Here is a 116,033-nt window from a genome sequence, read left to right as displayed (position 1 = left end):
CGTTAAAACTCCACATTTTACGTTGCTAAAAAAATCCTGCCATTCTTTCAAAACTGTCAACTCCGTCAATGGGAAAACGTTTTAATCATACAGACATTCCGTGTTGATAGAAATCTCCCTCTGCCAAAGATTGTTGAAATGCAAGAATAAAACTTTTCCTGGATCTTATCCAAAAACAGAATGAAATCTGGGTTTTGCCCCATCACGGAGATCAGGCTCATTTTCTGATTTACCCCCAATAGTATTAAAATGTTTGCTCTGTTTTCCTAACTTCATCTCTACAACAGCCCCTCCCTCTGCCCTTCCTGCAGCCACAGGTAGCCGCTCAGCGCTCCTCTCCAGAGTCGGAGTCCAGAATGGCAACCTTTACTGCTCTGTGATACTGGGAACAGTATTGGACCTGCCCAAGTGCTGTCTCCTCATCTGTAAGAGGGGAATAGTAATACCCTCTCATAGTATTGTAAGAATTAAATGAGACCATGCCTGGGAAAGTCTGTCTTAGTCAAGTTTCTTTGATCAAGAGGTTGTTTACTTTTCTGCTTTTAGGATGAGTAATCAACAAAACAAAGAGGCTTACCCACATTCATTTTAAAAATGAAGGGACTGGATTTCATGGGAAGGATAGAGGGGTAACTATGTCTTTAAGCCAAGAAAATATTGACCAACAAGTCCAGAAAGGGCAGATACCAGTGCAGCTTCAGGGACCTCAACAGCTGTCCCCATCATTCAAAACTGTCCTGCCATTAACATGACTCATCTTCAAACTTCTTTAGCCTGTGCGTCTCTCAGCACAAATTTTCAAGAAAAAGAATCTGATTGCTTCCTCCTGGCTAACAGATGAGCTTTTCTCACCCAGCGTTTGATCCAGATCCAATTAGCTGTGACTAGGGAGGAAGATTTCATGTCACAGATAGGTTCTCAGGGCCTATGAGAAGGGAGGGAGGCCGATGCGCACCCCAAAAGTATGTGGTCGTCGTGTCTGGAAATGCCCGGTACATAATGCATGCTTACTGAGCCTTAGCTATTGTTATTGTTGACAGAGTACCCTGTAATTTTTCCCTTTTATGTGTTTGATTATATCTTTAAAAAAATTTTTTTTAACGTTTCTTTATTTTTGAGAGACAGAGCATGAGTGAGGGAGGGGCAAAGAGAGAAGGAGACAGAATCTGAAGCAGGCTCCAGGCTCTGAGCTGTCAGCACAGAGCCTGACGTGGGGCTTGAACCCACGAACCGTGAGATCATGTCCTGAGCCGAAGTCGGATGCTTAACCAACTGAGCCACCCAGGCACCCTAGATTACACCTTTAAACAAAACAAAACAAAACACTAAAGTATCATTCCTCTCCTTTTTGAATGAAAAAGAAATCTCTCATTTATTTGTTCATCCAAAAAACATGTCATACTTAACGAGTCAAAAATATTCTCAGCACCAAGGATATGGCAGAGAGCAAGGTCCCCACTTTCGTGGAACTTATATTCTAGTGGAAGCTGGGGACTCTGGGAATAACTATATCCATAAACCATGAATTAATATAATTTGAGGTAGTGAGAAGGTCCAAAAGAAAAATAAAACCGTTTGAGGGGATAAATAATGATAGTGGAGGAAGAATAAGATCTTAAGAGCTAAATGTCGGAGATAAAGCAAGGGCCTGTGGACTGCGGTATGGAGTTGAATTTTTATTTTTAGAGTGATTAAACCCACTGAAAGGTTTTGCATAGGGAGATGGTACATCAGATATATATTTATAAAATATCATTCTGGCTAGCATGTGGAGAATAATCGTGGAACAAGACAGAAAGCAAGGAAATGAGACGGGAGGCTACTGTGGTCATTCGGGAACAGGGAATTATTAAAGAATGATCAGATTTAGGATCTGTTTTGTTTTGGTATGAAATGTTTCAAGCACACAAAAATAGACAAAAGTAGATTGGTATATTCACCTTCCGGTCTGTCATATCTTAACACTGTGCCTTATTTGCTTCAGGTCCTTTTTTTTTTTTTTTTTAATTTTTATTTACTTATTTTTGAGTGGGTAGAGGGGCAGAGAGAAAGGGAGAGAGAGAATCCCAAGTAGGCTCTGAGCTGTTAGCACAGAGCCCAAGGTGGGGCTCGATCTCTCAAACTATGAGATCATGACCTGAACTGAAATCAGGAGTCGGACACTTAACCAACTGAGCAACCAAGCTCTCATGCCTTTTTTTTTTTTTTTAACAAAAAACTTTATAAATACAGTACAATCTCCCAGAATGCCCCCACAGGTCCTATTCCTTTCTCAGAGGCCCCAACTGTTCTGGTTTTGGTATTCATCATTCACATGTTTGTTTCTGAACTTCTATCGCATATGTGTATATCCATAAATATATACCATTGTTTCAAATTTGGGAAAACTTGTAGAAAGGATATATAACTTTTCCCACCTTGATTTTTTCATTTCATAGTTTTTGAAATTTGTCCATTTATTGTATGTAACTCTGGCTTATTCATTTTTCTTCTTATACTATACACATAGCATTCTTTTTTAGGAATATAGCACAATGTATATATCCACTCTCTTCTTGATGGAGATAAGTTGTTTTCAGGATTTCATTATTACAAACAGTGTTTATTACAACGCACTTGTACATGGGGTGCCTGGGTGGCTCAGTCAGTTAAGTGTTCGACTTTGGCTCAGGTCATGATCTTGCAGTTTATGAATTCGAGCCCCTCATCGGGCTCTGTGCTGACAGCTCAGAGCCTGAGCCTGAGCCTGAGCCTGCTTCGGATTCTGTCTCCCTCCATCTCTGCCCCTCCTCCATTCATGCTCTGTCTCTCTCTCTCAAAAATAAAAATACACATTAAGAAAAAGAAAGAAACACTCTTGTACATATCTCCTACTGTGCCTGTGCGGGTGTAAGAGATTCTCTAGGTGGGTGCTTCCTAGCCTTTTTCAGGTCACAGCACACAAAGAAAATGATAAAACTTCTGTGGCATGTTGATAAATTGGAAGGGATTTAGAACACCTATATGGGCCTTGGTAAAAAACAAACAAACAAAAAACAAGCTATTACTTTTTTCTTATAATTATGAGAAGAAATGGAATAGTAAAGTGCTATGGAAACTGTGAAATATTAAACTTATATAAAACTTAAAAAAAATTTTCAAAAGTTTTAATGAAAAGCTTGAGAGAACTTCCATAAGCAGATTTAGTGCTTGAAATGTCTATACTTCCTGATCAAGACATTTTAACAACAATGTCTTCAAATTCTTACAGATACAACTGAAAATAAATTTTACACTTTTACCATTATTTAAAGGTTGAAATTGTTAGCAAACTGGTGCAGCCACTGTAGAGCACAGAATGGAGTTAGCTTGAAAAATTAAAAATAGACCTGTGATCCAGTAATCACGTTACTGGGTATATACCTAAAGAGCACAAAAACACTAATTTGAAGGGATATGCGCAGTCCTATGTTTATTGCAGCTTTATTTACAATAGCCAAATTATGGAAGCAACCTGTGTCCATCAGTCCATGAATAACAGGTAAAGATGATGTGGTATAGGCCACCTGGGTGGCCTGGGTTGAACATCCCACTCTTGATTTTGGCTCAGGTTGTGATCTTGAGGTTCATGGGATCCAGCATGGAGCCTGTTTCGGGTTCTCTGTCTTCCTGTCTCTCTGCCCCTCCCCCACTTGTGCGCGCTCTCTCTCTCTCTCTCTCTCTGTCAAAATAAATGAATATTAAAAAAAAAAGACAATGTGATGTACACACACACACACACACACACACACAGGAATATTACTCAGCCATTAAAAAATGATATCCTGCCATTTGCAAAACAATGGACGGAGCTAGAAAGTATAATGCTAAGTGAAATAAGTCAGAGAAAGACAAATACCATCTGTGGAATTTAAGAAACAAAACAAATGAGCAAAGGGGGAAAAAAAGAGGCAAACCAAGAAACAGACTCTTAACTATAGAGAAGAAACTGATGGTTACCAGAAGAGAGGTGGCCATGAAGGGGTGAAATAGATGATGGGGATTAAAGAGTACGCTTGCTGGGCACCTGGGTGGCTCAGTCAGTTATGCATCTGACTTTGGCTCAGGTCATGCTCTCACTGTTTGTAAGTTTAAGCCCCGCGTGGGGCTCTGGGCTGACAGCTTGCTCAGAGCCTGCAGCCTACTTCAGATTTCTGTGTAAACATCTCTCTTTCTGCCCCATACCCCCCACTTGTGAGCACTTTCTCTCTCTCTCTCCATCCCTCCCTCTTTCTCTCAAAAATAAATATTTACAAAAAATAAAGAGTACACTTGTGATGAGCACTGAGTAATGTATAGAGCCCCGCTTCTCTCTCTCTCTCTCTCTCTCTCTCTTTCTGTGCCTCATGGGATTCTCTCTCTCTCTCTCTGCCCCTCGCTCACTTGTGCCCTGTCTCTCAAAAAAAAAAAAAAAAAGTCTAATACCCCCCAGGGTGCCTGGATGGCTCAGTGGGTTAAGCATCTGACTCTTGATTTCAGCTCAGGTCATGATCTCATGGATTCGTGAGTTCAAGCCCCACATCAGGCTCTGCGCTCACAGTGTGCAGCCTGCTTGGGATTCTCTCTCTCTCCCTCTCTCTCTCTGCCCTCCCTCACCTGCACACACCCACACTCTCTCTCTCACAATAAATTAATAAACATTAAAAAAATCTAATGCCCCCCAAAATAAAATAACAAAAATAAAAGTCTAATAGCCATTTTATTTTCTATCATTGGAAAATACAATTTTGAATGATAAACATTTTATCATTACAATATGATTTATCATTTTATGAACAACAAAATAGGCTTTACATTCTAGCTGTGCTTATAGTATAGAAAATTCACATATACCCAGTTCCCTTATTATTAACACCTCATATTAATGTGGTATATATGTCACAATTAATAAACAAATATTAGTACATTATTATTAACTAAAATTCATACTTTATACAGATTACCTTAGTTCTTGCCTAATGTCCTTCTATAGCAGGATCTCAGCCACATTATATTTAGTTGTTATATCACCTTAGGTTCATCTTGGCTGTGATTGTTTCTGACTTTCCTTGTTTTTTGATGACCTTGAAACTTTTAAGGAGTATTGATCAGGTACTTTGGAGAATATCTCATAAGTGAGATTTGTCTGATGTTTTTCTTTTTTTTTTTTTTTTTTTTAATTTTTAACGTTTACTCATTTTTGAGAGACAGAGAGTGACAGAGTGTGAGCAGGGGAGGGGCAGAGAGGGAGATACAGAATCCAAAGCAGGCTCCAGTCTCTGAGGTGTCAGCACAGAGCCCGAGGTGGGGCTCAAACCCATGAACCGTGAGATCATGACCTGAGCCGAAGTTGGACGCTTAACCGACTGAGCCACCCAGGAGCCCCTGATGTTTTTCTCTTAATTAAACTGGGGTTATAGGTTTTTGAGAGGAAGACCACAGAGGTAAATTGCCATTCTCATGATATCATATCAAGGGTGCATACTATGATCATAACTTACCATATCTCATCAGAACTGGGGAGATGATAAAAAACTGTCTCATGACAGTCTCTGTGATACAGAAGCAACTGAGAAACAGACTTGTAGCAGCTCCTCACAAATCTCCATGTTGGTTTTTAGTCATTTGATCCTGTTTTCTGGCATGTCTGGTAATTTCTGAGCACATGTCAAGCATTGTGTATAAATTCTATATTAGTTTTCCCCTTCATTAGTTTCTTCTTATGTTTAGTATGTCTTTCTTCTTACTTTCCTTGGATATTTTACTGTTCTCTTATTTAAAGTTGTTCAGGTCAACTGATCACCAGCTTTTTTTTCCCTAACTGTAAATTTAAGGTTAAATTTCTCTATAACTGTAGTTATAGGTACAACTCAGGGACCTTTTTTTTTTTTTTTTAATTTACATAGTGCTATAATGATTTCAGGAGTAGATTCCAGTGATTCATCCTCCATGTATAACACCCAGTGCTCATCCCACCAAGTGTCTTCCTTAATGCCCCTTACCCATTTAGCCCCTCCCCCCTCCCACGACCCAAGCAACCCTGTTTGTTCTCTGTATTTAAGAGTCTCTTATGTTTTGTCCCCCTCTCTGTTTTTATATTCTTTTTGCTTCCCTTCCCTTATGTTCATCTGTTTTGTATCTTAAATTCCACATATGAGTGAAGTCATATGATATTTGTCTTTCTCTGACTGACTTATTTCGCATAGCATAATACCATCTAGTTCCATCCATGTTGTTGCAAATGGCAAGATTTCATTCTTTTTGATTGCCGAGAATACTCCATTGTGTATATATACCACATCTTCTTTATGCATTCATCTATTGATGGACATTTGGGCTCTTTCCATACTTTGGCTGTTGTCAATAGCACTGCTATAAACATTGGGGAACATGTGCCCCTTTGAAATGGCACACCTGTATCCCTTAGATAAATACCTAGTAGTGCAGTTGCTGGGTCGTAGGGTAGTTCTATTTTTAACTTTCTAAGGAGCCTCCATACTGTTTTCCAGAGTGGCTGCACCAGTTTGCATTCCCACCAGCAGTGCGAAAGGGTTCCTCTTTCTCTGCATCCTTGCCAACATCTGTTGCCTGAGTTGTTAATTTTAGCCATTCTGACTGGTGTGAGGTGGTATCTCATTGTGGTTTTGATTTGTATTTCCCTGATGATGAGTGATGTTGAGCATTTTTTCATGTGTCTGTTTGCTATCTGGATGTCTTCTTTGGAAAGTGTCTATTCATGTCTTTTGCCCATTTCTTCAATGAATTTTTTTTGGGGGGTTGTTGAGTTTGATAAGTTCTTTATAGATTTTAGAGACTAACCCTTTATCTGATAGGTCATTTGCAAATATTCTCTCCCATTCCATTGCTTGCTTTTTAGTTTTGGTGGTCGGAGATTTTGATATGTAGTATTTTCATTACCATTCAGGTAAATAGTTTAAAATTTTTCATAGTGATATTTCCTTTGACTCATAGGCTATTTAGAAGGGTATTTCTTCATTTCCAAAAATGTGGCGATTTTCTAGTTATCTCTTACTGAGTTTTAGCTTAATTGTGCATAGATCATAATCTGTATGATTCCAATCCTTTTAAATTTAGTGAAAATCAACAACAAAAAAACCCAAACAACCTGATTTTAAAAATTGGTAAAGGTTTTGAGTAGACATTTCTTCAAAGAAGATATACATGTGGCCCATAAGCACATGAAAAAGTACTTACATTAGTAATCATTAGGGAAATGCAAATCAAAACCATAAGATATCAGTTTGCTCCTATTAAGATGGCTACATTAAAAAAAAAAAAAAACAGAAAATAACAAGTGTTGATGTCGATGTGGAACATTTGAACCCTTGTGCACTGCTGGTGAAAATGTAAAATGGTGCAGCCACTGTTGAAAACGGGATGGCAGTTCCTCAAAATGTAAAAACAGAATTACCATATGACTCAGCAATTCCACTTCTGGGTATATCCTGAAAAGAACTGAAAGCAGGGTCTCAAAGAGATATTTCTATACCCATGTTCATAGCAGCATTATTCACAATAGCCAAAAGGTGGAAGCAACTTTCTATGAACGGAATGTCTGCGTACCCCACCCCCCCCCCCCCCCCCCCCGACCCTAAACCCATCTGCGTTAAAGCCCTAATTCCCAATTTGATGGTAGTTGGAGATGGGGCCTTTAGGAGGTAACTGGGTTTAGCTGAGGTCACGAGAGTGAAAGCTCTAAGATGGGATTAATGCCCTTATGAGAAGATGAAGAGACCACAGCTCTTTCTACTGTGTAAGAATATAGCAAGAAGGCAGCTATCTGTACACTAGGAAGCAGGCCCTCATCAGACACCAAATCTGCTGGCACCTTGATCTTGAACTTCCCAGCCTCCAGAACTGTGTATGTGTGGGGGGAAGTTGTTGTTCAAGCTACCCGGTGTGTGAGATTTTGTTTCGGTAGCCCAGACTAAGACACAACCTGTGTTGACATATAAACAAAATATTGTATATCCATACAATGGAATATTATTCAGCTTTAAAAAGGAAGAGAATTCTGTCCTATGCTACAACATCGTTGAACTCTGAAGACATTATGCTGAGGAAAATAAGCCAGTCACAGACACAAAGGCCCTATAATTCCACTTACATGAGGTACCAGGAGCAGCCAAATTCATGGGGAAAGCAGTATGGTGGTGGCCAGGGGCCAGGGACAGAGGAAAATGGGGAGTTATTTTTAGATGAGTTTTGGTTTGGAAAGATAAAGAGTTCTGCAGATGGATGGTGGCGATGGTTATGCAACAGCGGCTAGTCTTTATTTTTTTATTAAAAATTTTTATTTTAATGTTTATTTTTGAGAGAGACACTGCGAGTGGGGGGGAAGGGCAGGGAGAGGGAGACACACAGATTCTGCAACAGGCTCCAGGCTCTGAGCTGTCAGCACAGAACCTGACGCGGAGATCGAACTCACAAACGGTGAGATCATGACCTAAGCTGAAATTGGATGCTTAACCAACTGAGCCACTCAGGCACCACAACAGTATGACTATTCTTAATGGCAGTAAGCCGTACACTTAAAATGGTTTAAGATGGTAAATTTTATGTGTGGTTTATTACAATTTTTTAAATTGTTGAGACTTGCTTCATGGTCAGTGTATGTTTAATTTTTGCAGATGTTCCTTAAGTGCTTGAAATAACACATTTTCTGCACATTAAAGTCACTTGGTCGAGTTTGTTAATCATGTTCTAACAAAAATCTAGATCTTTAATGATTTTTTTCTTTGCCTTTTTGTATTAATTACTAAGGTAGGTATGGTAAAATGCTTCACTATACTTGTGGATTTATTCTATTTCTCACTGTGGTTCTATATGATACATGGAAGTCATGCCATCAGTTGCACACAATTTAAAACTGCTATATTTTATTGGTGAATTAAACTCCCTTGGGAAATCCCAAGTATGGCCTCCCTATAAGGTATTCAGTTCATTTATAGTCAGTTCCTCCTGATCTAGAGGCAGTTTACTGGGCAGCAGTCGTTTTTAATTTTTTAAATGTTTATTTTGAGAGAGAGCACATGAGAGTAGGGGGCGGGGGAGGGTCAGAGAGAGAGGGAGGGAGAGAATCCCAAGCAGGCCCCTTGCTGTCAGTGCCGAGCACAATACTGCGCTCGAGCTCACAAACTGAGATCATGACCTGAGCCAAAATCAAAGTGGGACGCTTGGGGGTGCCTGGGTGGCTCAGTCGGTTAAGCCTCTGACTCTTGGTTTTGGCTCAGGTCATGATCTCAAGGTTCTGTGGGTTTGAGCTCTGAGTTGGGCTCTGCACTGGCAGCAAGGAGACTGCTTTGGCTTCTCTCTCTCCCTCTCTCTGCTGCTCCCCTGCTCACACTGCCTCTGTCTCTCAGAATAAATAAATAAACTTAAAAAAAAAAGAGTGGGACACTTAATGAATTGAGCCATCCAGGTGCCTCCAGAGGCCATTTTTTAAATCATAACACTCTATCAGTTTCCAGTGAACAAAGTTGGAAAGTTAACTGAAGGTCGAGTTCTCATGCAGCATGGGAAAGGGTTTTGTTACACTTTCACCTAGTGTTTTTCATCAGTCTGGAAAGTCTCAGGTTTTCTCTCTCCTCACATATTACTTCTGCCTCATTCTGACTTTCTTGTTCTTTGAGGACTCCAATTAAACATCTTTTGGACCTTTTCAACATCATCTCATGTCTCCATGAGATGTCAATATTTTCCTAGGCATTTTCCATTTTTTTTTCTTTTGTTTTCTCTGTACTTCCTTCTGACATATGTTCTGGTTATTTTCTCCTAAACTGTGTGTAATATACTACTAAACCTATGCATTGAGTTCTTAAACCTCTCAATTCTGGAATAGAGTTTCTGCTAGGTTATTTTTTTTAAACCTTTTATTTTTTAGTGCAAGCATGCTTTTTATTTCAGTCTTCTGACTACATGTTGGTCATGTTATTTGGAAAATTATCTGTGTCGGGTAATTTGAGGTTTGGGGTGATGATATCTTCCTCTGGAGAGAACTTCAGTTTGTTTCTGCCCAGTGCCTATAGCTTGCCACTCTAGGCCCTGTTTATTCAATATACAGAACTTGAGATTTTATTACTGTTAAACCTGATTGCAATCTGTGGAAGTGCTGATTGACTCCTGGTTCATCTTTACCCTATAGGGTCTTGTATTAAATATGTGGGGTGTTTATTAGACTTTCCATCTTCTGTGGTACTACATTTAGACTTACTTCTCTCTTGCTCAGCAATCCTGCAAAAGTCATAGTTACTTTATAGATTTTACTTTTGGATCATTAAATGCCTTCAGGACAAATGTTTGGTTTCACTGCCTGGAATACTTCCTTCTAACATTTTGGCTGGATAATTCCTTATCCAGTATTGGGCATGTGGTTCTGCTTTTCTAAACCCAGATTTTTATGTTGGTTTTCAGGTGATGAGTTGGATCAAATGACCAAGTTGTTTATTATATATGCTGTGTGAAACCATCCTTGCATTACAAAGGTAAGAGCTGTTTATAAGTTAGATGGAAAAACTAATTTTTGTCTAGTTTTGGCATCAAAATTATTATAGCACTTAAAAATAAGTAAAGAATGTTGCTTCATTTTTTAGTTCTCTCTATAGTATTAGAAATCAGATCATTGGTTGCTTCTTGTGGGAGCTTTGACTGGGAAGGGGCAAGAAGTCACTTGGAACTTTCGGGGCTGATGGAAATGTTCTGTATCTTGACAAGCATTTTTCAAAACTAATTGAAGAATTTACTTAAAATATGAGGATTTCATTATATGTAAATTATGCCTTAGTAAAAATTATTGTTCAAATATTAATAATTATTGAATCTAGTTGGGATATATACAGGTGTTCATTGTATTATGCTTTCAACTTTTCCTGGTGTTTAAAAATTTGCGGGGTGCCTGGGTGGCTCAGTTGGTGAAGTTTCCCACTTGGGCTCAGGTCATGATCTTGCAGTAAATGAGTTCGAGCCCCGCATTGGGCTCTGTGCTGACAGCTCAGAGCCTGGAGCCTGCTTCGGATTCTGTGTCTCCCTCTCTCTCTCTCTGCCCCTCCCCAGCTCACGCTCTGTCTCTCTCTCAAAAATAAAACATTAAAAAATAAAATAAAAATTTCAGAATAAAAAGTTGGGGATATGAAGTTAAAAGATAAATTCATTGTTCAGTTTCTTTCATATTAGTTTCAATAACGGTCAAGATCAAACACTATCAGAAAAGTGTTAAGGAGTGAAGAAATGTAATTAAAACAGATGTATGCTTGGCAAAGGAAGAAAGGTGGCTTGGAAATATAGGAGGCTTGAAAATCATGATTATACGGAGGAAGAAATCAGTGGAAAAGAGAGATGTTGAGATCAGGGAGGGTTGATGGGTTTAGAGATAGGAAGGAAAAGGATTAACAAGACAGGTGCTTGGAACTGAATTAAAAACTTCACTGCATGGTCCAGCCTCGTTAAGTCTTTTCTAAAGACACTGGTATATATTACATGGGTATATGAGAGTCTCTTAATAATTTTATTTTGGTATGTGTTTATCAGCTGTTTAGATATAAAAAAATTATCATCTATTGCTTCGTAAGTTCATAAAGTCATGTATCTTAACTCATTTACTCCTTCACCATCCTGAGTTCAGGAATAATCATTCCTGTTTTATAGATTAGAAAATGAGGTTGTGACTTTGCTAAAGTTACACAGCTAATAAGTGAAAAAGCCACTCCTGAGACTTTTGACTTCATGTAACCTTAGGCCACTTTAATTACAATACTGAGGTTTTAAAATTTGAGCTAGATTAAGGGGGTGGATCAGTCAGGTAATTGCCTTGAACCTCAATTCATATAAACTGTTGACACATTCTATCATTGAAAATATGAGGGGGGGGCGCCTGGCTGGCTCAGTTGGTGACGTGTGTGACTTTTGACCTCAGGGTGGCAAGTTTGAGCCCCACATTGGGTGCAGAGATTACCAAAAAATAAAATCTTGAACAAAAGGTAATAAGGAGAAAATTGCATTTAATGTAATTCCCCCCTGGGGTAATAGTTCTGTGTGTGGCCAGAAGTGGTACTTTGGTATGTGGCCTCAAGTGGTGGTAAGGTTACCACACTTTCCTCCTCCCAACTCTGCTCCAAGGACATTTCATGTCACATTATAAGGAAGTTAGATTCAAGTAAGTGCAGGGCTTTCTTTCTCATGAGTAGGATACACAAATTTAGACCAGAGCTAAACTGTTTGTGACAGTAAAGAGACAGGCGTCTTCTCTACCCTTTAGCACTCAGGCCTTCCTTAAAACAAGTATTGGAATGAGTATTCAGAGTATAGTTTAGAAAAGATGCCAAGTTAGTAATCTGGTCTAGGGAGACAAAGTAGCATCGTATTTCAGATGCTAATAGCAAACCCATCTAAAACTATCTGAAACAGTAATGGAAGGGTATTGGCTTATGCAAGTTGACAAGTACAGAGGTCAAAGTTAATTCTGGAATATTTTTAAGGTGATTCTTCTCCATGAGTTGGGCTGGCCCCTCATCGTAGCAAAATAGTTAGAGCACTCCACAAGCTAGAAAGTCTCATTTCTCATCACTGCATAAATGGGCCCACTCTTGATCTCATTGGCAAAGCCTGAAAATGCCCTGTAGTAGTGGATTTACAGGTTCAGTTCTGACGTAATCACGTGGCAAGGAAGACATTAGTTATTATTAGGCCTGTCTGGGGCAGCACTTAGAATTCTTTGCAGTCAAACCTGCCTGACCCTACAATGAATACTACAAAACAAGCCTCAGTGAGGCCGTGCTTCTCTTAATTTTGTGTGTATGTTGGTCCCTCTTATGTGTTGTAAGCTTTTTTTTTTTTTTTTTAACACTTATTTATTTTTGAGACAGAGAGAGACAGAGCATGAATGGAGGAGGGTCAGAGAGAGGGAGACACAGAATCTGAAACAGGCTCCAGGCTCCGAGCTGTCAGCACAGAGCCTGATGCGGGGCTTGAACTCACTGACTGCGAGATCATGACCTGAGCCGAAGTCGGCCGCTTAACCGACTGAGCCACCCGGGCGCCCCTGTGTTGTAAGCTTCTTGATGGAAGGATTGTATTACATTCTATTCATCTTTCTTATTCCCTCAAAGCTCCCAGTTCACAGTGGCCTTCACTTAACGCCTGTTGAACAATGTTAAACTCCACTGAGGTATAAACCAAGGCCTAAGGAGAATCAGCAAAGATCGAGGATACGCCACGCTAAGACCCTAAAGTTCATGGTGGAGAGCCAGCGTTAGAACCCACTCTAGATACTGTTCACTCTTTCTTTTATTCATTAAACATACAGGAAGGAATGGGAAGAAGCACTAGGCAGGAACCGGATTAAACAGGGCCTTGCAAATTATAATAAGCGTTTTAATATTCTGTCGTGGGTGGGTTTCATCCACTTCTTCAAAGAAATTTGAACCCTGTACTCGGTCCGGTGAGTTTTCTCAACAGCTTGACTCAGCATCTTCTCTCATCCTTTATCAGCACGTCAGGGCTGCCATCAAGCTTCCTTCCATCTATTCTGCCCTTGGCATTTCATTCTTTCCTAGCTATCTGATTTCCCTGACCCCTCGACTTTTTAACAACCAGGGTTCTTCTGAGCGCTCTTATTTCGCTCTCTTATTTCACGTCTCCCCAGTCCCACCGCCCGGCCCTCTCAACTCGGCAGTCCATGACATTCAGTCGCCCTTGAAAGTCTGAAGGAATCAGCCAGGTTAGTACTTTGAGGATATTACCAATCCAAAGAGATCTCACCCATCCTGCACCATTAGATCGGAACAATGGCTTACCCGACACCCATATTTTGATTGTTCCGCTACTACAATGGGGGATGGTTTTATCTGCGGCTGCTTCCTCCAGCTACAGCCACCGTGTGGAAGGGCACCGTTAGAATTTTCCCGAAATGTTGCCGCCAGGAGTCAGGAGTCCCGTTCACCTCTTCTTCCTCTCCGCCGCTCCCCCGGGCCAGGCGCTCCCGCGGGCCGGCCGGTAACGCTCAGTCGCCACCGCGCTTCCAGGGGAGGGAGGCGCCGTGCGGGGCCGAGGGGTGCACGGCCGCAGGCCCGGGCGATGGAAGGCGTGCGGGAGGCGGGTAGGCCGCGGGAGAGGGCGGGAGCTGACGCGCCGCGAACGCCGCGCGACGGGAGCCCGGGCGGAAGACGTGGGCGGAAGGTGGTGGGCCCGGGGGTGGGGGTGGGGGGGGCGCCGGAGGGCGGGGCCCGCGCGCCCCGGGGGCGGAGCTCCCGCGCCGGTCACGTGACAGGCCCGGCGGCGGCAGCGGCGGCGGCGGCAGCGGCCGCGGCGTCTTCAGCGGCGCCCAGTGCAGGATGGTGCTGGAGGCGGCGGCGGCGGCCGTGGTGGCGGCGGCGTCGTTGGCGGCAGCGGGAGGGGGTGCTGTGGCGGCAGCGGCGCCCGCGGGTGGTGTAAAATGGCGGATTTCGAGGAGTTGAGGGTAAGCGGGGGCGCGGGAGTGGAGAGCGGAGGCCGCGGGGGAGGGGAGGGGAGGCGGGGAAGCCGCAGCGTCGCCGGCCGCCACCTCCTTGTTTCGCGGGGACCGGTTGGCGGAGCCGCTAGCCCGGCCCGAGTCCGAGCGGGCGCGGGCGGGGGAGGGGAGGGGAGCGAGGCGGCCGAGGACGCCCGGGCCGCGCGGGGGCGGCGGACCCTGGGCCCCGGCCAGCGGTCGGTGGGTCCGGCCGGGGGTCCGCACACCTGGCGCGGGGCGGGGGCCGCCGTCGGGAGGGGCTCGTTGGGGACCCTCCTGCCTCATTTGAGGGCTGAGGTGGGAAGCGGGATTTGCTTTTCCACCTTTACGGGGTGTACGTGTGCGTGGCGATTCAGAAGTCACCACGTTACTCACTTGGTGGGAGACTGTTTTCTGAAACGTGAAGTTGCGTTTAGGAATCCTCTCTTGTGGCTGATGCTACTGTTTAGTGAGATCTGTCACGAGAAAGGCCCCTTCCACCTACCAGTGCTTCCTCTTGGAGAGAAGCGTGGTCTTTGGGGGAGCATTGCCTTTAATAATCGACCTTAAACCTTGAATATTTTCTTAGTGCGGTGGTAGAACACCCGCAAAGGCCGTGTTGTCAGGAGGTTTGTGAACTCGTTTTGCTCTTGAGGGAAAACATTTTTTCTTCGTAGCCTTAAAACAAGGTCACAACTTTATTGTTGATATCTTTGTATAGTAGAGGTTTGAAAATGGGTGTGCTGGGGATGGAACGGAAAAGATAGCTTTCTCCGGGCTGCTAACCTTCAGAGTCCTCAACTGAAACAAAACTGTGGTAAACGAACAGAATTTATGTTTTACGGATCCCTGAATTATTGGCGACGTAAATGGATTACTTAAGGACGAAAACCCTGATTTAAAAAAAAAAGTCAAAGTAGAGATGAATGTGAACTTGAAATTAACTGCAATCTTTTTGCGTCACAGAGGTAGGATATCAGGGTTACTTTTTTGGAATAGAAAGGAAGAGGAATCCGATAAAAGATTCAGTTTTGTATGTTTATTGTTTTTTCGACGAGATGGAGTCGGGGAAAGATGTTGGCTGCTTACCTGGCTGATACAGTGGACATCAGCAAAAGAACGGATTGGTGATTCCGATCTAAAGGGAGAGTGTGTTATAGTTTGCAAAATACCTGCCATTTTCCCGTCTTTTGTTTCAAAAAGAATTGCTTAATTCCTAGTGAAAAGTGCATTAATGCATTTTATGCCCCATGTTAGTTTATGCAGAGAACCTTAACAGTAGGTTAAGGAGTGTTCGTATTTGTCAGTGTAAGGGTTTTTGTGTCCAGAGCCCCAGCTGTGGAGCTTTTAACACCTGTGGAGCTTTTGAAACAGCCAGGCCTGAGCCTCAGCTATGTAAATTAATACGTTAGGTTTAGGATTGGTTGAGAAAACTGAAATTGAGGCTATTTTTTTTTTTTTTAACCTGCAGTATCCTCTTAATTTTTGCATAGTAGTATATGCATACAACTTATCCTCTTCTAAGGTTTTTGTTGATGAAAATCTTTCCAAGACTTGTGTTAGACTTTTATCAATGTTGTTGGTCAATCTTAATAAAAAGAGGAGGATTTATTTACCGGTAGAGGGCACAAAGGGCAGTCAGTGCTGAGGTTCTAAGTGGAACTGCAAAGTGGTTGGCCACCAAGCAAGCTTTTTTTCTCTTTGGGTCTACCTTTCCCTTCTTCCTTTTCTCTTCCCCTACCTCCTTTCCTTTGGCCCTCTCCTTCTTCCCCCTCCCTCATCTTCTCCTCCACAATTTGTTTTGTGGGTCAGCTGCATCATCTCTTTCTGTAAACCAGCTGTCTTTGCTTCTCCCCGCACTTGATGGAAGATGGCCCCTCTTGCACAGTTCACATCAGGTGCCCAACAGAGACTGACTGGGGAGAGTTTTCAGAGGAGGGGAAGGTGTGCAGATAGATGCTGGAAGAGTTATCAATCCCAGTCTTTGCCTTAGTTGCTCAGCAGCACCCTCTACATTTAAAGGTGCACTGTCCCTCTCTGTGCCCTGCCCCCCGCCCCCCCCCCCCCCATTTCAAACAGTGATGATGATAATGATAATGGCAGGTATCCATTGTCATATAGTGGCTATTACATGCCTGGCTGTGGTCTAAGCACTTCATATACTTGTTTAATTCTCAGGACAGTTGTAACAGAATTGTTAGAAGAAATTGTCAGAAGAACTTGAGACAGATTGAATAACCTGACACAGCTTGAGCTGGAAGACCTGAGGTTTTTAACCTCAGATGTGTGGCTTTAGAGTCTATCTTGTGTGCAGTTTCCTGCAGGTCCACCTGGTGCTGCTAGCCATCATCCTGCAATCTGTGAGCTAAACTGAATGATAAATAGCCAATGCCCTTCTTGTGTGACATATAATACTGGAGGGGAAATAGGACAGCTGACTGAAAATCTAATAGAAAGGAAAAGGGGAAGAAACATGTAGGGCATTCTAAATGGTCTCTGCTTCAGAATATATTCTGAGGATCAGAGAGATAGTCAAGTAAATTAAAGGACCAGGAAAAATAGCCAGCATTAGTTTGTTGGTTAACTTGGCAGTAGAAAAAATAGCCGACCTGGATGTCACATATTTGGCTGCTAATTCTGCTGCTGAAGGGATTTCCATTATCTTTAGCCATCATCATTCAGGGCTACTCCCTAGGGGCATGTATAACCAGAGCAGGTCACTCTGGCTCTGCTGCCCTCTCCTGTACTGGAGGTCAGGAATGCTAGGAAAGGTCATCCTCACTGTTCTTTAGTGACTCCTGTGCTTTTGCTTTGTAAGCTTAGGGTGGGATGTGGGATATTTGATGAGGCAACGTCTGTGGAACCTTAAGAGGCTGCCAGAGGATCTTAGTTTTTGAGACTGCTGTGTAAGCCAATACCAGAGTTCTTGTCCGGTCATAGCAGAATATGGCAGTCCTGTGCTTTGCTGCTTTCATTTTAATAGAATACCAGCACACCTTTCTTCTAGTTCTTCTGAGAGAGAGGGTCTGACTGGCTGAGCTTAGGTGAGCATCCACCTGTGTTCTAATCATCTATGGCCAGAAGGTTAGAGTCCTATTATGCAGACCTGACTCATGAGATTATCTTGATGGATTGGGGGAAAGGAAAGAGCAAGTTCTCAGTATGGAAATTGTGGGCTGAGTAGTCAAGGATGATTGTAATGTGTCATGTATTTGAAACTTTCAAGGTGCTAGAAAAGAAATTATTCAATCCACTGGTTGCCCGTTTATAGCATTTATGTTGGTAGAAGTTTGTGAATTTACTAGTTAGCTAGTTATGAAAAAACCTGGGACAAGCTCATAAGATCTGATGGCCTGGACCTCTCTTATTGCCACCTTCCTTTCCCTCCACAATAGTCTGTAGCAGAGCTAAGCACAGAGGCAGAAAAGTGGGGGTCCTGAAGTCCCTCATTCTTTCAACCAGAGTGGCTTTTTTTGTAATCCTTGTCTTTCTCTTCGAGTTGCGTAATTGTATACTGTGGGCTGCGGGTGCAGTCTTTTGGCAGTCTTTCTTAAAAAGGTTCCTGCTAGGGGTACCTGGGTGGCTCTCTAAGTGTGCAACTCTTGGTTTTGGCTCAGGTCATGATCTCACGGATCGTGGGTTTGAGCCCCGTATCGGGCTCATGCTGACAGCAGAGAGCCTGCTTGGGATTCTGTCTCCCTCTCTCTCTACCCCTCCCCTGCTCAAGTGCACACAGTCTCTCTCTAAATAAGTAAGTAAGCAAATACATAAACGTTAAAAAAAAAAAGGTTCCTGCTACTTTAACCTCGTTAGTCCACTCTCCTTACTTCTCACCACCCGAGTGTGGGGATGGAGGGGGGATCTATTGCAGTAATTTTTTTTTAAGTCTCTTTTTCCTGTATTCCTCATCCTCATCCTTTTTGTGCATTGAGTTTATTATCTCTGTGTGTGTTCGAACGACAGTGAGTGTGTGTGCAAAGTCTTGGTGTGTATTTGGGCAAGTGAAAGTGAGTGATCATAACTTTCTTGACAGATACTGGTAAACCAGATGCAGAAGATCGTTTATGCTGAGTCTTAAGTACTTCTAGAACAGCGATTTTTTACCTAGAAAGCTTGAGGATTTGTTTGGTTCTTTACACCTAGGAAGACTTGCCATTCTGGTAGCTTCAGATGCTTTTGGGATGTAGAGGGAGCATCAGAAGTGAATTGGGGATTTGAGGTTAGAGTTCTTCATCTTTCATAATACCCCCCAACTAATGGGCAAGAAAATAGACTAATATATATGACAGATGTAACAGAATCTACTGTATGATTCAAAGCCATCATTGGACACAACTAAAATTTCAAAGATGACTTCACTTGAGATCTTGTCTGTGAAAGCAAATTCAAACCTCAATATTTAACTTAAATAGATAATTTTTAATAGTAAGCCAAGATATTCTTAGCTATAGTAGATATTTTTGCATTGGTTTGGTCCTTAGGTCCGTCCCCTCCCTCTAGTAAACATGAATAGCTTTTCTGATAAAGCTGGCACTTTTCTAAGTATAATAGTGTCCCAATGTTTCTCTTTTCTCAGCATTTTGCCTTTGTTTTTCTGGATTGCATCTTAGCTAGTTTATTTTTAAATTTTCTTATTGAGATATAATTGACATACTATAAAATTTAGCCTTTAAAAAAATGTTTATTTTTGAGAGAAATTTGGGGCTGAGATAAATTGAGAATTATATCTCAATATACATATTGTATATGTATACAATATACATATAATGTACATGTACAATACCTATACAATATGTATATTGAGATATAATTCACATGCCGTAAAGTTCAGCCTTTAAAAAAAAAATGTTTATTTTTGAGAGAGAAAGGGGAGGGGGCCGTCAGCACAGAGCCCGGCATGGAGCTTGAACTCACAAATTGTGAGATCATGACCTGAACTGAAATCAAGAGTTGGATGCTTAACTGACTGAGCCACCCAGGCACCCCTAAAACTAAGCCTTTTAAAGTAGTTTTGGTCTATTCACAAAGTTGTGCAAGCATCACCACCGTAATTCCAGAACATTTTTATCACCCCAAAAGAAACCCCATACTCATTAGCAGTCACTTCCTGTTCCTTCTTTTGCCCAGCCCTCAGATTCCGGTAATCTTTCTGTCTCTATGGATTTGTCTGTTTTAGACATTTCATAGAAATAGATTCATACAAATGGCTTTTTGTGTCTGGCTTCTTTCATTTAACATAACCTTTCAAGATTCATGTGGTAGCATGTATCAGTGCTTCATTCCTTTTTTATGGGTGAGTAATAGTCCATTGTATGGAATATACCACATTTTGTTTATTCATTCATGAATTTATGTACATTTGGGTGATGTCCACTCTTTGGCTACTATGAACATGGCTAGTATGAACATGTATATAAGTTTTGTATGGACATACATTTTCAGTTATTTTGGGTAGTTATATAGGAGGGGCCTTATTGGGTACATGTGGTGACTCAGTTTAAGTGTTTGAGGAACTGCCAAACTTTCACTACGTCATTTTACATTCCTGCTAGTAGTTATGAGTTCTGATTTCTCCATATCCTCACCCACACGGGTGTAAAGTGGGCTCTCATTGTGATTTTGATTTGCTTTTCCCTGGTGACTAAGATGTTGGGCATCTTTTCATGTGCTTATTGGCCATTTGCATGTTTTCTTTGGAGAAATGTCTATTCAAACCTTTTGCCCATTTTTATTTTTTTATTTTATTTATTATTATTGTTTTTTAATGTTTATTTATTTTTGAGAGAGAGACAGAGCACAAGCGGAGAGGGGCAGAGAGAAAGAGAGAGGGAGACACAGAATTCGAAGCAGGCTCCAAGCTCTGAGCTGTCAGCACAGAGCCCAGCCCGATGAGGGGCTCGAACTCATGAACCATGAGATCATGACCTGAGCCGAAGTCGGACATCCAACTGACTGAGCCACCCAGGTGCCCCAAACCTTTTGCCCACTTATAAATTGGGTTTTTGTTTTTTAAGTTCAACTTCTTTTAAAAAAAAAAAAATTTTTTTTTAACGTTTATTTATTTTTGAGACAGAGAGACAGAGCATGAACAGGGGAGGGGCAGAGAGGGAGACACAGAATCTGAAACAGGCTCCAGGCTCTGAGCCGTCAGCACAGAGTCCGATGCGGGGCTCAAACTCACGGACTGTGAGATCATGACCTGAGCCGAAGTCTGCTTCGGCTGCTTAACCGACCAAGCCACCCAGGCGCCCCAAGTTCAACTTCTTTATATAGTCTAGATACATGTTTTTTTTTTTTTTTAATCAGATACATGGTTTGCAAGTATTTTAGTCCTTTTTATGGACTGTCATTTAACTTTCTGCATAATGTACTTTGAAATACAATAGTTTTTACATTTTGACAAAGTTTAATTTATCACTCTTTTCTTGCTTTTAATTTTGATAAGAAGACATTGCCTGATCCAATATCATAAAGATTTATGTTTGTTTTCATGTAAGAGTTTGTATTTATAGTTTTAGTTTTTACATTTAGGTTGTTGATCCATTTTGAGTTCATTTTTGTTTATGGGGTGAGGTAGGATTCAAACTTCTTTTGCATGTGGATATCTAATTGCCCAGCATTATTTGTTGAGTTTAAGAAATTGCACAGTGGAAATAAAAGTGATGTGTGGAATCATTTGGTATCATAGTCCAAACTATTCTTTATGAATGTTTACTTTGAATCCTCTGGTAATGTGACTTTTTTCCTAGACTTTATTGGAAGACTGGTTTGACACAAGAATTTTTGTGACTTTGCAGAGAACAGTATAAGCCTAACCTAGCCATTCAGAGTGCTCCATTTGATTATTCATGCAGGTCAATAAAAGCAGTTCTTGATAATGTTGCCAGACAGTTGTTGTTTTCTTTTCTTTCTCTTGCTCTCTTTCTCTCACCCTCCCTCCCTTCCTTTTTGGTATTAGCTTTGGGATGCATAGCTCTTGACTGTATGACCGTGGCCAAGTTATTTCACTTTTTCTTTAACCTGGAAGGTGGTTTTAATAATAATTTTTTTAAGTTTATTTATTTATTTTGAGAGAGAGTGCGAGCTTGAGCTTGGGAGAGGTAGAGAGAGGGGAAGGGAAAGAATCCCAAGCAGGCTCCATGTCGTCAGCATGGAGCCTGATGTGGGGTTTGAACTCATGAACCGTGAGATCATGACGTGAGCTGAAATCCAGAGTCAGACTCTTAACTGACTGAGCTACCCTGGTTTTAATAATAGTTTTTATTCTTTGCTCCGTTCCTCATTTCCCCCCCCCCCCAAATGAAAGCAATTGTATTGGTCTCTCTGACATATTTCACTTAGCATAATACTCTGTAGCTCCATCGGTGTCATTGCAAATGACAAGATTTCATTTTTTATGGCTAAGTAATATTCTTGTGTGTGTGTGTGTGTGTGTGTGTGTGTGTGTGTGTGGCCAGCCACATCTTTAACCATTCCTGTATTGATGGATACTTGGGCTTTTTTGTAATTTGTTATTGTAGATAATAATATTGCTGTAAACAATGGGGTGCTTATATCCCTTTGAATTGGTATTTCATATTCTTTGGGTAAAAATCTAGTGATGCGATTGCTGGATCAGGGTAGTTCTATTTTTAACTTTTTGAGGATCCTCCATACTGTTTCCCAGAGTGGTTGCACCAGTTTGCATTCCCAGCAACAGTGCAGGGAGGTCCATTCCCCTTTTGCCACATCCTTACTAACACTTGTTTCTTGTGTCATTGATTTCAGCCATTCTGGCAGGTGTGAGGTAATATCTCGTTGTAGTTTTGATTTGCATTTCTTGATGATGAGTGATGTTGAGGATCTTTTCATGTGTCTGTTGGCTATCTGTATTTTCTTCTACCAATTACATTTTTTTTTAAAGGAGATCTGTTTTATTCCTCTTTGCACACATCAGTGTATGAAGGTGGCTATCTCCTGACTCCATACATCTCTGACACAGAAATGCCCCCTCACATATGCCCAGTTATTCACCCCTCTTCAGTCTGGGAGAATTGGCAATTAATGGGTGGGACAGAAGGTTTACATCTCAGGAAGGTGTTTTTGTTTTTTGGAGACATTTTTGTGGGAAGTTTTGGGTCAGGGGGAAAGATAAGACCCAAGAATGGGTATTCCATCCTCCATGTTCTTGGGGAAATCCAAATCCCAAAGGTTTTCTGAAGAAAGGCATCTCTCAGCAACCCAGGAAGGGAAAGAGCTCAGACCTACTGCCTCCATGTAAGTCTGAGACAGAAGAGGGGGTTAAGTGGCAGAGATTACAGACCCAAGGCAGAGGAGTGAAATGCTTGTGGGGGAGCGAAGGGGACAGAGCCCGAGAGGCCCAAGTTGTAAATCCCACCCCCTCCCCAGTTTTGAGCAAAAACTCTTTTTTGTTTCTAATTCTCATGTTAATTTTACTTTTTATTTTATTTTATTTTTTTACATTTATTTATTTTTGAGAGACAGAGCACAAGTCGGGGAGGGGCAAAGAGAGGAGACACAGAATCCGAAGCAGGCTCCAGGCTCTGAGCTGTCAGCACAGAACCCGATGCGGGGCTTGAACTCACAAACTGTGAGATCATGACCTGAGCCGAAGTCAGACACTTAACCGACTGAGTCACCCAGGCGCCCCTAATTATTACTTTTCATAATAGTTAAACTTCTGTTCCTTGACTGATCAGTTTTAGACAACATCTTTTCAGTTCCCAGTTCACTTCCCTTTGTTTCTCCTACCTCCACCCTTTGTCTGCTTCTAACCTTCATTTTCTGTTGCATTGTCAAGATTTATAGCTTTTATATTATAACTTTTCTAAGCTTTTCTGTGCTTATATAGGAAGATTGTAGAAATTGAGTACTGATGACCAGCCTTTGTAATATGTATCCTGATAGAAATATTAGTCACTGTAAAACCAAGTAATGTGGAGCTATAGAAGAGCTTGTGTTACTAAACCTGTGCTCCTTTAAGGAGAAATGTAATAAAGTCCTGCTTGGGTGAGGAGAGCTTATGGAAATTATTTTTTAAATTTAATATTATAATGTGTTCTTATATGTAACCATTCAGCTTTTCTTGAAGGTAGGCTTTCTGGAGCTCTCAACCGTCCTTTTCTTATTTGGGCAGCTTGCTGTCTAGTTCTGCTGTACAGCTGTCATCCTGGGCTTACATTGTACTCCTGGATTAGGTCTGTTGCTTGAATCCTGTGTCTTTTTTAAATTCCTTTTTTAATATTACTGGAATGTAATCATGAATAGTTGTTTTAGTAAGGACACGTGATGAACAGTCTTAATTTCTTCAGTATCCGAAAAATGACTTGCCTTTGTTCCTGATTGGAAGTTTAGATGTAGAACTATAAATTGGTAGTATGGTTTTTCCTTACAGATTTTGAAAGCTTTACTCTAGGAATTTAAAACATCCAATGTTGCTAATATAGGTCCAGTTACAAATCCGATGGTTATCCTTTTGTAGTCATCTTGTTTAAAATCTTTATGGTGATATTTTTATCTTTCGTATTTTGTGAAATATGTCTGGTTGTAAGCCTTTTTTTCGTTCTTGGGGGAGTAACTTTTCAGTTCTAAGACTCACCAGGTCTGGGGACTGTCTTCTATTTCTTTGATAATTTCTTTCCCTCCTTTTCTGTTTTCTGTGAGACTCTTGATGGGTGAATGTTGGACTTCTAGATTGATGTTTGTTTATCTGAAGGTTTCCTTGGTTTTGTTTTTGAACTCTTCTATAGAATTTATTTCAGTGATCGTATTTCTAGTTTATAGAATCTTTTATTTTCTTTTTTCTTTCTTTCTTTCTTTCTTTCTTTCTTTCTTTCTTTCTTTCTTTCTTTCAGTGGCAACTTGTCTTCTTTTTATGGGGAAAAATGCCTTGAACTGAGGATGCTAGTTGCTTTAAAAAGGTCTCTTGAGACAATTCTCTTATTGTAATCGTGGTTTGTGTATTTGGGTACACCATGCTACCCTTTTTTATTTCTTAAATGTTTAAGTTATTTCATAAATACAAAAGATTATTTATAACAGGTAAAGGTACAGGTAAATAAACATGAATATAGCCATCATGTGAGTTAAGAAAATAGTTCATTAGGTCAGCAGGGTGCCCTTTCCTGGTTTAATCCATGATAACATGATATCATGTTATTTTATAGGTATATAAAATCATGTTATATCTATGTAAGTTTTTATGTGCTTAAACATTTTATACAAATGGAATAATACTGTATTTGGGGTTTTTTATTTATCATTGTTTTTAATTTTCTACTGTATGAATGCCTCTTTATCCATTCTCTTGTTGGAAGTTTGTGTAGTTTCCATTTTTTTCCTATTACAGTCTCTCACGTTCCTTATCTACACTTTGGAAATCCAAAAAGTTTTGAAAATGCAAAAAAGAAAAATTCTATAAACTTACCCTGCACTGATGTGACACTGTTTGGGAATTTAGTGATCTCATTTAGTATAAATATTTGTATATTTCACCATACAAATTCTAGGAGTCGAATTGCTGGGATTTAAGGGTGTATGTATCTTCAAATACTGGATGATGCTAGATTGTTTTCTAAAGATTGTGTCAATATTTGCTCTCTCCATCAATGCAGAAGTTTTCATTGCTTAGCTTTCTTGCTAACACTTAACTTTTATCAAATTGAAAGTTTTTGCCAATGAGTATAAAATTTCACTTGTTGGATTTTAATGTTTTCCTTTGTTAAGAAGGTGAGCATCTTTTATTATGCTTATTACCATTTTCTTAACTCTTCGGAGATTCTAATTGCCTATTCTGTGTCTTTTGCCTGTGTTTGTACTAGCATAAATTTTTTTTTTTTTTTTTTTTTTTTTTTTTTTTTTTACTAATTTGTAATAGTTCTACAATCGGGTCTGTCTGAGCTTTCTGGATTCTGATCTCTTAGTCTGTGCCAACAGAACCATCAAATTGTCTTAATTTCTCTTAACTCTGTAACAACTTCCACAAAAACTTCTGTTGCTCTAGGGCATTCATATAGAAAATACATAGATCGTGAGAGTACAGCTGAATGATTTTTTTTTTTTCAATATAACCATCTGTAGATGAAGAAATTGAACATTACCAGTACCCTAGAGACTCCTCTTGAGTTCCCTCCCAATGACTAACCTCTGCCTCCTGAAAGATACTACTAGCTTGACGTTAGTCTTAGATTAGTTTTGTCTATTTTTTGAGCCTTATATAAATGGAATTGTATGATGTATATATTGTTTGCGTCTGACTTTTTTCTCAATTTTGTTTACAAGACTCATTTGTAGGTAGTTGTAGTTTGTTCATTCCTTTCCACTAGCAAAATACAGGTTCCAGTTGTTCCATGTTCTTTCTTGTCTACTCTTTTAGTTTTAGACATTTTGGTGAATGCTTGGTGATTTTAATTTGCATTCTCCTAATGAGTAATGATTTTAAGCCCTTTTTAATATATTTATTGCCCATTTGGCAGTCTTTATTAACTTGACCTGCCAGATTTTTTGCCCATTTTTGGGCCATCTATCTTTTTCATACTGATTTGTAGGAGTTCATCATATATCCCAGATATCAGCTTTTGCAGGTTTATATTTTGTTAGTAATCTTCTCGATTCCCCAGCCCTATAAGTCTATTCAAAGATCTTGACTTCTCAACCTATCCATTGCCCTTTCCCCATTGGCAAATATTTCTAGGCGAAAAGAGGCATCAAATGTTGGACTCTATTTTCTAGACTTTCCTTCTTTCCACAGTGTTGGCCTCTCACGTCCTTGCTGACTTGATAGTGCTTCATGCCTTCAAATGGATGTTTTTCATATTATATTCCGTTTTTAAATTTTCACAGAGAGGGTTGGTCTCAAACTGTTTACCCATCATTGAGGAATAAGAAGTAGGTCAGTTCCTCCTCCCTTGTTGTTCTTGAGGGAACTTCTTGGCTGTTTGATCCTCTGTATAATTTTAAAATCATTTTTTTTAAGTTATGTAGACGCATACAAACATGCACAATCTGTTGGGATTTTGATGAGAAATGCACTGAATCTGTAAGCCAGTTTGGAGAGAATGAAATTTTCTTAACCATGAACATTGTGATGTTCATTTATTTAGGTCTTTTACAATATCTTTCATAAAGTTTTGTAATTTTCTTCCATTAAGCTATTGCAAATATTTTGTTAGATTTATTTTTAGGTGCTTTATTTTTTTGTATCAAATCATAAATTATGTCTTTTCATAATTTTCTACCTTGCTGGTGTATAGAAGCACAATTTGACTTTGTGTAACAACCTTGCTATACTCCTAAATGTGATAAATTATCTGTAGAATTCTTTTGGATTTTCTGTGTAGACAGACCTATCTGTGAATAATGACCTCTTTGTTTCCTCCTTTCCAATTCTTATGCTTTTTTTTTTTCTTTCTTTCTTTTTCTTGTCTTAATGTGCTGGCTAGGATCTCCAGTACAATGTTGAATAGAAGCGGTGATGGGGGCATCCTGATCTTGTTCCTGATTTTAAAGGGAATGCTTTCAAAGTTTCACAGTTAAGTATGATGCTTGCTGTAGGTTTATTGTAGATAATCTTTTCAGGTTAAGGATGTTCATTTCTATTACTAGCTTGCTAAAGGAAAAAAAAGTGTTGAATGGATGTTGAATTTTATCAAAAGCCTTCTCTGCATTTTTTGAGATGTTTCTCTTTTATAACCTGTTAACATGGTGAAATACATATAATTTCAAGTATAAAGTCAACCTTGATTTGTTTCCTTTTTCATTATTGGACTCAAATTGAAGATAGTGAATTTAAGTTTTTTCTGATAATTAGTAATATTGACTTATAATTAAAAAAATACATTTTTCTTCTTGTGGAAGAATTTATTTAAGATTAGAATGATCTGTTTAAGTGTTTGGTAGACTCCCTGGTAAAATTGTTACTGGTGTTTTCTTTGTGGGACACTTCTTAACCACTGATTCAGTTGCTTTGGTTATAGGATTGTTCATATTTTCAGTTTTCAAGCCAGTTTTGGTAGGTTATACTTTTATAGGAAGTTGTCCATTTTATTCACATTCTTGAATTTATGGTATTAAGTTGTTAATCTCTAATTTTGTAGAGTCTGTAGTTAATGTCCCTTTTATCTTTTTTTCTTTTAATGCCTTTAAAAAAAAAACTTCTTAAAAAAGAATCAAATTCCTATTTTTTTTGTTTTTGTTTCTGTTTTTTAATGCTCTTCATTGTATCCTTCCCCCATTCGTTAATTTCTGCTCTTTGTTTCCTTAAACTTCTTTTGGGTTTATTTCTATTCTTTTTCTAATTTCTTAAGTTGTATGCCTTTTTAATTTTCAGGCTTTTAACATAGGTCTTTATTGCTTTGCCTGCATCACACACGTTTTGATGTGCAGTAATTTCATTATTTCTCACTTGTACTTTTCAATTTTCCACTTTGAATTCTTTAGTTTATGAGTTATTTAAAGGTTTTATTTCTAAACACATGGGAGTTTCTTTAGTTGTTGATTTGTAATTGTGTTGGGTTAGGAAGCATGATCTATATGCTACTAATCCTTTGAAATCTCATAAGACCGTGGTCAGTTTTTATTTTTGTTTGTACATGGAAGAGAATTTGTATTTTGCAGTAGTAAGCACACTTTTATACATGTCTGGTAGTCAGGCTTGTTAATTCTGTTCAAATCTTCTGTATGTTTTTAGAGAGCCGAAGTATGTTAATCTTTTAGCAGAATGTTTTTTTCCCCCCAGTTTTTTTCTTGTAGTTCTACCAGTTTTTAAAATATATTTGTTACTAGTACATGGAAGTTTAAGTGTGTATTTCCTGTTGAGTTGGAATATTTATTCTATGTGGTGACTATGTCTATGAATGCTTTTTATATGACATACTACTGTTTTGTATTATACTATTTTCTTCTGGTCAGCTCACTTTTTCTGATTTTTAAAATTCTCCCTCCTATATTTTTGTTTTGTTCTTTTGTTTTAGTTTTCTCTCTTGTGAATATCATGCTATTGAATTAAAAAAATTAATCTGCTCTGGTAGTCTTGGTCTTTGTAATTTTTAATTAAACTTTTTATGAAGATAATAGTTTGCTCACAGTTAAGAAATAGTACAGAGACATTTCATGTAGTCTATACCTAGTTTCCCATAGTGGTAACATCTTGCAAAACCATATCAATATCACAAGGATATTGACATTGACACAATCAAGATATGGACCATTTCCATCACTATAAGGATTCCTCAGTATTGTCATTTTTATCACCACACCCACTTTCTTCCCATTCCCTTAATATCTCGGACCCACTCATCTGTTCTTCATATCTAATGGTTTTATCTTTTCTAAGAGTGTTATATACATGGAATCATACAGTATGTCACCTTTGGGTTTGTTTTTTGTTGCTTTGTTTTTGTTTTCATTCAGCATCATTCTCTGGAGATTCATACGTGTTGTTATATGTATTAATAGGTTTGGATTTGTTTAACCATTTACCTGTTGAAAGACATCCGTGTTTAGAGTTTTGGGCTGTTACAAATAAAAGTACCTTAAGATTTTGCAAAAGTTTTTTTGTAAACATAAGTTTTCATTTCTCTGGGATAAATATCCGGGAGTGCAGTTCCTGGGTTGTATGGTTATTGTATATATAGTTTTTTAAGAACTTGCCAAACTGTTTTCCAGAGTGGCTGTACCATTTTACATCCCTACCAGCAATGTATGGAGTGATCCAGTTTCTCAGCATCCTCGCCAGCATTTGGTGTTATCACTGTTTTTCATTTTAGTCATTCTGGTATGTATCTAGTGATCCTTCCGTGAGGTTTTAATATGCATTCCCCTGGTGGCTATAATGATACTGAACATATTTTCATGTGCTTATTTTTTATCTGTATATCCTTATTGATGAAATGTCTCTTCATGCCCTTTGCTCTTTTTTAAATTGGATTTTTTTTCTGTTGAGTTTTGACAGTTCTAGATATATTCTAGATACCAGTCCTTTGTTAGATAATGTGGTTTGCAAATACTGTTGCCAAGCCTGTTGACTGTCTTTTCATCTTTTTAACAGGGTCTTGCAGAGCACAGGTTTTTAATTTTAATGAAGTCCAATGTATCATTTTTTCTTTTGTGGATTTTGCTTTGAATGTCAAGTCTGAGAACTCTTTGCCTAGCCCTAGCTCTTGAAGATTTTCTTCTGTATAGCTTTATTCTAACATTTAAGTCCATGATTCGTTTGGAGTTAATTTTTGTATGAAATGTAAGACGTAGTGGGATGCATAATTTGCTTCAGCACCATTCGTTGAAAGGCAGTCTTTCCTCCACTGAGTTACTTTTGCATCTTTGTCAAAACCTCTTTGGGCATATTGTGTAGGTCTGTTTCTGGGTTCTCTGTTCTGTTCAATAGACCTATGTGTTACTTCTGCTAATAACACATAGTCTTGATTACAGAGCTACGTTGTGAAATGAAATAGACTGATTTCTATTTTTTTAAAATTGTTTAAGTTCTTCTAGTTTCTTTGTCTTTCCAGAAAAATTTTAGAATAATCTTATCTATATAAAGAAGTCTTGGTGGGCTTTGGGCAGAAACTGTGTTAAATCTGTGTCAGTTTAGGGAAAATTGATGTAGTTCCTTTGTTGAATCTTAAAAGCCATGGAGAATCCATTCATTTAGATTTTCTTGGACCTCTTTCATTAGCATTTTGTAGTTTTCAGTATATAATTCCTGTGTATGTTTTACTTTTAAACATGCATTTTCATTTTTTGGGGAGTGATTATGGATAGTATCATGTTTTTAACTTGTGTTTTTATCTGTTCTTTGTTAGTATATAGAGATGTGATTGGTTATTTGTGTGTTGGTCTTGTCTCCTGTGACCTTGTTGAAGTCAGTTATTGGTTTTAAGAGTTGTTTTATAGAGTCTTAAGGGATTTGCAAATACAGGCAATTAAAATTTTTTTTTTCTTTCCAAACTATATGCCATTTATTTCCTCTTCTTGTCTTTTCCCTTATCCAGAACTTACAGCACTATGTTGATTAACAGAGTGAGAATTGGTATTCTTGCTTAATTTCCAATTTTGGGGTGATGTGTTCAGTCTTTTCCCGTAAAGCGTAATGTTAGCTCTAGATATGTTGTAGGTAATTTCTATCAAGTTGAGGATGTTCTATATTCCTGTTTTTCTGAGAATTTTTGTTGTGAGTGGGTGTTGAATTTATTAAATTCATTTTCTGCATTGACTGTTTTGATCATATGGTTTTCTTCTTTTAGCTATTAATAAGGTATACTGCATTGATTTCAAACATTGAACTAGCCTTGTATCCCTGGAATAAGCTTCACTTGGTCGTGGTATATAATTTTTTTGTATATTACAAAATTCTGTTTGGTAACATTTTGTTAAATATTTTAACATCCATAGTTGTGATGGATATTGGTTTGTAGTTTTATTTTTATACTACTTTTGTCTGGTTTTGCCATCAGGGTAATACTAGATTTATAAAATGAATTTAGAAGTATTCTCTCATCTTCTATTTTCTGGAAGAAATTATATCAAATTAGTGTTAATTCTTTTTTTTTTTTTTTAAGTTTGTTATTTTGAGAGAGAAACAGAGAGAGAGAGCGCATGCATGGGCAGGGCAAGAGCAAAGGGAAAGAGACAGACAGACTCCCAAGCAGGCTCCATGCTGTCAGCACAGAGCCTGATGCAGAGCTTGAACTCACAAACCGTGAGATCAAGACCTGAGCTGAAACCAAGAGTCGGACACTTAACCTACTGAGCCACTCAGACACCCCAATATTAGTTCTCCTTTAAGTGTTGGATAGAATTCTCCAGTAAAACCATTTAGCCCTGATCATTTCTTTTTTGGAAGTTTTAAAATTATGAATTAAATTTCCTGAGTAGTTGGTGGGGTATTAAAATTATCTGTTTCATATTGGGTGAGTTGGGTAGTTTGTAGTTTTCAAGGGATTAGTCCTTTTTTTTTAAAAATATTTTTAAAAGTTTATTTATTTTTGAGAAAGAGAGTGCAAGTGAGGGAGGGGCAGAGAGAGATTGAGACGCAGAATCCGAAGCAGGCTCCAGGCTTTAGGCTCTGAGCTGTCAGCACCGAGCCTGACATGGGAGCCTGACACAGGGTGAGATCATGACCTGAGCGGAAGTTGGATGCTCAACCTACTGAGCCACCAAGGCGCCCCAAGTCCTTTTCATATAAATTGCCAAATTCCTGTGTATAGAGTTGTTCTTAGTATTCTTGTACTATCTTTTTGATGTCTGTGGTTTCTGTAGTGATATCTCCTAATCTTGCTGTTTTAATTGGAAAGTTTATTTCATTTTTATTTTTTGGGATTATTGATGTATTTATATTGTATTTGTATTTACTCCTTTATTCTGTGCTATCCATTTTTTGTGTGTTTTGTCTCCCCATCTGTTTTCTTGCCACCTTTTGGGCTGATATTTTCCTGCCCTCTTTCTCATGTTTCCTGCCATTTGCTTTCTCACGTACTCTTAGAGTTTTCTTAATTTTCTTTTGAAATTTTAATACGTATAAGTCTAAAACTATCCCATTTTAATCTACAGAATACTTCAACCTGCTCTCCACTCTACCAACCTACACACATGCCATTGTTGCCTGGCAGTTTTGTTCTGTCATTTCTTAACCTCACAAATTTGATACTGTAATTTTATATAGTAAATATATGTTTAAGCTAATCGCCTCGTTCCTGGGTTTGTCATTTTCTTTGCTTATCATTCTGCTACCTTAGATTCCTCTGGTTCAGCAGTGATGAGCTTTTTACTTTCCCTTCCCTGTGTTAGACATGCTTTCTTCCTCAAAGGCTTTTGCACCTGTTGTGTGTGGCCTATGCTTTGGAATGCTTTTCCTTATATACCCATTGGGTGCCTTGTTACTCCTTCAGTTACTTATTCAATTACCTTCTGAATGAGACCTTCCCTCTTTAAAATTGCACATCCTTTACCTTTTCATTATATTTCCTTTTTTCCATTATTTTTGTTCTTCGTATTCATCACCACCTGCCATATTATATATTTTGTTTTTTATGATAAGTTTTAATCTGTGAAACCCTTCAACTCATTATTCATTGGAATTTTATTATATTTGTAAAATAAAGTTGAGGATTATTGACATATTTTCAGTATTTACTATTTTTATTTAGTAACATGATATATTCCTTAATTTATTCAAGGGTTCATTTATGTCTTGTTGCTTTTATGCAGCTCTTGCAAAATTTTTAAATTTATTCCTTTGCATTTTATATTTTTGTTACTTAGACTTATCTTTGCATTTTATATTTTTATGTTATTTAGACTTTTTAAAATACTGGTTTTTCTTATCAGTCACTTAAAAATCTATTTGATGTAGAGAAAACTACAAATTTTCTTAACATAGTATTATTAGGTCTTATTTTTCAGTGGATTTCTTTATTTTTCCTTTTTTTAAAAAATTCTTTTAATGTTTGTTTATTTTTGAGAGAGAGAGAGAGAGAGAGAGAGAGAGACATACACACACACACATAGTATGAACAGGGGAGGGGCAGGGAGAGAGGGAGACACAGAATCTGAAGCAGGCTCCAGGCTCTGAGCTGTCAGCACAGAGCCTGATGCAGGACTCAAATCCATGAATTGCAAGATCATGACCTGAGCCAAAGTCGGATGCTTAACCGACTGAACCACTCAGGCGCCCCTTCTTTACATTTACAGTGTAGAAAGTTCTGTCATTTGCAAATGATATATGTTACTTCTTTTATTTTTTTAAATGTTTATTTAGAGAGACAGAGAGGATGAGCGAGTGAGAGACTATGTGCAGGTAGGGAAGGGGCAGAGAAGGAGAGAGAGAGCATCCCAAGCGGGTTCCATGCTTTCAGTGCAGAGCCCAGTGTGGGGCTTGATCTTACAAACCGTGAGGTTATGACCTTAGCCAAAATCAAGAATCAGACATTTAACCAACTGAGCCACCCATGCACCTCTAAATGTTACTACTTTTGTAGTAGACAATTTGTATTGTCTAGATACTTCAGAATAACTTTCGATGAGAAAACTAATCTTTTGTAGGTGTTTATGATATAGTGTTTCATCTTTAAAGGTGATATTTGCTACTGATTTCTGATAGCTAGCCTTTATCATGTTAACAGAGTTTCATTCTGTTTATTGAGAAGTTTTATCAATAATGAATAGATAGGACTTCTTCAAACGCCTTTCTGGCATTAATGCAGATTAATCATATGGCTTTTTTTTTTTTTAACTGACAAATCTTTTTGTATTGTTTTACTTCCTTTATCAATTTTCAGAATAATGAGTTTCTCAACATCCTGTAACAGAGATCAGTGAGCTGTATTTTTTGGTTTTTGGTTGTTTTGTTAAAAAAATTTTGTTTTAATATTTATTTTTTGAGAGACAGAGCATAAGTAAGTGGGGAGCAGACAAAGAGGGAGACACAGAATCTGAAGCAGGTTCCAGGCTCCGAGCTGTGAGCATGGAGCCCAGTTCAGGGCTGGAACCCAGGAACTGTGAGATCGTGACCTGAGCCGAAGTCAGACTGAGCCACCCACGTGCCCCTGGGTTGGTTGGTTTGTTTTTTTTTTAGGTAGGCTTCATGCCCAGTGTGGAGCCCAGTGTGGAGCCCAGTGTGGAGCCCAGTGTGGGGCTTGAATTCATGACTCTGAGATCAAGATCTGAGCTGAGATCAAGAATTGGACGCTGAACAGATTGAGTCCCCAGGTGCCCCAGTTGTGTATATGTGTTTTAAGTATTGTTGTGAACGAATGATTTTTAATGTATTTGATGTGTTTGAATTGATGCGGTTTTTGTTGTCTTCGGTGGTCCAGTTGTTGTCTTGGGGCTATTGGATTGTTTTCTGTGTCCTTCTGACAAGATTCCAGTAGTCTCTAATAACTTCTTTGCTTTCTGGTATGATAAAATGTTCTAGGCTCATCTTGTGCATTTTCTACCCCTGACTTGGAGTTAGCCATTTCTTTAAGGAGCCTGGTTTCCTTTTGTGGGAAATGGTATTTAGATCACAGTCTGTTTTCCGTACCTTCAAACAAACAATGTTTACTTAATTAAATTTGTAATACTTTTAGATTTATGGAAAAATTAGGAAGATTGTGCAGAGAGTTGCTATATACTAGTTTCCTCCATTCAAGCAAACTTTTTACTATAGAAAGATTCTTATATTTACAAGGTTGAGAATTCCCCCTGTACCCAGTACTCAGCTTCAGCAATTATCAACTCAGCTTTTTTCATGTATCCACTCCCCCCAGTGATTTTTTTTCAAGTTTCAGATATTTTTTATTACTTTCTTAATTGAGGTATAATTGACATATAACGTTATATTAGTTTCAGGTGTACAGCATGATTCACTATTTGTATGTATTGCAAATGATTACCACAATAAATCTAGCAAATATACATCCTCTTACAGTTACTAACATTTTTTTCTTAAGTCTTTTTTTTGTTAAGTTTTTTTCTTAAGTTTGTTTATTTTGAGAGAGTCAGAGTGTGCAAGCGGGGGAGGGGCAGAGATAGCAGGGGGCAGAGGATCTGAAGCAGGCTCCATGCTGTCAGCAGAGAGCCTGATGCAGAGCTCAAACCCACGAACCATGAGATCATGACCTGAGCCGAAGTCAGACACTTAACTGACTGAGCCACCCAGGCGCCCAACTAAAAATTTTTTTCTTAGGAGAACTTTTAAGACCTCTCTTAGCAACTTTCAGATATACAATATGTTATTACTAACTATACTCATCGTGCTGAACATTATATCCCCATAACATTTAATTTATAACTGAAAGTTTGTACCTTTTGATCCCTTTCACCCATTTCCTCCCTCCCCCCACCCCAACCAAAACCACCAAACTGTTCTATGAGCTTGGTTTTCTTGTTTTTGTTTTGTTTTTAGGTTCCACATTTGAGATCATATGTTATTTGCCTTTCTCTATATGACTTATTTCACTTGGCATAATGCCCTCAGGGTCTGTCCATGTTTTCGCAAATGGCAAGATTTCATTCTTTTATATGACTGAGTAATATTCCATTGTGTGTGCGTAAGCTGCTATATATATAAAGCTGTGAGGTGTGTGTGTATATATACAGCTTCTTTATTCATTCCGTTTTTGGACACTTAGGTTGTTTCCATATCTTGGCTATTGTAGGTAAATAATGCTGCAACAAACTTGGCAGGGGTGCATATATCTTTTCAAGTTAGTGTTTTCATTTTCTTCAGGTAAATACCTGAATGGAATTCAGTGGAATCGCTGGATCTTGTTACAGTTTTATTTTTAATTTTTTGAGGACCCTCCATGCTGTTTTCCATAGTGGCTGCACCAATTTCCACTGCGGCCAGCAGTGCGCAGCGGTTCCCTCTTCTCCACGTCGTCACCAACGTTTGTTATTTCTTGTCTTTTTTGATAGTAGCCCTTTTGACAGGTGTGGGGGATATCTCATTGCGGTTTTGATTTGCATTTCCCTGATGATGAGTGATGTTGAACGTCGTTTCATGTCCTTGTTGACCATTTTTTTAAATGTCTATTTGAAAAGTGTCTATTCAGATTTTCTGGCCAATTTTTAAAAAGTATTTAAATTCCACTTAGCATACAGTGTGATATTAATTTCAGGTGAATGTATAGGGATTCACCACTTCCATACGACTGGTGCTCATGGCAAGTGCACTCCTTAATCCCCATCACTTATTTTACCCATCCCCCCCCCCCCCCCCATTTCCTTTCTGGCGACTATCAATTCCCTGTAGTTAAGAGTCTTGGTTTGCAGCTCTATTTTTCCCTTTGCTCATGCTTTGCTTCTTAAATTCCACATGTGACTGAAATCATACGGTATTTGTCTTTCTCTGGCTGACTTCTTTCACTTAGCAGGATACTCTTTAGCTCCATCTATGTCCATGCAAATTTGCTCAATTTTTAATTGGATTTTTTGGGTTCTTTTTATGAGTTCTTTATGTATTTTGGATATTAACCCCTTATTGGATACATGATTCGCAAATATTTTCTTCCATTAACATAGGTTGCCTTTTCATTTTGTCGATGGTTTCCTTTGCTTTGTGGAAGCTTTTTAGTTTGATGTAGTTGCACTTAGTCTTTTTGTTGTTGTTGCTTTTGCTGGTGGTGTCAGATTTAAAATAACATTGCCAAGGCCTGTGTCAAGGAGCTTGCCAGCCATGTTTTCTTCTAGGATTTTTATGGATTCAGGTCTTGTGTTCAAGTCTTCAGTCCATTTTGAGTTCATTTTTGTGTATAGTGTAAGATGTTGGTCCAGTTCGTTCTTTAGCATGTGGCTGTTCAGTTTTCCCATATTGAAAAGGCTGTCCTTTCTCCATTGTATAATCTCGGCTCCTTTGTTACGAATTAATTGACTGTATACGAGTGGGTTTATTTCTGGGCTCTCTATTCTGTTCCATTGATGTATATGTTTTTTCATGCCAGAACCTTACTGTTTTGATTATTTTAGCTTTGTAGCATAGTTTGAAAACAGGGAGCCTGATGCCTTCAGCTTTATTCTATTTTCTCAAGATTGCTTTGACTATTTGCAGTCTTCCCCAAATGATTTTAAAGGAAATCTCATGTATAATCTTATCCATAAATATTTTAATATGCTACTATAAGGATAGAAATCCTCTTAACTAAATAACATACAAGGTTTATGTTAAGCCATTTTTATTTTCCTGGATTAGACTATATTTGGGTACTTTGAGGGCTTTTGTGTCTATACTCAGTGGTAATATTGATGAAAGACTTCGCTGGTCCACATGGGGAAATGAGAAGAAATAGGTGGTATTCTAGGCTCCCTTTTTCATCAGGCTTTTGCTTAAAATTTGGTTGGATGAGTCTGACTCCCTGATGTTTAGAAAACAAAAAATTGCGTATTTAAAAAATTTTGTCTTCAACGGATTTTTTTGTTTGCCTTCTAACATGTATTTAACTTAAAAAATTTTTTTTTAAATCTTTATTTATTTTTGAGAGAGAGAGAGAGAGAGAGAGAGAGAGAGAGAGAGAGAAAACACAAGCAGGGGAGGGGCAGACAGACGGAGAATCTGAAGCAGGCTCCAGGCTCTGAGCTGTCAGTACAGAGTCTGCCGTGAGGCTCGAACTCATGGACTGTGAGATCATGACCTGAGCCAAAGTTGGACTCTTAACCGACTGAGCCACCCAGGTGCCCCCCCAAAAAATTTTTAATGTTTATTTACTTTAGAGAGAGAGAGAGAGAGAAAGCGCGCTCGCGCGCGCGCACGCGTGCGCACACGCCAGTGGGGGAGGAGCGAAGAGCGAGGGAAACAGAATCCTAAGCAGGCTCCAGGCTCTAGGCTCTGAGCTGTCAGCACAGAGTCTGACGCGGGGCTCAAACCCATAAACCATGAAATCATGACCTGAGCCGAAGCCGGAGGCCCAACGATTGAGCCACCCAGGTGCCCCTGTATTTAACTTTTTGACTTATTGTTTTGAACAGCTTTTAAGAAACAGAATTCCATCTTTTCCTTGAAGGCTTGGTAGAAACTATTCATTAAGCTGTTTGGTCCAGGTAGATGCTTTTGGAAGTAGTGGGGGCAAAGATAATAGATCTCTTCTCCAAATCAGGTTGCGTGTATTTTTCTAGGAAGTAACTTTAAGTTATTAGAATATAGTTGCACGTGCTGTTCTCTTTGTTTAAAGAAATTTGCTTGGTGTTTGTGGTCTTTAATGTTCTTTTTCTCATTCTCAAGACTGTGTTTGTTTTCTTTCCCTTTTTTGGACCTGATGTTAGAGACTTTTCTGCGTTTGCTATATAATTCATGCTTTTTTAATCTTTTAATTCTCTACTCTTTTGAGGGTGTGCGTTACTGTTTCGCTTTTCAAACACTTACTAATTTTAAATTTTGTATTGTATGATAATAGAAGCATTTAGGGAGATGTTCTCCCAAGCTTTGGCTTACTTTATAAATTTTGAAGTGTAGTATTCTCTTTATTTCTTTTATTTTTAAAAAGTTTTTTGCTTTTAAAGTTTATTTTTGAGAGAGGGAAAGACAGCGGGGAGGGACAGAGAGAGAGGGAGAGTTGTATCGCAAGTAGGCTTTACATTCTTGGAGCTTGAACTCACAAACCTTTAGATCATGACCTGAGCCAAAATCAGTAATCAGATACTTCACTGACTGAGCCACCCAGACACCCCTTTATTGTTTCTTTTAATAGTTGATTTTCAGTTTTGATTCCTTCAGCCTAGGAGTTAATTTAATCAATGTGTTGTAAGGAAGAGATCCACATATGTTCTCTCAGGTAAAAGGGATTTAATTATAGGGAAAACATGAATTCACGGGAATACAGTGCTACGAACTAAAGCCTCCTGTGACCTCTGAAATGGATAGGAATTAGAGTATTTTTCTAATTTGTCACATAACTTCTTTTATGGCTTGGCCACTCCTTTGATGAATTGGTATACATCTGGTAGTTTTTCTTTATCCATTCCTACTTATAAAAAAAGATGTAAGCTGTTTTAATATTGTAGTTGGGGAGCACCTGGGTGGCTCAGTTGGTTAAGTGCCTGACTTTGGCTCAGATCATGATCTTTCAGTTTGTGAGGTCGAGGACCACATTGGACTTTCTGTGGTCAGTGCAGAGCCTGCTTTGGATACTCTGTCCTCCTCTCTCTCTGCCCCTCCTCTGCTCGTTCATGTTCTTTCTCTCTCTCAAAAATAAATAAACATTTAAAAAAATATATTGTTGGGATAGACAGTGTTAATAATGTGATTTATCAACTTCCCACTGTAGCTCCTTTCCCTACCGTATATAATACATCCTAGCAGATGGAGGATCTACAAAGTTTGTGTTGATCTTTACCATGGCTTCCAACCTATTAGAATTTCCCCAAATTCTGAACTACTTGTGCAGTTTCTGTCTTATGTTTAAGAGTTGAAAGAGCAGGGGCACCTGGGTGGCTCAGTCAGTTGAGTGTCCGACTCTTGATTTCAACTCGGGTCATGATCTCACAGTTTGTAAGTACAAGCCTCGTGTTGATCTCTGCTCTGGGAGTATGGAGCCTGCTTGGGATTCATTCATTCATTCATTCATTCATTCATTCTCTCTCTCTCTCTCTCTCTCTCTCCCCTCCCTCCCTCCCTCCCTCTCCCCCCTTTTCTCTCTGTCCCTCCCCGACCTGCTTGCTCTCTCAAAAAAAATAAACCTAAAAAAAATAAAGTTGAAGAGCAGTCTCAGAAATCTTCTTACTACTCATTGGGTATTGCATGTGAGTATCATGTTTACTTCCTTAATGAGGTGTTTTCTAAATGTAGCACTTTTCAACTTGCCTTCACTCCTATAACTAATGTTCCAATTATATGTCCCAGCTTTAATTTTTAAAATAATTTTGTTACTTTAATTTGATAAATAAGGTTGATTTAAAGTTCCAGTCTTAATTTATATTAGCTTTTCTTTAGAAATCCAGATTGTTTATGTATGTTCTTAAAAATTAGTCATGCCAACATATTTCTAGTTCATAGAATTGCCTTAAAATCAGTTAACAAGTATTTATTGAAATTCTTTTGTGTAGAGCATATAGGAATTGTCACTGAAGTTTTAGAAGACAGACTTTGGGAGGCAGCAGGGTGGACTGGATAAAGTCCACTTGAAAAAAATTACACTAAAAATTATACTAAAGATATAGACATTAGAGGTTGGTGTAGAACAACAGCTGAAATCCGTTCTTGGTAGGATTCGTAGCAGGCCCACCTTACCTGGTGACAGCTGAAATTTGGTTGAAGACTGAGTTAAAAAAAAAAAAAAAAAATCCCTTTAAGAAGAAATGGGATCCAGCAAGATTTGTCAAGAAAAATACACCCATAGAACTTGACTTAGCTCCATAGAGAAGTATCTTAATAGCAAATGCTAACTAGAGGAGAGTTTTTGCTGTTGTTTGTTTTTGAATAGAAATAGATGACCAGAGGGATGAAGTGACTTTTCCAGCATCCTGACTTTTGATGCCAGGACTTGACCTACATGCAGTTACTAATTGCTGTTGTGAGGTTTTCCACAGGACACCACTGGGTCAAAGCCGTCCTTTTTCAGCAGTACTTCACCTCTGCAGTATTTTGTGATACAGAGAATGCCCTTTCCTGGTTTCCTTTGCCCTTCCCCAAACCAAGGGATTTTTTTTTTTTTTTTTTTTTTTTTTTTTGCTTCAGAATTTCCTGATTCCACATTCATGTGCTGCGTTCTTATCTCTTCCTTTTTGTTTATATATTTACAATAGTTAATAGAGCCAATTGCATTAGCATTCTTTGCCAGATAAAGTTACCATTGGAAAATAAATGATATGAGACCTCCCAGAAATTCAGTTTTGAGATCACAGCTTAGGGTGACTTTGTGTTCTTTTTTGTCATTTCTGTAAAACAAGTCTCCTTAAAGACTATCCGAAAATAAGGAGAGAAGCAAAGTAATGAATTCGGAGTTAGCTTTCTTTGAAAGTATCACAGATATATCTGTATGACTGCCTTTGTTAGTGTTCTCATGATTTAATGTTGCTTACGCTACTGTAATAATATAAGCCAGCTTCAACGGAAGTATTAGGATTGGGGACTTTGGGAAAGGTGCACTGCATTGTTGCTTGGGAAGGCATTTGGCAAAGCTGTCTTGGTCCTTTTCATACGTGAAACCTTGAGTAAACTGTAACTTGACATAGGCCAAGAATGTTCTTGTTTTTCATCATTGTTGTCCATAGCATTGGGGTAAGATAGATAAAATCCTCATTTTAACATATGGAGGAAATGGAAGTGAGTTGAAGTGGAATGGCCATGGTATATGTTGCTGTTAAAGGATGATTTAGGCTGCGTAGTTCAGTGTGGTAACTGTGGGCTGCTGAGGCTCTGAAGCACTTGAAAGTTGTTAGTCCAAATGGAGATGTGCTCCAAGTGTAAAATATACTGGATATTGAAGACTTAGTATTAAAAAGCATCTGAGACATTTTTAAAAAAATGGATTACTTTTAAATCACAAAAATTGATTACATGGGGAAATAATATTTTTGATAAATTGGGTTAAATAAAGCATATGAAAATTTTAACTTTTACTGTAACCGCTAAATATTTAGAATTAAATATGTGGTTCCTATTTCAGTTGGACAGTGGTAGTTGAGTATAAAAAATGGTTGCTAGGATTGCAGCTTCTAAGATTACAATGTTCTCTGATTTGTACAGTATAAAATACGGAGATATATGAAGGAGAACTATGATACAGCTTGTACATGCAGAGTACTTTGACATATTTAAATTTGTTTGCATTTTAGAAAACTAACAAGTATCATTCTTGACAACTATTTAAAAGCCATCCAGAGTTTAAACAATTGCTACTGGGCTATCCATGAGACGTAAAAGTGCAGAACTGAGGACCTACATGAATCAGTACCAGCTGTAGGTATTGCCCTGCATACTTACCAGATTGAGAAGGAATCCCAGGTAGCTGTGGAGTGTGTAGCACTGAGGAGAGGTGGGCAAATAATCCTTAGGGACAATTTGTGAGGGTCAACTCAGGTCTTACTCTTCTTTCTGACTAGATGGGGCACTTGTGTACCAGTAAATCTGACCCGCGTGTGGTTTAACCTCCCAAGTTCTGAGAATCACTAAGTAGATGGATGTAAGAGGCAGCCAGTTATTAAAAGTATCTGCTAGGTTTTGTTAATAAATAGATGGCGAGATGTGAAGCAAGAACTGCTTGTAAACTTCATCTTATACCCAAGACCAAGTTAGCAGAGTGGCATGGGGAGAATCTTGCCCTTTAAGATTTATGACCAATCCTTTCCTTGCTTTTCAGAGGTCTTTTCCTCATTGGATACTCAGCTGGGGATTTCACTTGTTTTAAAGTGTGCTAAATAAGATGTATGTGAATTTTAGCTTTAATATTTAAAAATGACTTATTTTCTTACTGTTAGGGTCAGGCGTAAGGCAGGGTAAAGATAGGAGTCAGAGGCTAAAAAGTTGTAGCAGTCAAAGGCTTTATTTGGGAACTAAGGTCTAGGGCGAGGGTCTGTGACGCAGGGAGAGAGGGGGGGGAGGGGGAGGGGAAGTCGCACCCAGGTGTGGTGGGGTGGGGTTTTTAAGCCGCAGCGGTTCCGGGTTTAGGTCCGTGTGGGCCTTTTTCGCGTCAGGTCGTGCTGTCGCTCGGTGATTGGTTGACCTCCAATTCGTTCTGGCACGCTACTGGGGGCTTTTCATTGGGTTGCGCTGGCAAGATGGCCGCCCCCTCTCCTGTGGTTCCAAGGACATCCTAACACGTGGTCTGTTCCTCAATAATTTGAGTTGGGATGAAAAATTCGTTGGATTTTGAATCACAGTTTTGTCTTGATTTTGCAGATTTACTGCTTTGCCTCGGAAGTTACGCTTACAGTTTTTGCAAAAATCTAATTTTTTGTTTGGTTAATTTATGACAGTACTGTAACAAACATTACATTGTGTGTTGATAGGGCTTACTTTTGAAAAGAAAATTTTCATTGGTTATAAATTTCATAGGCGTAAAGCAAATATGCGTTTACACTTGAGCATAATCAGATAATGAGGTGGTTAGTAGAAACGATAGACCGTAGATTATCAAAATTAAGAATACAGCAAAACATGACACCATAACTTGAATATAACTTGGACAGGCAGTGGCTCTATAAATAGGATCAGTTCTAAGTGGTATGTGAAAATGCTGGTTATTGGCGTATACCAGTTGATAAAATGCTGGTAAATCAGATTTTATAGTCTGTCTTAGTTGGATGGAGTTTTTATAAGCTTGGGGATGACTCTTGGCTTATGTCCTTTTTTTTTCCTTTCCTTTTAGAATATGGTTTCTAGCTTTAGGGTTTCTGAACTACAAGTGTTACTAGGCTTTGCTGGACGGAATAAAAGTGGACGCAAGCATGACCTCCTGATGAGGGCGTTGCATTTGTTGAAGAGTGGCTGCAGCCCTGCGGTTCAGATTAAAATCCGAGAATTGTACAGACGCCGATATCCACGGACTCTTGAAGGACTTTCTGATTTATCCACAATCAAATCTTCGGTTTTCACTTTGGATGGTAGCTCATCACCTGTAGAACCTGACTTGGCCGTGGCTGGAATCCACTCGTTGCCTTCCACTTCAGTTACACCTCACTCGCCATCCTCTCCTGTTGGTTCTGTGCTGCTTCAAGATACTAAGCCCACGTTTGAGATGCAGCAGCCATCTCCCCCAATTCCTCCTGTCCATCCTGATGTGCAGTTAAAAAACTTGCCCTTTTATGATGTCCTTGATGTTCTCATCAAGCCCACGAGTTTAGGTAAGTGTTAGAGAAATCAATTCCTTATAGATGAGAGAATAAAGCAAGAGGCTTTCAACTATTGATTAATGATTTGCTGTTACTACTATAAAATTGAGACATTAATGCCAAATAAATGCCAGATAAGAAATATCGGCAACCATGACGGAAATCTAATATAAAACTGTTCATTCATCATACCAGCATTCTTATGGCTTAGAACTCAAATTGCTTCTGTCTATATAGGAACAGATACAAATATTACTTACTGTCTGTAATTGGTATTTTGATGCTTTTACAGAGATTTAGTTTCTGTTTAACATAGTGTTTAGACTACTTTCCTAAGAAATAAACCTTTCATACTTCATTTTTTTCTAAATTGGCATGCAGAGTTTAGGTTTTTATTTAATACCCATCAACTGCTCAGAAAATTTAATGGATTTTATCATTACTAAAAATTGATACATGGGACTTTAACAAATTTTTACCAACATTGATGGCTTCTTTGTTGTAATGGTATGTTTTTTTTTTTTTTTTTTTTTTTACCACCTAATGACATTGTTTATAGAGTTATTGGGATTTATTGATGAAATAAATTGTTTGGGAGATGGCGTTTCATAGTTATTTGGGAGATTTTTTTTCCCCCCATCCTGGGAAAATCCCTTTTTATTTGGGTTTTTATTTCAAGTCATCTGAAAATTCTCTTAAATATATCAATGTGCTTTTTTCCTTTTGTTTAGCATTATGCTGCTGTATATCTTGATTGAACCACAAGGAAATTTTGAGGGGTAGGGCTTGTTAATGGGGTTGGTATGGCCTGATTGATGGTAAGCCAAGGTGGCTATGCTTTTCCCAGCCCCTTTATCCTCACTTTATCTTTCTTTTTTCTTTCTTTCTTTCTTTCTTTCTTTCTTTCTTTCTTTCTTTCTTTCTTTCTCTCTCTCTTTCTTTCTTTCTTTTTTTCTTTTTCTTTCTATTTAATTTTGAGAGAGAGTGAGCAGGAGAGGTGCAGAGAGAGAGGAGGATAGAGGAACCGAAGCAGGTTCTGTGCTGACAGCAGAGAGCCTGATGTGGGGCTCAAACTCACAAACTGGGATTATGAGCTGACCTGAAGTCAGATGCTCAACTGACTGAACCACCCAGGCGCCCCTCCCTCCCTTCTCCTCGCTTTGAATGTTTTTATTTAGCAATACTTAGCCAGACAGAGTAATGCATTTTATTCCTGCATTACATTCATTATGAAGTAAGGGTTCTGTGTTCATGTTTTATTATTTGTGCAAAGTCCTCTGAGTAGAATTATTGTATCAAAGAGTAAGAACATTTTAATTTTAAACTCTTGATAACCTGTTGGTAAATTAGTTCCCAGAAAAGCTGTGCCATTAAAAAAAATTTTTTTTAATGTTTATATATTTTTGAGAGAGAGAGAGAGACACAGTATGAGCTGGGGAGGGGCAGAGAGAGAGAGAGGGAGACACAGAATCTGTAACAGGCTCCAGGCTCTGAGCTGTCAGCATAGGGCCTGATCCAGGACTCAAACTCACGAACTGCAAGATCATGACCTGAGCTGAAGTTGGCTGCTTTACCCAACTGAGCCACCCAGGTGTCCCAAAGCTGTGCCATTTTAAACTACACAAACAAAATGAGAGAATGCCTCTCATTGCCTTTCTTCCTGCCTTTATTAGGTATTATTAAAAACAGATCTTGGCAGTTTCGACAGGCAAAAGCTTGTATCTTTAGATTTTTTATTTTTAAAACATTTTAATTGTTTATTACCCATTTAACTTTCTTTTATGATTTTACGATCATCTTTAACCCTTTTTTTTAAACTGGTTCATTTAACTGGTTAAAATGTTTCCATAATTCTTTTTATTTCTCCCTCTTGTCATGGTTTTTGGTTTATACCAGTGGACAACACGGCTCATTCCCATGTTTCTTTCTCAGCAGTTGTTGCGAGTTTATTTTTTGTATGTATTTTGAGAAAGATTCAGACTGGTAATATGCCTACTAGGAGGCCCTACCTCATGGGACTCCTCAGGAGTATGGCTAAGGTGAGGGTCTTACCTTGGGAGGTAAGAGGGTCTGTGGGGTTGTAGTTAACAGTGAAAGGTACTTAAGAGACATGGTTGCATGCCTGGAAAGAAGACTGGAGAGAAGGTGAATCGTGTGTCTTCTGTGCTTATTACATCAGTGGTGCACCAAGGGGTGAACTCTGGAGGGGCTTCGTGAGATCTTTCCTCATTTCCCTGCTTTGTTCAAAAATAGAAAATAGTTTTCTTGCTTTTCTGTATTTCAAGAGTTCTGTTTATCTTTATTTTTATGAACTTTATAAACTGATACTTGCTTTATCTACTTTAAAATTTTTCTTAATGTTTATATATTTTTGAGGTAGGGGGGAGAGGGGCAGAGAGAGGGAGACACAGATCTGAAGCAGGTTCCAGGCTCTGAGCTGTCAGCACACAGCTGGACATAGAACTGGAACTCATGAACCGCGAGATCATGACCTGAGCTGAAGTCAGACTCTTAACCGACTGAGCCACCAGGGCACCCTGATACTTGTTTTAAAATGAGGCTTAAACATTTCCGTACCCTACCTTCCCTAAAGAGAAGAAGTTTTCTTACTGTATATCATCTTGTTATGTTAGATTGATAAAGCAGTGATCTGAGAAATGCTCTTAGATTTGGAGGCAGAAAGTTAGAAAATCCACATTAGTGTATAGTCTGCCAAATGAAAGTGGCAAAAATTTAATCATTTCCAGTAATGACCTTCAATTGAAAATTTTTCGTGTCATATTGTCTAAAGCAGCGTAATGACATCCAGAAGTTTTCTTAAGTTTTATTAATTTGGTTTTATAATATTGAAAATACATTCTAAAAATAGAAATTCTGGGAAAGTCCTTTTGTTTGGAATCCTGCTATGGAGAAACCTATTTACATTTGGGAATTGAGAATTTAAAATCCTTAGGAGTCAAGCGATGTCAAATCCATATTTCAAAGCACATACTCTTGACATTTGTAAGCCAGTCTGTGTATTCTTGTTTTTATATACAGTTGATTAGATGATTTTTAGGCCATCAGCATATTGTTAGGTAGGAAATTATTGACTACACGAAAGAGAATAGAAGAACCAGGTAGAAAAAAATAGACACAAGAGGTAAAAAAAAAATGTCCTTCTAAAACCTCTTGATATTGAAGCCAATAACCTTTAGTATTGAGGGAATTGCTGTTATAGCATGGCACATACATTGATGCTTAAAGAAAGAACACAGGGTCCCTTGGTGGCTCAGCTGGTTAAGTGTCCTACTCTTGATTTTAGCCCAGGTCATGATCTCACAGTTTGTGAGATTAAGCCCTGCGTTCGGCTCTGAGCTGACAGCACTGGAGCCTGCTTGGGTTTCTCTCTCCCTCTCTCTCCCTGTCTCTCTCAAAATAAATAAACGACCTTAAAAAAAAAAAAAAAAAGAACCCTTAAAACAACCATCATATGTATATTCTATTTAATAAGATACATTGTTACATAGTTTTGCAGTTTGGAATTATTTCCTTTAAGAATGGTTAAAATAAAAATATTTTAGCATTTAAAATGAAAAACTGTGGCATCTAAAAAACATGAGTGTACACAATACTAAATAACACAGACAGCTTTTCTCCTTCTTTTGTAAGACAGCTTCTTTTAAAGATGCAATCCTTTCGGATTTTTCTATTTAAGAAATTTGTGTTCAATCTGTACAAAAAGAATATATATAAAACATTAAGCTATAAAGGACATCAGTGAAATGAACACTTGTGAAACCACAATTTCGTTTTTTAAAAAAAAAAATTTTTTTTTTTAAACGTTTATTCACTCCTGAGAGACACAGAGAGACAGAGCATGAATGGGGAAGGGGCAGAGAGAGAGGGAGACACAGAATCTGAAGCAGGCTCCGGGCTCTGAGCTGTCAGCACAGAGCCTGACATGGGGCTCGAACTTGCGAACCGCGAGATCATGACCTGAGCCGAAGTTGGACAGACACTCAACTGACTGAGCCACCCAGGCGCCCCCAACTTCGTTTTTTAAAAAGGAACATTGCCAATATCTTCAAGCCATCTCCTTGCCTTTTCTGAGTTAAATCACTATTCTGAATTTATGTTCCTTTTCTTTGCTTGTTTTACCATATGTGTATGTGCATTTTTCTTAAAAGTAATGTTAATTGACTTTTGAAATTAGGTGATGGTATATATATTCTTTTGTGGCTAGCTCTTTTTGTTCACTCTGGCTGAAAGCATTATATGTTGATACATCTGGCTATTGGTATTTTGTGAAATACCTTCAATATATTTTGAGCCTTTCATTCCTTAAAATCTCCTCATTTTGCTCTTCAGATTACAGAAGTAATTTATGCTAGTAATTGAAAATTCAATAGAAATATAACGGAAAAGGAAAGCCCCTCATAATGTCATCTGTTACTCGGCTAGAGTTGTATCAATAGTTAACTGTTTTTCTGCATATGTTGTGTCATCTTCTTTTCTCCCTGTTCATTTAAAAAGCTTTTTCTAACTACAGAGCCACTGTGCCACATTTCTAGCGAGAGAGGACACGATTCTACTTGTATGCTCTGTGAATACCACCTCCTGGAGCTTTGTATCATGATAATCTTTCTTAATTAACACAGTTTCTTGGAAATATATTATAGATTTGTGGGTTACAGTAGATCTTTTATCTTGTAGATGTGCCATAACTTAACCAGTATTCTGTTGATACACATTTTCAATTTTTTATTATTTATTTGGAAATATTTTGGTATCTGGCGTGTGTCAGTCATTATTCTTGTAGTTTTTCAACATTGCACTGTTAACATTTTGCATACGTGGTTCTGAATACTTGTGTGCCTATTTATGAAGTGTAATGTGTCTGTGAAATTGTTGGGTCAAAGAGTTAGGAGTACTTAATATTTTGATATTCAACTTTTGGAGAGAATTTCAGCAGTTGCTTCAGAAGCCTTGTGCCAGTTTATAATCCAGTAGTATATGAATGTGTTGTTTTCTCTACACCCTCATCAGCATTGGTCTTTTAATTTATTATTGGTCTTTTAATCTTTAAAAGTTGAAAAATTAATGAGAATCAGCATCTTTTCATATTCTTAAATTCCCAAGTTATTAGGAAATAGTCATTAAGCTTCTGGGTACAATTAAACAGGTTTAAAGTGGTATGCACATTAATGGAAAGCCATTAAAGTAGAGTCTCACTTCTGAAGAATTTGGATACATTCAGACACTATACACATCATTTTTATTAACCCAGTTAACACATATATAATGAGGATTTCATTTGAATATTGTCATTGTAGTCTAATCGTGGAGAAGTCAGAAGTATGAGATGAGATTAGGAAGTTTGTTATGTAGTTGGGGAGGTAATGTTAACATGAGAGTCAAGTAGCAATGAGGTATGTGCCTGTATGATGAAGCACTGTAAATTGTGTATCTGGAACTCAAATGTCAGCCTAAAGAATGGGGAAGGCAGTCAAGACTTGTTGGAGTAGGAGTGAGACTTTGAAGGATGAATTTGTCTACTTTGAATTGGTGGTGTTCATAGGAGAAGAAACACCAAGAGAGGGGAGAACTGTGAGTAGTCCCAGGAGTAGAAATGAAAGTGGCACAGTTGTGAGACCTCACTGAGGAAACTGCTTTTGAGTAGAGGACGCCTTGAGGGGAGACATTGGAAAGGCAGGTTTGCTAGGGAAGAGGTGGCCATTGTTTTGGGGACCCTTCTAGATAAGGGGGTTTAGATTGGGCTCATTCGGAAGTAGGGCGCTGCTGAGCATGTCTGAGCAGAGGAGAGGTGGTGAAGGTGATGCCAAGGGTGACTGGCTCATTTCTGCTGGGAGGCAGCAGAGGGGCAGCGTTGAGACTTTGTTGGCACAAACAGGTTTTGAATAGGATGGTAGTAGTGAAAATGGAGAGGAAGCAGTCAGTGAGAACATTTTAGAAAGCAGGACTTCATGACTAATTGGATATAGAGGATGAAGAAGAATGGAAAGGGAATGAATGATTTCTAGTGACTGGAAAATTGGTGACTAGTCTCCTTTTCCAAAATTCTGAATTAGGGTTGCCTGGGTGGCTCAGTAGGTTAAGTGTCCGACTTCGGCTTGGTCATGATCTCGCAGTTCATGAGTTTGGTCTCTGTGCTGACAGCTCGGAGCCTGGAGCCTACTTTGGATTCTGTGTCTCCCTCTCTCTCTGCCCCCACCCCCCCCCCCTTTCAAAAATAAATAAACATTAAAAAAAATTTCTGAATTAAAGTCACTGTTCTTATAAGAAGCATGAAACCTCAGTACTCTAACCTCCCCTCGTGATCTTTGCAGCTGTTGTCTAGGGAAAAAAGTATTTTCATATTAAATATCACTGATGATTATTAATATAGTGATGGTTTCTGTTTAGATAAAATTCTTTTAAACGACTCAGGTTTCTGAGTAAATGTCATTAAATTAGAACAGTTTGGGTGTATATATAGGAGGATTATCACTTAAAAAGTATTCACATAAAACAATGAGGAGTGATAGCTATTTGTAAACAGTTGAATATTGGAATATAAAATCACTTAGGTGTTTATCGAAAGCATTCTATGTGCCTGTTATGTCCAGTGTGTTAAGAAATAAGTTACCAAAATGAATAATTTGTGAATATAGAACAGAACTCTTTATATTTCTTCTACTATAACTTTTTATATTGTTTGTGTGTGTGTGTGTGTGTGTGTGTGTTTATTTGTACATGTCGAAGTTGTTCCTTCTACTTTTGATGCAGAGATACAATGGGAAAAGAAGTAAAGTAAGAGTATGCTTTGATTGGCGGTGATGGTACAGTTAATTGATGGGTGACAGGGAAGCAGATAGCTCAGGATACAGATCTTAGGTGATGATGCGGTGTAATAAACTGATTTATTCGTTGTTACTTTATGAATTATTTTATTTACAAATAAGCTAGACTGAGCCATGATAATGCACAAAGCTGCCTATAAAACATCTTGGTTTCTCTCTTCTTTCCTGAGTGGGAAAGCCCCTGTTAACCTAGGCACTCACTGCTAGGAAGTGTTCTTGACCAAATATAAACCAGTTTATCAAAAGGTGTCCATGTAACTTTCTGCGCTGGGGGAACTTGGGAGGTTTCCTGTTTCACTAAGAATATTTCACATTGTTAGGCATGTTACAATATTTTCTACCTGAATATCTTACCAGGAAAAGTCATAGTTATTGAATAGTTGGCAAAATGCATCTGTTGGACTGTATTTCTTTTTTCTCTTGAAATTTTGCTATCTCTTTCAAAACAGACACTTTTGGGGCACCTAGATGGCTCAGTCGGTTGAGCCAAAGTCCAACTTTGGCTCACGTCATGATCTCGTAGTTCGTGGGTTCAAGCCCTGCATCAGGCTCTCTGCTGACAGCTCAGAGCCTGGAACCTACTTTGGATTCTGTGTCTCCCTCTCTCTTTGCCCTCCCTCACTGTCTGTCTCTGTCTCTGTCTCTCAAAAATAAAATATACATCAAAAAAATAAAAACAGGCTTTTTATTAGTAAAAAGCTTTTAATTAGTAAGATTTTAATTAGTAAGACTTCTGGAACTGAAGATATTATCACATGTTTTCAGAATGCTTTCACATACATTATTGATTTGATCCACAAAATAGCCATTAAGAGGCAGCTGAGCAAAATGTTATTCCCATTTTAATTGAGGAGTAAAGAAGGACTTGGAAGATCTTATGTGAATTTCCTATATCACTTGGATAGTAACCAGTAGGGCTGGATGAGGATACGGGAATATTCTGGTCCACTAATGCTTCAAAAGGTGGAAGGAACCAATATCCATAAAGGTAGAGTAGTCATAAGTATTATGTCATATCAGCAGGCCTCGTCAGTTAGTAATTGTAAATGAAGCTGGACACAATGATAGAACTTGGAATTTACAAGATTAATGCTAAAATTACTTTATGAAATTGTGGCATAGTTTTACTTATTGCTGTATAAAACATTGTTTCAAAGTACAGTGATGTAAAACAACCATCTTATTATGTTCATGGATTTTATGTGTTAGGAATTGGAAGGACAGTGTGTGGATAGCTTGTCTCTACCCCAAGATGTCTGGGGTCTTAACTGAGAAGACTTTAGGGCTGGGGATGACTTGATGGCTGGAAGCTGGGATTACATCTTCACTCATGTGTGGTGGCTATGCTACCTGTTTGGTTGGACTCAGCTTGGCTCTTGGCTAAAGTACTTGCATAAGGCTTCTTCCTGTGGTCTCTTTTGTGCCTCCTTAGAGCATGAGAGCTGGGTCTCAGGAGCAAGGAAGAAGTGCATGGTGTTTTTATGATCTAGCCTTGAAAATTATATACCATCACTTATGCCACACACTATCGATTAAAGCAGTCACAAAGGGCCATTCAAGTTCAAAGGGAGGGTAATAGAGACCCCACCACTTCACTGGAAGAATGTCAAGGTTATAAGAAGGGTGTGATGGAAGATATTGTTGTAGCTGTCTTTGAAAAACAGAACATACCTTATGGAGGTTTGTTTAAAAAAGAAAGGGTTTGAGTAAAGTCATACCTGATTCATGTCCCGGAGTCATGGTATTTTTCATTTTTCATTTGCTGCTGTTAACATAAAAGTGTTCATGGGATCGGTGTAGATTTGGTTTTCTGATCCCAAGTTGGAGACACTACTGGGTAGAAAATGTACTGTAAAACCTGCAACTTTCTGCTTGATATCCTGCCATTTTTTTTTTCCTGATTTGTATTAAAATGACAGTTCAGCTAATAGATTTACCTTATGGCAAGTTTTGTGTGCTTTTGGCTGCTATTCTGTCATAAAATTGTCTTGTCAGTGTTAATACAAATTGGATTTTATTAGCATATGCACTGTTTTTTTTGTTGTAAGTTCCTGAAGTTCAGTAATGGTACACAATGATGAAACATCTTTTTTTTTTCCCCCCCATAGAAACAGGGTAGTTATTTGGTATTATATTTTAAAGGACAGAAAATTGGGCATCAAATGAATTGGCAAAAACTATGTCAGAAAAAAGGCTCTGCAAAAACCTGTTAAGATATAAACTGCTAACATTAAACTGCAGGTTCTGTAAATTGTACATGTTGGCATATGCTGATTATGGAAGCATTCCAGTTTCAATGTAAGTTTCATGGTATATGGGTACTTTTCTGGGTAGGTGGACTCCAGTCACCCAGTCAAGGCCTCAAATACTGGCATTTGCACTGGGTGAATTGACCAAAGGTCTTGCACCTAGTTTTGCAGTTGTAGATATCTGACATTTTTAGTGCACAAAGAGTGGATCTGTCCCTGGGGAGACAGACCTAGGTTAATCAAGTTTATCAGAATGAAATAAGAATCACAGCCGTTGGGCAGAAATAACTTTATCCTTTTTGCCATTGTCACATCTTCTGCGTATGTTAAAAATCCTGCCTTTCAGTGCCATTCCTTTTGCTTTAAAGTGTTATCTTTTTAAGGAAATCATAAAAAACGATGTATTCTTTTACCTTTACCACTTATTTACTGTTTGTATTGGTTTTCATTCCTGAAAATTTGGTTTTGAATTTGGTATCATTTCTTTTTATCCTGGCAGTTTCCTTTACATTTCTTGTAGTACTTGCTTTCAGCAAATTCTCTTGGCCTTTGTTTATCTTCAAGTCATTATTTCACCCTGTTTTTGAAGGGTATTGAATTTTCAGTGACAGTTTTTCCTTTCACCACTTTAAAGATGACTTCTGGCTTGTGTTGCTTCTGGTGAGAAGTCAGCCTTTATTTGTATTGTTTTCCCCTTGTATGTAATGTTTTTCTTTTTTTTCCTGACTGCTCTCAAGATTTTGTAGTCATCATTGGTTTTCAGTAGTTTGATTTTGATGTGACTAGGTAGCTTTCTTTGTATTTATTTTGCTTGAGGTTCGATCCTGTAAGGGCTTCCCCCCCAATCAGGTAATATTTTTTCATTATTTCTGCAACTTTTTTTTTTTTTATTAACTGTTTGAAAATGCAGAGTGTGCACCTCTAATCTCAAAGTAAATGTTACTGAATTTGACAGTTAAGAGCTCATTGATGCCTTTAACTGTGGATAGAGAGTGGGAAATGGAATTTGCACAAGAAAGAGTTGAGAAGTGAATAGGAATTGAAGAGATGGACAGACATACTATTGTAGCTGCCTTTGTGTTTTTTGCCCCATACTTAGAGTTTTGTTTGACTTTTAGGCTTTCATCATAAATAGCATTCCTTTCTCTCCCCTCCTTTTTTAAATGTTCTGGGAAAATATGAGCCACTTTATGACATGATTTCTAGGAGCATAATTGTTACACTAAACTATGCTTAAATAAAAATGTTTTACTCAAGTTAATGTTTTTCTTGATTTGGTGTGTCTTGTGGAAGGAAGTTTTCTGACACTGGGTGTTCAACTGGCACCTTGTTTATTCATATTCGTGTATCAGGAAAACTGGCCACTCACACACACGAGAGCCGTTTTACCTTTTCTCGTGTGTTGTTGCAGTACTTGTTGGGAAGCAGCCGGTCTCTATTAGCTTTTGCTTTGTTTTGTTTTAAAGTTCTTTGTGAAGGAAATACATTTCAGTTTTAATAATATAGTTAAGGATGACTTCATTAGGTAATTTTTTAAACTAGATCATCTGTATGCAGATAATTATTATATATCTTAATTTTTTCAACTTAGAAGCTAAAGTTTAAAATTTTATCTTCTATGAGTATTCTATGTAATGGAATATAAAGGCTCGAAAACAAAACAAAACAAAACAAAACAAAAGACCAAAAGACACCTAAATCTGGGATAGAGATCTGGGGGGAGTTTGTGACTTCTTCAAGTTTTCATTTGAGTCAGTAGAATGAAATGTAATTTTGAAGAGTTGTGTTGTATTTTGACCTTATTATAATTAGTCTGTTAGAGTAATGACTAAATGCTTAAAATTGAGCCTGCTTTAGAGTGACTTTACTTTCATGATTCCAAGATGATTGCAATTTAGTACTTATTTTGGAGTTATTTTAACCATAAAAATTCCAGAATTTGGCAGACTTTATCAGAAGTGCATTGTTATTGCAGATGGTTACATCCTTGTACTTGTTTCGTTTTGGATATTGGAATGTTATCTTTTTTTTTCCTCCCCAGTTCAAAGCAGTATTCAACGATTTCAAGAGAAGTTTTTTATTTTTGCTCTGACACCTCAGCAAGTTAGAGAGATATGCATATCCAGGTAAGAAGAATGTTTGGAATATATGATGTTTCTTCATGAATGTTGTTACATTAGTCCACTAGGGCTGCCATTTACAAAGCACAACAGTGGGCGGCTTAAACAATTGAAATTTATTTTCTCAAAATTCAGAAGGCTTGAAGTCCAAGATTAAGGCTTAAGTCAAGAGTTGGTTTCTCCTGAGGCCTCTCTCCTTGGTTTATGAGGATGCCTTCTTGCTGTATGTACCCACTTGACCTTTCTTCTCTGTGTCTGTGCATCTCTGGTCTTAAAAGGACACCAGTTGTATTGGATTAGGGCCCCACCCTTATGACCTTATTTAACTGGAATTACCTTTCTAAAGTTCCCATCTTCACAAATAGATTGGGGGTCGGGGGGTGGTCAGGTCTTCAATGTGAATTTGGTGGGGGAGGGAGGGGACACAGTTCAGTCCACAACAGTTGAACTGTTGCTCCTTAAGTAAGCATAGTATGCATTGACTAATGTTAGCCAAATATTTAATAAATACTCTGTATTAGAAAACAGTTTTAACCTTTGACTAAAACCTCATCCTACTTTTTGAATTCCTTTTTGGCAATAACTTTTTTAATGAAAATTTTATTCCAAATATAGCAACATAAAAAAGAATTTGTGACAACAGCCCAAAGTAGGATGTCTATAAACCTTATCATCCAAACTGAGGCACTTTTAAGAGTTAAAGTAGACATCATGTTCTTTTCCCAGAAAAATGAGTACACTGGAACTGTTCTGGGGTGCCTGGGTGGCTCAGTCGGTTAAGCATCTGACTCTTAATTTTGGCCCAGGTCATGATCTCACAGTTCATGAGTTTGAGCCCTGTGTTGGGCTCTGTGCTGACAGTGTGGAGCCTGCTTGGTGTCCTCTCTCTCTCCCTTTGCTCCTATCCTACTCCTGCTTGTTTTCTCAAAAAATAAATAAACTTAAAAAAAACCCAAGAAACTGGAACTGTTTTGAGCTAGGCGGTTACCTGGGCCATAAAAGTAGCAGAAATCTGAAAACAGTTATGAAAAATACTTAGCTTTGCCATTTAGAAAAATTGGAGAACCTTAAACACATTTATGAAGAACAAATAAACTAAGATGTAAGAGGAAAGAAAAGGAAGTATGTAGTGTATACTTTTCCAATTAAAAATATAGTCATCTTAGGTGTCAATAACATGACTCTTTGAACTTGTGTTCTTAAAGATAACAGTATTAGAAAGCAGAGGCTCTAGGAGGTTAAATGATTTTCTGGGATTGTAAGGTTAAAAGTAGAACAAAGAATTGAGCAAATTAGAGGTTTTTTGCCTCCTTCCAGCTGTTCATTAGAAAGCTCATCTTCTCTGAGATGTTACTAATTTACAAAAATAAGGTCTGTAGTTAGATTTTGGAAATTCTGTATTTAGCCCAATTACATAAGTTCTTTACAGTTGGACTTTTTGGTCTTTACTATCTTCATGTGAATTGTCAATCTCCCAAGATGGTGAATCCAAACTTAGGGGCCTCATGTCTCTTTTAAGCACACTAACTTCTTGAGGATGCTGTTTTTCTGTAGAAAAGTCTGGGAGAAAGTTTTAGATTCTTTCATTAGTCATATCACCCTTATCAATATATATAGGGAGAGAGTGCTGTTGTCAGAATCTCAAAATGACTGTTATGTTCTGACCCTGTAAAGTTTGAGCTCTCAAAGAGTATTGCGTTAGATAGATTGCCTCTTCCACGAAGGGGGAAAGTGTTAATAACTAAGTTAAAAAAAAAAAAAAAAAAGACAATGTAAGGATTAGTCCAAATGATCCAACATCCAAATAATAGTTGCGGAAAACATGGAGAAAATCATCAAAGAAATAAAATGGTTCCTTCTCACCAAGGGCAAGACATTGCAGTGAGTTTTTGTACATTAGAAGTGCTTTAAATCTTGGGGATTTAAGCCAACTAACAAATAAATAGACTAAATTAAAACTTTAAAAAATTATGTTTATATTATTAAAATTATATTTTTAAGTGTTTTTTAAAATTTATTTTGAGAGAGAGCGTGCATGAGTGTGGGGGAGGGGCAGAGAGCGAGGGAGAGAGAGAATTCCAAGCAGGCTCCACACTGTCAGCACAGAGCCTGCTGCAGAGCTTGAACTCCCAAACTGTGAGATCATGACCTGAGCTGAAATCAAGAGTCAGCCATTTAACCTACTGAGCCACCTAGGTGCCCCTAAAATTATATTTTATACCTAAAACCGTATCATTAAGTTTTGTTTATTATTCATTGATGATCCTTTGCTTGATATCAACGTTTACTGTTTATTAGGTACAAAGCATATATTATAAAACATGACCTTTTTCTACAAGTTGGCTTGCAGTCTTGTTAGTGAACCAGCTCATATATATAAAATGATCTTGGCATTAGAAGGTGTCATGAAAAGATCCAATTTCAGTAATTACAAATAACTACTGATATATAGGAGGGATGAGGTTACTATTAACCTTGGTGGTCTTGGAAAGCTTCAACCGAGTGTTGGGTGGGTCTTCGAAGGAAGGAAATTCTTTAGAGTAAGTAGATTTATTTATTTTTTAATGTTTACTTTTTGTGAGAGAAACAGCAAGAATGCTTGAAAGAGCATGGGGGAGGGGCAAAGAGAGGGAGAGGGAGAGCGAGTCCCAAGCAGGCTCCAAGCCCAGCACAGAGCCTAATGTGGCACTTGATCCCTGGACCCTGGGATCATGATCTGAGACGAAATCCACAGTCGGGCACTCAACCAAATGAGCCACCCACGTGCCCCTTGAGTAAGTAGATTTCTTTTTTCGTTTATTTATTTTGAGAGAGAGAATGCCAGCGGGAGAGAGGCAGAGAGAGAGAGAGAGAGAGAGAGTAGGCTCTGTGCTGTCAGCACAGAACCTGATGCGGCGCTTGAACTCACATACTGTGAGATCATGACTTGAGCCAAAGTCAAGAGTCCAATGCTTAATTGACCAAGCCACTCAGGTGCCCCTAGAGTAAGTAGATTTAAAGATACAGATTTCAAGATACATTTTTAAGTGAACAAAAACAAGGCATTGAAATGTGAATAATATACAACCAATTGCCCTAAAAAGGTGTGTGTGTGTAATTTGCTTAAGTGCCTAAAATATGTCAGGACAAGTATGATCAGCTGCCTCTGGACAGGGGAATTGGATGGCCAGGGCCAGAGCTGGGATAGTCTTTTTCAGTTAATATTCATTCTGTATCTTTTTGAACTTTGAACTATGTGAATTTATTAAGTAGTCAAAAAATGAATGACTAAAATTTAAATAATCTAAATTAAAAACTTTGATAATGTTCTGGAGATGGATACTGGTGGTGGTTGCACAACAATGTGAGTATACTTAATGTCACAGAATTATACACTTAATGGTTAACATAAATTTTATCTTATGTATGTTATGTATACAAATTTTTAAAAAACCTGAGACTATTTATAACCCTCCTTCCAAAGGAAAAAAAAATAGATCGAACATACACATGTATAGACAACATCCAATGTTTACTGAGTTGTGTAATTAAATAATACAGTATCTCCTTCTTCCTGATAAATGGAAGTGAAAGTTTGGTACCCATTAAACAGCCTCAGTGATTATCAACATTTTGGCAGTCTATATGTGGACACCCCCACCCCCCGTTTTTCCTGAAAGATTTTAAAGCAGATCACAAGTATTATATAATTTCAGCTAGAAATACCTCAAGACACATTTCAAATCAGTTCTTAATCTAATCACAGTAAAATTAATAATCCTTTAATATAAAACAATGGCTAGCTCCTATTCAGATTTTCTCGGTTGTTTTAGAACTTAAACACAGCCATGTAATTACTTTTGACTTCTTTATCTCCGAAGACTTTTAAGAACTTTATACTTTGAAGTAGTTATGGATTCATAGAAAAGTTATGAGAATATACTCTTTACCCAGCTTTTCTTAATAGTAACATCTTGCATAACCATAAGAACAGTTATCAAAAGCAAGAAATTAATGTTGGTATAATACTGTTAACTATAAATTTTATTCAGATTTCACCAGTTTTTCTGCTAATGAACTTCTTTTGCTAGATCCAGTCTAAGATACCAAATTACATTTAATTGTTAGGTCATTTTAGTTTCTTTTGGCATTTGACAGTTTCTTAGTTTTTCCCTATTTTTCGTAACTTTTGATACTTTTGAAGTGCACTGGCCAGGTATTTTGTAGAATATTTTTCAGTTTTGGGTTTGTCTGATATTTTGTCATGAGACTATGCGTTTTTTGGCAAGAATACCTCAGGTTATATGCCCTTCTTAATGTATCATATCGGGCTACATAATATTGCTACATCTTATTTTTGGTGTGTTAATTAACCTCGATCACTTGGGTAAGGTACCCTTTACTAGATTTTGGCACTAAATCTAAGTTGGAAAAACTAAGTTGCTGGTTTTTCCTTTGTTAGTAATAAATCTTAAGGGAGATACTTTGAGACCAGGCACCTGTTCTGTTTCTCGTCAGATTTTTGTCCACCAATTCAGCATTCTCTGATGGACCTTTCCTTCAGCAGTTACTTTGTCCTAAACGTTCTGTGTTCGATGGTGTCGTTTTCTGTTGTCCTTACTCTTTTTCACATTAGAGTCATTCTTTTGTAAGGAAGAGTTATCCCTTCTCTCCCATTTATTCATTTATTTACTTGTATCCGTGTAGGCTCGAGTATTCTGGATTATAATGCAGCACTATGGTAATTTATATTGTTCAAACTGCCTTACCTTTGGCCATTGGCTGTTCTTGCCGGTTGGCTCTTGTGCTCTTTGGTGTGTCTCCATCTGTTTCTGAGCACTATTACTTTTGGGCACCACAGGATGCTTCAGGTTCATTTTGTCATTTCTCTGCCCAAGTTCTGGAATTGATCACTTCTCCAAGGAACTCTGTTTCCTCTCTTACAATGCTTCTTACTATCCTCTTTGAAAACAGTAGTTCATTGATTCTGTAGCATATGACACATTCTGGATTTGGATCCAGATGCACTTCTTGTGGTGTCATTTAACTTCTATGCCTGTGGTTCAAAATACTTTGCTGCATAGTAGAATCACCTGGGGGGCTTTTAAGGCTCTAAATACCCATGTTTCATTCACACCAGTTCAATTAGAGAATCTCTGAAGATGGAACCCAGTCTTTCAAGTTCCCCAGGTGTTTCCAGTGTTTCACAAATTTGAGAATCACTGTTGTGCATCCAGCTTCCCCCCTTGCCTGTAATGGTAGTAAGGTCTAAATGAGGCTCTAATACATTCAGGTTTGGGTTGGTTCTTTTTATATTATGTTTGGTGAAGATTGATCAGTGAGTTCAGCTCTCTTCTTGGTTTTCACACTACCCCTTCCACTTGCCTCTCTAATCAGACCGGCTCAGTTCCTCACACTGACTTCTCTTACATGTTCCCGGGAATCAGTCTGTGATTCTCTTCTCACTACTCCTTGATAGTATTCGTGAATGTGCTTTGTTGTTTTTATGTTGGTGGTTGCAAAATCTCTGCTTTGCCCTGGAGTCCTTACTCAACTGCCCTGTTTTGATGACTCACAGGCACATCGAACACAGCACATCCAGAATTGAACTTGCCTTCCTCCCAAACCTGCTTATTTGTCTTTTGTTCTTTCATTCATTTAGTCTCACGGCAGATATTTATTTACTATCTATGATGATCCAGGCACCAGGGGTGCAATGTTGAAAAAATAAACTGGCTTCAAGGAGATTTTTGCTTGGTATATTTTCTCCTGTTGCCCATTTCATCAGTGCCATAGGATCTGCCTGGACAGAGCCCTCGTTGTATTATCCCACACTGCCTCCACCACATCTCATCAGTTTGCTGCTCTCCACTGATCCTTCTTTTATGTCTCTTTTGTGATTTAAAATTCGATGCAACTCTCCCCTTGAGGGAGCTAGCATGGTCTTTAGAGTCATACCAGTTGGAATCTGAATTCTGGCTCAGCCACTTAGGTCTGGATGCCCCTAGGTGGGTAAGTTATTAAAGCCTGTCGAATCTTACTTGTACAGTGTGTAAAATTGGAAAGATAATCACCACCTCACTCTGTGGTTGGGGGGATTGAATGCCAGAACTTGCTTTACCTTTTAACCTGCTGAGTAGCAGCAACGTGAAGCCAGTGGCACCATTCCAAAACCTGGGTCCAGCCTAGATGGTCCCCTTCCCTTATCCTACCTTCTTGTAGCCAGTCATTGAGTCCTGTCAGTTTTTATGCCTAAATATCACTCAGTGATGTTTCTGTTGAAATAGTTTTCATCTTGGCCTATGTAGTTGCAGTGGTCCCCTGACTCTCCCAGCTGACCCTGTGATCTTTCTAAAGCCCACTCCGTTTTCTCTCTCTTGTGCTTAAAAACCCTGGAGTGATACTTTGTGAAGTCCACACTCTGTTGCCTGGCAGTTGTCTCCAACTTCTTGTGCTGCTCATCTTCTGTATCCTCACATCTCTCTGGCAGCTTATACTCCCGACTGGGCTGTCACAGCTCTGTCCCTTTGCATATCCTCTTCCTCCCTGTCCTAGGGCATATCTTAGGGCCAGTTTAAAGCTTAGCTCTTCTGTGATGCCTTTCTGGATTTCCCCCAACACACACTTTGTCTCTCATTGCACTTTGTACTTAGTTTCTATTGAAGCCTCCTTGCGTTTATTTGAGTACTTGAATTTACAAACTTGATGAAAGTAACATCTTACTCATTTTCATATTCTTAAAGCCTGTCGCAGTGCCTGGCATATAGTAATTCCTGCTTCATATCTGATGGATGGGATGGACATGTGAAAGTTCCTAGACCAGTGACTGGTAGAAACTGAATGTCAGAAGATGCTTCCTCATTACTCATCATGTTTGTGAAGATATATAGCCCATTGCATTTCCCAGTTGATGTTAATTTCCCTTCCTGGAATAAAGTATAAATCCTTAAACAAGCTATTTAAAACCCTTTATATCATTCTCCCATTTATCCTTCTAGTTCTGTTTTTTTGCCGTTTCTCTTTTTCCAAATGTTTCCCACCACAACAAGATTTTGTAACGTATCTCCAGTTGGTCTTCACCGGATCCCCGCTTTTTTTTTTTTTTTTTTTTTTTGCTGAGAATCACTGCAGTGATGACCACTGTTACTGATGGAAGTGTGTCTAAATAGAAGTAGGTAGAACCACTGCTGTGCAAATCCGATTTTCTAGTTTATCGAACTAATGGTGATAACTGCCTTGAACTTTAAAAAAAAATTTTTTTTTTAGGGGCGCCTGGGTGGCTCAGTTGGTTAAGCGTCCAACTTTGGCTTAGGTCACGATCTCATGGTTTGTGAGTTTGAGCCCTGCATTGGACTCTGTGCTGACAGCTCAGAGCCTGGAACCAGCTTTGGATTCTGTGTCTCCCCCCTCTCTCTGCCCCTCCCCTGCTCGTGTTCTCTCTCAAAAATAAATATACATTAAAAATAAATAAAAATTTTTTAACGTTTATTTTGAGAGAGAGAGCATGCGCAGAGGAGGGGCAGAGAGAGAGGGGAGAGAGAATCCCAAGCAGGCTCCCATCAGTGCAGAGCCTGACATGGTGCACGAACTCACAAAACTGTGAGATCATGACATGAGCCAAAAATCAAGAGTCAGCCACTTAACCGACTGAGCCACCCAGGCGCCCCTGCCTTGAACTTTAAAAAAATTTTTTTTAATGTTTATTTATTTTTGAGAGGGTGAGAGAGCTGGCAAGCTGGGGAGGGGCAGAGAGAAAGGGAGACACAGAATCTGAAGCAGGCTCCAGGCTCCGAGCTGTCTGCACAGAGCCCAATGTGGGGCTGGGGCCTCAAACTCACAAACCGTGAGATCATGACCTGAACTGAAGTCGGACGCTTAACCGACTGAGCCACTCAGGCGCCCCCCAATTTTTTAAATGTTTATTTTAGAGAGAGAGAGAGAGCAAGCAAGGAAGGGTCAGAGAGAGAAGGAGACACAGAATCCAGAGTAGGCTCCAGGCTCTAAGCTGTCAGCACAGAGCCTGACATGGGGCTCGAAATCACAGACTGCAAAATCATGGCCTGAGCCGAAGTCAGACGGTTAACCGACTGACCCACCCAGGTGCCCCCCTCCCTTGAACTTTTAAGACAGAGTTAAACTTCCATCTTTTCTGTAGCACTTGTTTTTCAGAATTTACTGTAACCTTTAACACATTTTAGTCGTATGTATCTGTTACCTACTAGCTGTTACCTACTAGCATGACACCTTTGAGAGCAAATATGGAGTCTTCATTTGTGGTAGAACCAGCACCCAGACTGTGAAATGTTTCCCGATTTTCATGAGTGGAGTGATATGGGTTACTCACAAGAGGTCAGTGTTGTCTAGGTTACTGGGAGGTTTTGAATAGACATTTGAGAAGGGTGGAGGCTATTGGCAAGGGAACGTGCAAGCAGAGTTAATAATGGTAGCAGCTGGCTGCTCACACTTGTTGGGCACTTTGCATGTGCTATTAACACATTTAATCATCACAACTCCTCCATGAGGGAGGTGCAACAATTTTCCATCTTGAACAGATGGAGAAACAGAGGCACACACAGGTTCAGTAATTTGCCGGACTATAGAACTCAAGCTGGTCACTGTTGTGCTTTACTGCCTTCGAGGGAACAAAGTGGAGCAGAAGACTGACCCAGTTAAAGCAAGGTGAGGGCTAAATGCCCTCTCAAGAAGGAACTCGTTTCTAATATGCTTCTCTCTGACAGGGTCCCAAGATTTACTTCTTACAGTATAACGTGCTTTCGCGTCCCTTGGGAATCATGGGAAAGCACAGATTCTAATTCTCTAGGTCTGTAGTGGGGCCTGGGATTCTGCATTTCTGACAAGCTCCCAAACAGTCACAGTACTGCTGCATTGTAGGCTCCAGTTGGGGTGGCGAGGCTTTGGAAGGTTCAGTGCCAGAAATATTTTATTTGGCACTCCCTTAGGTTCTCATCTAGAAATTCTAAGACGTTCTCTGTCCTTAATTGGACATTTGATTATAAAGTTGCTATGGTACAGAGATGCCAAGGCTCTAGGCATTTGTTCTTCGTTTTGCTTCTATATAAGAATCACCTGCTGTAAAAACTAATGCTCAGTCTCGGGGAGCCTGGGTGGCTCAGTCGGTTGAGCGTCCGACTTCGGCACAGGTCATGATCTCACGATTCATGGGTTTGAGCCCCGTGTCGGGCTCTGTGCAGACAGCTCGGAGCCTGGAGCCTGCTTCGGATTCTGTGTCTCCATCTCTCTCTCTGCCCCTCCCCAGCTTGGACTCTGTCCCTCTCTGTCTCAAAAATAAACAAACATTTAAAAAAAAAACAACAAACTAATGCTCAGTCTGTATTGCAGACAATAGACTATCTGGTGAATGGGTCTATATAGTTAAAAAACAAACAAACAATCACATGATTAAAATGGTCAGCCAGGGTTAAGAACCATTATAAACAAACAGCTAAATTTATTAAACTCTTTTAGAACTGAGGGTGCTCCTTCTCATGTTAACCAAATCTGTTGCCTGTTGCAATAAACACTGCATCATGAGAAGTTCCTGTGAATTGAAAATACCCTAAAATTGCTGTAAGGACATGACCAAATGTTAAGTGAATGACGGTTGTCATCACAACAGTGTTTTGATTAAGGCTTGTGCTGTTGGTAGAGTATTGTTCATCTTAAGAGATAAGAATAAAAATACTAATAATGCTTTCTTTCTGGTGAGAATGTTCTGCGAATTCTTGTTTTGCCTTCTTAACCCAGTTTCTTTCTCTTTCCAACAGGGATTTTTTGCCAGGTGGTAGGAGAGATTATACAGTCCAGGTTCAGCTGAGGTGAGTTTGAAGGTTTCTGTTAATTTTATACTTGCTAACTATGTGCATATAGTCCTGAACTTGAAAATACATAAGCATGTTTGGGTATACTCTTTAATAAGAATTTGTTTTTCTTAATGCAGACTTTGCCTGGCAGAGACAAGTTGCCCTCAAGAAGACAACTATCCCAATAGTCTATGTATAAAAGTAAATGGGAAGCTGTTTCCTTTGCCTGTAAGTTTCTTTTTTATTTACCAGGCTTGTGTGTAAGTTTAGTCTAAATACAAGGCGTAGAATCAGTGACAACTCAGCACCATTGAACAGTCTTACTCTCCAGGTTAAATACTGTTTTCCACTAGAGGGATTCATGACTCCTTGGAGCAATGGCTGATTCCAGGTCTAGGGGAGTTGGAAAAGGTGAGCCTGGAATGTCTTGTGCCAGGAAGCAGGGAAGCTGTGAATGACTCTTAGGATTGTATCAAATGGCATAATAGGACATGACTTGCATATAAAGGGCAGCATGTTGTGGTAGTTGTCTGACTGAGCTGGGCCTACTCCATGGATGAGATGGTGAAAGGCAGAGGCTGCTGAGAGCGACCGAATATGGAGATCAAGGGTTCCAGGCTTGGGCTTTGGGGAATGGATGAAGTGGTATTTGATTGACAATCCGTTGTTTAAGCAGTGAAGCTGTATATGGGTGTCAGCACTTGGGGGACACACACACATACACATACACATACACACACACCACACACACACACACCACACACACACACACACACACACACACACACACACACACACACACACACACACAGTGGGAACAGCCTGTTTCTGGCCTGATAGATAACTCTAGACTCTTTAAATCCTGTTAGTCAGATCTAAAAATAACACTTAATTGTTGAACTTGATTGTGTATCTGTCTTCTCTAAGGCTTTGAATAAGCCAGTGAATCAGTGCAGCTGTTCAGTAAAGCCATAATCAGAAAAGTAGGAGAGCATGGCCTGTTTGTCAGGCACTACCAAGTGGAGGTGTATTTAACTGAGGACGTGCCGTGAGAACACTGATTCCACCACTATGCTAAGTTGCCATTCCAGCACAGCAGAAACATCGTGACTACAGAGAAGGAGTTAGGGGAGCTGTTTAGCATCCCTGCTGAGCACTCGAGACTTGGCTCTGGAGTAGATAATAGAAGCAGCACTCGTGAATAGCTAAGCAGGCCGGACAACATGGTCCAGGACTCTGGGCTCTACCAGAGCCAGATGATGGTATTTGTGCCCCCAAAGTGAAGCTAGCCCATGACCAAAGCCAGTCCTTGTAGTCAAAGATCTGACTTGGTCGTCAGGAGTCCCATTTGTCTCCTCACAGCTTGTGGGTTTAGAGACCTGAGAGGTACCTAAGAGCTTGAGCAACACTGCACTGTTGCCGCCTGAGTCCTTTTGAAAGATGTCCGTGGGTCTGAGAGCATGGAGCTCGTCCTTTGGGGATGAGAAGGGAAATTACAGAGGCTGAGGAGGTGTGGTCAGGAGGAATGCTTACATGGCCTCTGGCATGTTCAAAACCCAGGTGAGACATTTTGCTTCTCGGGTTGTTGGCAGCCAGCCACAGTGGATTCTCAGGAGCTGTCCTTTATCTGGATCGATCATACAAAGATCTGAACTAAGGAGAGAAGCAGTTTTACTTGGAGCCGGAGGATGCCGGTGGGTGGCCAGATGTGTGGCAGAGGAATTCTGAGAAAATCACAGATTGTGGAACCCCTTGTGCACACTTTCCATGGCTGTTCATATCCAGTTTTCTTTGTTTGGGGTGTGTTAAAATCTCTTTGACCCTTGACTTTCATTGCTCTTTTAACTCTGTCACCACCCCTGAAGAAAGAGCTAACTGTGAAGATCTTTTTGGTGTCTATGAGACCTACCTTGAAGACCTGTCCAGTATATGACTATGCCAGTGATGTGGGCTATCTGAAATGTGTGAGGTTCTGTGGACACTCTGGCTTTGCTGCAGAAAATATGGTGGGTGCACACACCAGTTCCACAAAATACTCCAAATACAGCAGTGTTAATGCTTTGGAATGATGTCCTCATCCATGAGATCTGCAGCACCATTATGGAACTCTGAGTATCTCTGAATTTGTCACTCTTTCAGTCCTTTTGAGAGAGAAGAAATTAGGCAGTGGAGTACTTTCTCTGGTACAGTGTTACTCAGTTACTGCTGGTTTCTTTCCCGAAGCACCAGCTAACCCTTCAGTACTTATATGAGGCTGTTTGTGAACAGATCAGTTACTGTGTGATGAATCTGGCCTTCCCCTCTGGAGCGAGGACCCTTCAGCAGCTCCCTGAGTACTTGTGAAGGAGGTGAAGAAGTGGAGTGTTAGGACAAAGGCAAAGACAGATTTTAAAAACAAAGCAGTGGGAGCTTGGGGATGGGTAGGGGGGGCTTTTTTTGACCCTAATAGGGCCATCCCTGAAATCAAATGCCAGCCTCTCCCAAAGAGGCTTTTCAGCCCTGTGAACTTCTGTGAACGACTGACATAAATTTATATGCAACTGATAGAAAACTCCTCAAACCCTCTCTTGATCCACAATTGTTATTGATTGAGGTAATGAAATATGGAGCGTTTACTGTCATGAAGCAGGTTTATGAAAATCATGTTGAGTATACTGCAGCCTCAGAAGAGGAAACTCCAGTGACCTTGTGGGAATTAATATATTGAGCTCTTCACCACCATGAAGATCCTCAGGGACTTTGTTCCAGTTATAAGAAACATTGACGGGTCTCAAAGAAGTTTAATATGTGGTGCTTGCCTGTGATCCTAGTTTATTGCATAGCAAATCCTAGAGGAATAAGCTTGACACAGTCATGGAATTTCCCATGAGAACTGTGAATATATTTGAGTTTGTGTCTTGGAACAAGTTCCTCTGTGTAGACCTTACTGCAGCACTCAGTCATTATGGAACCCTGATACTACGTATACAAGGAGACAACTGAATGAGAAAGGGTATAACCTTGATAATAGCATCGTGTCCCTAGATTCTTAAGGGTCGAATAGCGATGAAAGCAGTTTCTGTGCGGTTTTACCCGTGTCATGATAACAAGTTTTAGGAGACGCCTTCATGCATTGATTTTCCAGATTACCTTGATACAGGGACAGCAGTAAGCAGCTCATAGCAGGACTTGTGGAATGACAAGTGCAGCATGGACAGACACAAATGAAGTGGTCTCTGAGAGTATCCCCCTCACCCTATCTTTGACTTCCAGACTGACAGCAAGATGAGAACATTTTATGTTTTTAAGGACAGAAGGGGTGGGGGGGGAAAGATCCTCCTTGCTTATTAGAGTTATTGTGAGAGACTGAATTATTTTTCTTTTTAAACAGATTTTGAGAAATTTCTGTTATTCTGTGGAGCTGTAAGTTTGGGGGGTGGTAGAAGTGGATTGACAGCGGGAGTATCACTCGGAAAGATTTTGTAGAATGGCGAGGACGTGTGCTACAATTCAGCTGACAAAAATCAAATATTTCCTCTTGGTGCAGTCAGAATTCTTCTCAGTGCTAGGCCTCTTATCCTAATATATTCTATTTCTGTGTTCATGGATTTCTTTTTTCTGATATATGTTTTTTTTCCTGTATGTATTAGTCATGCAGATGGTCTGCCTCACAGTAAATCTGGAGGTAAAGTCAGCATTTTCTTCTTTTAAACATATACCTCTGTCCCCCAATTTGAAGAGATTCTTTGGCCTTAAGATGGGATAATGTTGGCATCTAAAAACTACTACAGTGGACTCAAAACCATCACATACATGATCAAGTTTATAATTATGCTGAAATAAACTGCTGGAGTTGCACCAATTCATTATTCTGAAATTGGTAAAGGCAGAGAGAGTCATTGATTTCATGGTAACCCAATATTGACATGGTCGAGTTTTTTAAGGAAAAATTTTAATATAAGCAAAGGGAATAATGGATGAGAAAACTGTTCTTTTCAAATCTCTAATTATATAATCACTCTAGGTAACCATCAATGGATGCGAAAACCATTAGGTCAAAGCTTGATGGGGGAATGTTACTGTGGAGGGATCGGCTGACATGAGCTGAATTCCTGTTCAATCTTGGCATCCCTGAAAATGGGGCAAACTCATGTGCTTCATGATGTGGTGCAATGGAAAGTATGTAACACTCCCCTTGAAGTTTTGTGTCTGAATCTGACTTGAATCTTAATCTAATCAAGTCTGTATAGCTAATTACCAGTAAAACGTGTACAGGAGATAGAACAACAGAACTTCCTACCATGAGGAAGCAATATGCCTTATTTAGAAGGTAAGGTCATTCTTCAGGTCAAAAGTCCTGGTAACTCCAACAGAAAATGACATTGGAAAAGAAGAAGCGAGGGTGGGGGAGAATAAAATTTATTCTTTAGTGTGTATATATATGTATGTGTATGTATATACACATACACATAATGTATGTATATATACATACACATACATACATTATTCTTTAGTGTATACACACACACACACATATATATATAGTATGTATTATATATAGTATATATGGACATATATATATGGACTATATATATAGTATATATTATATATAGTATATATGGACATATATATGGACTATATATATAGTATATATGGATATATGGATATGGATGTAGTATATATGGATATATATATATATGTATATATATATATATATACATATATATATATATGGACACACACACACATATAAATAAAGGAGACTTTAGAGACAGCTAAGCATAGTGTGAGGCTTGGATTCTGAATCAGTGGATTCAGAACCTACTAAGGTTTGGATTCTGAATCAGACTGTAAAAGGACATCTTGTATACCAGGCTGTATATGGATAAAATGATATGTATGGGATTTGCTTTAAAATAATCTGGGATGGAAGTATTAAAGTATTGAATTGAGTGATGGGTATATAGGAATTCATTATACTTTTTTCTCTATTTTTGTATGTTTGAAATGTTCAATAATAAAAAAACCATTTGAGGCAGTTGGGAAATTTGAATATAGACTGGATATTAGGTAGTTTTTAAGAATTGAAGTTAATTTTGTAAGGTTGTGATTTTATTTTGAAAGATGTTAGTAAAGATGTGTATAAAAGTATGGATCAAGTGGCATGTCTAGAATAAATGTGTATATGGGTAGGGTGTGTATTTTTGGGTGGGCTGCGGGTGGAGCCAGAGTCAAATGAAGCAAGATTGGCAACATGTTGATAATTATTGAAGCTAGTTGGTGGGTACTTCCTGTTCTCTCTACTTTTGTGTATGCTTGAAAACACTTAAAGTTTATTTATTTTGAGAGAGACAGACACTGCAAAAGGGGGAGGGACAGAGAGAGAGGGAAACAGAATCCCAAGCAGGCCCTGCACTCAGCGTGGAGCCTGATGCGGGGCTCAAACTCATGAAACCATGAGGTCATGACTTGAGCTGAAACCAAGAATTGGATGCTTAAGTGGCTGAGCCACCGAGGCGCCCCTTGACAATTTTTATAATGCAGTAAAAAAGTAAATCTTTGTTGGTAGTTTTAAGGTAGTGGTAGTAGTAGTAATTAGAAAATGTCAGGGAGGAGCTCCCGGGTGGCTCAGTCAGTTGAGCGTCCAACTTCAGCTTAGGTCATGATCTCATGGTCAGTGAGTCCCAGCCCCGAGTGGGGCTCTGTGCTGATGGCTCAGAGCCCGGACCCTGCTTCACATTCTGTGTCTCCTCTCTCTCTGCCCCTCCCATGCTCAACCTCTCTCTCTCTCTCTCTCTCTCTCAAAGATAAATAAGCATTAAAAATTTTTTTTCAATTAAAAAAAAAATAAGAAAATATAGGGGGAAATGGTAAAGGAACAACACCGTCAACTTTTGTCAAAGTTACCAGTCAGGTAGGATGTCATACAGCACGGCACAGAACGTTTTTCAGTCTTTTATTGGAATATTAGGTTGACACTAACAGACTTTTACTGGCTCTCTGGCAGCCTTTTTTAAGAAAGCTTTTAAACTTGTTCCAGAGGTCCCCTGTCAAAAGAACTTAATTTTATTTTTGCTTTAGCTGTGGAAGATTGTTAGAAATATATTAAAGCTATACATTTATATTCTAGAAAATTGCAATTATATAACCTGTTCTCAGTAACCAGGTAATTGATGATTGAGTGGAGGTGATGCTAATGCTCAGAAGGAGAAGAGAAGTTAACAGGTAACTCAGAACTACCAATGAAATCAAACTGGTCAGGTGGGATGGAGAATAGATTTAAAATACTTTAGGTGGCTAAGACTAGTACCATAATTGATTTTGCGTTTGCAAACAACCTCATTTTTAAAGTCTCTTATTCTCCCTGCTCTTGGCACTCTCTTCCTGTGTCATACTGACTTAAAGCTGTTGCTCGGTGTCTCAGATTCCAGTTTACAGAGTTCACTGTTTAGCAAGTTCGTGTGTTATTTTTATCATCTTGGCAGACCCTGTACCATTGTTTTATTTGGTTAACCTACCAGTGGACATACCAGAAGACCAAATTAACTTCCAGGCCAGAAACAGACAAAACAGGTTTCGTTCAGAATTACCCAGATCTTGGTGTTGATATTCCTTATACTGTTTGCTCATTGAACCAATTCCTAGAGTCTCTTTATAAGGGAATGATTTTTTGTTTGTTTGTTTTATTTCACTTGAACAACTTTAGATGGGCATAACCTTCCTACATACATGTACACAGGCACACACACACACAATTTCTCTTTTCATAGTATAAATGGCTGTTAAGTTATTCTCTTTGACTTTCTTCTCCCCTGCTCAAACTGTTTTCAGTGATTTTCAGAGTCTTGATGCAAGTTGTAGATTGCAAGTTAGGTGAATTCCCACTTAATAATTACTGTCCTATCTCCTATGAGGCAGTGAAGGATGTCCCCTAATTGTGTAATACCACCAATACTATATTTCATTGTTTCTAACATGCATATTTCAACATCACCAAAACCCAGAGGTATCTTACAATTGCCGATTACCAGGTGGCAGCTGTAATGTATTGTCATTGCCTATACTTGTGCAGCCTTGATGTTGTTCCTGTGGCATGACTGGTTAGCTGGCTTCCTTGGGTTTTTTAGCCAATAAATGATTTAAGAACATTTTAAGGAAGGTTCATGAATCCTGGTTGTTGTTTGAAAACCTTTGATCAGTACATTGTCATAAGATCCAGACTGTATCAGCATTAACACATGCTGATTTAAGGGTGTCAGTCCTGCTGGGAAATCTGAGAGACGCTAGTGGAATAGAATATAGTTTTAAGGAATACTTTTATCTCCAGAGCTCTTGGTGGTATATTGGGAGATACCATGAAACATATGCAGTGATAACTGAGTGAAAAGTCCTTCAGAAGATTCTTCGGTGTATTTAAAAGGAATACGTTAGCTAATTCATTTTGCTTATATTTCTTTGCTGTGCATGCAGAAATAAGTAGTGATATGCTAGACTGTGTCACTAACTTTGTATTTTTTTCTTCTCAGTGGTACATAGTTCAATTACATACCAAGATATGGTGTTTGCTTTTTTTTTTAAATACATAGATGTTTTCACAGCTAAGAAATTTTATTTTATTTTATTTTATTTTATTTTATTTTATTTTATTTTATTTTATTTCATTGTATTTTATTTTATTTTATTTTATTTTATTTATTTTAATTTTTTTAGGGAGTGTCTGTGGCTCGCATGAGTGGGGGAGGGGCAGAGGGAGAAGAAGAGGGAGAATCTTAAGCAGGCTCCACTCTGGGCATGGAGCCCGGTGTTGGGGCTCAATATCACAACCCTGGGATCGTGACCTGAACTGAAATCAAGTGTCAGACACTTAACCGATGAGCCACCCAGAAATTTTAATTTTCTAAAAAATATATTAGTTTACTTTTGAAAATTACAAACTGAAGAGTCTTTTGGTAATTGAGAATTGGGTGTAATGTGAATCAAAAATGAGTATACTTGCTATTTAAAACAAATACTAACTGGAAAAAGTAGAATAAAGCTTAAATTCCAGTATTAGAGTCATCAAGCTAGTTTAATGTCAATTGAAATAATGATTATTCTTTGTCAACATGATCTGGTTTTAAAGGTGACCGTTTCTTTTCTACTTGGAGAGCAGGCAGTGGAGAGCTTTTTTCTTATTCATAAGACTTTAGTAATTCCTTTGAAATTCATTAATTTGTTCCTTTTTTCCCCACAAACTACAACAAATATGTATTATTATTATTTTTTTAATTTTATTGTTTTAAAATTTTAATTCCAGTATAATTAACATACAGTGTTACATTAGTTTCAGGTGTATAATATAGTGATTGCACAGCTCTACACATTGCTCACTGCTCATCGTGATAACTGTGCTCTTTAATCCCTACCACTTATTTCACCCATCCTCCACACCCATCTGGTGGCCGTCAGTTTGTTCTCTATAGTTAGGTATCTGTTTCTTGGTCTGTTTTTTGTCCCTTATTTGTTTTGTTACTTAGATTCCACATACGAGTGAAATCCTATGGTATTTGTCTTTCTCTGACTTCACTTCACTTAGCATTATATTTTCTAGCTCCATCCATGTTGCAAATGGCAAGATTTCATTTTTTTATGGCTGAATTTAAAAATGTACATATATACCACCTCTTCTTTATCCATCCATTCATCTGTTGATGGACATTTGGGCTATTTCCATAATTTGGCTATTATGGACAGTGCTGCAATAAATGTCGGGGTGCATATATCTTTTTGAGTTAGTATTTTTGCATTCTTTGGATAGATATCTAGTTCTGTTTTTCATTTTTGGAGGAACCTTCACACTCTTTTCCACAGTGGCCGCACCAGTTTTCATTCCCACCAGCAGTTTGCACAAGGGTTCCTTTTTCTCCACATCCTTGCCAGCACTTGTTTCTTGTGTTTTCGATTTTAGCCATTTTGACAGGTGTGAGGTGATACACCTCATTGTGGTTTTGACTTGCATTTTCCTGATGTTGAGTGATGCTGAACATCTTTTCATGTGTCTATTGGCCATGTGTATGTTGTCTTTGGAGAAATGTCTGTTCATGTCCTGCCCGGTTTTTATTTGGATTCTTTGGGGTTTTTTTTTAGTGTTGAGTTGTTTACGTTCTTTATAGATCTTGGATCCTAATCCTTTATCAGATATATCGTTTGCAACTATCGTTCATTCAGTAGGTTGTCTTTAAATTTTGTTGATTGTTTCCTTTGCTGGGCAGAAGCTTTTTATTTTTATGTAGTCCCAGTAGTTTATTTTTGCATTAATTTGTTCTTTAATTCCCAGACTTTGTTTTCCCTCTTTCCCATCCCCAGTATTTGAATGCATTTTTTTTTTTAAGTTTATTTTTCTATTTTGAGAGAGACAGGGCGAGCAAGCGAGCAGGGGAGGGACAGAGGGAGAGGGAGAGAGAGAACCCCAAGCAGGCTCTGCACTGTCATCACAGAGCCCAGTGCGGGGCTCTAACTCTTGAAGCATGAGATCAGAACCTGAGCCGAAGTCGGACACTCAGCTGACTGAGCCACCCAGGTGCCCCAAAATACAACGTTTTTAAGAAGATCATTTTCCTCTTTTGGGTTGGTGAACTTAGGATGACAACTGTATGATTTCCAGGATAAGAAAAGAATAACTTAATATAAGTGAAATCAGGCAAATCTGTATCTATAATCTTGGAGAAGATGTTTGATCCCCTGCAGAGAATATAAAATTATTTTTCTTTCTTATGGTTCTAGGGCTATGCACCACCACCTAAAAATGGGATTGAACAGAAGCGCCCTGGACGCCCTTTGAATATTACATCTTTAGTTAGGTTATCTTCAGCTGTGCCAAACCAGATTTCCATTTCGTGGGCATCAGAAATCGGAAAGGTAAAGACTCTCTTCTGGGTAGCCTGAATGTGATCTCACTAGGAGCTGATTTGTTTTTTCTTAGCTCATGCTACTAGCTCTAACTTGTCAGTTTTCTGATTGTAATCTCCAAGAAGCAGTCATTTTCAGTTTGGGGTGGAGATGTAGAGATTCTCAAGGTTAAAAAGTTTAAGGTTTCCTGAATGCCATCTCTTTATTTTCTTGGAAAAGAAGTGAGTGTAATTACAGTATTTCTTAAGGAAATTGTTTAATCACAGTTGTGTTTGTGTTTTTAAGTGGTGTTCTAAGAAACTGGAAACTTTGGATGATGTTATATATTTATGAAGGGGAACAAAGCTTTATCAGGCTTTGAGGAAGATGTTTAAATGCGCTCATGTTGTGGTTGGAAATAATCCATTCCAAGCTTTACATGAACAGCTTCCTCAGATAACATGGTGAAAAATACATTATTTTTTCATAATATAGCTGTCCCTTCCCTAACGTGCATTTGGGAACAGGAGTTTGTCAAAGTTTTTCTTAGAAGAAAGCCAATATTGGGTTCATTTAAAGATTTGCTCAAGGCCATGTATGAAGTGGTCTCTTCTTCCAGAATTAGAACTTTGAAACTCTGGATTTGAAGTGTTAATTCACATCCCTGAATTATGAAAATACATTATTTTTTCAATACTTTTATGTTTGAACCTGGCTTTCTACTAATTCTTAGTCTCAAAATGTGTTATTATCATTTATGGGGTACTGACTAATACAACATGGGATTTCTATTTTAGAACTATTTGTTTATATTTAGAAATAATAGAATGGCAAAAGAGATTTCAGTTAATTTCTGAACATCAACTTTAATCTTGCTGTTTCATAGAGGTAAAGGGTAATATTCCTATTATATGGATGGAGAAATCGAGTCCTATGTTTATAGCAGGAATTTTGTGGTTGTGTCACCAAGGCAGTTGCAGAGCTGGACATAAAGAATATTTTGTATTAATATTTGGACTATAAAAATATTACTATCTCTTTAATGATTGTTTTCTTGAGCTTTCATATTTGAATTGTTACTGTTCACTTGTCTTTATTATCATAGGGCACTGATTCCTGATATTTTTCATTTTCACAAACTGAATGTGTAATGTAGTGAAGCATTGGATAAGGATTCAGAAAATTTTGGCTTAGTCCCAAGTTGGCCCTTGTTTGATTTTAGCAAAGTTGCTTGATTTCCTGAGGCCTACTTAACGAATAAGTAAAATCTTGAGAGTGGGTGTTGTATGCAAGGAACGTTGTTAAATGAGCAAGTATTAAGGCTTTAAAGCTTAGGAGAAGGATTCGAATGGAAGAGTATATCTTTTTGAAGTAATTATTAACTTGCAGATTTTTGAGTAAATGATTGTAGACATGGAAGACCTGGAAGGGTTTTTTTGCCACATAATGGGAATAATATTCTTTCCTTATAATTAAAATGATTAATTGACTTAAAACCTGCACACTATATTGGGTACTCCTCAGATACTTACAAGGACTGTTGCAGAACATTAAAAATAATATTTAAAATACTTGTTTTGGTAACTATTAAAAGTATTCCATTTATTGTAGAATCAGTTGAATGAATATATGTAGTCAAATTGCAAGAGATTTTTAGTATGTAGGTAAAATTATATTTCATCTCTTCATAGCTCTATAAATAGCTAACGAAGGTTCCTTTGTGCCAGATCCTAGAGGTATGGGATTGGATGCTGTTTTTTTTTTTCTGGGCTTGTCTTTTTGATTTTTATCGTTTCTCCGTGTGTCTTATTTACTACAGTAGCTGTCCCTTCCCTAATGTGCATTTGGGAACAGGAGTTAATTTGTCAGAGTTTTTCTTAGAGGAAAGCCAATATTGGGTTCATTTAAAGATTTGCTCAAGGCCATGTATGAAGTGGTTTCTTCTTCCAGAATTGGAACTTTGAAACTCTGGATTTGAAGTGTTAATTCACATCCCTGGTGTTTGAACTTTTTTTCTGCAGTGGAACCTGTTCTTCAGTGAAAATATTCTGACAGTTCCAATACATAAAAACAGAACGATTTTAGTTAGAAGTAGGCATGAGAGGGTACATTCTCATTCATATCATCATTGCCCCTAAGATAGCAGTTTTGCTAAATTAGAAACACAGTTTGAAAACTACTGATATATGTTATCTTTCACATGGATGTTTTAAAGGGGTAAGTGATTTAGAAATACCTTTAATATGATTGAGTTTTTATCTTCTGTAAAATAGCTGAGTTGATTTTTTTTCCCCTTCCCAGTCATTGACCTTCCTGTGAAAGTTATCTTGAATGTTATTTTTAGCAACCAGAATTTTTAGACAAGTATTTTTTGTAAATAGGCTATTATCTCTTGTCTTTAATACAGATTATCTTTCTTTGTAGAATTACTCCATGTCTGTATATCTTGTACGACAGCTCACGTCAGCCATGTTATTACAGAGATTAAAAATGAAAGGTATTAGAAACCCTGATCATTCCAGAGCACTAAGTAAGTAATGTTTTTAAGACTAAGCATATGAGATGCTTTAATGGGGAGGAAAAAAAAAAAAGCAAGCCTCACATATACATCAATACAGGAATAATTGGGAAGAATTATTAGAAACTTGAAATGAATTTTGAGTTAAAAGTATTCTAAGAACAGAGCCCTCTAACGTGCAAAACCATTCTCTTAGAAATCACTCCCAGTGGATCAATTTTAAAATCCCAACTAGTCTGATTTTGGGGTTTTTCATGAAAATTTATTTAGGTAAATGTCAGGTTGGTGGTAATTTGGATGCATACATTGACTTGCAAATAGAAATGCAAGTCTTCAGAACCTCCAGTGTGTAATAGAATGTACCTTTTAAAAAATTCTAAATAAGAGGCTCTTTTTGCAGAAGAATGTTGATAACTATCAACAGTATTTGCCTTCTCAGATGTTTTGTTTTATGTAATAATAGAGAAAAAGTCTAACCCAAACTGTAAATAATTCAGTTCAGTAACTTAATTCAATTGAACAGACATTTTCCTGGGAAAGAGAATATTTTCCCTCAAATTACCTTCCATACCAACTGAATGAACCGGAAAGGAAAAGAGGATCTACAGATTGAAAAGGGAGCCAAGTAGGGCTGTTAAAATGATGTTGCGTTTCTTGTACTTAAACCATCCTCATCTCCTGAAATGACTCAGTGTGCATCTTCCTGCCTGGAGCGGGAAGCCAGAGAAACCCGTAGTTCTTCTTGCTTGCCCTGTTCGGATTCAGCGGCCTCCATTTCCTGATGTATTCTCAGCATGGTGTTGAGAATTAGGCACCTAAAGGCCACACGTATAATTGTTAGCTTGTGTATACGGTACCTTGTATACATCACCTGGTCAATAAAATTGCAGAGACATTCCACATCCATTGTAGTTTTCAGTTGTCAAAGGAAGTGTAAGAATATTGTGCCCCTTCTGTTTACAAATTACTCCCTAATAAAGTTATGAGTGTGTGTGAGGAAAGCGTTAAAGCCCAGAGTACTGCTGGTTTCCAAGTGCCTTTCCTAACCGTTGGATTGTTCTGAAGCCTTAAGCACCTTTCTGTTTTTGAAACTCTTCCTTACCTGCAATTTTACTTTTAAAAGGAAACTTAAAAATTCAGTTAAACATGTGATCTAGAGTTTGCAAGTTTGTAATGCTTAAACCTGATACTGGAAGTAGGATTGTGTTTTCAGTATGTTAATCCTTAATGTTTCGGGGGTTTTTATGTTTTTATAGTTGGTTGACCTATTGGAAATGTTTGGGAAACGTATTAACAATAAGATGATATATATTTCTATAATTCTGTTCATAATTATTACAGTTCGTTGAAAAAATTTTTAAATTCTTTTTCTTTCTTTTTAAAGTTAAAGAAAAACTTACTGCAGATCCTGACAGTGAAATTGCTACAACTAGCCTCCGGGTATCCTTGATGTGCCCTGTAAGTAACGCAGCAAGACATTCTGGGGTGTTTCGCTTTCTATAAATTACTAATTTTCCTATAAAAGTAAGTGTGGGACGAATGATATATTATGATGGAATTCTGAACTTTTGTTGTTTTTCCATTCAGGAAGTTTAATGATTAAGCATTATAATTCTAAAGAATGCAGACATTGTTTAAGCACTAACTGAACAAGAAGAGACCTAAAAGATTGTATCAAAGAGGGAAGAGAGCTTTATTTAGTAGGTTCAAAATAATCTGTCAGAGTTTTTTGCTCTAGACCATCCACAGCTAACAGTAAACGTATGTAGAGAGTTGGCTCCTTTTATCGGAATATAAACAGTATTGAAAAGTAGTAGTAAAATTACCAGTACCTGATAATGCTGATTGATAGTTCTGGTTTAATGAGTTAGAATGTGTGAGATTCTTAATCTATAATATACTTCAGAGTTGCACAATAATTTTTGTTTTCTTGAGAGAGCCCACACACACGAGTGGGGGAGGCACGGGGGGGGGGTGAGAGGGAAAGGGAGAGGGAGGGAGAGTCTTAAGCAGGCTCCCCACCCAGTGCAGAGTCTGACATGGGACTCCATCCCACCACCCCTGGGATCATGACCTGAGACGAAACCAAGAGTCGGATGGTCAACCGACTGAATCACCCAGGCACCCCAGTTGCACGATAATTTTTATATCTCTTTACATAGAGGCTAGGGGTAGAAATCAGTCAGGAACATTCAGATTCTCCTATGTGCTTGGTACTGAGCTAATTTCGGGAGAAAATACTGAGGACTTGATAGGAAGTTGTCAGAAAGTGAAGAGTCTAGTTTGAGAGATAAAGCTAACTCGTACTTACCGCATGTAATCTTGCTAATAGAGTACCAAAGAGATGGGAGGGGTCAGGAATAGTGAATGACAGTTTCTTTAAAATCAGTACTGTTGAAGGGGACCCTTTCCAGATGTGAGGAACTTTATGAGAAAAGTCCTGGAATCAGGAGTGTAGTTTTGGGAGCAGCTCATGACCAGCCACCATTGTGAGAAATGTACAATATTTTACATGGAGAGAGAATTGTGTCAGAGGGAGGGGGAAAGAAGGGAATACTTTGTTGAGTTCCTATCATATGGTCCTTAATTTAACTGTCTTAGCAAAACTTTGCAGATGAGAAAACTAAGACTAAAAGAGGTTGGCTAACCCAAATCACACAGTTAGTAGTAGAACAAGGATAAAAATTTTGATCTTCTGACATTATTCCAGTTCTCAGAACAACATGCCATAATGCCAGACTGGGCTAAAATATATCCTGGTTATAAGTTCACCTCTCTATCACCCTGGAAAGTGGTGTTTATAGATATCTTTCTTTCTGAATTTATTTTTTAAATTATCATTAACTTGAACTAACTTAGCTTTATTGAAAAGGATTAGAATTGCATGAAATTGGGATTGCTTAGAAATTGGGAATCTCTGGTTATTAGACCCAGAGAGAATGTCTGCAGTCTTAGGAGAGGGGGGGAACACAACTCATGCCCCGATGGGGAGGCAGAGGCCCTGTAGGGCTTGTGTTTGGACCCGGGACCTCCTCTTCTACTTATAAGCTCTGTGCAGACCTTGAGGCACGAGTTCTTCTGAGTATCTTCACATTACCCTTTCCTCCCTCTTGTGTTAAAATTGATACTAAATTGAAACACAGGAAATTGTCATTCTGTTGGTCAAAAACAGTTGAATATTGACAGTTCTTTATGGTTTAACACTAGTATATCGAGTAAATGTTAATTGCTGGCTATATTCTAGGCATAGTCGCTATATGGGAAGGGAATTCATGTTACCTTTATTGTTTTCTTTTTAATTTGTCTGCAGCATTTAAAAAATGTTTGTTTATTTTAAGAGAGAGAGAGAGAGAGAGAGCGAGTGAGTAGGGGAGGGGCAGAGAGAGAGGGAGAGAGAGAATGCCAAGCAGGTGGTACACTGTCAGCACAGAGCCCAATGCGGAGCTTGAACTCATGAACCGTGAGATCACGACCTGATCGGATATCAAGAGTCAGATGCTTAACTGACTGAGCCACCCAGGTGCCCTGTATTATTTTTATGCTTTAGTAGCAGAATGTTCGGTCAGGAAGAAAGTGCTTCGATACAACTTACCTGAGGAGTTTGCTAACAGTTGCATGATGCCATTTTCTGTCTTATTTTCTTGGCATTTGTTTTTTATTCTTTTAATTTGTTTCCTTTTTTTTTTTCTTCAAACACTGTGCCATTCTGTATGAGAACAACCAAAACAAAACACAATAGCCCAACATACTAATGGATTCTCAGATTTTCAAAATAGTGAAGGTGGTATATCAGAGTGGTTAGGATTCCTTCTGTATAAGAATAGGGAGCAGTTTCTTTTCAGTAAAGCTGACCGTGTTTAAGAACATTAACATTTCAATTTTTTAAAGAGATGAAGTAACAAGATCCTGCTTTAAGTTTATTAAATACTCTCTTTCTCTGCTGACAAGTGAAACAAGTCTGTTCCTTGGACTGTCTTTTGAGCTTAAGTATTCATCCTACCTGGTTTGTTCAGCACTAAGAAAAGCATGAATGGTTCTTTTCAGGCTGTGGTAGTGGTAACATGAAGTTGAAGCTAACTGTAGGATACGATGCATATTAATTAAAACACCAAACAGGTGTTTCGATCAAATGAAACGAATGACAGTCGTTTTGAGGAAGAGACAGTACTGGTATTAGTTGAAGAAAGCAGAAAAGAGTGCAGCTAGCTGCCTGTGGAACTAACACAGGATGTGGTTTAGTGGTAGGAAATAGAGAAGCACAGAATGGATCGTAGGCATTTGGAAGGATAAGAGGTGAACCCTGGGATAGGAGGCAAAAATGAGAGAAAATGATAGCTTTAAGGTAGTGGAAGAGATGTTAGTTATATTTCACAGTATGTTTATAAAATGATTCAGAGTAGACATGAATCTGGATAGTGGGTAGCACAGTCCAACGCCTCTCTCCTTGGGACCTACGAAAGGTAATTTTACAGTCATTATTGAAGGCGGGATCTGATTGAGTGTGTGTAATTATATTTCTGAACACAGTGAATTTTACACAGGAGTTGTATTGTAGTGATAGCAGCTAGTGGTTTTCAGTCTGTCCTGCAGACATGGGCTGGGTGGCTGGGGGATAAAAAACGAAGCTGGATTTGATTTTATCTCTTAAGATTCTGACTCATATATAGCTTGGAACCACTGATTTGGGCCATTTTTTACTTACACACATTCTTTATTAATTTAGATAGATACTGATTAGACTATAGTAGAGTGAAAATCAATTTAGACATTCTGCTTAACATTTTACCCTGGTACTTATTTAAAAAAAATTTTTTTTAAATGTTTATTTCTGAGAGAGATTCAATGTTTGTTTATTTTTGAGAGAACAGGAGCAAAGAGGGGCAGAGAGAGGGAGACATAGAAACCAGATCAGGCTCCAGGCTCTGAGCTGTCAGCACAGAGCCTGACGCTTGAACAACCCAGGAACCGTGAGAGGATGGCCTGAGCCGAAGTCAGATGCTTAACCGACTGAGCCACCCAGGCACCCCGTACCCTGATACTTATTTTTAAATGTTTGTTTATTATGTTGAGAGAGCATGAGTGAGGGAAGGGGAAAGAGAGAGAATCCTAAGCAGGCTCTGTGCTGTCAGCGCAGAGCCTGACACAGGACGCAAACCCATGAACCATGAGATCGTGACTAGAGCTGAAATCAGGAGTTGGACGCTCAGCTGACTGAGCCAACCACACACCCCTTACCCTGATATTTATAGCAGCATTATGTGGAAATGGCCCATGTGTCCATTGACTGATAAATGGATAAAAAAATGTGGGGTGTGTGTACACACACACACACACACACACACACTGGAATATTAGTCAGCCATAAAAGGAAAGAAATCTCTCCATGTGCAACGACATGGATGGAGCTAGAGCATTAATGGTGAGCGAAGTCAGTCAGTCAGAGAAATACAAATCTCACTCATGTGGAATTTAAGAAACAAATGAGCAAAGGGGCAAAAAGAGAGGCAAACCAAGAAACAGACCCTTTTTTTCTTTTTCATGTTTTTATTTAAATTCTAGTTAGTTAATATATAGTGTAATATTGGTTTCAGGAGTAGAATTAAGTGATTCATTACTTATAATACCAAATGCTCATCATAACAAGAGCTCTCCTTAATACCCATCACCCATTTATCCCATCCCCCATCAACCCTCAGTTCTCTATTGTGAAGAGTCTCTAATGGTTTGCTTCTCTCTTTTTTCTTTCCCATATGTTCATCTGTTTTATTTCTTAAATTCCACATATGAGTGGAATCCTATGGTATTTGTCTTTCTGACTTATCTCACTTAGCATAATATACTCTGGTTTCATCCACATCGTTACAAATGGTGAGATTTCATTCTTTTGATGGCTGAGCAATATTCCCTTGTGTATATACCACATTTCCTCTATCCATTTGTTAGTCAATGGACATTTGGGCTCTTTCCATAGTTTGGGTATTGTTGATAATGCTGCTGTAAGCATCAGGGTGCATGTACCCCTTTGAATCTGTATTTTTGTATACTTTGGGTAAATACCCAGGAGTGTAGTTGCTGGATCATAAGGTGATTCTGTTTTGAACTTTTTGAGGAACCTCCATACCATTTTCCAGAGTGGTTGCACCAGTTTGCATTCACACCAGTGTAAGAGGGTTCCTCATTCTCCACATCCTCGCTAGCATCTGTTGAGAAACAGACTTAAAAAAAAAAAAAAAAAAAAAAAAAGGTTTTATTTATTTTTATTTATTTTTGAGAAAGAGAGCACAAACAGAAGAGGGGCAGAGAGAGAGGGGACAGAGGATCCGAAGCAGGGTCTGCACTGAGAGCAGTGAGCCAAGTGTGGGGCTCGAACTTACCGTGAGATCATGACTTGAGTTGAAGTCGGACACTCAACCGACTGAGCCACCCAGGTGCCCCAAGAAACAGACTCTTCATTACAGAGAACAAACTGATGGTTAACAGAAAGGAGGTGGGTGGAGGATGGGAGAAATAGATGATGGGTATTAAGGAGTGTATTTGATACGGTGAGCACTGGGTATTGTATGAAACTGTTGAGTCACTGCATTGTATACCTGAAACTAATATTGCACTGTTAACTGGCATTTAAAACTTAAAAATTTTACAAATCAAAAAAAGTGTTGAATTGGTTGGGAACCATTTCATTCATAAAACAGCACCATCATCTGACTAAATAGAATATTTTATTTTGTTATTTTTTTATTAGAGACATGTGCTAGTGGGGAGAGGGGCAGATGGGGAGAGAGGGAAAGAGAGGGAAAGAGAATCTTAAGCAGGCTCCACACTTAGTGTGGAGCCCCATGCGGGGCTCAATCCCATGACTTTGGGATCATGATCTGAGCCGAAATCAAGAGTCAGGTGGTCAACCGACTGAACCTCCCAGGTGCCCGTTATCCATCAGACATCTGACTAAATAGAATTTAACACATTCAAAATTTCTTTTACTAACACACCATGATCAGTATTAGGAAATTGATCACATTTGGCCAGATGGTAAGAAATGCCTTTTTAACTTGGGAAATGCTCATTAACTCTTGAGAGACGGTAGAGTAGGATTAAATTTAGGATCATTAACTTCCACAGCAGTGAATGTTTTCAGTTCTGTATGTTGTGGAAATTCTGAGGCAGTGATAGGAGAAATGAAAATGGCACCGAAGAAGATAAAAAGCAAATTCTCAAAGTGTGACCCAGAGATACTTGGGGTCTCCTGAAACTTTTCGAAGAAGTTCACGAAGTCAAAGCTATTTTTATAATAATACCAGGACACAGTTTGTCCTTTTTCTGCTCTCATTCTGTCCTGAGTAGACAGTGGTGGTTAACAAGGGTCAGCTGATGGTGGTGTAGTGTGTACTTGTGTATTCTTGTTTTAAAAATGTCTGCTTTAATTTCTATAGTAAATATTGATTAATATATACATAAAAATTATTTGAGATTCTCGATTTTTAAGAGAGTAAAAGGATTCTGAGGCCAAAAGTTCAAGAACTAGTAGCCAAAAAAAAACATAGTAGGCCAAGTTAGAGCATTATTTTAAAGGAATAAATTATGAAAGTTGACAATTAATACCTACTTTATTGTAAAAGTATTCAGATAAAAAATTTTTAATTGCTTAAGTCTGTTACTCAGAAGTAACATTATTACTAATGGTATGAAATACATCTTTCTAGATTTAACTTTATTGTTCATAATCGTGCATGTTTATTGGAAAAAATCATGCTGCATGCACGGTTCTGTGCTTTACTTTTTTAAAATTAACAGTATATCTTAAAAATTAATGTGTAGATGTATCTTATTTTAGTCACTGTAGGTATTTTGTTGATTGGGTATGGTGTAAATTACTTGTTCAACCTTTTTAAAAAAAGTTATTATTTCGGTTATTTCTAGGCACTTGATTGTATGTAAAAAAAAAAAAAAAAAAAAAGCAATGATGAAAAATTCCTAAAGAAAACACTAGCCATTAGAATCCAGTACTTTAAGAAGAATCCAGTATTTTAAAAGAATAATATGTGATAACAAAGGGATGCCTCTTAGGAATGCAGTGGTTTGATTTTAGAAAATCTATTAAAATTATTTATATTAATAATTGAAAGGTGGGAGGGAACCCCTGTGATCATCTCATTAGGTGCTAAATCCATTCCTAACAGAACAAAAACTGTTAGCAAAATTGGGAAGGATAGATAATTAAAAACTGAGAACCGGGACCATGTATGATGTAAAAACTAGGAGGGTTCTCATGGAAGTGAAAAACATTTGGGTTTGTGTTCTAGCTCCAGCCACTGTGTCTCAGTGAGTGTGGTGTTTGTAGTCTCATGTAGCCTCAGCATCTTCATTTCAAAAGCATTAATATAGGTACTACTCTTTCTGGAGTCATAGGGTTGTTATGAAAATTATGTGAAGTTTATGTAAAACTCCTTAGCACACAGTAAGATTCTACATCACTTAAGGGATAATTTGTTATTTAAAGGAAGGGAAAACATAGCGAGTATCATAAGAAGAGAAATTGCCTATTTTAGTTCTATTCTCACTTTTTTTCTGCCTTAAATAATGAGTTGTTTGTGCTACATACTTGCACGAATCACGGTAACTTCTAAGATCCCGTTTAGAATTCTAGTTAGACCTCAGATGGAGTCAGCACAGTGATCAGGAGTATAGACTCTGGAGCCAGGGCTGCTTGGTTCACATATTGGCCCTGCCACTTTCTGACTTTGCAGTGGTCGTCATTATCTACCCTCTTTGTGCCTCAGTGTTCTCAGGGGCGGATGATAATATAGATGGATCATGTAGCACACTTGTTAGGTTTAAAAGCTCACTAGGATTAATAAATACACTCATCGTTGCACTTCGCGTGTAAGTAGAACTGTACAAACATTAGTTATGGCTGTGATGATGGCCTGGCTACATTATTTTCTTTTGAATTACAAAATAACCAAATGTTCATTTTAGGAGAAAGAAATAAGAGGTAAACCAAAAGGGAAAAAAACCAAACAGGAACATTCTAAAAATCCTACCCTTCAGGCAAAGTTAACGATGTAATTTTGCTGTGAATTCTTCTGGACTTTAGAGGGCATATAAAGAAGTCCTTCCTTCCTCCCTTTTCTCCCCTTTGTTCCCTTTGCCACTTTCCCCGTCTTTTTCCATTTGTTCTACCATCTGCTCAACAAATACTGCGCATATGCTGTGTGCCAGGTACTGTGCTGTGACACTTGGATTATAGTGGTGAACAGTGACGTGGACCTTGTCCTTGTGGAGTTTAGAGTCCATAGTGGGAGAAACACATTTTCTGTCAGAATAACAGAGAGCTGGTCATAAACTGATAGGTTCTCTGTAAAGGAAATGTATTGGGAAGGTTGTTGAAAGACTCTGTCTAATCTGGGTGTGTGTCTTGATGTTGGTGTACCTCTCCCAATTGGAATAAGAATTGAACAGAGCACTGAATTATATAAAAGTATATTGGAATATCAGCACATGTGATTATACACAAGTAAAACATTTTTGTAAATAAAAAACACATTTGCAATTCATATCACATACACGAAGCTGACTTAACGTAAAGCTTCTGTAGATAAATAACCAAAGACTAATAGCCAACCAGGAAGGAGAAAAAGTTATGTATAGACTGCTCTTGGAAACACAGATAACTCTTAGAAGTAAAAAAGAACAGGGCACCTGGCTGGGTGAGTAGATTTCAGCTCAGGTCATGATCCCAGGGTCATGGGCTCGAGCTCTGTATCGGGCTCTGCACTGAGCATGGAGCCTGCTTAAGATTCTCTCTCTCTCCTCCTGCCCCACTCGCATACTCACTCTCTCACTCTCTAAAAATAAAAAGTAAAAATAAGCTCCGCTTCACTTATAATAAGAGAAATGTAGTTCACAATTATAATGGGGTGGTTTTCACTTATCAGATTGGTAGAGATCAAAGTGAATTAATAGGACTGTGTTGACAAAGTTGAGGGGAACCAAGCTCATTAATGCATGTATATGCATAAATCAATACAGTTTGTTAGTATGACAGAAATCACAAATGCACTTTCCCTTTGACCCAAAAATATCACTTCTGGGAATTTAGCCTATAGTTATTTATTACAGCATCATTTGTAGTGATAAAATATTAGGAACAATTTAAATGTCCATCACCAGGGGATGGTACTGGTTAAGTAAATGATGATCATTCATAGCACGTACTTCACATCAATTATGTCTTCATACCATGGTAGCTTTTTATGTACTGAATATACGTGAAATAATTATTAAGTTGTATTATGTGACAGATGGCACAGAATTGTGTGTATTGCTTGCCACCATTTATGGGAAAATGTATTTTTAAAATACACACTGGGTTATACATAGAATATCTATGAAAGAGCATATAAGAGGTGAGTAATAGTGGTTCCCTCTAAACAGGGTAACAGGTGAGAAAGAGACAGGTTTTTGTTGTATATGTATTTTTCTCTGCCTCTGAATTTACGTGTTAATTATTTTCAAAAAGTGAAATGGGCTTTTATTTATTTTTTTTTAATGTTTATTTATTTTGAGAGAGAGGGAGAGAGTGCAAGCAGGGGAGGGGCAGAGAGCAAGGTAGAGAGAGAATCCCCAGCAGGCTCCACACTGTCAGTGAAGAGCCCAATGTGGTACTTGAACTGACAAACTGTGAGATCATGACCTGAGCTGAAATCAAGAGTCGGATGTTTGCTTAACCCACTGAGCCACCCAGGTGCCCCTGAAATAGTCTTTTAAAAGTCATAGGGCAGTGAGTGAACACAAATAATATATGTAGTGATCTTGATTAGAAAGAAATTCTGGTTTGAAAATCTTTTTCATTTTGATCTTCTTGTGAGATCTTTTCAGACTTTTATGACCGACTCTTGCCTTTGAGGCTTTGCTACCCTTTCTGAAAGGTTTCCCCTGTTGTCTTCCCTTTCTGTAGTTAGGGAAAATGAGGCTGACGATCCCATGCCGTGCAGTGACTTGTACACATCTACAGTGTTTTGATGCTGCCCTTTATCTGCAAATGAATGAGAAGAAGCCCACCTGGATTTGTCCTGTGTGCGACAAAAAGGCTGCCTATGAAAGTCTAATTTTAGATGGGTAAGTGTATCCCAGCATAAGTGTTAGCTGTGGAAACGTGCAGTACAGTCTCATGTAACTTGTAGTCTAGCATCATGTTATCCTTTTTATCATTGGCTTTGTTTTGCTAAATTTCACGAGGGATATTCGTCTGTTGCTTTCTTGTAATGCCTTTGTCTGGTTTTAATACTACAGTAATCCTGGCCCCACACAAATGAGTTGGGAAGTGGTGGTATTTTGTCTCCTCAAATATTTGGTAGAATCCCCCAGTGAAGATGGTTGGGACTGGGGTTTTCTTTGTGGTAAAGTTTTTCACTACAAATGCAGTTTCTTTAATATACGTAGGGTTCCTCAGGTGATCTGTTTCTTTCTGAGTGAGCTTCAGTCTGACCAGAAGGTTGTCAGTTTTACTGAAGGTTGTTAGCCTTTTGTTTTGATTGATTTTCCTCTTTTTCTATTTTATTTGTTTCTGTTCTTTGTTGTTTCCCTTTTTGTGTGTACTTTCATTTTAATTTGCTCTCTAGTTTCCTTTAGGTAGAAGCTGAGGTTTGATTTGAGTCCTTTCCTAATATAAGAAGATTAATGCTATAACTTTTCCTTCAAGTACTGCTTTAGCTATATTCCACAAATTTTATTAATTTTCATATTCAGTTCAAAATACCTTCTAATTTATGTTTTTATGTTTTCTTTGTCTCATTGGTGGTTTTGTTTAGTTTCCAAATATTTGGGCGTTTTCCACATATTTTTCTGAAGATTCAGATTTCATTATGGTCATAGAACATAATTTGTATGCTGAGTTCTTTTAAATTTATTGAGACTTTTTAATGGCCCTAATGCTCCTTTCCCCACCCCTATGACATTTTTTCTTGATAATAAGCTTATAAATTATTTTTTGTATAATAACCTTTATATTTGCTCATGTCTGTTTTGTATGTTATGCTGGAGGTTGCTCTTTACTACCAGTCCTGGCTAGGAGGCTCCAGGTGTCTATTTAGTCAACTGGTTTCTTAGATGATATTCAGTAAACCCCTTAAAGATCTAAAACCTAGGAGGGGAAGGGGGGGGGGTGTGTAACACCTGTTGGAAAGTGTGAAGTATTGAAACACCAAAACAAACAAAAAGGTCAGATAGCATCACTTTTGTGTCCAAGGCAGTATGTGTTACTTAGCTCACCTTTGAACAAAGCCATGGATTACATTTATGCACTTCTTAATTGGTTTATAGGCTTTTCATGGAAATTCTCAATGACTGTTCTGATGTGGATGAGATCAAATTCCAAGAAGATGGCACTTGGTGTCCAATGAGACCGAAGAAAGAAGCTATGAAAGTGTCCAGCCAGCCGTGTACAAAGATAGAAAGTATGTGCAGGATAGCCACGGAGAGCAAAGCAATGAGACCCCTGCACCGTTGTCTTTATCGTTAACTTTGGCCACTAGACCTGCATTTGGAGCTTTGTTTGTGAACTGTATCTTTTGATCGTCTGTTACATACATAATTTCCCTCAAGCGGTTTTTTCTCTTACCTTAAGAAATTGGGTAAAGTGTATGTCACCTTATAATTAGCTTTTTCGTAGTATATTTGTCATATGTAAAGTAAATGAAATAATCACCCCAAGTCATTTTAATATAATGTGTTTGTTACAGAGTGAAAAGTTATAAATGACATTTTTATGGATAGCTTTCAGAATTTTTTTTGAAACTTTTGGGGGAAACCCCAAGTTTAGGTGTCCTTAGGCCACATAATCCATCAATGGAGGGTACACGCAGGTGCTCACAGGTTAGTTGCTAACGAAGTGAACAGACTGTTTCCATTTCTTTGTGGGAAGAAATTTGACCGTTGCCTTTACCTAGGATGTATGCTTAACCTTCAACTCCCTATACCTGCCCACACTGAGTGGGGAAACTAAGGGACAGTTATAATAATTGAACCCATAGGTGAACTGTATGTTTCTTCTTATCTGACCATGTCCACTCACTGCATTTGAGTTTTGTGTTGATTATATTTGACATTCTAACAATATAATGAATAGTGAGTATTCAGAGTAAAAAGTAAAAGTCACTATTTTATGTCACTATTAGTCATTCTTTTGGGGCACCTGGGTAGCTCAGTTGGTAAAACATGGGACTCTTGATCTTAGAGTCATGAGTTTAAGCCCCCATTGGGCATGGAGCCTATTTAAAAAAAAAAAAAAATCATTCTCCTTGATTGTTACCGAACCTGTAGGTAGAATGATCAAGGTTTCCCTCATCTTTGAGAAGAATAGTGATTTAGTTGAGTAGTAGCTGCTGCTTTTCCACTATCAGCCAGCCTTAGTTTTCTGTTAAACAGATTATAGGGCATAATGTAATTTCTGTGAAATGGTGAGTTAACATATGGTAGGTATATGTGGGCAGAAAGGAGAACCTAAGTGATCAGTAGATGGTTGATAAGAAGAGCTTCAAATATCTGAATAACTTAAATGAGAGGTTTGGAGTTTTTTCAGTTCATCGAGGTGAACATTTTTATCCAGTTTTGGCTTACAGAGAGGGGCCTATACATGCTTTGATATGGGTACTGCTTTGCTGTAATGGAAGTGCCTGATTCTGACTCAACACTGCCACACGTCTATGAGAATACACAGCTAGTGAAGCCACATACTTTTGTCTGTGACTGGAGATTGGACCCCTAACCCCAGGCTGTCTGTAAAATGATTGCTTACCTGGGGAGACAGCTTGAGCAGCAGGATCTGAACAGATTTTTTGGCAGTACTGGGGAGATAGCTAAGAGCATGCTGTCCAAAGGAGGTTTTGACTGGCAGGGCATAGAGCTCACCTTTTCTCCCAGGTGAGCAGTCATTTTATAGATAGATGTCCAGAGTTAAGGAGTTAGTCTCCATCCATAGAGCAGAGTATGTGGCTTTTTACTGGCTGTATATTCTCCTGGATGTGTATTGCACCTTTGATTTTTTTTTTTTTCTTTTCCTTCTCTTCCCTACATCAGGTTCAAGTGTCCTCAGTAAGCCTTGTTCAGTGACTGTAGCCAATGAGACAAGCAAGAAGAAAGTGGATGTTATTGACTTGACTATAGAAAGCTCTTCTGATGAAGAGGAAGACCCTCCTGCCAAAAGGAAATGCATCTTTATGTCAGAAACACAAAGCAGCCCAACCAAAGGGTTTGTTAATTTATAGTTCACTATTGTTTATTACACTTGGAACTAACTGTTCTTGGTATAGGTTTGTAAATGTCTCTTTGAGAGTTGCATAACCGTAGAAGGCTCTTTTAATTTGCCTTTGTTCAGTTGAAATCTTTTCAAGAGAGCACATTGTTTAAAGGAAAGAAAATTTTGATGAAATTATTTACATCTTTGGGAAGTGAGAGTTCAGGTCTTCTCATGTCTAAGTATTTATTTCATATTTGATCCTTTTTGTCATTTTCTTGAACCAATTTGTAAGGAGTATATTTGGCGTCACAGAACAACATGAGGAAGCCTGGTGTAAAATGGAGTGTGGAATTGGGAATCTAACAAGTGTGGATTCCAATTTTGACACCATTGCGTACTCGTCCTGTGATCTTGGATGAAATACTTGTTTGAGCCTCTTTTTTGTGTTCTGTAAAATGGGGTTAAATGATGCCTACCTCATAAAATTATTTTCAGGTTTCAGTAAGATAAGGAAAGAGTTAAATTGATTGCCTTCCCTTTTCATCCTCTCCAGGGCAAACTATGGGCAAGTAAATGCATTCTAGCATGTAGTTTTTATGATTCATCTGGTAGAAGCTGTTACTGTCCTGTATAGTGACAGGTCTGAATACTTAGCAATAGGTGCTTCTAAAAAATTTTGGAACCTGCAAGAAAGTAGCAGAGGGTTCCCTTGACGTTCCTTGAACATATTGTTTCAGACTTGGGTGTGCCAGTCTTGTCCTTTGGGCCTCTCAGTGCTCTTACTTTTTCTAATGGCTTTATTGGGTCGTTACTTATATACCATAAAAATGTCCCATCTTAACTATTAAGTTGCCCAGTTCATTGATTCTAATAAATTCAGTTGTCCAGTCATCATCATAATTCCGTTGTAGAATATTTCCAACACCTAGTTAACTTCTCTCTTGTTCATTTGCAGTTAATCCCCATTCATACCCCTAAACTAGGCAATTGTTGATCTTCTTTCCATCTGTATGAATTTGCCTGTTCTAGACATTTTATATAAATGGACTTCTCTGCATTTTGCTTTAAAAAGTCTGTGAGTTGCAGCTACCCAGCTCGTTCCATGAAATCAACATAATTCCTAGTACCCAAATGAGATTTGTACATTAAATACCGTACAGAATGAAGCTGGCTCATATTAGAAAACTCCATGAGAGTTCTCAGTTCAATCTTAGGAAATCATTTAATTGTATATTCAAACAATATCCATCCTTAGGACAAAGTAGGGTACCTTCAGGAATGCTTTATTATTAGGAAATACATTGATAAAATGAATCTTGTCATAAGGATGACTGTGAAGTCATCTTAGTGGATTCTGGAAAGGTATTTAGTTCATCAGTAGCCATTCCTGATAGGAACTCTTTGAAATGTTAGAATTCACAATGGTTTGAAAGGTTTACCACTCTGGAGCTGATTTATTCTTAGGCTACGTTAATGAAAGAAGCATAGTGTCCAGGATATATACCCATGCTAGTTTTATTCTGTTTATGTCTAAGTTATTTTCACTTAATACCATCTTAGTCCGTGTTGATCATCAGGAGATGAGAACAGGCTGGTAAATTGTGCAGATTGTAACATGATGGATGGATGGGTCTTCGGACCGAAGTTGTTAAACCAGGACAAGAGAATATGTGAATGTGCGAATATCTTGTAATTCTTAAAAGGGAATCGTTGATGAAGAGGATTAAGTTTATTCTTTGTTACAATATTTGGGAGATCTAAGTCCATTGGAGGAAAAGATAACATGGAAAGACTTTCCATAGGAGCTGAACACTAGGAAAGTTGATGTTTTATACTAAAATCACATCTTCTGTGTCGAGGTAGAGTGGATGCCACCTGTCCCAGCGGGTATCATGGATCCAGACTTATGCTGTGATTAGGTCACCTCTGTAATCCTTTCCAAGTCTTAATGCTTTTCTGGTTTTGTTCCTGGTCTTCCTTTCCATATTCTGTCTTGTGGCTCAGCATCCAACATTTTCATGGTTTTCCATTGCTGTAGAAGTTTATCATATGACTTCTTGGCCAGTGATAGTAAGCAAATGAGAAAGAATAGAGAATAAGAAAGCAGGAAAAACTTGCCTTCAGTTAAATCCCAGAGGTCTGAGCAGTTATTTTTTAGGAGGTACTGTTTTAGTAAAAATTACTCTTAAGAACAATTTCACAGTGCATCAAGAAGTAGAATGCATTCCACCTAGACATAACCTGTGTTAACATTTTGACGGGAATCCTTTTAGCCTCTTTCCTTATGTACCTATTGTAGTCCTTAAATGCATCATACAGTACCAATCAGAAGAGACCGACACCTTAACCTAAGACTTAGAGAAACCTCTGATATTTTTGTACATGGAAAGATAATTTTAAATATCGTATCCCTACCACATTCTCTGAGCCAATGAATGATTGCTTTGTCATTAATAAGGTATTCTAAAGACAGAAATGGACAAGAATAGAGATAAATATGTATTTCTGTGGATTAAGACTCATTAGCAATTGATAGCAAAATTGAGTCTTTTTTATGCTTGTATGATAAATTGGGAACATACAGGGAATTTCAGGTTTACGGATAAATATTCAAGGTATTGAACTGTTAACTCATTTTCGGACATCTAAATGTGGGCCAACTATGATGAATTCCATGATCCAGTGCACATTGTAGAATACTATTTGGTGTCTAGCAATGTTCCAGCAGTTTATCTTTGTGCTGTGATGTTATAGGTAAAGCTACAAAAATTTCAAGCAGATACATACACAGGCATATGTATACATTAGGCATATGTACCTAATGTATACATATGCCTGTGTATGTATTTGCCAATTCCATGAGGAGGCAGTAACATGTTACAAACTTTAAATTTTTCTTATTACTTTATAGCATCACATTTTTATACCCACAGTTCCGTCAGATATAGCCATTTACATTTCTCCATGGTCTCTGTTATTCCATTTTTATAAATGCATCTATTTTTTGCGTAGACATTAGAATCCTTTACCTTTCTGAATGTTGTCTTTGTGAATATTCTGATTAAAACCATAATCTGCTACCAGTACATAATTTGATAATGGTAACAAATGGCTAATTTACCCATTCTATAAAAATTGAATTTGTGTTAATGGTTACAAAGTTCAGCTAATAGAAATTAATCTACATTAGTTTTTCAGATGTTTGCTGAGGTTTTAGATGTTGATCTAATAATTTGTACCTTCATTGGATTTTGACATTTTCACATATTGTGACAGTCAGCGTTTTGTATTGGAGAAACAAGGAGTAGTTACTTAATCATTTAAAGTTGCATGTTATGAGGTCAGAACCTATGCAATAATTAGATGTTACTGTGATGATAGTGAGTTGGGACACTGACTTGACTGTACAGGTGTAAGTAATGGGGCTTGGAGGAAAGGAGTTTTGTTATTGTCGCCTATAAATCTGATTCAAGTTCAGGGTTCAGTTCAGGGTCAAGACAAAAGACACTTTCAGTATGAGATATGAAAGAAAGAGAAGGGGGAGCAGGAGGAAGGTAGGCACAGACATGCATGTGTGTGTGTGGGGGGGGGGTGTGGGTGTCTGTCTTCAAAAGCTTATCTCTTACATTTAAAAAATACGATTAAGATATTAATACTATGAGATAGAATAATCAGAGCCACTCTTTTAATCCCCTCCTCAGCATGAGCACGCCAGTCTCTTTCCTTTTTACCCCCTCTGCCCCCTGTTTCAGATACGTATTCCCATGTTGATGGTAGGATCATGTGTAATTTGAAAACGCTTTTGGTGATTACTTGTTGTACTTTTCATCCCTGTAGAGGACCACTGTTTTCAAACTTCTAGGAAAAGATGTGTTTTAATACAACATAACTTATTTGATCTCATCCCCAGTTTGTTCTTTCCCCCTCCAGAGAATCTGCCTTTTCTAATATTGTTCACCTCCTGCTTGTGATTTTAGGTCTCTCGGTAACAGTGGAGACCAGGAAGCCTTCTGATTCTAAGTTAGGCAGGTTGCTGTTTGGATGATGACTTCCATCTTCATCTACCTCTGGAAAATGTGTTTGAAATGGCAGGCTTCTGTTAATTGTCTCAAGTGTATTGTTCCCAGTGGATCCACTTTTAAGACTTCGGAACTCTGACCTGTGTTATTTATTCATTATTCTGAGAATAACACAGTTGTCAACATAGCCATATATGTACTCTGAAGATGCCTTCCTTTTCCACATTTCCAGTGACATCCATATTTTTGACAGATAGTGTAGAGTAAGAGCTGGACAAGATCCTCGTGTCATCATGCAAACTGGTTTTAGAATGACTCCAGTGCCTAAATAGGTTGTGATTATTTAAATGGTTTGAGGTTTAAATTGAGGTCATGAGATATTTTGTCAGTTGTTTAGGGTATGAAAACTGTCATGAAACCATGTCATCAATTCTTACCGTTCGTATTTAATAATCTGAGCAGTGACAAGAAGAGTTCCAGCCAAAGGAAAGGACGCCTAGAGGTCCTCACGGTCCTCTTGGTCTAGCTTTGTGACCATGGTCCTAAGTTTCTGTTGGCTTCGTTTTTGTAATGGTCCCTCCCAGCTACATAATTCTGTGCCTCTCTCATGAAGCTTATAGTAAGTAGTTCATTGGCAGTGCTTTGGGATGCCAGCATTAATGTCCCTATGTCTCTGTCCCCTCTCCTTTTTTTTTTTTTTTTAAGTTAATAATAAAGTTGTATTTTTCAAAATGTACAGTTGGTAGAACCTATTTATACCTCTTTACTAGCAGCAAGGCATCTCCACCCTTGGTGTTTCTGGTGTAAATCATTTGAACTCTATGTTTTGAAAACAGTTTAATGAGTCCTTTACTAAGGAGCTCCTGAAGGGGGCTGCCCTGGCCAGGGAATTGCAAATCTTCAATTTCTTAGAGACAGCCGCTGGGGTTAGAGATGGGAACTTCCTTGCAGAGTTTGTCATGTGTGGCCTTGTCAAACAAGACCAGGTTAGTGATCTGAGATCCCAAACTTTGCCTTTGGACTATTTCTTTTTTGGTCTTGCCCCCAGATTGGTTCAGTGGGTCTTTTGCCTTTCTTGTCTGATTTGCCTGCCTGTTTTTCTTCTTGTCGTCCTTGGGTGGCATCAGGAAGCTCAGAGAGTAGCTGCTACCACTGCAGCCTCACCAGGATGATGGCCAGAAGGGATGGCCACCATCAGCCATAGGGTCCATCACATTGCTTATACTGTCTTGTAAGGCTCTAATTGTTTAACCTGGGCTAAGAGAAAATGAAAGCTCAATAGAAGAATGCAAAATCATCTCTTTATTCCTGAGCATTAGAAAAAATATGATTAACTAAACTGCTTCTTGAAATTATAAAGCTGTAATTTGTGTGTGTGTGTGTGTGTGTGTGTGTGTGTGTGTGTGTATCTATTAATCAGTTAATGTATTTTTAAAGTGTATTTAATTTGTGTTCTTAGTAGCATGATTAGTTAATTTCAAAGTCTATAAACCCTCTTAGAGTAGATGATATCATAGTAACTTAACATTTTTATTTCTGGATGTTTTATATTAAGTCTTGAGAAATCATCTTATTCTAATTTCTGATTGCTGCCTATCGGCAGGTTGGCTGGCGTTAGGATTGGCAATGTTGCCTCAGGTGATTCTCAGATAAGATTGCTAGTAATTAACACAGTTCAAGTTAGAATGGAAGAAACTCTGGTTGAACTGTATATAATAAATAGCTTTACTTATAAAGGTGCCGTGATTTAAATCCAATCTTAGGAGGCCTCAGTTTATTTCTAACTTTTTCTTTTTTCTTTTTTTTAACGTTTATTTATTTTGAGAGCAAGAGAGAGTGAGTGAGTGAAAGCAGGGGAGGCGCAGAGAGAGAGGGAGAGACAGAGAATCCCAAGCAGGCTCCACACTGTCAGCGCAGAGCCTGATGTGGTGCATGGTCTTGTGACCTGTGAGATCGTGACCTGAGCTTGAAATCAAGAGTCACTTAACCGGCCGAGCCCCCCAGGTGCCCCTCTAAGTTTCTTTCTAGATTCAGTTAGTAATATCCACATCCATGTTACACATACATTCATAAAAGCATATGTAAAATATATTTCTCTCTGCGGATGAAAGTTTTATGTATCCCTCCAGCACCGCACACTATGTTTTAATGCCAACTTGCTCTTATGTCACAGCTGCTGTTGAGAGCCAGCATACGTTCATGTTAAAATGAAGACTGTTATGAAAGAGGAGAGTAGAGTGGAGTACTGTGTAGTGAGTAGCCGCCATGTAGTTGTGTTGAAACCTAGTGCGCTGACGACTGAGAATGCCCGGTGGTGCAGCCCTTCTCTCCTGTGAACTAACAGCCAGATTGTTTGTAATTTCCCATGCTATTTAAAACAGGGTTCTCATGTATCAGCCATCTTCTGTAAGGGTGCCCAGTGTGACTTCGGTTGATCCGGCTGCTATTCCGCCTTCATTAGCAGACTACTCAGTACCATTCCACCACACGCCAATATCAAGCATGTCATCAGATTTGCCAGGTATGTGAAGAGTTGTTTTCTTTTGCTACCAAGTTTTATTTGTTTTTCCTCTAAATCTGGGGAGCGAACGTAGTGTTACAATTTAAACGGAAATACTGAGGAAATTTGAAGCCTTCATATAAAAGTCGTATCTGTTTTAATATATCACATTCGATTCCTGTCATTTTAACTACAGAGCAATCTGTGGATTACTGATGATAGGAAATCCAGTAGGACGGTAGGAAACTTCTTTAGGGGTTGCTCTGCCTCATGAGGAATTTGTACTCGGAGACACTGTCTTTGTCATCGAAGCTTCGCAGGTTCGGTAGAGTGTTTTCTCATAATCTTCTCGGTAGCCCATCACAGCTTTAGAACGTACTGGTGTACCACAGGGTTAACGTTATCAGTGGCTTTGCCCTGTGAGGCTTTTTTGCTCTGTAAAAATAGGATCTACCAGCTCTTTCCTTAGAGCACTGCTTAATATTTAGGGATATCTTTTGAAAAAGTCAAGGCTGCTCGAATAACCTTAGAACCAAGGCCATATTATGAAATTTGGAACTCCCCCACAGACCCCCCACTTTTCTTCCCTCCATAGCCATTGTTTTTGTAGGCATTTTTGATCAATCAAATTGGAGCAATCTGAAGCCAGTGCCTCTTACATTCATGACTTTCCTTCTTTCCGAAGGGCCCTTTTAGTGGAATACCCTTCTCTTTTCCTGTTAATAATCTTCTTTTCTAGATTTGTAAAGTTACTTTTGACCTACAATTTATTTTTCATATCCCTCTATATGAGGCCTTTATTTCAAGCACAGCATATGTTTTGTTGGGCAAAATTTGTGTTGTTGAAACAGTTGATAGTTGTGGTACCTGGCCCAGGGTAATCTTGCCGCTTGAAATTTATTCAGATTGTTTGAGTAAAATTTAATGGAGAAGAATAGACTAATAATAGTATCTATCAAAAAATTTCAAAAAACCTACTTAACTGTCTATGTTTACTCTGTATGTACTTGGGGAATTGGCATTTTAAAACTTGGTTAAGTCCAGCGGGCACCAATTAAAAAATATTTGTTGTGTACAAAGCTTGATTCTAAGGTACAGGGGCAGTTTCATGGTCCATAAGACAGATGGAAACTCAGAGACACTTAGTTCGTAACTGCCAAGTTTTCCTTTAACTGTGGCTAGTTTTAAAGGAGGTTGAAGAGTGTGTATCATCTTCATATGTGTTACAAACCAACATTCCAGAAGGATTCGTTTTCCTAAAGACCTTGAAATCACAAATAATCCTGAAAAAACTTTTTGTTTACGAAAGCGACCCTGGCCATTTAGGAATAGAACAGCCACAATCTACAGATCATTTGTTTTCAAATTACGTGAGTCTGGATGAATTTTTAATTTTGGAGAGTTGACATTATTTCAAAGTTTGGGCCTAAGGGGAGACTATAACAAGTGCAGGCGTAATAAGCAATAAGTTATGTTAACTGTGTATTTTGTAAAATACGTTCCAAGCTGGTATTAAGGAACTAAGACTGACATGCAGGGCTGATCCTTAGCGAGTGTGAACTAGGATGGTGACACTGCTTATTAGAACGTTGACCTGCTTTCTTACCGTTTGATAAATTGAACAGAATAGGGTCTGTTGTACTTCAGAAGAATTACCAGTTTGTCATCATCTATGAATTATGCAGTAATTGCTACATCTAAATAGTTTAGTTTTTCCTTTGTTTTATTGTTAATGTGCTCTTCTGTAGTTAGTGCTCATTTTAGTTTTTGTGCATAATTTTTATGTAATTAGTCCTACTGTGCAGAGTTTTCATATTTATAAATTTAATAATTTATAATAAAATATTAAATAGAACAAGAATGGAGAGATGACAAAGTTTTAATACATTTCTTAACATTCCTTTTAAACATCATAAATATGAATCTTCTGAATCTGCAGGAGAACAAAGAAGAAATGATATTAATAATGAACTGCAGCTTGGATCATCATCTGATACTGTGCAACAATGAATTACAAAATAAAACAAAAAATTTGTATTTATGGAATGGAAAACAGCTTGATTATTTCAAGAAAGAATATGACTGCCTTATTATTGCTAGTGCCATATTGTCAGGTGTGAATGGTGCTCAAAAGTTGTACATTAAAATTGGAAAGTGCTAAACATTTACACACTTAATGTTTTGTTAAAGTTCATGGCTCAAGTAAGGAAAATGTGGTGTTATTAATAAGACATGTAGAGTCAGTTTCACTTAAAGAAGCATTTAAAATCCAGAAACTACAATTTCATCAGTGTTAATAAAACATTTAGAATGTACCATCTGAATTTTTAACACTATCTGCTTTTTAGTTAAAAATAATTGAGCGTTTTCACCCATGAAATATGTAGGTGGGCGTAAAAACATATCAATACAACATACTGCAATTGAAACTTACGGTGAAATAAGAAAACAGCATTTTACTAAACTTACAAAAACAAGGCAGTAATGTTTTAATCAGTATTCATGAAACCTCATCTATTTCGTGTAAGAGTTTTAATAGTATACTTAATATGTAAAATGCAGGACTTTGATAATAGTTTAAAGTTTTTTTGTCAGAAGGAATAACATCTGAAATACCGCATCAAACCTCAGTGTTAGTGTTTGAGAAAAAATGGTTTCAGTGAAAGTATTTCATTACAGTGTTGGATTTTGTATAGAGAGCATCTGCGTAATGCTAGGGAGAAAGTCAAGTTTAACCAAACTTAGAAACATTTCTAGGTGTCTTATTACGGCATTTTATAAGCCACCATATTCAGTTATCTTTGGATAAAGTGTCAAAAGATACAGATCAAGTGTCTTAAATCTCTCATCGGTATATATTGACTGGCACACATGAAATGATCATCAAAGACAATTAGAGTACATCTGAAGAGCTGAGAATTGAACTAATGAAAAAGTGAAGCATCTTTGCACCTTGCCGGGCAGCCTCCAGTGCTGGAGCTGCACAAACCGTTTGAAGACTCTATCAAGCCTGTATATTTATCTCAATTGGTTATGAAGTGGGGATATTTAAACATGTAGAAAATGAGCATTTTTGAGTGATTTGGCTCCAATACACAATATTGCAAGAGATATTAATACTTCCTTCCTTTAGCTTTATAAAAAAAAAGAGAAAGGTTTAAGTTATTCAAATGGACTGAGTGATTGAACAGACATTAAAAGTGATTGAACATATAAAATTAAGTAAGCTACAAAAAGCAGAAGCTATTTTAAAAAGAAAAATGTTACACCATTTGAAGCAAAACCAAATTAATAAAATTAAGTCAATTAAAAGACATGCCAATAAACTGTCTTTGTGACTTGGTCAATAGTATGAGACGTTGACTATATAAAATTCAAAAGGTACTATAAGGGCTAGACAGATTTTGAGTTACTTTCTTCAGAAGCACAGGATTTGCTGAACAATATTAATGTGAAGAAACTCTTGGCTTATTGAGATGTCATCTAGTGAGTATCAGTTTAATGGGGAAATCGTTGGAAAAGTTCGTTGTGATCCCCTTTGTCCAGTTTTGGCTCAAATTCCATTGTATCATATAGCTAGTGACAGGCATATGGAGTGAAAAATCATATTAACAGTTTTTAAAGATGCTTTAGAAACTGATTTCATTGAAATGATTGGTGCTATAGCGTGTATCACTTGATAAGCATTTTTATCATATCCTAAGAGATTATAAGGGAATAAATATACTTTAAAAGAGTTATAAATTATTCATATTGGTTATTTAATATATTAAATATCATTTCCACAGATATTTTCTATTTTGAGTAACAGTCTAATATCAGACTTGTATTCTGTATGATCGTTATATTTGAGGTGACATTGAATGCTAGCATATAAAAATTCATAGAATTGAACCAGAAATTGGCCTGTCTCACTGACCTATACCTAGTATGTGATTTTTTTTTTTTTTTTTTAGTGTTTTGAAATTTAGGGAGGTTTAGGGGAACTGACTTTGAAGTTTATTGCTAGACTTTTCACATCTGAAAATTTTTACTGTTTATTGTTATAATTTTAATACTTTAAAATGGTATTACTGGGCAACCTTTTCCACATTCCTGTTTCTAAAGCTTAATTGGAGAGTCCCAGATCTTTGGTTCAGAAAACTGCATTAGCTTATAAGCCAGTAAACCCTAACATTTGGCTTGTTAGCGAGCAGCAGTTAACCAGGTGCTTGCTTTGTGCAGAGCACTGAACTGTGTACTACTCTTGATGTGGGGACAGAGTGACAGAGAGCAATCCATGAAACGGATCTCTGTTTAAGAAGTGCTACTTTAGTTGAAGCTCAATGTGAAGCTCAATTCTCTAAATCTCAATTTAGAGAAATTTCTAAATTTCTCATTTAGAAATACAATGGGGTATTTCTAAAAAAATAAATGTGAAGTATCTTTTAAGAGCCTAAGTATGGTTTTTTTTTTTTTTTTTAATAGTCCGAATCCAGATCATTCTCTCATCATTTTTATTGCTTCTCATTCTATTAAATGATGAAGGGGAAAAGTTGACTTTGACTAGTCCTCCTCTGGCAGTTTTTGGACTGCTCCCTTTAAGTCTCTGGGTGGTGGTTTTTCCAGTTGTTTTGTGAGGGAATATGTTCATTTTGGGGTTTTATGCATCTAAATCTCACTGATCATGGTATTGAACTTCTCTGTGGCAGAATGGTAAGCACTTACCCCAAATGTTGTATGACTCATGATAAATACAAAATGATTTGGGGAAATAATTCTTGTCTCCAAACTATGAGACAACTATTAACAAAACATTTTTGTTTTAGGTTTGGATTTTCTTTCCCTTATTCCAGTTGATCCCCAGGTATGTATCCTGAATTTAAGCAACTAATTTGTATTTGATTGTTGGTTATGTCATACTAACTAAAAAATGACCAGTTGCATAAAATCAGGACAGTCAACTTGCAGTTACTTAACTTGATGGAAAGGAATTTCTATGTAAATATTTCACAATTTTATTTGGAGGACTACAGTTGCTGTTTTTAAATTTATGATATTTTGACTTAATACCTGAATTTTTAATTATATTTTATTTAGTTTTCCGAATCAGTTAGCATTTCTTACAAGCATTTGGGTGATTAAAGTGAGGGGAAGCAGTGCTGATGACTGGAAGTTAAAATTTCAGAGATTATCTGTGAAGCACTCGTTCTATGCATAGAAAATAGCGGAAGCTGATTCAACAGTCCTGAATCATTAGCTTGATTCTTCCTTGTTTTTAAAGGCCCTCAGATACAGACTTTGGGGATGCCCCAATCCAAAGTTGCTATAAACCAATCATTCCGGTTTTCTCTGTCAGCAGTAAGAAACTCGAGGATCCCAGGGACCCAATAGTAAACGTGGACTGACGGACGTATATATCAGAGGCAGAACAGGGGGAGAAGGGAAAGGCATGGGGAAAGCAGATGGGGAAAGTGAAGCAGAGAGTGACTTTGAGAGAATTGTTGCAGGTAGGGAGGGCCAGAGGAAGACCCACAGAGCACTGCTTCATAGGCTGCAGAGGCCGCTAACCACAAGTCTTATACCGGCCTCCTGTGTCCGTACTCTGTATCTGATCACGCCAACAACACTGGAAATTTGGGCCCAGGATAACGTGTGCAGAGTGAGGAATTTCTTCTCACTCTGAGTCAACTCTGTTACATTAGTAGATTCTATAGCAAAAGTATCTATATATCTTTCTAGGAAATGCATTCTTCAGGCTTGAAATATTACTGAATCTTATGAGAACCACCCTTCTAAAAAATGATCTTAGAACCCATAGGATTTTGATTTCATAGTGCTATTTGGCATCCTTAGTGTCAGGCTAACTTATTTGATAAGCCAGTAGAAGGGTAAGGTTGTGCCTTCCGTTTTCCTTAGAATCCTTAGATTTGTCCTCCTTTACCTCCATAGTACCCCCCCCCCCTTAGGCCCTGTTACCTTTGTGCAGATACGTGCCAATACACGTGGTTAGATACACATGGTTAGAGGTAAAATGGCTGCACCCTGAGTATGACAAGAATTCGTAGAGCCTATTGATAGCAGAACTGTGGTATCTAGCATTCATCTTATAAATGAAGAGAGTACCTTTTTACTACTAGACAGTCAAAAACTGCCTGAGAGGAAGTAGAAATAAAATGTAAGTTTCTGGGCTTTTTTCCAGATTGTTTAGCGGAAAATCAGAATTGATTCAATTTTAAAGACGTTTAATGCCTTAGAAGTCTACTCTCTTTAGAGCACCCGAAACGCTCTCCCCCCTTAACCAGTATCCCTTTGATCTCTTTGTGTATGACGTTTATTTTATGGATGAACCAAGACCGTTACCCATGCTAAACACTGAACTACTTTTTCTGTCAGGCAGCCTACATTTCGGTCGTTGCTCTTCCACTGATTGGCAGCGTGAGCCTGGGGCTGTCGTTGCCATTTTAAGATTTTTTGGAAGATCGTGTAGTGAAAAAAACTTCAGTTTTAAGTTACTGTTTGGTAACTTAGTATCTCTAATGATAGGCTGGAATACTTTATAGAATTGATACCACTGATTGAATATTCTTACTGATCTTTTTTCAAATAGTCGATCTGAAGACAAATTTTTAGGACTCCTCCTCTTGTATATAACTGGTCCTCACTTACTTTACTAAAATCAGTCAGTGCTGCTGTTTCTCACATTAAATATTTTCGTGGCGGTATTTAGCTCTTGTCTCTCTACTCCTCTTGGACGATATTATAGTGTTAAAACTTCAGGTTTGAATTTGAGAGTCAGCGATCAAGATGGTAAGGAGACTTGAAATCGGAATTCTTGAAGGGGGGCAGTATCAAGCCCCACAAGGAAGATTATATCTCCTTTCAGATTTGTCCCCAAATTTTGTGATTATGTGGGATAATTCTCTGTTCTGAGTATCCTGTGGTAGTTAGCTACTGTATGGTGTCTGTTTTAGAATGAATGCTCTCCTCCTGATTACACAGGTATCATTTCATGTATGTCTAAAGGATTCAAGTGGTACTGTTGAGTTGATCAGTCTTAAAATTCTTGCTAAAGAGTCTGATTGACACTAAATTTTGAAAGAATTATTGAATTTTGTACTAGCATTTTTGCTTAATGCCATTAGAAATAAATATTTGTTAGCCTTTATGATGTGCTTTAAAGCTGGCATAAATGCATTTAGTGAGCAAATTCTTTTTGAGGTTAAGTATGAGTCATAATGGTGGGGCCAGTATTTACTATTAAATAATCTTAGTAGTTGTTGACATTTTGTACTTGGACCTGTATACTTGGTCTACAAATTCTGCAGGACTTGAGAGAATCAAAAATATGCTGCACTCACTAAACAGTAAAATAGCTAAAATCATACCACCTTCCATCCGAAGATGTGAAGTTTTGAGAAATTCTAAATCCCACTAGGGTTTAAATATGTGGCTATCACTTATGCATATCTAACAATTTCTAGTCTCTTTATTTAAAACCAATGTAGCCTCTTCCTCATCGGCATCATTGTTTGTTTCAAGCAGTACTGTCCTCCTATGTTTTTGGATAGTCTCACCTCACCCTTAACAGCAAGCAGTACGTCTGTCACCACCACCAGCCCCCATGAAAGCAGTACTCATGTTAGTTCATCCAGCAGCAGAAGTGAGACAGGGGTCATAACCAGCAGTGGAAGTAACATTCCTGACATCATCTCATTGGACTAAAGGAGGACTCCCTCGATTCTAGGAATCATTCATCAAAACTGTTCTTTCTTGGATCTCTGGTCCGTGGAAGCTATTTTTTTTGTAACGGTTACTTTGCTATTTATTGAAACGTCAAATGGATTCTTTTGCTTTCTGAGATGAACGCAGATGACTACAGCAAGAACCAAATGACATGCGAGGATTTTTCTTACTCATGCTGTACTGAGCATCAGATACATTCGGCCATAACTGTATCTTCTCGAGAGATGGATTTCAGTTTCATGTGTTACTGGATGGATTCTGCATACACATCGGTTAAAAATTTTTTTTGTTGTAATAAACAGCAATAAAATTATGTAAATATTCAAGTAAACTTTTTTCTAACTAAAAAGATGTAATCAATGATTCTAAAATGACAGCAACTTCTGTTTAACCTGATGTGAAGGCAAGATACATGGAAGGAAGTCGTGTTTGCTGAATGAGTCCTTTCCACGGAGATTTGTTCATTTCATTGAAGTAATGAAACCCTGATAAGTGGCCACAGCTTGGGTTCCTCTTTTCTTCCTGATATCAGCCATCAAAGAGAAATGGCCTGTGTTGTGTATTTTCCCTGGTTGTCATTTACACTTTGATGTTGTTTGCTAGCAATTGCAGAGGGAAGTTCTGGGACTTGGCTGCTCTTTATCAATGATAGTGCTAAAGAACGCTATGCAGATTCTGCCCTGACATAACATGTGTTATTTTTGGTAATTGTACGTGCTCATTCTAGAGATCTCTATAAAATTGGGCTTGCCTTCTCGAAAAAGAAATTCTATGCAGCCGTTGAATGTTGAGTGAAATGTTTTTGGAGTAACATGTGGCTAGAATGTTCATTAGAATTTTGTTCACACTGACCAGAAATATCGAGAGCTTTGAGGCAGCAGAAGACCAGATTGGGGGGCGGCGGGAATAACAAGAGTTTAATCTCTTCCTAGGAACTTCTTTGGCTCATTTATTTTATAGAATAATACACAAATACTTGTTGAACCTTTTCAGATTTTACTAACACTAAGAATGCAAATATGGCTTAGGACCCTGGTTTTATTTCTCACCAATACAGTTTCAGTGTCCGTGATGATTTTCAAACGTAAAGAAAACACAATAGCAAGGCATGGGGACTGCATCAGATTTCCTTTTCCTTTTTTTTAAAAGGCAATCTTTCCTGATACCATAAAGGACAAACAGAAATAGAAATGTTTGAATTTGAGTAAGGAAGGTTTGGGGAGAGTGGCCTGTAGCCCACTTTGAAAACCACTCATTCAGAATGTGCTTGATTTTAAATCCCTCAGGAGACTGAGTTTTACCCTTAGAGAAACATTTCTATCCAAATTTTCTATTTCCCTTTGTTTCATTTGGCTTCCTAAATTTTTGAATTCTCAAGGAATTAATACTTCATGTTTAGGTTTCTCTCCCTAGCTGTGTCTATTTGAAAAATAAAACCCTTTTTCAAAATGACTTAATCTAACTGATTTCTCAAACCAAAGTGCCCAGATGAAGAGTCTCCCAATGTCAGTTAGACTAGGGACACAGTCGCATTACTTCAGGGCTGGTGTAACTCCCAGAAGCTGATTTGTCACTGCTTGGGTTTGTTTTGTTCTGTTGTTTTGTGGGTTTTTTGGTTTGTTTTCTTTTTCTTTTCTTTTTCTTTCTTTCTTTTTTTTTTTTTTTTTTTTTTTCCTCAACACCACCTCAAGTTTTCAGGGCCACTGCTCTCTTTGTAAACAGACTTAATTTCATGTGATTTTCTTACATCATCCCCCCCTTTGGCTACATCTTCCCTTTACTTAATGTGTTACCCCCTTTTGGAGAGCTGCTTCCCATTAAAGCGTAGAAACAAAACCACGTCTCCCTGCCCGGTTGCGCCATGGTGGCCATTTTACTTGCTTAGTCATCAGATCTCCAGTCCGTGTTACAATCTTTTGGTCCAGGTAGGGAATTTCTTCTAGTAAAATTTTCTGTTGCTGCTCGAAAGACAGACGCGATTTCTGTTCACTCTGTAATCAGATAGAAAACGTAACCCTGATTTGTGTGGTATAATTTGTTAATAAATAAATGATGTATATTTGTTACCATTTTGCTACCCTGTAGATTCTCAGACTCCCCCTCCCCCATTTAATCTACTACAGAGTTTTATAAGGTAAATGGAAATACTCGTAGAAGTTCATTTACGTACTTGGTTCTTGTAACCAATACCTCTGTGCTTTTATAGTTTTGCTTTGTTTCCTTTTCTACTATTTTATGTGAACAGTTTTAGTGTTCATTTTTGGTGCTTTACACTGAAATTACGTAGAAGATTTTAATTTATACAGGCAACTAATGTTTTTAAAAACACATTTTTAAGTTTATAATCTTAAGATTGGGCTTTTAGTATGTTATCTTTGAAGGTGAGTATTTTCTTTATGCTTTTGCCTTCTGACAACAGCATGATCCATTAAGCCATTATGGTTTCTTTTCGTTTTCATTTTTGTTTTTTTTTCGTATGGTCACCAAATACTTTTACCGAGACCCTGACTTTTCAGCAGTTTGTTTTGCTTGCCCAGATTGCTGCTTAACCAAGTGTAATACAGTTTCAGAGGACATTGTCTTAGCTGTCAGCCAACCAGTATTTATGTGGACTATCTTGTTTAAGGAAGGGAACTGCAGCTTCTAGTCTCCTCTTACAAACACTGAGGCAACCTATAGTTTTGGTCTTTATTCCTGTGTAGAAATGTGAAGGGCTTTTCTTGCCTTTGGTGACTCTTGACACTGTAATCACTGCTGAATATAGCTTCACAGCTAAGCTCTGCTTACATTCACAAACTTGCTGACCCTAAGGTGAGCCGCTTCAGGATTTTATGTCCATTTCTGCCCAGAAGGTAAAAATCCTTGGCACGTGTCACAGGATAATTAGATGGCCAAATGAAATAATAGAGCTAAATTCAGGTTATGTGGCACTTATCTTAGAACGTGCTTCAGGAAAGCTAGGATGAAAATACTACGATTAGGTGAGGGTTGTAACAGCGTAAGTTGAGCCATATAACTCTTGGTGTAAAACAAGTTTCTCTAGGGTAGAATCTTAAGGAGTTTGAAGAAAGGTTACAATGTTGGACTGTAGGTGGAATGGTATTCAACAGAGACTATTTTGACTTTGAGATTAGACCTTTCAGGCATTCTGCCTTCAGACCAGTCCTGGACACGTGTCACTTGGTAACCAAGTTTGTTTGTTTTTCTTCTAATAAGTATTCATTAGTTACGTTTTGTCTTTTTCAGTAAATTTAATTCTTACAAACCATTAGTTTAATTCTCAAATATGCTTTTTATTTCTCTCTAGCCCCTAATTGGTACAAAAGCACTTAACTATTTACTTTTTTTCCTCTTTTTTTTTTTTTAAGTAAACACTTGTTTTCCTAATTTTTTTTCATTTTGAAAAATGCAGAACAGTGCGCCATTTAAACTTGGGTCTGATGTGTTTTGTGGCCCTGGATCCACGTGCTGTGGGAACTGTCATTAAGATCAGTGATTGCTGGCTTGGCCCGCTTCACCATCTTTTCTGCTGCAGTTCCACATGAATATGGTGAAACTTGGGGAAAACAATTTAAGAAGTTCTCTGCCATTTTTTGTTTTTGTTTTTAGTCTGATGCTTCTGTCAAATGAATGGTTTGTAGGCCCCCTTTTTTTGTTACTAGGAGCCACACTCCCAATTCCTAGCAGAACAAATAAAGCTGTATAAAAATGCCCATTCTTCTTTAATCCTTGATTCAATAATGTTTGTTTTTTTTGTCTATGCCAGTAATACACACTCATTTTGGAAATTTTAGACAATACAGAAGGCTTATAAAGAAAAATAATAATTGCTTGTATTACATCACCCAAGAAAAAAAAGCCCTTTGATATTTTTGCATATTCTTGCCAGTCTCTTTGCTTCTTGTACATGTTTTTACATAGGTTTATTCATTCTCGGTATAATTTGTATCTTGGTTTTTTCCTCAGTCTACATGTCATTAAAAACTGTCAACTCTTATTAATTGCTTGATATTCCATTGTATGGATGTGCCATGATTTGTGTAACCTTTCCCCATGGGGCATTTTAGATTGCATCTCATAAAGTTACAGCAAATGTCTTTGTGCATAAATTATTTCCTTAGGGCGAATTACTAGAGGTGGAATTTCTGGGTCGAGGATATGAACGCTTTTGTAGTTCTTGACTCATGTCACTTTTCCAAATGATTTTACTGATTTGTACTCCAACCGTATGATATGAGAAGAACCCTTTAACCATATTTTTCAAGAATATGCACCGTTTACCTTAGTGCCGGCATCCACACTATGACCCTCAACCCTCCCCACCCTGGTGAGCGGGGGCTGATTTGGAAATGGTTGGCAAAGATGTTCCCCGGCTGTGTCAGTTTCAACTACATCTACCTGACATGTTCCAGAAACACCTGCCTAAGATATCCAAGTAATTTTTCGCATAGTTTTACTTGCCCTGTGAAAGTCCATTGTAAGACTGTATTTTCCACCCTAGTTAGAAGGTCTTGACTTTTTTTTTTTTTTTTTTTAATAAAGCATTTGTGCCTAGGGCCAGCCCTTAGTAGCCAGCTTTCTTTTTTCCTTTCTGTAGGCTCCATTTTGCGTTTTCTGAGCCCCCCAAAGCCAGTAGGATCTCCTGAGCCCAAGGCAGTCCAAACCAAACTGGAAGAGTGGTAAGGCTAAACAATGAAAGGGCCAAATTTTGCTTGTTTCACTTTGTGTTCTTTTGTGTTTCCAATGGCATCTTGGTGTTCTAAGGGCAGCTCTGGCGAAAGAAAAATATTGCTTCCTCAGATGTTCAAGGTGTGTTATTTTCTTGATTGGCATACCACATAATTTCCCAAACTGCTTTTTATTTCAGAATGGCTTTTAAAGCTCCCTTCATCTTGTGTTCTCAAAGCTTAACTCTTTTAAGTGAAGAAGAATATTGTGTTACAAAATAGAATACGCCTCTTATTTTGGCCTTTGTCAAACTATTCAGATATTCAGTATGTTTTATAAGTGTTTATGGGATAGAGTAGAATAAAAGATCTGGTCCCAGGCTTCAAAGGGCTCGTAATCAGCTTTTCAGAAATCAAGAATTCTTAACCTACGTTGTGCTAAGAATTTTACAAAAGTGTCTCATTCCTTACAATAGCCTTTCAAAGGAAAGAGGTATTGTCCACATTTAACAGATGAAGGACTAGATTTAGGAAAGTTTCTCAGTGGACTTGGAAGTCTTAAACGGACCTACGTCAAAAGCCCTCATTAAATGGAAGTGACATTAATCAGGCTATTTGGGAATCTAGACATAAGTTCATGAGAACTGATTTTAGGTGATGGCCCCAGGAATATAGAAGGAGGACACTGGAGCCATTTCAAAGGAAGACTCAAGATTCAGTGTCGTGAATAGATACAGGAGTAGGGGCTGAGTCCGTTTCTCAAGCCTGGATAACCAGGGTAATGGTGCTGTTTACAGAGACAGGAGGCAGTTAGAATGGGCATAGTCGTTTAGGAAAGACAGTGAGTTTGATGGTAAGCATAAGATTTCAAAAAGGAAGGGTCCACGAAGCTCATGTTTGCTTTTCTGCAGTCTTTTAAGATGTGCAGCCTTCCTTCATCTGCCATTTCATCCACTTGCCTTCATTCTGTAGGTATTCTGGTCACTCCCAGTTGCCCATCAACCCTTTTTGCTAAACCATGCTCACGGCGTCTCAGCCTTTTCTTTGGATTTTCCCTTCACTGCCTTGTCACCCATACCCTGCACCTCTCGTCAGTGTGGGCTGTGTTCACTCACATTCCACGTAACTTAAAGAGGTGGGTGGTTGCTGCCCTTTCTCTGTTACAGTTTCTAAATAATTTTTCCCAAGGCCTCTGACAAAAATATGCCCCATTTGTAGCCCATGCCAAGGTTATACTGTTAGTACTTCTACTCTTACCAAGGAACCTGATCGTGACCTTGGATTTGCTGAAGGCATCGCTTCCTGACTCACTGTGTTTCTTGCCGTCTCTGACTTTGTAGTTATTCTCAGTCTTCAACGTTTTGTTGGATGATCCATTCAACAGTCTAGCCTGTAAGATTTTTGGTTACCTCCAGTTTCTTCCACTGAAATGTCCGGCCACTATCTCACCACTTGTATTTTCTCTGTATTTCTTGTCTGTCTTAGGCTCCTCCTTTCATTATTACAGCCACAAACATATCCTCAGACCCCTCTTTCAGGGTCATCTATTCATGCTTTGATTTGACATCGCATGTTCCTTTTGCCCATTCTTGTCAATTATCACAAGTGTGACTACTCTCAAACCGCACCTGTGTCTGCAGATGACCTTATTTCCTGATGCACTCGAAGATTCAGTATGTCAGCACGATTTTGTCTCCATGTGTGCCCACTTTCTTTCTCCTTCATTCCAGTCTGAGGATGAGGTGGGCCCAAAGGCCAATTCAGCCACATGGGCTTTTTGACTCTTGTCTCCTTTTGTCATCCTCAGGACCTTCCTCCATCACACTTCCTCTTTCCTGCCTGCCTTTCACCTCTCTACCGCTGCTTTTGGCCAACAGAATCTCAGTTATCCAATATTAGGTGGTATTGTTACATGCCAGGCATTATATCAGGTTCTCAGAACACAGGAGAGATACCCTTCACCAAAGCTGTGCTTGAGTAGAATGAAGATGAGTGAAGTAGGGAGATTACAGTGCAGTGGTACAAGGCAAAATACAGGGTGCTGCAGTAGCGTGTAGACGGGGCCACGAATTGATTTCATGGACGTGTCGCACAAGTAGGACCATGGGAGTGGAGGAGCTGTCAAGACGATGGCAAATGTTCAGAATAGCTGGACGTCTGCTAAGGAGTATTAGGAATGCAAGAAATCGTGAAGGGCCCTGTAAAGACGTGCGAAGGATGGAGGTGTTCTCACGGTCATTAACAGCAGCGTTCGTTGAGTTTGGTACGATTGTTCTCCATTTTACAAGTGTGCGAACACATCGTGAGAGGCTGAGTGACTTGCCTGTGGCCCCCTTGTGAGTGGGGAGGTGGGCTTCAAGTCCAGCTTCTGCCACCCCAGGCCGTCCGTGGTCGTTCTGCCTAAACAGTACGTATTTCCTAACACATCACCCCATTTATAATTCTACATGGCACTTGCCACAACCTGTGCTTATTTTACGTGTTGGTTCACTGTGTGTTGTCTGTTTCCCTTACTAGATTGTAAGCTCCGTGAGGGCAGGGGTGATCTCCTTTCACTTGCATCCCAGAGCCTAACAAGGTGTGTGGTGCAAAGTAGGTGCTCAATAAATATTCGTAAATGAAGAAATGGTGGGTAACCGTTTGTACTTGACTTGTGCTGACTGGAACTGATTTAATACGTAAGCAGCAGACGTTCACCAAGAGAGGAAAACAGGAGGTACACATTTGGGGCAGAAGGTGGAGGTGACAGGTGCTTGGGATTTGGGAGGAAGTCAGTGCAGTGACCTAGACTCCAGAATCTTACAGGGAAAAGCCCCGGGAATGGGGAACTGGTAGGGCAGTGCACACTGAGGATATGTGTGCAGACACAGCCTCCTGTGTGTATATACAACTGGGGAAATTCTGTGTGTAATCTATGTACTTAGGACCACTCATCCGGGTCAGGTACACCGCACTGAGTTACACTGTACAATCATAGATGTAATTCTGGTTTATCAGCTATAGTCTCTGAAGGCCAACAACGACCCAAGTCATCGCGGGACTCTGTACTTTGGAATTGGAACAAGAATCAGTTAACGTCAGTTCCAGATGTCTCTGGAAGTCATGCCCACATGCCATTAGATGAGCAATAGGTGTATCCTAAAACACACTGGTAGTACTGAAACCACGGAGGTGTAAGAGCCCAACCAGAGAAGTCAGTGAGAGAAGTTCTAGAAAAGGAACACAAGGAGATTGAGAAGAAGCACCTGTGGTAGAAAGGAAATCGGGAATGATACCAGAGAGCCCAAAACCATAGAGTATTTCAAGAAGAGAGTAGTCAGTGGAGTTAATAGCTCCTATAACGTAAAAAGTATCCATTAAGAAAAAATGAATTTCAGAAACACCGTGTTTGATTGAATCTATACTTAATTGTAACGGCTTCATGTAAACAAAAACCTAATTAAACTATGCCCCCTTGCTTTCAATCCCATTGACTTTAGTAAGATGTAGCCTCGTACAATGTGGGGGAGGAGTGAATATGCGTCTATCTTAGAATTTAAGAGTTATGATAATCTCTGTCTTTCCCTGGTTTTCTCAACCAGGCCATATCTACTAATTTCACCAAGAACAATTTCAGCGGCACGATGAGGGTAAATCTAGGTTGCAGTGGGGTGAGGACTGCAAAGTACAGACATGAAGTGTGCAAGTGTAGACAACGCAGCTGGCTCTGATTGAGGGTGAGGCTCTAGCAACAGAAACGTGTATGGTTGAGGGAATCTTTTTTTTAAGATGGGAAAAACTTGAGTCTCCTGTTTAAGTGCCAACTGGACAGTGGGATGCAGTCCGTAGAGAGGGAGAGGTGAATGTGGGTGGTGCAGTAGGGGTTGGCCAAGATCATTGGTACATCTAGATTCTTAAGCAAGAGGGAGAAGCTGGGATCCCTATCAGGCATATGAGGGATGGGTATGCACACAGGTGTGTCAGTTGGATAGCAGAGAGTTTGAAGTTTTCATCTAATGGTTTTGCTTTTATGTTTTTGAGAACCAAGAGATGCAAGGACAATAGAGATAGAAATAACAAGTGTTAGCAAGGGTGTGGAGAAAAGGGAACTTCTGTGCACTGTTCATGGGAATGTAAATTGGCACAGCCACTGTGGAAAACATTATGGAGGATCTTCAAAAAATCAAAAATAAGACCGTACGATCCAGCAATTCCACTTGTGGGTATTTGCTTGAAGGAAATGAGAACATGGATTCAAAAAGATATATGCGCATCTATGTTTGTTGTAGCATGATTTATAATAGCCAAGATATGGAAGCAGCCTAAGTGACTTTCAACAGATAGATTTAATAGATGCATGGATGAAGTGTGTACATACACACACACAACAATATTATGCAGCCATAAAAATTATAAAATCTTACATTTGCAGCAACATGGAAGGTCCTAGAAGGTATTCTACCAAGTGAAAGAAGAGAAGGAAAAATACCATATGATTTCACATGTGGGATCTAAAAAACCAAAAAACAAACAAATACAACAAACTGGTGGTTGCCAGAGGGGAGGGTGTGCCGGCATGGACGATACAGTCGAGGAGGATTAAGAAGCACAAAGTTCCAGTTACAAGTTAGGGATGAAAAATATAGCACGGGGAATATAAGCAGTAATATTGTAACAATTTTATATAGTGACAAATGGTAACTATAATGGACAATAGACTTGGCAATGGCATACATTTTTCTGTAGGACTTCTCAGCAGTGCTCATTGGTAAAGTCTATTATTCAGGGTTGGGTTTTGGTAAAGTTCATGCAACAGACGAATGACAGGAATAACATCTTAAGGGAGCTGGCAAGTAGTTGACACAATGAAAGCTCAGCTGCCATCACACTCCTGAGATTATTCTTACCGAAGTCAAAACGTGCATGTAATCGTCAAAGTTGGACTTGACTTGTCAACATCTGCGTTTGACACAGTCCCTTCCATTCCTTGGTTTTTGTGACAACACAATTCTTATTTCTGACTTTTTCAGGAACTCCTCCTCTTCTCTCTGCCCTGGAAATGCAAATGTAGCTGTGACCTTGCTTGGTTGACTGCTTTTCCCAGCCACTTGACCCACATTCCTTGTTACACTCAACTACTCCACTAGAATGTAATTTCCACGAGGGCTAGAATCTTTGGGTTTTTTTAACCACACCATTGCAAGTGCCTAGAATAGTTTTCCTTTCAACCCATGCCATTACCTTTGAAGTGAGTTTCTTGTAGATAGCGGACAGTTTGTTTTATGGTAGAACGTTTATTGAGACATAATTCACATGTAGTTTGCAAGGGCTGCTGTGAAAATGTTCCACAAATGGGGAGACTTAAACAACGGAAACGTATTTTCTCATGACGTGGAGGCCGTAAGTCTGAAGTCAGGGTGTCTGGAGGGTTGGCGCTCTCTAAGGGCTCTGAGGAGGATCTACTCCAGGTCTCTCTCTGGCTTATTGGTGGCCGTCTTCACCCTATGTCACCTCACTCACATTGTCTCCCCTCCATGCCTGTCTAAGGACACTATTTATATTGGATTAGGGCCCACATTAATGGCCTCATTTTAACTTGATTACTTGTAAAGATTCTATCTCCAAATAAGGCCCCATTTTGAGGTACTGAGGGTCAGGACTCCAGCATAACTTTTTTTGTGGGGGACACAATTCAACACATAGCCCACACAGTTCACTCATTCAAAGTGTACAACTCATTGGTTTTTGTTAAATTCACAGAGTTGTGTGACCACACCTTTTTACAACTTTATCATTGCCTCCAAAAGGAACT

The 116,033-nt window shown here is 38.4% G+C and overlaps 1 protein-coding gene and 1 pseudogene across 12 annotated transcripts; one reads left to right on the top strand and one right to left on the bottom strand.

Annotated features, from left to right (window-relative positions):
- Positions 1-10,425: 10,425 nt before the first annotated feature.
- Positions 10,426-115,479, top strand: PIAS2 (protein inhibitor of activated STAT 2). Of its 12 annotated transcripts, none has more exons than XM_042911227.1 (14): positions 10,426-10,502; positions 43,258-43,732; positions 54,853-54,937; positions 64,696-64,746; positions 64,869-64,959; positions 74,473-74,607; positions 77,002-77,107; positions 78,480-78,553; positions 88,053-88,213; positions 89,417-89,550; positions 91,172-91,343; positions 97,732-97,871; positions 102,659-102,696; positions 105,372-109,350. In XM_042911227.1, the coding sequence occupies exons 2-14, from the start codon at positions 43,261-43,263 to the stop codon at positions 105,552-105,554; spliced, it is 1,842 nt and encodes a 613-aa protein (XP_042767161.1). In that variant the 5' UTR covers positions 10,426-10,502; positions 43,258-43,260; the 3' UTR covers positions 105,555-109,350. The 12 variants fall into 12 exon arrangements, with proteins under 12 accessions (XP_042767161.1, XP_042767164.1, XP_042767157.1 ...); XM_042911230.1 differs by lacking the exons at positions 10,426-10,502; positions 105,372-109,350 and adding exons at positions 14,281-14,470; positions 115,252-115,479; XM_042911223.1 differs by lacking the exon at positions 10,426-10,502 and adding an exon at positions 14,281-14,470 and having other exon boundaries at positions 105,375-109,350.
- On the bottom strand, positions 96,100-96,474 carry LOC122203973 (annotated as a pseudogene).
- Positions 115,480-116,033: the final 554 nt, after the last annotated feature.

Source organism: Panthera leo, chromosome D3, assembly GCF_018350215.1.
Source record: "Panthera leo isolate Ple1 chromosome D3, P.leo_Ple1_pat1.1, whole genome shotgun sequence".
NCBI lineage: Eukaryota > Metazoa > Chordata > Mammalia > Carnivora > Felidae > Panthera > Panthera leo.
The sequence above is the reverse complement of the archived record's forward strand: the minus strand, read 5'-3'. Positions and strand labels throughout refer to the sequence as shown.

Excerpts from the sequence above, each read along its gene's own strand:
- PIAS2 (XM_042911222.1), top strand. The coding sequence starts at position 14,447 with ATGGCGGATTTCGAGGAGTTGAGG. Across the intron at positions 43,733-54,852 it reads CATCAAGCCCACGAGTTTAG|TTCAAAGCAGTATTCAACGA; the intron begins GTAAGTGTTAGA and ends TTTCCTCCCCAG. Across the intron at positions 102,697-105,371 it reads TTATTCCAGTTGATCCCCAG|CAGTACTGTCCTCCTATGTT; the intron begins GTATGTATCCTG and ends GTTTGTTTCAAG.